At 45.8% G+C, this 144,179-nt stretch overlaps 4 protein-coding genes across 4 annotated transcripts in view; 2 read left to right on the forward strand and 2 right to left on the reverse strand.

Moving 5' to 3' along the window:
- The first annotated feature begins 13,553 nt into the window (after positions 1–13,553).
- Positions 13,554–35,866, forward strand: LOC8042128 (solute carrier family 23 member 1). Its single transcript, XM_002415254.5, has 9 exons — positions 13,554–13,913; positions 15,756–16,064; positions 16,356–16,537; positions 17,303–17,426; positions 17,954–18,095; positions 27,867–28,120; positions 32,552–32,825; positions 33,477–33,572; positions 35,676–35,866. Exons 1-9 carry the CDS (start codon positions 13,554–13,556, stop codon positions 35,864–35,866), a joined length of 1,932 nt encoding a protein of 643 aa, XP_002415299.3.
- Positions 35,867–42,883: 7,017 nt separating this feature from the next.
- Positions 42,884–62,900, reverse strand: LOC8042129 (probable tRNA N6-adenosine threonylcarbamoyltransferase, mitochondrial). The gene is made up of 8 exons (XM_029995471.3): positions 62,574–62,900; positions 62,413–62,512; positions 57,812–57,969; positions 56,868–56,997; positions 53,022–53,232; positions 47,170–47,449; positions 46,530–46,604; positions 42,884–43,169 (listed from the first exon to the last, which is right to left on the reverse strand). Exons 1-8 carry the CDS (start codon positions 62,807–62,809, stop codon positions 43,091–43,093), a joined length of 1,269 nt encoding a protein of 422 aa, XP_029851331.2. The 5' UTR covers positions 62,810–62,900; the 3' UTR covers positions 42,884–43,090.
- A 13,955-nt stretch (positions 62,901–76,855) lies between these two features.
- On the reverse strand, positions 76,856–114,860 carry LOC8042131 (zinc finger CCCH domain-containing protein 10). The gene is made up of 5 exons (XM_040223431.3): positions 114,716–114,860; positions 113,958–114,162; positions 112,568–112,720; positions 107,332–107,580; positions 76,856–78,320 (listed from the first exon to the last, which is right to left on the reverse strand). The coding sequence occupies exons 2-5, from the start codon at positions 114,045–114,047 to the stop codon at positions 77,952–77,954; spliced, it is 861 nt and encodes a 286-aa protein (XP_040079365.1). The 5' UTR covers positions 114,048–114,162; positions 114,716–114,860; the 3' UTR covers positions 76,856–77,951.
- Positions 114,861–138,621: 23,761 nt separating this feature from the next.
- Positions 138,622–144,179, forward strand: part of LOC8038317 (integrin alpha-PS2) — a 127,657-nt gene continuing 122,099 nt past the window's right edge. The window contains exon 1 of the mRNA XM_040223430.3: positions 138,622–138,957. Within this exon, the coding sequence (XP_040079364.1) occupies positions 138,734–138,957 (224 nt within the window). The 5' untranslated portion in view covers positions 138,622–138,733. The remainder of the gene's footprint in view (positions 138,958–144,179) is intronic.

Raw genomic sequence — 144,179 nt, forward strand, 5'->3', positions numbered from 1 at the left:
ACTTTCCCCGACCACAGCCAAACTCGACAAACAAGGATCCACACTAGGGCGGGCGAGCCGAACTCCTCCACAGGCGTAAGGGGTCCCAAGTTCGCGAGTTAGCGGGCGGTAGACTCCACAGCCGAAGGGGGTCGGACGTACAGGTTGACCTCCAGAGGCAGGGAGATGCCCAAGGCTTGGTATCCGGGAGCCAATAGCCGCTTATATTGAGTTCAGCAGCATTCTGGGGTCCTCCAGTCCACCAATCAGAAAGTTTCGGAAAGACCAATCAAGAGGGGTTTTCTTAGCGCCAATCAAAAGGCTCGGAGCCCAGGCCAAATACGAACATTCCAAAAAAAACAAGCGCATACACGAGACAGAACACATTCCAAACGAAGCTCACAAGAGCACTCATACACAATAAAAAGCACATTCATAGACAGAGAAGTTATACATACACAGAGTAAAACCACCTCAGAAGTAGAGATCTCCAAAGCAGACATACACAAGACAAAAACATTTCCTACGCGGAGCTCTCTAAACAGGTGTAAGGTTACAGCGTTGCGTTCACGCTCGCCCCATCTGGGGTCCCCCGACTCCGGCAGGGGCCATGAGCCGTGCCGTAAAAACGAGCGAACCCCCGAAGAAGGTAAAAACAAAGTAAAGCTAGACTAAACACTCGCGCGAGAAAATCTTCGCGACAATATAAAGCGGCTCTCTAAAACAAGTAAAGTCGCTGGTGCATCTCCCAAAAGACGCTCACGTTTTATTTCCATCGCCTGACCTGAGCTCATTTATTTTTTGTCAAGTATTTGCTTATTATTGCGATAAATTTGGAGAGTTCGTCGGATGTTATGAAAGGGCTTCGGAGGAAGCTATCGGGACAGGCTGTTTTATGCAACAACCGAGTAACTCCGAGCAGGAAAAACTCGCTTTAGCCTTGATATTCGATGAACCGCCCGTTGCCAGTGGCTTTCATAACTGCCTCGGGATTGAGTCAATCATCCGTCATTTAGGCTATTTATCCTGGATAGAATCTTCAACCCTAATCTCCGCAAAATGGCCACGGCTTTGAGACATCTAAGAGTTATTGCGGAAAAGAGATAAGTCTAGCCGTGGAGCAAGCGTGACCTATATGGGAATCGCAGCTTAGCCACTATAAGTAGATGTATGTCTGGATATATCCGTACCTGCGGCCGATGGCGAATAAGATTCCGCAACATTCTTGAAATTCTCGTTGCGCAAAGGGAGGTTCCGCGCGCACTAAAGCTGGAATGCAGCTGGTTTCTCTTCGCTAAACTTTATAACCTAAGACATGTAATCGATCTTTTTTTTTTCGCTTACTTTGGAGTTATTTTTTTCTACGTCCGCTAAAGCTGATCTTTCGAGCACGTACTGAAATCGCCTTCACAACTCGTAAAGCACATTCTTCCACGTACTTTTGTTTTATTGACAAGATTCCAAGCAACCCGTAAAGATCCCATTTGTACATAAAGTCCGGATGTTATTGCTGTCACAAATGCAACGGTCTATCGTTCTTTCAATATAGCGGCTCACAAACAAGGATACGATTGCTCTCTCGTTTGAACTGGTGCGTCTATCGAAGGGTAGAGTAAAAATGTTTTAGTTCTAGCATAACCCATGCGTCAGTCCGGTGAAAGAATACAAATCTGGAGCTGTTTTCGCGTTTTGTGACGTAGGGCGTCGAATTAAAAATCGTCGCACTATACCGTCATTCACGTCCCAAGAAACGCCACACGTGGCCTAAATTGCGATCGTGTTTTTTCCCCTTCGAGGTTTGTCCTTCGGTGGTCTTGTCAGCTGATGCCACAATCCACTTGGCCGCCAAGCAATGATAAGATGCTTTGCACTCCTCACGCCCTGCCTTTACTAAGCTGTCCATGATGATGATGCTTATGAGACATGACTATAATGGGACATAACTTTAGTGATAAAGGCAAATTGAGAAGTTACTATAATGAGACACAACAAATTCCAACATGACTATCATGAGGCATGACAAATTGAGGCATGACTATAATCGGACACGACTATAATGAGCCAGGACGAATTGAGGCATTGCTATAATGAGACAGGACAAATTGCAACATGACTTTAATGAGACATGACAAACTGAGGCATGACTATACTCGGACACGACTATAATGAGACAGGACAAATTAAGACATCATCATCATCATTTATTTCCTTGAGGGCCCGTGGGGCATTATACAAGGGGGTGGCAATAGAACAAAAACAAATAGAACAGTAAACACAATTATAACACTGTAAGCTAGCTAGGTAGGTTAGATAAAGAGAGGGTAATGGCTTCAACAAATTTAGTAGTATCATTAATAGAAACGATGTTATGAGGTAGTGAATTCCAATCCTCGACGGCCAATGGTAGTGTGGAAGTCTGGTGAGAAACAGTTGATGATCGAATTGGACGTAATTTACATAGGTGATCTAAACGCGGGAAAATACGACGGGGAGGTGATAGCAGTGATTCTTTGAGGTGGCTATTGTGATAAAAAATTCGATGGAGGAGAGAAAGGCGTGATACTCGGCGGCGAAGGGAAAGTGAATGAAGGTTAGCTGATTGGCGTAATCCTGATATGCTGGTATATGGTGAGTAGTTGTTATAAATAAAACGAAGGGCTCTGTTTTGGACGGATTCTAGATTATTTGCAAGGTAGGACTGCCATGGGGACCATATAGATGAGGCGTATTTTAATTTCGATCTTATAAGAGTAGTATACGCTAGTCGTTTTACGGAGGGTGTAGCAAGTTTAAGGTTACGGCGCAAGTATCCGAGAGAACGGTTAGAATCAGAAATAACAGAAGTTATGTGAGTAGTCCATGATAGGTTAGAGGTGAGATGAACACCCAGGTACTTATAAGATGAGCATGCTATTACTTGAGTGTTAGAGAGGTAATACGAAAATGGTGTGGCACGCGAACTGCAGGAAAATGATAGGGATCTACATTTATTGAAGTTTAACGTCATCTGCCATTTTTCACACCAATGGATTACAGACTCTAGGTCTTCCTGGAGAGCATGATGATCATGGTATGAAAGAATGGGTCGGTAAATGACACAATCGTCGGCGAACAGGCGCACAGAAGAAGCAATATTAAGGTGGAGATCATTAATATAGATTAGGAACAGAAGGGGGCCCAGTACGGTTCCCTGGGGGACACCTGACGTTACGGTAGAGGTGGGAGATTTTACGTTGTTAACGGAGGAATATTGCTTACGGTTAATTAGGAATTCAGAAATCCACTTAACAACAGAGGGATGAATATTAATATCGTTAAGCTTTGTTAAAAGACGTTGGTGGGGTACTTTATCGAATGCTTTGGAGAAGTCAATGAAAATGGCGTCGGTCTGAATATTTAAATCAAAGCTTGAGTAGATATCAGTAAGGAAGGCGGTTAGCTGGGTTTCACAAGAGTAAGATTTACGAAATCCGTGCTGATGTTCAAAAAGAAGGTTATGAGAGTCAAGAAAGTTTATTATATTTGAGTAAAGTATATGCTCCATGAGCTTAGATGGAACACTGGTGAGAGAGATGGGACGGTAATTACTTATTAGTTGGCGATCACCAGTTTTGTGAACAGGTATTACGTTAGCTATTTTCCAGTCACGTGGAACTATGGAAAGCGTGAGCGATTGTGAGAATATGTCACAGAGAAAAACAGAGGAAATGTGTTTAGTATTTATTAATACCTTCGAATTAATTTGGTCGTCTCCAGAGCTTGAAGAAACCTTTAGGTTTTCTATTGCTTTCAATACACCTGCGTGGTCAATTATGATAGGATTCATCTGGGGGTGAGTTAATGGGCATGAGTCGGGAACGTTTAGCAAGTCTTCTTTCGTAAAGATTGATGTGAAGAAATTGTTAAGGTAAAGAGCGCTATCTTCGTCTGAAAGTGAGATGCCGTTGTCGTTTATGAACTGCAATGGAAGAGACAGAGCTGGGTTGACCACTTTCCAGAACTTCTTGGGTTTATTTGTTAAAATGTTGGGGAGGTCGTGAGTATAAAACTTAATTTTAGCATCAGCAATGGCGGTTTTGTATGTTCTAGCACACGCATGATATGCATCCCACGAGGCTGAATTGTTGACAGATTTCGCTCGTTTATAAAGTCGCTTTTTCTTGTTAGCATGGCTATGGACCGTTTTGTTATACCATGGGTGACAGTTATCTGATATGATGCGGGTCAATGGGATGAAGCGCTCAACTAACTGGGATAGCTTATTTTTATAGAGCGTCCAATTTTCATCGACGGTTCTTTCCTCGAGATTAACAGAGAATGATTGGTAAAAGTCTTCGAGGCATGAGTTGATAGACACGTAGTCGGCCCTCGCATAGTCGCGAATGTATTTGCAATAATGTGATTTCCGAGGAACAGTGAGAGAGAGTGTTATGTCGATGACAAGATGGTCGCTGATTCCTGTTAAGTAGGTAACGTTGCTAAAAAGAGAAGGCTCCTGACTTAAGCACAAGTCGAGTATATTGCTGCAGGAGTCGGCAATTCTAGTAGGCTGTGTGATAATATTTGTTAGGTTATAATTTAGGCAAAGATCTATAAATTCTTGAGAGGAAGTGCAAGTGGATGTGAAGGTAGACCAATTAATATTCGGGTAATTAAAATCCCCAAGAAGTACAACAGAAGCGTTAGGATATTGAGTAGCGAGTTCAGAAAGACACTTATTAAGCTCAAAGGTGAATTCCTTATTACTATCAGGTGGCCTATAACATACGCCCAGTACAACAGAGGGCGCCGTAGGGAGGTAAACCCATACGACTTCTAGTGTGGTAGAAAGTGGAATGAGCCGAGACGTGATTTGATTATTAATAGCCAAAAGTACGCCTCCCCCCTTTCTAGTAATTCTGTCGCACCTGTACACACGAAAGTTTGGATAAGAAGGAAACAATTCAGCATCTGATATGTCGGGATTCAACCACGTCTCAGTAAGAACAATAAAGTCGGCGTTGCATGTTTGAATCAAGGAATCCACATCATCTCTCTTTGGGATTAGGCTTCTAATGTTAGTAAACAAAATAGAATGAATAGAAGATATCTTATTGACTATAATGAGACGCGACAAACTGCAACAGGACAATAATGAGAAAGAAAAAATTAAGACATGACTATAATGAGACGCGACAAGTTGCAACATGATTATAATGAGACGTGACAAATTGTGAAGTGACGATAATCGGACTTGACAAATCGGCACGTGACTGCAATGGGACTTGACAAACTGAAACGTGACTATATTCAGACATGACAAATGGAGACTTGACTATACAGGACATGACGAAATTGCGACATGACTATAAAGGGACATGAGAAAATGAGACGTGGCTATAATAACACAAATTGCGAAACAATGAAGATTCTTTTTTTTTCAAGGACTCGGAAGATTTCTGCAATAATCGATACGTTGCTCCTTTACTGTTTTATTGATATACTAAAGGGATCCCTAGAACAAATACTTTTTTGTAATATATGTATTGTTTATGTTTTTTTTTACACTTTTGGTTACTGTCAATTTTTGCAATCAAAAAGCTTCCTGTAGTGCTTCTTTTGCGTGTGTCTCTAGCGCTTCTTGCTGATTTCATCTCCGGAAGTATAAACTGAGCATTTTGGAGATGACCCTATGAACCTGCATGTAATGGGAGCAGTCAGAACATAGTCAAGTCGTACAATCTTCTGCACGACACTTCACGCGAATCCACAGGCGGAAGCGATTTTATGGGAAATTTGAGTCGATCTCCCCCCAAACCCGCTCGCCCGAGGGTCACCTCTGGATATCTTGATACGACGTTCGCTGTGTCGCTGTGTTTACTACGACAAGGCAAAAAACGCAATAAAACTCGAAAGCAATTCCTATACGATTCCCTCCTGAGACGGATGCGTTTCAGTACCAAGCTTCTCAAGAATCGGCTTATTGCACAGCACCGCTCGCAATATAACTTTTCCTCTTGGGATTTCGTACCGTGAAACGTTTCCGGTTTCCGAAAAGTAATACAAAATTTTACCGATCTGACCTTATACCGTTTTCTCGGAAGACAAGAGCAACCACACGCACACACAAAAAAAAAAAGAAGAAGAAAACCCGGAACACATGTGTAGGGTCCCCTAAGACTGGAATATATTGGAAAACGAAGGTAGTACAGAAGAGCAAGTCCGCGATTTAAGCTGAGCGGGAAGGAAGGAGCGACGTATCCTGCCGTCGTCTTATCAATGATTCCGGGTACGACGTCACCCGTTGTTGTTTTTTCCATCCTATTTTCTTTTTGCTTTGCGGAGAAGAACCGGCCTTTGTCTCATTGAGATGCAGACTGTTCGTTGGAGCCTAATTTATCGGTCGGCAAGGGGCATTGACAACAAAAAGAAGAGAGTGAGGCATCACTTATCCCGGCCTATGTCTACGAAAAAGCTTGGGCGCGATGTCCGACACGGAAAAATTCGATCCCCTACAACCCCCTTTGCATCCGGAAATTCGTACCATGACGGAGATGTCATGCTACCTCTCGGGCGTGGGTCAACTGTACTCTTCAAACAATCGGCGCTTATGGTATTTACGCGAGATCTGCTTTTATGCATTTATAGATATACAGGGTGTTTACCAAAAACGTGAGCCTTATTGTTCCTGCGAAAAATACGCATCACGCAGAAAACACGTTGATGCCGTATATGTCTCTGTCGAAGGGCCCATTAAGAAAAATTAGTATCATTCGATATAATTAGGTCAGGCTTTCTTTTCAGTAACTGAATTTCTAACTGTTAACTTTAAAAGGCATGGTTTTCATTAGAAACTTTGTGCGAATCATCAAAAAGTACTAAATCTACCTAGATTACAATGATATTTGTACAACGAGCAACCACGATAATAGTATGCCACAAAAAAATTATTTTAGTACTCCTTTTGTGTTGCCGATTCCATCACCGGAAATATAAACTGAGCATTTCGGACATCACCCCATGAACTTCCATGCATAGCGTAACATCTTACGGCGTTCTGAAAAAAAAAAAAAAAAAAAAAGAAGAAATCTCAATATGAACGCGTGTTTAATGGTTTCGGTTTGTTATCGTAGTGCGTCTCCGCACCAGCAATCCCGCTCTCCGTGTCCAAAACGCGCAACATGCAAGCTCCGCCTCGCATCGCACGTAAAATAGGCTACAGATAAAATGGCCTCCCGACTGCCACATGAGGTTTGCCTTTCTGACGTCGGTGCCAGTCTGAAGACGCACCCGAGAATCTTCTCATTGCTCACGGCTCAGTGCTCATTGCTCATATCCAATAAGATCGTGGCATCGGACGATAAGAACACGGATGAAGGAATCACGACGCAGGAAGAGTGAACTCGATGGGTGAAGCCCTGCGTATGCTAAGCTCAGGGGCGGATGCAGGAATTTCCTGAAGGGGGGGGAGGGGGGGGGGGGGGTCAGGTGTTGATCAGCGTACCATATGTTTAGGAACCCCCTCCCTCTCTCCTTTTTACGCCCTAAATTTTACACATGCAGAAATCAAGAGGGGGGGTCAGGATATCCGGACCCCCCCTCTAAATCCGCCCCTGGTTAAGCTGTCCGTGGCGATAGTTCCCTCATTAATTGGGGTGACCCGTATTGAAATGAAGGATCACCATTGATCAACTATAAGGTGGACGCGTTCTCTAACCATAAGGTGTTGTTAACCTCCTGGGTACGGTAGTGAGAAAAACTGGTAAACACCACTCGGCTTCTCTTATTAACGTGAAACATCTATATGTAGGCTGGTGTTTCAGGCGAAGTGAAGCCTCAAAAAGCGAAATTGTGAATTGCCCCGCTAAATTTAGTGGCGAAAATGACGTCAGTGGTTTCGTGTCACGTGACTTATACACGAAATCGGTTTTCCCCCGTTAAACCTAGCAGAAAATTTGACGTCACGAGACATGGTCACGCGATCGATACGCAAATGCAGTTTTCCCGCTAGATTGAGCGGGGTAAATGATGTCACATAACTTTGTCATGTGACCTATGAGCAGAATCAGTATTCCCCCGTTAAATCTAGCGGAAAAATTTACGTCCTGCGGCATGGTCACGTGACCTATACGCAAATGCAGTTTTCCCGCTAGATTGAGCGGAAAAATTTACGTCACGTAACCTCAACAGATATCCAGTTTCCCCGCTAAATTTAGCAGGAAAATTATGTCACGTGACTTCATGTCACGTGACCTATACGCACATTTTTTAACGTCGCGGCAGTTGATGGTTATTCGCGGCGAGAAGTTTGGGTGTCGCCGCCTGGTGGAATGCTTGCACAACCCAGAGTGAGGATACTTCAACTTCCTCTGCCTGTGCAAGCACGTGCAAGTGGGTGTGTAGCACGTGCACTAACCATAGTGAGGAACACAGAAGCGCCGTTAGCGAGCTCCTCACCTCGAATAACTAATAATTGGAGAACGAAAAGAAGGCTCAGTGATGTGTCCATCGCGGGTGTCCATCGCCGACTCAAATAAGCTGACCGTGACTGCCGAAAAATTGAAGAATCATCATTTCACGTGTAGCCATGTCAGTACCGAGTGCTTGGGAGAAAAGCGAACCAAGTTTTTCGACCCGCGTATTAAACTATACGCGTCGCAGGAAGCGTTGCACTAGCGGTGGTCATAGAACGCGAAAGTTTGAGAAATATGACGTCGCCAGCGTGAATCATGAAATAAAAAAGAAAGACGAAATTTTTGCACAATCCGGCGTTTACCTAAACTTGATATTGTCACGGGTGGTGACCAAAAATAACAAATAAACAGGAAGAAATAAACGTTTAATGTGGCGAACTTGTGCCAAAAATAAAAGAGTACAAAAGATAATAATAGAGCGTCGCGGGCGTCGAAGTCGGCGTGGCAGCAGAGTCGAACGCTGGGGCGAGACTGACTCCACTCGCCTTGCGGAATCCCTTATGTACCCTCATGGGTTTCTGGATCGTTCGGCGCGTGGAACATCCTAACCTCGAATCAGCAAGACGTTTCTCGAATTCACCAGAACCTTACATTAGTGAGTTTTAGTAAACCGTGTTTCCCGCTCCGCTAAGCCCCTCCGCTACCCGGAACTCTACAGCCAAGGCCATCGGCGCGCAGGCGCAGTGGCGATTCCGCGCTCCGCTCTGCAGAGCGGCTGGACGAAAACGATCTACTAAAACTCCCTATTACAGTGTCAACAAAAATGCGCCTCCGCGGCCAGGAATCGAACCCTGGCTTTCAGCGTGGGAAGCAAGCGCGATAACCGTTAGGCCACGCGCGCGCTGCCTGCTTGGCCAGCTGCGCGCGCGGCATTACTCCCGCCTTTAAAAAGTGCATCGTCCCGATGCAATCCGAAAACAAAACAAATAAAAATAACGGTAAACTAAAGAGTCATTTGGAACACATAATGTCCACAGTCCTATCGAGCGTAGTACGGCTTCAGTCGCACGACGTGGACGACTTCCGGACGTGGAGGGCGGCGTGACGAAGTCCGTGTTCCGTCGGGCATCACTTCGTAGTTCAGATCCCCGAGTCGACGAAGCACTTTGTAGAGTCCAAAGTATCGTTTCAGCAATTTCTCACTGAGGCCGCGGCGACGGATGGGTGTCCATACCCACACCCTATCTCCGGGCTGGAAGTGGACGTCCCTGCGACGAAGGTTGTAGCGGCCGGCGTCGACGCGTTGCTGGTCTTGAATCAGGAGTCGGGCGAGCTGGCGAACTTCTTCGGCGCGTTGAGCAACCGCCTGGGCGTCGTCGCTCTCGTTGTCAGATGGCTCATGGGGCAGCATGGCGTCCAGCATGGTCGTTACCTTCCGACCATGTACCAGCTGGAAAGGGGTGAATCCAGTGGTCTCTTGAACCGCCGTATTGTAGGCGAACGTGACGAAGGGCAGCACCTCGTCCCACGTCTTGTGCTCTACGTCGACGTACATAGACATCATATCGGCGATTGTCTTGTTGAGTCGCTCCGTCAGCCCGTTGGTCTGCGGGTGGTACGCAGTTGTACGACGATGGCTGGTGTGACTGAGTCGGAAGATTTCTTGGGTCAGTTGTGCCATGAACGATGATCCGCGATCTGTAATCAGAACTTCTGGAGCGCCGTGCCGGAGGACGATGAACTCAATGCAAAACTTGGCAACTTCCACAGCAGTCCCCGAAGGAAGAGCTTTCGTTTCGGCGTACCGCGTGAGATAATCTGTGGCGACGATGATCCAGCGGTTCCCCGACGTCGAAGGCGGAAAAGGACCAAGTAGATCCATTCCGATCTGCTCAAAGGGTGCAGTTGGAGGAGAAATAGGCTGCAGGAGTCCGGCCGGCCTCGTCGGAGGTTTCTTGCGTCGCTGGCACTCGTGGCATGATCGCGTGTACAGGTGGACGGTCTTGGGGAGCTTGGGCCAGTAATACTTTTCACGAATACGGGCCAGTGTCCGGCTGTATCCAAGGTGTCCAGACGTCGGGTCGTCGTGACATGCTTGAAAGATCTCTCCTCGAAGGTCGATCGGGATTACCAGCAGCCACGGTGAGTTGTTGTCCCCGAAGTTCTCTTTGTGGAGTACACCTTGTCGAATGGCGAAGGTCGGCACGGCTCGTGAGAAAACACGGGGTACGGTACCGCCGCGCCCTTCCAGGTGCTCGATTAAGGCTCGCAGCTCCGGATCGTCTCGTTGACGTCGTGCCATGTCATCGGTGTTCACTGCCCCTAGAAAGCACTCGTCATCATCGTCGTCGTTGTCAACAAAAATGCGCCTCCGCGGCCAGGAATCGAACCCTGGCTTTCAGCGTGGGAAGCAAGCGCGATAACCGTTAGGCCACGCGCGCACTGCCTGCTTGGCCAGCTGCGCGCGCGGCAATATTGTCAAAAGAAATATGCTGCATTTGTATCAGAGAAAAATAAGTCACTTGCCAGCATGAAAGAGAAAATTGCTTTCTTTCCCGCTGATAAGCGGCCTTCGCCGAAGAAATAAATGCCACATGCGCCCACAATTCGATTTCTTGTTTTGACGATTTGAAGCTTAGGTGGACATCATCTCATAGAAACATTTCAACTTTATCTTTTATTTTTTGAAAATGGTAACGTCATTTTTTCGAAGTTTTGCGTTTTATCATAACCGCTAGCGTAACATCCTCACGGAGTTTCAGCTTTCTGCAATGCTCATCTACGCCATATAAAAAAAAAAAAATATTATAGATGGATTTGTGAATCGCTTCCGCAATTTAAATGTTTATCTTCTTTTCATTTTTTACACCTTGTGAAATCTAGGGATGGCCAGCTATCCATCAGAAAAACAAGAATAATTAACCGTAGGCACAAATATAAAATCAACAGTTAAAAATAGAAGTAGAGAAGGTGGCATCAAGTCAATGTGTTACGTTGTGATTAAAGATAAACTAAAGATAAATTAAATATAAAGATAAATTAAAGATAAATTAAATATAAAGATAAATTAAAGATGTAACTCGCGTGCTTCCTGCGTACTAGTACTTGATCCGATCAATTCCCAATCGTGTCGCATCCAATAGAGGAAAAGTTGTTTACGCCAAGAGTTAACAAATTTATTAAAAATTCGACGTTAAATTGTAAAAAAAAAAAAAGAGAATAACGACTGGACAAAAAGAAAATAAATAGTGTAATGTGAACGCTTAGAGTGGAAGAGGTCCTTCTGTCCCCGAGAAATGGCAACACAGGTTCAATGCCTATGGTCTAGGTGGCGCAAGCTACCGCCCGTTATAAGGAATACAGCCATTAGCATCCATCCAGCCAACTTGGTATAATAAAAAATTTTGATTTTTAACAAATATCGTTTATGTGCAAAATATATTAGAGCAAAAAAATCTACCCCAGGGTCACCTCGAAAACCTAGCGAACCTAAAACAAAAAGTATATACATATTCAACACGAACTGAGGGACACTGAGAAGTACCCTTTTCAATAACTAATTACGTAAAGATATATATATCAGCAGTACATCGGTGAGCATTCTACGGGAATTTTTATTTGAAACCTTATTATTAACAATGAGCGCTGATTGTGTTGAGCTTAGTTAGAATGCACTGTATGTCTTAAGGGTGTGTGTGTTGATTCAATGAGTTATTGGTTTGTAAAACGCTTCTTTTTTTGTGTGTGATAATTTTTCCCTCGTGTTATGAATACGTAAACTTTTATTGTATAATTCCTTTGGCGCTTGCTTTGCTATTGCTTGTTTGGGGTGGCTAGGGGCCAACCAAGCTGTTTTTACAGCTTTTATCCCTAGTCACGTTTCAACTTTTTGTCGGAAAAATAAAGGAATTATTATTATTATTGTCCACCCGGAGTAATTTGTCTGACAGTGCAGCGAGACTTCTGTACTGTCACTGACAGCGTAAAAAGCGCAGGGCGTGACTTATTATGTTCATAATCCATCTTGCTCTCTGATTGGTTCTTTGGTGCTCATATCAGCTAATGCAGCAATCTGATTGGCAGTAAAACGTTTTTTTCGTGTCTTTTTTTTTCACATGTTAGTGACTTTTAACTTGGGGTTTTAACATACATTGCACAGTAGTGACAACACGGCTCCACACCACGGTACGACGCGCATACAGACCAGAATGGGAAGCAGGGGTGGAGATCTAACCCAGGGATAGTCGTCAGGCTCTGCTGCGTAAGTTATCAACCGAGTGCTGCGAAGAGCTGCGGTCTAGTATACCGCACTTGGCAAAAACCCTAGAAAAAAAAAAAAAAGACAAGCGCCCGTATGTTTTTTTGTTTTTTTTTCAGGAGCGTATGATCGGTTGGATGAGATGTTTCGAAACCCTTTATGGGGTCCCAAATAGCCCACCTGTTTGATATTATAAATATCATCCTTCACTTCTGCCGTGTTCTGCCTGCCTTATCTTTAAATCTAAGCGGCCTGCAATCACTGGCTGTGCTTCTTTCAATAAATTCTGAAGTCCTGCCCATACAATAGCCCATTCCCAAAATGTATTGCCCTATTTCGAGCATTCTCCTCTCACCTAATGCCACCGTCGAGAATTTCGGCCTTAGACGTCTTTGCAGCCTCGCTTACAGGAGATCGACTGCAAGATGTAGAATTTCCTGCAAAGCTTGTCGACTTTCGAGAAAATATAGGGCACCTGAGCGTAACGTGAAACATACAATTATTTGGTTCGATCGAAGCACGCGTCCGCCACAACTCGAAGTGCGTCGACTTGATCGTATCAGATACTATCAAGCAAACGCTTTTCTTGCAGTAATTTCACCCCAGTTTCGCTTTGTACCGAGATAATTTTGTGTAAATCAGACCGTGTTATGCATTCTACAGGCCTCTCTACAAGCCGTATGCTGGGATGTCTAGAACAATTTTCTGCTAAAACCGGACGCCGTGTCTTAAACCTTCGAGCTCCATAAATTTATTAACTACAACTATTTTGGACCTCGTCATGAAATTATCTATGCCAATTGAAATGCTCGACACAAGAGAAAAGCTAACCTAATACTTTTCTTTTTTAAGTAAAAACGAAAGACTGCGGTTGTAACTGAATACTAGATGTCATGTCTTGTGTCTAAGAAAACATTCTCATCATGCGCCTTCCGCGTCCTCTGCAGGAACCCAGTCCCATCAAGTCGCCAGGGCATTTTATATCGACGACCCACGGAATCTTGTCTAACGGTCACTCCTACAGCAACGACACCGCGGACCACAACGGGACGGGTCATCACAAAGGCTTCGCGGGCCATAACGGCAGCACCAACTACAATGGCGTCAGCTCCCCTGTGGCCATGGACAAACAAAACGGCTCCGCGGGCCAGAACGGCACGGGCCACCACAATGGCGTCAGCACCCTGGTAGCTGTGGACGAACACACCGATCGTTCTTCGGGCGTGCTCTACCAGGTCAACGATACGCCACCCTGGTACCTTTGCCTTCTGCTCGGCTTCCAGGTAAGAGGCTTGGCCACTGATGGTCGCATATAGCTCCAGGACAGTGAACATGCAGGAGACGCCTCGGTCGGCTGCCAGTCAGGACGGCTGAAGGCCAAAAAATGACAACTTTTGGGCAGGACATATGCCATCAAACGAGTGGATACGAGCGCAGGGTCACAGTTAGATGGGGCACTCTGACGTTGGAGCACAAGATTGGGTCTATTGCGGACGCGGGCCGCCTTAGAGTTGCGTAAACTCAGCGTAAGATGGCGCTGCCTGGCAAATTAAACTACATTTTCCGGATGGTTTGGCGACCAACATATGCGGCTCAGCCGTCAAAACACTTCATCTTAAATTTGTCCGCATGATATCTTACTGTCTTGTAAATGTCCTGCGAGCACGTACAAGATTACCTGTTCAGTTTAAATCGCCCATGCTGTGGCGGAAACCTTCATTCAGTTTCCGTGGCATCATAGCTGCAATACAGATGGCCTGCTTGAGAAAGCGCAGTCATAATTTGCCCTCTTCTCTAATGCAAACGACGTCACTTAGGTAGCACCTAATTATTACTATGACCTTTTTTAAGACGCATTCAGTCGGGAAGAGCTAGATCGTTTTTTTCGTGCGTGCGTGTGTGTGTATGTGTTTCTGTTTTGTGTGCATCTGCTGTCTTTGGAACATTACAGGCCAGCCTCCCCCTATTTGCCGAATTAACACCATGATTTACCCATGATACTGAAATATGCCAATGAAGGCCTCCAGAACAACAGTCACTGAGGAAAACGAAAAACAAAAGAACTTATTACGCCAGATAGACATGAAGTCCAGAAAGTCAAACCATCTAACGAGTCAAAATATCCGCTTCTTGGCTCGTTGAGTCTCTTAATTCATTAAAGTTTTTACTCAGCATTGGCCTCATGAAGACACGTCATATACCTGAATCGCCCTTGGTTTTTCCTTATTTTTCCATGCAAATCTGCCCAAACTGGTTTGACAAACAGTATAACCGGATGCATCCATGCAATTCTCAAACATCAATGAGCCGTACCTAATGCGTACAACCGCGATACCCCTCGAAACTCGCCCACCCAACAATCAAGTGCGGTGTCCTTAAACCAAAGTCAACTTTCCAAAAAAATGTATGATTACCTGAACTGGAATGCAAAAACACGCAATTCAGAACTCGAAACCTATTGTCGTGCATCGCCTGTCTTTTACAAAAAATATAAAAAAAATAAAAAAAAAAATTTTTAGGGGGGTATTGATTATCTAATTTATCGTTCTTATCTGAAGGTGAGCTTGCGTCAGACAGACCGAATCTACTGACAAGTTAACTTTTCACTCGCCACGGTAGACCTTTTGACTCGTTCAATCTTTTGACTCCATGGATATCTTTGACTCGCTGGTCCACCAGACCCATACGGATCCATTGTAGCGCTAGATCTCTCGACTCGCTGGATCTTTTGACTTAGAAATTTGAGTCAAGTTCTCGAACGAGTCAAGAAATCTAAAAAGTCAAAAGCTTCACTATTAGACTTCTCAACTCACTATGGATGTCTTGACTGGCTGTACCTCTTGAACCACAATGAATCTCTTCACTAATGCTCCAACGAGGCAAGAGGCCCAAAGAGTCGGAACATGTCTTGTTTCACTGACACTTAAAATAACTTCAGAACGAACTTCTTTAAAGAACCGGCGAATCAGCTCACGATCTCGACAATTTTGTTGCACGGGCAACGTAAAAGTACTCTCGCGTTACTTGGCAGACTCGGATTTCGATAGACCGCCTACATCAATGCATGGTGCACCAGAAATTACGAGTCAACACACCCCAAACCGGCCATTCTCCGCCTCTTGCAGCACTACCTGACCATGATGGGCGGCGTGGTGAGCTACCCGTTCCTGCTGGCGCCCAAGCTGTGCCTGTCCGACGACGACCCGGACAGGGCCCAGATCCTGTCCACAATCCTCTTCGTGTCCGGCATCGGCACGCTGCTCCAGGCCACTTTCGGCGTGCGCCTGCCCGTCATCCAGGGCTCTACCTTCGCCCACCTGGTGCCCATCCTGGCCGTGCTCTCGCAGCCCCAGTGGCAGTGCCCCAGCCAGGAGCAGCTGCGCGACCTGCCCACCGACGCCCCAGAGCGCGACTGGAAGCCTCGCATGTGCGAGGTGAGCCATGGTCTCCGGTATACACTTGTTACAGGGTGCTTGCACGAGACCACGATGCAACACTGCTTCCGGCTCGAAGGTGACCGAGTGTGTTAAGGCTACACCACCTAGAAGAGGTGGTCTGCGCATGACGTCATCGTAGGTGGACCCCAACCCGCTGCCTTAAACATACACACAACGCAGTTACGAAAACCCGTATGTCACTATCCTGCCCAACTTTTCCAATGCCCCCCCCCCCCCCCCCCCCCGTCGACTATTGTCATACTCAAATGGATGCCTCGCTGTACCCAGATCCAGGGCGCCATCATGGTTGCCTCGGCGTTCGAGGTGGTCGCGGGATTGACGGGTCTGGTGGGCCTGCTCACGCGCTGGATCACCCCGCTGGGCATCACGCCCACCATTGCGCTCATCGGACTCTCACTCTTCCCCGAGGCCTCTCAACACGCGCAGGGCAGCTGGCCCGTCGCCCTCGGGTGAGTGAACTCAGCGGCTTAGTGGAAACACTAAGCTCGTGGGGACAACAGCAGCGTAAAATATTTGTTTCTGATTCTGACGCAGCGCTTGGACGTCCTATCAGTGAAGCATCAATTGAACAGAAGTGCCAGCAGAATGCTGACGAAGCACTCGTGTTCTGTCCATGTTCCTCCCTCGGTCGAGGAAAAAAAAAAAAAAAGAATCCGCTTTACAGGCCCTGTGTTCGGTAAACACTGAACGTTGTTGTCGATCTCCTAGCCAATGCAGAAAGTAACCCGAACCATTGACTCAGCTTTCCTCCTTGCCAGCACCCTCAAATATTCATCTTTCCACTTCCGGCAGACGACGCTATTTCTGAGAGGAGAAGAAAAAGTGCGGCGTCATAGTTCGGCTGAGTCTCGTGTCGTTTACGTGACGCTGGTAATTGAGCACTACGGGTTTTATATGTAGGAGACGTTGACAAAGCCAAACCAGGACCCGCATCACCAAAACCCCTTCAACGTGTCGTCGTCTCCCAACCTGAAACGCCTCCAAACTTTCATGTTCCCGGGGGACTGATTGGACAAAAGGACTGGAGCAAACCATGACGTTTTGCTTGTATAGTCGATCCGAGCACCCCGTTCGCTTTTTGTGATTACGACACTCGCACTAACGTAAACACAACCTTACTGTATTGTTTTTTGCTGAGGTTGTTTGTTTTAAAACTTGTAAAATTACGTAGTTCCGGCTCTTTTCACATGCAAATATGGTTACCCTCATTTCAGGACGGTGGTGCTGGTGACGCTGTTCTCGCAGTATCTGCGAAATGTGCGCATTCCAGTGTTGGGCACACGCCACCGCAAGGAGCCCGAGCGGAGACGAAGGATGGCTTTCTTCTCGCTATTTCCAGTAAGTCTCGAACGTGACCTCTTAAAACTAACGGGCAGAACGTGTTGGAGGCGGTTCGTTACGAAGAATAAACATATAGGACACGTCTTAAAAAGGGCGATTTACGCGTCGGGGTATCAGTGGCCACGTTTTAAGGTAAACACAGCTCGGAGGACCCGGAGTCCGATCTTGTTTTACGTGAGCGAGAGAGCATTCTCGGCGTGTGATTGGACGTGGCGCCGTAGCTTGCGCGTAATCCAACAATAAGACATTTTGACGCATTAGCGAGTTCCAAATCAGGCACAACTTTGGCGACACCGTCTCACCAACTCCAAGATAGCGAGAAAGGTATCACAGTCTCCGTCACTTGTACTAAGGACCGTATTAGTTTACCAGACCTTGTAAGAGATACTTCTTTTTCTAACAAATGCTCAGGCACAAAAAGCACGCCCCAGTTACTTTCTCTTTAGAGAAACAATAAAAGAAAGTGTGTCAAAACAGGCGTCGGTGCGTTTTTTTTGCTAACAGCGTACCATTGTCCGACGCAGATCATCCTCACCATCGGCATCATGTGGCTCATCTGCCTCATCCTGACGCTCACCGACGCCGTGAAACGCGACAGCACAGTACGGACAGACACCAAGCTGCGTGCCTTCTACGAGACTCCCACCTTCAGTTTCTCGTACCCATGTGAGTATCTGCATCCGCCTCCCATCTAATGCAAAACAATCGTTTAAATTTAAAAAAAAAGGAAACAGAAAAAATCCTGCAGTCGAAAAACAAAACTAACACTATCTTGGTCTTGCTTACAAATACAGGGGAGCACAGGATACATTTAACGCAAATTACGTCCACCCCGCACAAATTGACGTCACGTGACTTGAGGGCGTTCCCCCCCTCCCCCCCCCCCCCCCGGTCAGGTCAATTTCCTCGCTAAATTTAGCGGAGAAATCGATTTCACGTGGCCTAATGTCAGATGACGTGGTCAAGTCACGTGAATTTCCCCGCTAAATTTAGCGAGGAAATTGACGTCACGTAACATAACATTACCCGCTAAATTTAGCGTGGAAATTGACATTACGTGACGTGGTCACGTAATATTTTTTTTTTTACGTTGTGTAGCACTACCATCGAGTCTCTCGTTCATGACGATTTTCTCATAGGAAAGAACCCATAAAACAGATTCTGTGTTAAAAAAGAAAGGCGACTTCCGGCCACGTGGCAACACATAATTGCAGCCTTTGCACTAGAATTCTGACGTCAGCGTTCTTCTGGGTTTCGTGTCCAATCAACGCTTCGAGGGGCGCTTGGCATCGGGTCCGATAGGCCCTTTTCAAACGTCCATCAAGTAACATTGGCGATCGCCACTGCTTAGGCTAGGTGGCGCAAGCTACCACCCGTTACAAAGGGTAAAGCCATTAACATCCATCCATCCATCCAGTGGACACGAAGCGCGGGATTGGATCCGAGTCCTCACCGAACCCTGACGCAGCAGTCGTGTCAAATAATATGCTCAGAGTCCGTGATCAAGCAATGGCGGACAGGCGATGGTGCGGACTTTTGAAAAGGGTCTATTGCTGAGTCGGCGCCATCCAACTGTGATGAGGTTTCATGAAGGAAGGGGATAATGTTCGCAGGCTTTAATTATTCCAAGTATAACACCTCATTTAGCCCGAGCAACATCTTATACCGCGTGAGCTAAAGGAATCATTGGTACTTTGAAGGGACCACCTAAACCGGTGCCTTAACGCATCTAGTGAAGATTTTGTACAAAGGTCCAACGATATGGTACATTATGTGCATCGAAATTTCAGAAAACTTCTCGTACCCGTGTAAACAGCAAACAATTAAGAGCGTGCATTAGCTAGATACGGCGGCCGTGTGCAAGATGATTAAAGCGCAAAGCGCAAAAAGCAGGGCAAAAAAAAAAAGAAGAGAACACACAATCGCTGAACTTACAACTGGAGTTTAATCGTCGAGGCGCAACCATGTATTCAACAACCAACCAAGAAAAAAAACACGCACACCCAATGTCACACCAGTAGATTTCAGCACCCTTACCGCGGTCGCTGTCGTCGAGCAAGAAACTGTAACTCTTTACCAAATAGCAAAACAGAGGGGGCGTTTTACACGGTCTTCCTTTAGGTGCGCAATCATATCCGACACGATGATTTCTCTAGCCAGGGCATTGGTGCTTCTTCTAACGGCCGAGTATTTTTTTCAAAATCGGCAGCACACGCCCAATCACGACATTGAATACCCAGGTGTCCCTATACCTCACTTTTTGCATTGTAACGATGTTCCCTTAATCTATCGCTCAGGCATCTGTCAATTTCCCCTAGAACGCAGGAAAGCGGAGTGGATATACAACTTTTCATGTGCGTTCAACAAACCGATTTTGATGCTTCTTAGTGCAGCCCCAGCTGTACGATTAACGTTTGTACAAAGCTATGGACAACCTGTTTGGGGCAGAGAAGGTAACAATGACATCTATCCTCTTTGCTATTTTTTTTCGAGCCATGAGAGATTTCATGGAAATACAAAGCCACAGGAAGTTTGTTTCTTTCTTTCTCTTTAGGAACGTCTACCGTAAGTATACGGCCTTCTATTTTATTGTTCTTCGATAAAATGCTTGCCACCGAAGTCAGAACATGCTCCGGATACTCCGCCATCCAAAGAGGGAAAATGTGAGCGTCAAAGCTGGCCTGTACTAAATGGGAACAATATTTCTTTAAAAAAAACACTGCAAGAAAAAAAAAAGATTTTAAAGACATAATTGGGACACGTATTTGCTAAAAAATATTTTATGCACGAAAAAGATTCGTAATATTTAGGCCGTTAGACGCAATTTAGGTGGAGGTCACAGTCCGCTCTAAGTCCCGCCCAAAATGAGTGGCCCTGCCCATTACTACTGGACTGGATTCACTGCTCGACCGAGCAGACTAACAAGCGTAGTGCCTTCCTTTCCCGTCATCCGGTGCGTCTAATCTGGAAGTCTAACACTGTTTGCTAGTCGTGCGAGCAGACGAGCGGAAGCCTCCGGCATCGTCTGCTATTTCACCGTCGTCTATCGTGTCTGCAATGCCTTGAGACGAGGATACGAAAGCTGCACGTCAGCGTCCGTTTTCGCCTTCGTCCGTCTGCTATTCAACCGCCGTCTAAAAACTTCTGCAACGCTCGGAAAACCCGACTATGAAACCGGCGTTCTAGCGTTCCATCATGCACGAGTCACGGTCCAATACAAGCATCTGTCAGCGTCTATCGATGTGCGTAATAAGCGACCAAGAGAACTAAAAAAAATTCAACAAAATAATTATGCAGTCTTTCTGGATTTACTCTTCTTGTTATATTTTTTTTCGCGTGGCATCCGCGAGCAAGGTCAGTGAGCGTCACGACGCACAATTAAAACGTGACGTAAAAATATTCGCTTTGGTAGGCCAGGTGCACAGCAAAACTTGAAAGCTTGCCTTTCGCGTCGCAATGACGGGAGCATATCCAGACAAACTTGATGCGAGCCGAACGCTCGACTGCGTCCAACCAAATGGCTAGCAAATTCTTTCCTGTGTAGGTATCTTCTCGGTATTGAAACCATGGTCGCAATCACGACGGTTGCACAATTCACAGAGCAGCGGGGTCGCTTTTACGGGAACCATCATCGTTATTCAACATCAACACGCGCAAAGAAAGAAATCGAGCCAGATCGATCAAAACAATGAACCTTTTCCACATACCGACGGCACCAGGCGGTGGCTGCACGAACTAAAAATCGAGGAAGTGACCTACCTGCGCTACCAATCGATAATGGGAGTTACGCTACCAGTTTCTTCGCTCTCTGAGCAGCGGCGCCTGCCCAACGCGACTTGAAAGAGGGGCATCCGTGGCGTCCACCCAAACGTCGTGTTTTCCTTTCCGTCGACGTTCTTTTTTTGTGTAACACAATTATATATATGCTGCAGTTACGTGTTCTACTCGCTGATATAGAGCCTCCTTCCGAATTTTCTCGATTTTTCGTTCCGACTTCCACCCCTTGGCATCGGGCGCTCGCGCGTGCGCAGAACGCTTCTCGGAAAAGGTCCATTGATCTGGGACGCTATAGGCTTAGGCCAGTCCCGCTACGAGAACAAGCATCCACACAGCACTTCCAAAAGCGCGTACTTGCAGCAGTTGTTTGTTGCAAACTACGTCTGTTGAGGAGACCTTCCTCCGAACACCTCTATGAACTCGAACACCCTCGCACTCATAAAAATTTACGAGCTCAACAAGCTTTGCTCGTTGACCTCCGCAGACGCCGGCAGCCTTGTTTGTTAATGTTTTAAACCAATGCGGAAGAAGTAATCTCAGAATACATTTGAAAACAATATTGACTATATCTTGATTACATTCTTCACAAACATAAAAAATAGTCGATTAAAATACTATTACGGCACTGAGATACAAATTTACAACTAACCTTTCCCGCGTTAATCATCTCTCCAGCCTATGAGATATGAGCACATTGTAAGCACGTGGCGGGGTTAAGCGGGCTGCGACTTCCACCTTCAGCACCTAAATTGCATCTAACGGCGTAAATATGAAGCAAAATATTTTTTCGTGGGAAAAAATATTTTTTTAAATACATGTCCCATGTTTTTTAACAAACTTTTTTTCTTTGCCGTGACCCTTTAAAGCATTAGTGAAACACAAGTTCAAAGTACTTTTTTTATAATTATTTCGAATCCGCAAATTGGTAAACTAAAAGCGGTTTAGTCCACGGGGTTCATACGACCAACAAACATGGTCTTCTGAAAAGGAAGATGGAGGTCTAGGAAATGTATGAAGGACCCATTTGCAGTCAGTTCGTGTGTCGAGGCTAATGGCGGCAGGCAGTTACCAAATACAAGCAAAGTATTTGACACCAAGTGGTTCCCTTGAGTGCTCCACCGGCTTATACAGTTGACAATTCATAAGCATCTCCTTCGCAGGTGACAGCCTCCACAATCTCACATGTAGGCTGCTTTGGTCTCGTCTATATTTCACATAGAGTATAATATTCTCGTAGTTCAAGACACGTACCTACAAGTATATAAAACGTGTTGGTACTGGGAATAATGTTTCGATTTAGTCGTTAGGACGACCTCGGCTAAGGATGTTTGAAGCGAGTGTGTTGTAGGTTCCTCGCACTGCACAGCAGCGCCCTTTACTACATTCTTCTTGCACCCTTCAGAAAATAAAAGCTGTTCCACTGAACACAACCTTACCTCAGAATTCAATTGGTATGCGGAGTGAAAGTTCGTCTGCTTCTTGCTCAGGGGTTGTGATGATGTCAGAACGCCATCTTTTATTGGCTGATTGAAAATATAGTGCGTAGATCTCGATGCATCTAGCGTCGAGGTCTACCCACTATCCTTTCAATCAAATCCAATCAGAGCTCGTCCTCTTTCTGACGTCACCGTAACTCTTGCGCAAACAGCAGACGACTGGCTCTCCCCATATGACTGGAAACAAGAGTACCGAAAGGGTGTAGCCACGGGTGTAAGTTTTCATAACACACTTTTACAGCCTTAAGATTACAAATATGTTTAGGGTTCAAAGACTGCATGGGGAAGGGACCACCAGAGTTCAAACCCACTGCGCGGCAGAGGCCGAAAGGAAAGTGAAATGACGCGCGGAGGGGCGGTCAGCGCAATGTATTGAAACACCGTAACTTTGCAGTTATGGTTCGGCACAAACGTACACTTGCAGTGGCAATCAAATTGTAATAGCGACCAGAACCAGAATGCGCTGCGTACGCGAAATGATCCTGAGAATAAGTTCACGACGAAAGAAACAACTAATCAAGATCTATAAAATTTCGCTGCATCTGCGATGAAAAAAAAAATCCTTTCTCGATACTAAGACTACAGCAAAAGTTGCTAATGACCCTCGTAGCTCTCTTGCTTATCTTTTTCCCTTTTTTTTATTTTTCGTAGCAGATGTAAATGATCTTAATGGAATGCGTCTAGAGCCACTCGTTTACGGATAGTTTGCTTATAATACCTGAGGTGCGTGCACATGCAAGAACCACGCACGGGAAAGATGGCATCCTTAGAATGCTGGCTAGGTTTCTGTGTCAAGAAACTAATGTTTGTTTGAGAAATAAGTGTCCGTGTTGTAGTAACATCATACCTAGAAATAGGGATCATCACAAAGAATCGAGATATAATAGCGAGCTTATTGAGGTTACCAAGGTTCTTGCACAGGGCGACTGGATTACCTGCCCCTTCGTCGTGCCTGTGTAGATTAAAGCAAGTGTTGTCGACCTGTCAGCGTGTGCCTGTCAATGGCTCACTCTAAAAAGTCTAGCGTGCTATACTCTCACGCACAGTACCTGGGAGAGTCAATCGCTGCAATCTACGAAGGGAAGATACTAAAATTATGTCTAGATAAAAAAATTTCAAAACTCTGTTCATTGTGACACTGGCCCTGACGTTCCACATGCTTAAGTCCTGCTCAGTACCATCGTGCAGATTGTTTTCTTAGGTGTGCACAGCTTTTCGACACCGTCGTTCACCAATCTCCCTCCGTATATTGCCAGCGAATAACCGTCCCAAATGCTTTGAGAAACGTAGACGTACCGGATTTCTTAGGGTGTCCTCACCTGAACAAGGCCAGAAATGGGGCCTAAATTTCACGTGGGCTTCGCGTGTCTCCCGGCAGGGGCACTGTCGGTTTAGGACGGCCGCGCGTGAACACGTGTGCACGCGAATAAGGACGGTTCACCGAAGCCCTGGTCATTATGCGAATCATGTGAGCGAATGTGAGCGAATCATAGAAATATTCTTTCCATGGCGAAACGGCGCCGTTTAGATACTTCTCTCTCTCTCTCCACTGTGTTTCTAACTCCTTATTCGAATCAACATCAGTCGATTGGAGCGCGGCGCGCGGTGTATGGGCCAACTTTTAATGCCACCCCGCCGGCAAAACAACGACACGTGTATACAGTTACAGGCTGTTCACAAACAAGACCGGATTTACTCAACCTAATGTGGGCAATGCACGTGCGCAGAAACCAGATACGCGCCACGTGAAGTATCTGCGCATGCGCAGTGCCAACAGCAGCGCCACCGCAGTATCAGAAATTTCAGTTGGTTTATTGCAAAATTGCGTCTGTTAACTCAATTTTATTTTTAAAGTTCCTCCGCTCTCGAGTAAACGTTCCAGGGGTTTGATTTTAGACACCGCGAGAGCGAGAGCAAGATCTAATTTGCCTCCCACGGAGCGAGCGAAGATACCGGTCGTAGACGGATCGCCTGCTAACGCGAGAGAAGGAGGCGGTTCGTCTGCTTTGAAGCCTCATTCGCGGACCAAATAAAACGAGTAAACACCGTACACTTCTGTTTGAATTTTTTGCTAGCACGCCAGAAAAAAATTCTTGGTTGTCTGTTAAACGAGCCGAGCGCCGCGATGAAGTGATATCCGACGCAGGCTCAAATTGTGGACGTCTGCTATTTCACGTTGGAAGCCATTGGCAAACAGCGCTTGTTTTGCAAGTCTCAAGTTGTTCTGCCGTACACAAGCTGATATCGACCGGTGGATGAAGGAGTACAAATAACAATCACTTCAAATACTGTGAAAGCTCTCTCGCTCTCTGTGCGTTGGTGATACGTTCCCCCCAAATTATTGCCCGATTGTGAACTCGCGAATGGGTCCAAAATGTCTCATTGGCTGATTCCGGACGAGTTGTGGCGCCACGTTCAATCAGAGGCCGAGAACGCTCTTGCTCTCACCTTGACCGAAGTCGGATCCCAGAAGAAAGATTAGGAAAAGTCTGAGTCTACGTCATTTCTGGAGAGCGAAAAACACATTTCCACAGCCGCGTTGAACCGCTCGGGTGTTGTATCTTTTCCGGCCACGCTCGGTAGTCGCCCATAAAGCCAATGGCTCTTGACACACATGGACACACGTGTAAAGAGACAGATTGCAAATATAGGCAAAGCGGCGCTCTGAAAAGAAACTGGGGGTGTATCGGAACGACACAGTTAAACTTGCTGTCCTCCCAACTGCGGCGAAATCAAAAAGCTACTCGTTTGTAACATTAGAAGTCGGTACAACCTGCATGAAATTTCCTACGCGTAGGACCACATTACTAATGCCGGGAAGGCACTCAGTTTGTCGAACGACGTTCCGCCCCCTACTTTCATCGAAGTTCCCCCCCCCCCCCCCCCGCCCCCCTACTTTTCATCGAAAACTACTTTAGCGGATTCGGCCGCCGCTAAAAGGGGTGGGCCAAGTGGGTTGACAATTTTTGTAATGAACCGCCGCAGACTGTCACCGCGAAGCGGAGTAAAAGGGGAAGAGGGGGGAGGGGGAGGTTAACACGCGTTCCAGCGATACACGCCAATCGCTAAAACGTCGATTCGCTCGTTCGCTCAAATGACCGTTGTACGCTCAAACGTCGTTCGCTAAAACAGCCATTTACTCATGTGTAGACGGCTGTCTTCCCTGCAATTTAAACCTCGCCTAATCGAGTCGGTAAGAATAACGCACAGATTTAACTGGGGTCTCGTACTACGCTAAAAACATTTGCAACATTATGGGTGTAAAACAGCTTTTCCAAAAGCTAACACCCCAAGGGTGCTGCAGCAACTCTCATGGGTTGCTGGTAAACACCCAAAAAAATGTATTCTTAGAATTTTAGCACCATCTCAGAGATTTCATTTATTTATTTTTACACGAGCAGCAGGTTGACAAGCAGCACGCACTACACAAAGTTGCAGAGGCACAGGAACCATCGGTATAGATGCAATGACGCGCGGACAAACACGGAACCACGGTCCTCTCCGTGAATCCGGTCACCGCTCCACCACCTTGTGCACTCGACAATTGTAAGATACTCATTCGCAGGCGATGACTTCGCAATAGCGAAGGTTAGAAGTATGTTGCTATGTTCTCGCGAATATTTCACACAGAGCGTAATATCTCGAAGTTCAAGAAATGTATCTCCAGGTCCAAAGCATTGGTACAGACAATAATTATTCGATTTAGTCGCTAAACCAACCTCCCCTAAGGCTGTTTGAAGCGGGAGTATGGTCGCTTACACCCTTTTCCACTGCAGTATCCTTTTTCATACCTTTTTGCACGCTTTATACATGAAGGGTGTTCAATTGCACCCCATTTTGCGATTAAAGTGTGTATTACCCAAAGTAAGGGCGATGAAAGGGTATAGCCATTAGTTCCAGTCTTTAAAACACATTTTTACAACCATCATACTGAAGTGGTGCGCAAAGCGCTGGCTCCGAGGAGATAAAATACGACCTTAAGAAAGGTGTTTCGAAACTGGATGCCGCTTGAAGTTTCGCTATATACAACTATCCCAACTGTCTTATTCGTTTTTTTTCTTTTTTTTGCAGGGTATTTTATGAATGACACTGTCATTGTGACCAAAAGTAACGTCAGTCGCGGCTCACCGAGCTTACTATCTTGCCCCATGAGAGCGAGAAAAAAATTAAAAAAAACACGTTCCTTACATATCACCGCTGCAGCACCCCCGGTTCTCGTTGTCTTCAACGGCAAGAGGTATCCAGTTCCAAACCCACATCCAACACTTCGGACGTCACCTCTTCAAGTACACGCAATTACTCTGCGCGCCTGTTGGAAAGTTTTCAAGCCCTTGACGGCGCTATCACTTGCGATGAAGCCACTACTATACATACAAAAACAAAATCCGTAGCTTTTCGCTATATGTGCAAGGAAGGTAAAGCGATAGCTGTAATTGCGCGTAGTAACACCAACTTTTATGCATATTCAATCTTTATTTACTCATTCACACACAACACACTCTCGCGCTCACTGAAGTGTGTAGAAAAGGGAACACACTGCACGTATGATTCAAAATCCACTAAATCGAGACAGGTACCATTACGAGTGAACGGTTGCTTAACATCTGGTACAAGCAAACCGAGTTCTACGGTGAGGAATGGCGTCCCCCGCCGAACGTGGAAGCAGTATAGAAGACACTGCCCCCTGACAAGAGCCAAGTGATCGCTCTGTCTGGCGTCACGGGTGTGTACACGCCCGAGTGCTCCTGGGAGTTTTCTGCCTGCAGTGGTACAACAATGGCGCCGTGAATGCAGCTGAGAACTGCCAATTTATTCCCAACTTTCAGAGATGGTGCTACCGCGGTGTGAGAATCGCGCTCCCATAACCCTGGATGATGGGCTTCAGAACGAAGGATCTTGCCTACACTTTCCTGGCGTAGAAATATATAGCAACGTTCTTATATCTATCGTATTTCACAAAATTAGAATTACTTACGCGTCGCACACCCAACCTTGCAGTGCTGTTGTACGACGACCATCCAGACGACAGACATTTTGATAGTAACCAGTGCGTTCCTTCTAGGACGCGTGTAGGTTGCGAATAACAGCCATCGCGTACAAATTTCGTTGCTGTCATCCGAGACCAACGTTAACGAGAACGGTGCTCTTGTGTTCTCCCTTACAGTCCAGTGGGGGATGCCGACGGTGAGTGTGGGAGCCGTGGTCGGCCTCCTGGCGGGCGTCCTGGTGTCCGTGGTGGAGTCCGTGGGCGACTACCACGCCTGTGCCAGGCTGTCCGGGGCACCGCCGCCGCCCGTGCACGCCATCAACCGCGGCATCTTCGTCGAGGGCTTGGGCTCGGTCCTGGCCGCCGCCTGGGGTGCCGGCTGCGGACTCACCTCGTACAGCGAGAACATCGGCGCCATCGGCATCACCAAGGCATGTTCGCGTGCCTCATGATCGTAGAATTATACTAAGGCCCTAGATTCTCCGGTGATCGTTTATGAAAAAAATTGGCAGAGGACTTTGGTGTTTAATGATCTTCCAAATATCCATGTATTTCGGTGATCTGTTTCGGACGGGCGCTAAACACAGTGAATATCTGTGGAAAAAATTTCTCCTATAGCTGGAGCAATACTTTCCAGAAGTGGAAGCTTATCGGTTTTAGCCGATTTTGTATTTTTGACACCAACTGTTGTTTACCGGTCTAAATCTATGGCTTAGTTGTAGTATGGTGCCTTGAACGCGTCCGACTGGTGTGCTTATACCGCATTCTAAAGAATGGTCCCTCGCCTGGTGGCATCGTAGAAGTGTCATGTTGTCGCCGGCAGCGCTCCAGGCGCGGGGTCACAGCTAGCAGCAGTGGTGGACGTGGCAGACGCTTCCACACTAAAAAAAAGAAAGGTTTAGCCCTTACACCTCTTGTCACATATACGACACCCCAAAAGTTCAGTTCGCCGTACAACGCACTGACGTCAACTGACGGCCCCAATTTTTGCGAGAGGCTCGATGACGGTGCCATTTAATATATTAAACGCATCAAAAAGTATACAGAAAACAAAATACTGGGGTTTTGCACTAGCACCAACCGCCAGGATTGCAACATCCGACAACATGACATGGCGGGTTCTGTAACGTCATTTGTTGCCACCGCGGGACCACTTTTGATGTGTGGGCGGGTTAGGACGCTAAATTAGCACACCGGTCGAAAACGCGTTCCATGTTCCAGGCACCGTAGTTAGAGTGCAGGGTCCGATGGAGAAATGAAACCATATACCTACTATGCTTTTCGGCACGCGTAACTAAACTACGCATAACAGAAAACTGAAACTTCACGTGTTTATGAGTGCAGCGGTGGTGATAGGATGCGAATGTTTCAGAACATTACGTTACCGGAATTGTGAAAAAAACTAAACAAAAAAACAAATTTTCTCTACAAGCCGACGTCCTAACGTTAGTCCAACAAAAAATTACATTGTGCACACAAAAAAAAAATATTAAAATCTGTTCTTGAAAGGCTTTTTGACGCCCTGGGAACTCTTTCAGCTCATGAAGAACGGGTTCGCCTCAAACACTAACGCCCCCTGTCGCACTTGAAAGACAACTGGGCGATAAAGGACTATTTCGCATCAAAAAAGGAGCTTAAAAGAACCTCTTACAGGTTTTTCACAAAGAACTTTTCGGGTGCAAAATATGGGCAAGCCGAGGAACCCTTAAGAGTTCTACTTTACGTCCAGATATTTTTGAGAGTGTAGGTACCTGGTTCATTTCACTAAAAACATTTTGTTCGCAAGAGCGAGAATCTTGTGTTGTTTTCTTCTCGTCGATCAATTGTTTTACTGAAACAAACGCCACAGACGCCCACATCGCCATTTCTTAAATTGACGAATAGTATACATTGGTGGACGCTGATCGGATAGATAAATCTCGTTTTTTTTCGGTTTTACTTCTCGATCCAGCCACGTTCTCAAACTCTCGCATTACATGGTCAACGTTAGCGTGCCATTGAAACGGAGTTTCAGCTCTCTGCAATGAATAGTTTATTTATAGGGCCGCAAACACGGCTTAGTTTTCTCGATCAAACTACAGCTGCTTCACCGCGGCAGTGTGAAAAGTCAGGTTTGTTGTATGGATCGACGTTCAGACAGCAGCAAGTTAGTCTATCTTGAGACTGAGCTTTTAGCCAGTATATATGTATAAACACCCTGTATATATATATATATATATATATATATATATATATATATATATATATATATATATATATATATATATATATACGGAACAGCACCTGGGAACAAAAGACGGCACTCGAGAGAAATATGCTCAACACAATATTAGCCCTTAAAGGAGTTAGCCGAGGAGGTTGCCAAAAAAGAGATCAGTGAAACGTTTCGGGCCTGGTAGGCTCTTCGTCAGTCAAGTGAGAAGACTTCGTTCTCCTTTTCTTTCAATCAAAGAAAAAACGGCCGGAAAAAAGAAGAAGTTAATTGGAAAAATGCTTACCGTTTAGCGGGTGCCTACTCAACTAAATTCTCGCTTAAAAGTTTAATATATCTCGATACCAATGCAATAAATACTATGGAAATAATTAAATATAATATTATTACTGCCATTCTTATCATAAAACCAGTTTTTGGGACATGTGGTTGGGTATAACCCAACTATACCTGGTGTCATGTGAAGCCAATGAGAGGCCCAATGTTACGCGTTTGCTCGTGTCACATTAAACGATGAAGCGAGAAAAAAAAAAAAAAAAGCAACAGTGCGGTACCGATTAGAAGATCTCAATTAAATGTCCATAAAAAAAGACGGCAATGATCCTTTCGAACTGTTAAGGCCCTTCGGTTCTAAAGTATTAAATCTATAGATAAATTCAGATTCTTTATTTTTTCGATCTCTGGTGGTTCGAAAGCCCCCCTGGAGTATAATAAAATTAAAATCAGAAAGTCCGTTATGTCCTGCGGAGTTTAAGTGACGGAAAACCGGTCCGGCAACGTGTTTACGTATATGACTTTTATGTAGATTCATGCGTTTTCTTATGCTTGTTTTAGTTTCTCCTATGTATTGAATTTGGCATTTTCTACATTGAATTAAATAAATAACATTTTCCGAATTACAGTCAAAGGTACCATTTATTTTCCATTTTTTTCCGGCCGTTTTTTCTTTGATTGAAAGAAAAGGAGAACGAAGTCTTCTCACTTGACTGACGAAGAGCCTACCAGGCCCGAAACGTTTCACTGGTCTCTTTTTTGGCAACCTCCTCGGCTAACTCCTTTAAGGGCTAATATTGTGTTGAGTATATATATATATATATATATATATATATATATATATATATATATATATATATATATATATATATATATATACAGGGTGTTTTTTTAAGCTCAACAGCTTTGTTTAAAAAAAAAAACCGTGAAAGTTACACTTATGCCGCTTGTGGAGGTGAGTTATACGGTCAGGGGGACATATTATAGGGGCTAATCGTAACAATCGGTCGGATAATTAAATAAAATTTGTTAATTAACTTTTTAAATAATAAAAATAGACATATGGCTCCAATTAGAAACTTGCTCAGCGTCATCGAAAACCACTAAATCAGTCCTTTTCAGAAAGACTTTGAGCGCGAGAGAAGCGTAGTATTGTACTAAAGTTACCACTCGTGGATCATTTCGTTATTTCGAGTGTCCTTTGTTTTAAATTAGTATCCTCAGTCGCTGGCGAAACATCCTGTAGACATACGTATGTATTGCCACTAAAAGGGCAATTTGTTGAGGTACGAACATCCCCTGTTTTGCCGGCATAGCTGGGACCTCTTGGCCGCGATGTCGAGAGTGAGGAAAGCGCGAAATGGGTCTCGGCGTTCGGGACATTGACCAAGGCAGTGCAACGTCCACGCGCGTAAAGAGCAAATGGTGAGAGGTACACAGGAAGCGACGGGTGAGCAAAAGGAATATCTCCGAGGGGGAAACTATTAACGTGCACAAGCAGAATGGCTATCTACTTATGCAACAGAGCTCTTGGAGTCGTCGTTGCGCCAATGTTCAGGCACAAGCAAGCGGTTATACTCAGCAGCGACGAAAGTGTGAGGGGTGTGAGGGCAACAGCTCCAAAAATAACGGTTCACGTCGCCGAGCGCTCGTGTCCGTCCAAATGTACCGGTAGCAGTCCGGAGCAGATGCCAGTTTTAAAAATTAACCCTTAACTCAAGTTATAAGGGATTTTCTAAAAAATCCATTGGAAAATTTTGCAAGTTCGTTTCCTCCTCGCAAAGGGGTTGCGATGATGTCAGAACGTCAAGCACTTATTGTCTCATTGCCAATAATAGTAGGTGGACCTAAAGGCGTCTAGCATTGAGGTCCACCCTCTATCCTCTCCATCAAGGCCAATCAGAACTCGGCGTCGTTTTGACGTCACCGCAACCCCTGCGCAAGAAAGCAGACGACTTGCTCTCCGCATTAACAATTTCCAACCGAGAACGGCAGAATAACATTGTCGGAAGATTGTCCCATTCACCGGTATTCGTAGATTTCGTCTGCCACCATTTCCCCATTGAAAAATTCCGGAAATCGCTTATTATAAACTTTGAATAAGACACTGGTTCGTTCTGAAAATTTTGACATCTTGTTCGTACCGCTAGCGCTGCATTTTGGCGGAAACTGTGAGCGTTCGACAATGCGTAGTTTATTTTCGATATTAAAACAAATTTTGGGGGACACCCTGTTCTTACAAGATTTGGTTTTTAGACGGGGGAAAAAAACACTCGCGATTTCTGCACCTGCACCTACAAATGCATTGACGCGGAGATCATCTGTCTTTCGCCGTGCGAATCTTGCGCGACGATCTGACAAAGAGATGTGCGCGCAGGTGGCCAGCCGGCGCGTGATCCAGTTCGGCGCCGGCATCATGCTGGTGCTGGGCATGGTGGGCAAAGTGGGCGCCCTGTTCGTGGCCATCCCGGAGCCCATCATGGGCGGCATCTTCATCGTCATGTTCAGCGTCGTGTCCGCCGTGGGACTCTCGAGCCTGCAGTTCGTCAACCTCAACTCGTCGCGCAACCTGTTCGTCCTGGGGGCGTCCCTTTTCCTGGGACTCTGCCTGCCGGACTGGATCCGCCGGCATCCGCAAGAAATTGCCACTGGTGAGACCCTCCCCTATTTGCACCTCACCAAATGCATACCATTCCTACAGTCAGTTGCTACATGAAATCAGCAGTAGATGATCCGCCCCCCAGCGCGATCTTTTTCCACTTCGGCGCAAGCAAAGCCAAACACGCCCGAGGGCAACGAAGGGGTGCTGGTGGTGGGGCCCATCTATACTCACCTACTGCTCTTAGCGCTCTAGTGGGATGCGGCCGCGATGAAGTCATAATGTCGCGTGACGACCATAATAAGCTTGACAATAGTCATGTCACACCATATCACGTGACACCAAGACATTATGTGAAACTAACCTTAGGAGTCCCCAATGGGCATTAAACAACACAATAAGCAGTTTTTCTTTTTAATCCCGTCACATTATTTTTGGGAGTCCCCCAATATCACCAACATATCAGAGACCTGCCAAATCGAACGCAGTGCAGAGACTGACGAACTAGCGAAGTCAACGCTGAGGTTCTTCATCCGCTCCATCTCGAATGTCTTCGATGTGCCCGTTGGGTACAGTGCTTGTATAGTGTGTGTGCAGCTCACAGGCATATGGCAAACACTTCGTTAGTAACCTATGTTCCGTCCGAACGGCGAGTTAAAATCGTTTCTCGGTACAAACCCACGCGACACTTCTGTGCACGCAGGTAGCGAAGGCGTGGACCAAGTTCTACGGGTCCTGCTTAGCACCAGCATGTTTGTCGGCGGCTTCGTCGGCATCTTCCTCGACAACACGATCCCGGGTAAGTCACCGTCATCGGTTACTGTCTTTCAGAAGAAGCTGCATCTGTTTTCACGACGATAGTCTCTATCGCCGAGGTTTCACCGCGGATCCTGTGCGGGTTTCCTGTACAACCGCCGCGACCCGCTAAATTTAGCGGGGAATCCCAGCGTTAGAACATTGTAGCGTCCCTCTGTCACGTGACGTCATGTCACAAAATGTAACAATTATCTCGCTGAATTTAGCGGAAAAATTCCCCCGACAAATTTATCTAACATTTTTTTTTTTTAATCTAGTAGGAGTTTAGTGATTAAATCCCTGCATACAGCACTTCGTACGCGGCGTTTTGGGGTTTTTGAAAATGGTTTAATGAAGCCTCATTTTTAGCCAGGTTTCCTCTTGCAGCTTTCCAGCATTGGTTCACACATTTTTATGCAGAGCTCTACACTCATCTTGAAAGAAGGGACCACAAACCTATCATACAACTGCACCCTCTGTACCGGTGTTAAGGATTAGTGATTATTGAACGGAGGCTTCTAAGGAAAGGGGAAGTAAATATGGTATCTAAAGAAAATATATATTTATTCATTAATCAATCTTTTAAAATAAACACACTATTAATACCACCCTTATGGCTATTCGTTTAGAAAATGAAACTCTGTATCTGTTAGGTGCACTGACGGGGCACTAACGCACTTGCTTTCTACACAACGCATCGTGAAATTCAAAGGCACTTTTATCTGCGTATCTTCTAAGAATTGTTGTTTGTGCTAATTTTGGGTCACATGTCCCTGCTTATTCAGCGCTTTTAGTGCACTGCCAGATTGCCCGGCGGGGACTGTTTTACTGACCATGCATGTTATCTTGCTTGCTTGCTATCTTGTTATTAGCGGCCCGTGTAATGTTTTGGAGTAGTGCCGAAAATGGGTCGGTGTCGATATGGAGCGCGGTCGACGGCGCGAAACCCCGAAGTGTCCCACTAACAGCTATCGCTGTAATATAGCTGTAAAAAAGGAGATCACAAACTTTTTTAGATTATCGTCCTGAATGGAATATAAAGGGAACGAAAGATTGTTTTCACCTTTAGCGGAGAAATATTCCGTGCACGAAATAAACATACCCATAGCCTCCTATATTCTGACAAAAGCCTGGCAAATCGCCACGAGAAGCGGCCGCCGAAATGCAAAAGGTGCAGCGGCAGACAACGGTGAGAGGAGAGCCATGTGACTAGCGCCCCGCTGCGGCGAGACGCCGAAACAAACCTCTCCCAAGCAAACAAGTGTGTTTCGGGTCCTCGGCGCTGCAAAAGCTGTGCGCTGACGTCCAGGTTCACCGAGAAATGGCTTTTTGATTCTCTGTGCTACCCCTCGCGCTCCAAATTTGCGACCGGGCACTCTATGGCTCCGTCGTCAAACTGTCAGGCTTTGTGAGTATAGAGGAGGCTTTGACGTACCATACCACGCCTTCTCTTGTAGTCTTCTTAAAGAGTGTGTAATGAGATGACTACATACTATGTACTATATACATTTCTACATCTTAAAAGATCAAGTCTGTGAGGTGAACCAGCCGAGACAGCGTGGTTCCGAAATTGTCCCTCGAGCCCGAGGTTGTGTCTCGAGCCCGTCGTTCACTTCTTGTGCCGGCTGTTCACTGCAATATCCCCCCCTCCCCCAGCTCGAAGCACCCCGACCAAGCGTTGTTGTTGTTGTTGTTTTGTACTGAAACAACAGTGTCAGCGTTGGAGGGGGAATTGGCAAGTGTTACGTATACTCCTCTCAAGTGCCGTTCCTTGGGGTGCGACAGGAAGGTGGGAGAAGTGGTGCGGGGGCTGAGTGTGAAAAGGCTTCACTCGATCGATAGATGCCACTCCTTCTATAGGTTGCTAACAAGTATCGTGAACGCCTTGGTGTCTATATGTATAGCGGGAAACTGCCCATCGTATGTGGTTTGTAGAGGCGTCTTGACGCCCTCGTTCGAAGAAAAATGTGCTTTCACTTTGCGAGATCTGTGTAGATGAACAGCCGGCACTTACTCGTCGTGGGCCGGCTGTTTACGGCAATAAATGCAAGCCCAGTAACATTCTTCACCGAGTTACAAGACACGACATTTCTTTGAATACGTGCAGGCACGGCCGAAGAGCGGGGTCTTCACCGCTGGACGCAGCACTCATCTGGCGACGACTCTGACGTGGCCACCGGCGATGGACCCTCTGAAAAGGAGTGCTACGACCCCCCAGGAGGGGCCGCCATCTGCAACAAGCTGCCTTGGTTGCGGTTCCTACCGATCAGCCCTAGCTTCCGACCCAAGACCCAGTAGTGCTCACCAAAGACCATAAAACTCAGAAGAACTCGAGACGTCTTCCACAGTCTCGCGAGTGCCAAGACCGACTCAACAGTACGCGAGTGCGTCGCCCACCGCGCATCTACTTCCATCTGTGGTGTAGGCCAAGTTGGTCCATGGACAGACTCCCAGACTATCACTTCAAATGACACAAATCACGCGTGCCTACGCGCGATCCGTGTTAAAGCTCTCGGGAGCTCACCACTCTTGCGACAACGTCCAATGATTGTGCCTCACCTAAAATTGCATAAGGGCGGGCGCACGCCCCACTCCCGGTGAACTGTGATTGCTGATGCAGCATCACTCCCGGTGAACTGTGATCGCTGATGCAGCGCCATCTCTTTTCTAACGTCGACTGTCCGCGCGAAGTAGCACTGTATCCGACAATCATGGGGTCGGTGATCTCACAACGCGAACTTTTTCCCGACATTGATCAGTCACTGTGACACCAGAAAGGAACGCATCACCCATTGGATGTGCTGTCACAGCAGCGGATCACCGCGCGGTTATGCGTATGTTTCTAACCCCAAGCTCGACGCATCAAGTGCCTCAAGCACCCTAACTAATGCCATGATGAGTTTATTTATTATCTCTCAAAGAAACTCCGGTGTGCTTCACAATTATCACGAAATGCACTTCAAAAACGCATTTTAAGCAGCTTCTTTTTTCTTTTCTTTTTCGCGTGCATTCCTTTTTAGGGCAGTTATGCAGGGGGAGTGATGTCTTGGACTGCACAAAGAACATTCCCTAAACGTTAAGTTGTTTCGTATCCTGCGTGTCTACACTCATGTTATAGTGCTCGTGCTTTTTTTTTTTTACATCAAAACTTTTACTTCCAAAAGTCATACCAGGTTTAGCCTGTCTCACGAGTTTTTACTTCTCACAATTGCTCCCAACTTACAGTAACTAGAAGACCAACAAGAAAGCTGAATAGACCTTTCGCAAAGCGCGCAGCGCTGTCCGCGACGCCGAAAGGGATACCGGGTACTCAGGGTACACCCGGTTCTAGCAGATGACAGAGGCGCCTTTGGGGGCGACGACGAATGGCGAAGGCAGGCGATCCGTTGCACTACTTCCATCGCTCTCTTCAGTGACACATGGAAGCAAGGAGCTAGAAGATTTCGCACGCGGCGTTTTGGGACTTTTGCAAAGGTATAATGAAGCCTCTTCATTTTTAGCCAGGTCCCCTTTTGCAGCTGCCCAGCATATGTTCATACATTAATTCATGCAGAGCTCAACATTCTATTTGAGAAAAGAAACCACGTATCCATAATACACTAGCATTCAGTGTATTGATGTTGAGGATTAGTGGTTAATGAACGTCACTTCCAAAGAAAGGGCAAGTAATTATGGTATCAAAAGAAAATAGATATTTAATCATTAATCAATCTTGAGCCAGTCTGGTTTAATTTGTATTTTGAATTGAGCACACAAACTCTCAAGAAATAAATACCATCATTTTCACCACGCTGATGAAGTGTTCACCCGTTCTTCTGTACTGCACTCCACGAGTTACGTCAATGACTTGGTGCAAACCCCCAAGTCGGTGTTTTTAGGTTTCCGTGTTTTCGTAAATAAAATACAAAAACCTTGCCGGTAAAATTTTCTTCAATTCTGATTTATCCGAAAAGCTCTAAATTTCAATGTCACAGTACAAAAAAAAAAAAAAAGAACAGCCCGAAATCGCTGTTGCGTTGCGGATTGTCGAAGAAATGCGTGCATTTCGCGCAGCGATTATATTGTCACGAATGACAGACGATGAGTCAGGAGAATACGGACTGAACTAATGATTTAATGGAGCGAACTTATGCCAGAAACAAGAAAGAAGAATCCAAGTAAAGATTCTCGACGTGTAGTCTTCTTTTTCTCAGCTGCTTTCTCGACTCGAGAAAGCGGCAATGAGCGTCGACGGCGGCAGCAACCAGCGACGGTGCGTCGGCCTAACAGCTGGCTTTTGCGAGAGAAATCAGTGAAATGAATTGGCAATACGGCGCTCGGCTATTAAGCTATGCTCGTCATCTCGAATATTCGACCTAGCGACCTAGAATGTTCGGAAAAATAGCTAGGGCGAGACTGACTAGGCAAGGTCATTCTCGCCTCCTTATCGTTTACCCTCGGGGTAAGAGTGTAAGCGAATCTTCTATATGAACGGGGGAGCGTATCTTCTCGATCATGCACGCGGCAATATATAACAAAGCATGGTGAGTGCAGCCTCTCAGCACTCTTCGGGGGATCGGTGGCCGGGTGGGCTCGCTCACACCAGGGGCACTAATCTAGACACTTGGCGAAAAAAGTCGGCGAGAAATCTCTCGGCTATGATTGGCCGGCGCCAAGGTCAAGTACGGCGTTGGCCAATCACGGCCGCCGGATTTCTCGGCTACCTCTTCACCGAGAGTCCAGATTAGGACCCCAGCTCGGAGCACGTGGAGCGAAAGCTCGCGCTGCAGAATCCATGGATCCTGGGTTCAATCCCCACCCCTGCCCGTTTCGATCTGGATGAGCATCGTACCGGCGTGCGGTCGTGTATCACTACTGCGTGGTGCACGTTAAAGACCTCAGGCTAGCAGTCGTACTGCACTGGCTAAATTGCTTATCTACAGCGAGTGACTCGTCGCAACTTTGAAATGGTTGACCAACTGCACGCTCTGCCTAAATATCCACACAACCCCAATTATTTTTCAGCACTTTTCCGCGGAATGAACTTTCCCGATACCCCTTTTGTCCCTGGTACAAGCAAATACTAATCCTGATAAAAAAAAAAAAAAAAAAAAAAAAAGCTGCTTTCTGGAAAAAGGGTTTATAGCTAGGACCAGGGTGGCGAACCGAAACTCTTTTCGGTTACGGTTCGGGTTACGGCTTAAACATTTTAGTTCGGTTCAGATTTCAGCTCCGGGACAAAATAAATAACGGTTCAAACCGGTTTGAACCGTTCGTAACGGTTCAGCTAAAAGCCAAATGTTTAATATTTATTAAATTGCTAATATTTGAAGGATTACAGAAAGGATAGAAAATATAACCGTTACGAGATCCCCCCCGTTTATTTACTGATATCGGACAGCTAAATAACAATTCTTTACGGAGCAGTTGCAATTAAGGGAAAACTCAGTGTGCATGAAGAACGTACGCGCGATGAAAAACGACATAGCCATTTCGTTGTTGTGCATACATGTCATGCCATACAGGGGCGACCACACCGTACGCATACGGGCCGGTGACATGGTAAGACGACTGCGCGTCGAGAACGGCGTGGCAGGCGGAAGAACGGAACCGCAGTCCGTGTGCCTCCACAGATCTCCAAATCCGTTAGCTGGTTGCTCCCAGGGAGTCCGAAGCGCGCACCTGCACGCCGGCCGCGTGACGTAACACCTAGCAACCGAGGTGCAGTGGGTGACAGCGGGGCTAGGGCGTACTTGGGCACTTGGGCCGCCGGCGGGGCGCGTCGAGGCGACGTGTACGGGCGACTCAAAGTTGGCTAATATTTTCTAATGAGCCATCCACAAACCGTCGCCGCAAAGCGGCGTGAACGGGAGGTCCGGGGTAGACTGACACGCGTCCGTGATGCACTGGCCGTCCCCCACTTTGCGGGCGATCTTCGGTTGCCGCTCGAGGGTTGTGGCGTCATCCCGTGGAAATGTTGCAAACTCTATAAACGTGTGCTCCAACCACGTCCAAGGTCAGCGCATGTACCAAGGCACTAATGCTAACGCATTAAAACAACAGGCTGTTCTGCAAAGAAGCTTTGTCATGAGTAGTCCTCAGTCTTCACTTTCCTTACAGATTTCGGACTATGGACATAAGGAGGTTCACCATTCATCTCGCCAAGTTTTGTTCAGGAGAACGGGTCGTTGTAATTATGGGTCTCAACAAAGGCCACTGGTCTAGTTTTCAGTTTAGACTTCGTAGAGGAAGGCGGGGTTGTGTTTTTATAACACTGGCAGCTATAATACTATTAGGAGGGAGGGGGCAGCTAAAGGTTCACTCACCAGTCCACTCCGTGCAGCGGCAGTGTGGAGCGGTGAGATAGCGTGGGAGGAAGGAGCTTTCCAGAGACTATGTCAAGGATCTTAGTGATTAGAAAGTATTGATGCTTATTAAAGCAAGACTCACTCTGCATTAAAGCAACACTCACTCTGCATTGTGAGACAGATAGTATTATTAGTGGCAAGTGCATGAACGCCTTATACAGCTGAAGAGATCATGTAATAGAGGTAAGTGCTTATGAATTTAGGGCAGGTTTGTGTGTGTACAAAAAATTTGTCTTTATATTGAAATTTAAAAAAAAAATTAAGCGGGGCTTTCCGAATTTCGGAAAATAGGGAATCTATCATAAACTCTTATAAACTCCGGCTAAGAAATGAACTCCGAAAAACACCCTCCGAATTTCACGATAAAATAAACTCAGAAAGCACGGAACCCAGACATAGCCTATCCCTATGAATATTCACTGTACTTGTGTCGCTGCAAGTTCAAAGAAGAAGTGTCGTCGTTCCTTTGTCCTAAGCGTGTTATTCCTTCTGTCATCTTCGCCTTTAACCTATCCCTAACTTGAAGCTTGGCACCAAATCATTATTTCGGTCTGCAATAAAATGAGAAGACAAAGTGAAGAATCTGTGTGGTTTACACATCCTTCGCGCTAGAAGGATGTGTAAAGCACACGAGTAACAATAAAACATTTATTTCGCCATCTGGAGCACTGTGATTAAGGACTAGGGTTAAAAATGATGCACCCTGCAGTCTCAGAGACCCTGACTAAAGTCACCCTTGTTTAGGCGCGCGCTAACAAGTTGTTTCACACTTCTCAATTGCTATGGACTAACGCTGCAATAGAGTATGTCTCGTTCATAGAATTGCGCGAATATTCAAATATTAGTTTTGAATAATACACTATTTGATATTCGCTTAAAGGTGAACTGCGATATTCGTATTTTTCGAAGCGTTGATTGCGGCGTGGGCGCGCTTCTTGCCGAGCACCGGTACAGTGCAGAGAAGCAACACCCGCAGAGCTCGCTTCCATGGGTGTTGCTTCTCCGCGGTAAACTGGTGTTCGGTAAGAAGAGCACTCAACGGGGCAAACCTGCCGTGATCAACGCTTCGAGAAGTACCAACATTGCAGTCGCGCGCTTAGTAGGAAAGCACACTATCGAAGCAGGGTAATGCACGCACACGCACGCCTCGTGTACTTAAAAAGAAACCAACTTTGTGTATCTTTATATCTACACTACAATAAAATTTCCAAAAATAAACTGCAGCTATTTTGCGAGAGAACATGTTAAATGGATACTGAACCGAAATTTGGATTTCGCAAAGTAAGGCTGCAGAACTGTTGAACGGGACGCTACGAACCCCAAAACGTCACTCGTACACCGATATCTCAAAACGGATGGCCGTACTTTTGGAAAAGAAGGGCGCGATCAAGCGAGTTATTTGACGTAACTGTTCTCCGGGAGAATTTGAGAATGAGGAGAAGCGGCCTCGCTTCTCTCCTCCTCGCTTCGGTTCATCAGCTTGACGGGACGTAGCGAGGAGGAGAGAGAATGGGAATCGTGACGTGCCTTGTCTCGTCGGCCTCGTCGGCCGGGTTCAATCGCGCACTTCTTTTCCAAAAAAAATATGGCGATCCATTTGATATATCGCCGTATGAGTGATATTACTTGGTTTTGCAGCATCCGCCCGGCCTTGTTTAGTGAGCTCGAAATTTCGGTTCAGTATCCCTTTAAACAGAGATGTCCTGAAAACCTACGTTCGTTATTCATGACTTTTTTTTTTCTCATAAGTTTGAAATATAAGAAAGGATATTTGCATACAGCAAGAGGATTTATAAATCCTCCCGATTAGGTATAGCCTTTCTATAGGATTCATTGCATATCAAATGTTTTGTTCATTTGTCATTACATTGTAGGCATTGGACTTTTTGAGTTCACAGCCCATAAATCTGGATTATATTACAATTCACTTGGCTTAGAAATAAAAAAAAAAAAAAAAAAAAAACCTCACAAGTTTAGGTGGGTTTTCGTATAGGCATGGTGTGGTTGCGGAAGGCTTGGAAAATCTATTCGATATTTGATCCGAAAATATTCCATCCAGAACTACTATTCACTTCTAACTCAAAATCTTCTATTTGCACGTGCCTACGTAAATATGGAGCCTGTTAACCTGGATACCTCGCTATATAGACAACATTTGCGGGGACGAACTGGGTAAATATGTGCATATCTGTGTTGTTAATAGGGAAAACTCGCCTTATGAGGGCTTTATGTAAGTAACAAAGCTGTCCATATTAATGAGAAATCCCTTTACAAGACACTGTTGGCACAAACATGACATTGCCACTTTTTCGCATTTTACTAAGACAGAATATTCACGGAAGACAAAATTTACCGCTCAGGTTACTGCACTTAGTGGTGACTTTCCACCACACTAGCAGAATTTATGGCAATCATTTCATTAAAAGAAAAAGAAAGGAAAACAGGCATTTGAATGTCTGCACTAACAGTGTCGCACATTAGCTTCGTTCGATTTACCTGAACCTTCTGCACTGGTGCAGAAAAGTGCAGGACAGTCTACTCCTGGTATATGTATTGAGATACGACCGGAAGTACATCGCCGTACACTTTTCTGCAACAGCGCAGGTCACTCGACCGAAGCCAGTGTACTTTATTGTAGGCAGAAGCAGTGAACTGCAAAAGACAATAAACTGAAAGTATCTTTTAAGACCTACAATGCACTAATTAAGAGGGAGAAATGGCCCTTGCAAAAAAAGGAAGACATATGTTGCCTTTTTTTTAAACTTTTTCCCACGGATATTCTTGTAACGTCCAATTAATTTTTATTCATGCCTAAAATTAGCTTTCTGGTGCCTATGACCACATATAGTCTCAAGCTTTGAGAATGGACAAGTGGACAGGTCATACCTCCTGGCCCAGGAATCCTGCAGGATGAAAGATTATTGGGCAGCACTGCTCACGAGATAAGGTGAATCACAGACCACTAAAACACTTTTTTACACTCTCTCCAGTTTTTTTATTGAGAACTGGCACAAAACAGTCCTCTCCATTCCTTTGGTCAATGCTCGGATGTTTTCTTTTCGCAGCTGGTGACAGTGCATGCCCACTTCCACCATGGTATTGATGGCATTCTGGTGCTGAAGTGAATGTTGACGTCTTGAGCCGTAGCAAGCTCGGTGCAAGATGAGGACTCTTATCAGACGCTCAGCTTGATCTTATCCAGCTTGATGGATGCCTCAGCGACGGATAATGAAATATCCACTCCCAGGGGGCACCTGTTGCAAGAGTGTGAATCTCGGAATGTGCTTCAAGGTTAAGGCAGAGAAGCAGCTTTTTGTTGCAGTTAGACTCAACCCTTCTTCAACCAGAAGTTGAAAGCCTCTTTTTGTAGAAGTTGGCATTTGATGGCATATTGTTTGTTGGGTTTTAGTCAATAAAAACGACCAGTTCTAGATGGCAAGATATCCTAGTAAACTCGCAGCAATAGAAATACATGGGCACTATTTTCTCTTGGGGGAATAGGGGGGGTGCATTCTTGGGTCCCCATGACCGCTATAAAATTTGACCATTAAAAATAGTTAATTGCATAGAAATTTTGAAAGTTACAATTGTAGCCCTTTTTTTGTGCAATGTGAGTTATATTTTGATAAAAACGTCATATTTTTGGATGTAGGAGACATAGCATAGCAAACATGGTTTGAAAACACCACCCAAAGGTGTCCCCCGATGTCTGCTCCAAGGTGCAGAAAGAGGGGCGTGTCACAATCTTTTATTCTATTTTTAATAGGGAAATCAGCTGCCCATGAGTGTGTTTTCGTGTTTTATTAAGATGCTTAGAGCCTGCAGATTGAGTTATCAGCCTAAATAGAGAATTTCAGAATCCACATCAGTGCCCCTGTAAGAGAAAATCGGAGCCTATATAGCAGAAAAATAAAGGCATGACTTTTCGTGCCCCCATATGTGTATTCCTACCATTAAAAATTGTATCGCCATCATCGTCTCTCTGTTTCTGTGCCTATAAACAAGAATTGCTTATTTCTTCCAGTTTCATAGCTTGGAAAAAAAGGGAAACTGGGAAGATTAGAGTAAGTACCTTATTTTCCAACTAATATGAATATTGCTCAATTATTCAATATCCACTACCCCCGTGCTCGGTTCCAAAAAGATTAACATCTTCATAACCATAAAACTGTATACCGATAAAATAGTATTCCATATTCTAAGTGCAAATACTTTACCATTCTTAATCATTTTTAAATGTCACTAAGAACCGAGTTTTTGGAAGTACTTCAAGTATTCTTGTACATAGACTATATTTCATTCACCCCTAAACTAAGAGTGCAGTGGAAGCTATGTGCTTGTTGGGCCAATCACGCGTCTTTCTTTGGCTAAGCGATCACGCTCCCGCTTGTACCCACGCAGAGAGTGGAGTCGCGCGATGAAATGGAGGCGTTTGATTGGTCCCATGAGCACATAGTTTTGATTATTACTTGTATTCTATTCCCACTAGATTTAAAGAACATACACCGTATAGTGACACAACCATATGTCAGTCAAAATTTTGTTTAGATCAGAAATCCCGAAGTGGGGATTTGGCCTCTACTAATTGAATTCAAACCGTGCTGCCGTGGAGAAAGAGAAAATGATCAAACTACCGGAACACTTCAGTTTGCTTACAGTTTTTATTCGGTCTCCGGCTTCATTAGTTTGTTTTGCCGTTCGCTTAGGTGCAACAACTTTCTGCCGCTCACCATTTTGCTTGAATTCGTGCCTTCAGAGCATCTCAAAAGAGCTTTTTTCATCGCCCTCTTTGCGAGGAGCAGGACATCCTAGTTTTAATACCTGCTATAAGATGAACCTAGTATATCAGAAATCTTTTGTTTGCTCCACAAACAAATAGACTTGCTATCGTATAAATATGGCACTGGTACCTGGGAATATATGCTTCTCCTAATTTCCACGGGAAATACAACAGCTCAATTCCAAGCACACTTCTCAGGCTCATTCTGCAACAAGAAACTGACAAAAATGCTCAGCTCAACATGCTAAGATTCCGCTTCTTATAAAAAGAAAGGCAAGTTACTCTACCACGTTTTTCTTTTTAAGTAATGAGGTTACTTTTTATTTCATTTAGTATTTTTGCTTCATCATACATGTTAGACATAAACAAATGGAAACTAAAGCTGCCGTTAAAAAAATATTCATCCTGATCCTCCGAATCAGCACAGAATCTGTATACTGCAGCATTCTTTGGTGCCCGTAACGGGCGTTGCAGATTTCTTTTTTTTTTTTTTCTTTTTTTGGATACACAGATAAAAACTGTGAGAGAAAGGAGGAGACAAGCCAGCGTGCAGAGACATCAAAGCACTAAGCTCTAGTTGGAATGATTAGTAGGTGGAGGCAATGCCAGCTGTCTTTGTCTATCGCTGTTCAAATGCATTCAAAAGCCGAACGCCGCTCCTCCTTTGGTGCCAACATGCCAACACTGCTCCTTTGGCACAGTGGTACCGGTAGAGTGTAGGGCTTGTAATCATGGGGTTGTGGGTTCAATTCCCATCAGGGTGCATTCGCGATTTTCTTCCTTCTCAATTATGTGTTCTTTTCTATAGATTGCTTCCTGAAGTATCTGTTACGTGTTTCGTAACAGTTTCCACGGCATTACGTCACACTTTCCCCGAGGATCGCAGCCCTTGAAAACCCTTTCGTGTTAGAGGTACCAATCCTCCGCTTTTAAACCAAGCACCAAGGTCGACCGCTGGCAATTTGAAGTAGATAAAATAGAAGGGAATGCCAAATTCGAAGCGAACAATCAAAAGTCTGGGGTATTGTATGGCCATAACCACTGGCTACAAAAAAAATGGGGGAAGTGCAAACATTCTGCTTTCAAAGCTTCAGTTGACTAACCAAAATAGAACCTTAAAGAGAAGTCAAATTTTCTATCTCGCAACTCAACAATTTCTTTTCATGTTTTTCTTTCTTTCTTTTATTACATTGTCTGAAAAATCTAAGGACAAAAATACTAATTTAAGCATTAAAAGAAGAAAAACGGTTTCTTCCATAAAGTGTCACCTGTTGAGGAAACGAGAATCAATTGAAATCTCTTTTGTTTTAGGATGCACATATAAGTATACCAGACATCCTAATGAAAAGATTCCTCGTCAAATTGTATAGATTTGACGAGGGATTCAACAAAAGATAAATCTGCTAGAGAAACGGTGTCTTCTTCATGGTGCAAAACAAAAACAGCTGTCATTATGACAAGTGCGTGGACAAGATTCTGTATGTACTGGTGCTTTAATGAAAAAAACATCACTGTTCAATGGTACTTGCGTTCAGAGCGACAGCATTCATATGAATGCATATATAATGGCTCATTCCTTTTAATCGCACAGCTGCTTGTGCCACTTTGAACAGCAGTGTTAACACTGCTGCTAGCAAATGCAAGATGACAATGTGCCAACACATAAAGTTGTTTTGTTGTTCAGCACTAAAACAATGTGCAGACCCAATGCTTTTTGCAACACTGAGCTGGGCATCCTTGCAAGATTTTACAACAGGCAAAGTAAGCTGCCTTCCCCATGGTTTTCAAAGAAACCACTTGTTACTACAGGACAATGCAGTAAGCATGCACTAACCTGGGAGTGATGTCTAAGGAATCAAAGTTTTCAGTTACGATGCCAGATGCTGCCCTCCAACGCTCCACTCCATTCCTGGAATGTCAAAGAAGAGACAACTTATTTACCCTGAAGAAATTTTTCTCACCAAGAACAGCTACAATCCCATCCCTTAGCTGTAAATGCATAAAACACCAATGACCAATGTCTCATCCAAAGGTTCGACTCAAGCTGCCTTAGACCAGATTTTGGCGTTGTCAAAATTGAGCGGAATGTAACCTCTACTTCGTTTCACTCCTCAGTGGACGCTACGAGCCATCCCAGCCGATTCAGCACTGTGGACAAAACACATGATTACACGCCCGGCGAGTCGTGATGCCCTTCCAGGAGGTCACGTGACACTCACGCAGCATTATGTCGACTTCAATGGCTCGTAGCATCTGCTGCTGTCCATTGTAAGGTGAAACAGAGTAGAGGCAATAGGAGGCAACAATATGTGAAAGTATAATTTGCCCGTAAGCTAAGCTTCCATACTTTAAAAATAACACTACCTCCTTCCCACTGTTACACCCCATCTTCGCATTAGAGAGGATGCAAAAAACTAAAAGAAGATTCTTCGTAACACAGCCGACGAGCCACAATGCCAATCCACTAAACTCACCAGGCAATCATGAGTCCATTGTCCGAACACAGCTTGGGCAGCGTGGGGACGTACGCCACGTCTAGCTTCTCGCACAGCTGGGAGAGCAGGCGCCCCAGGTAGGCGTTGGCCGCCACACCCCCCGCCACCACGAGGGTGGGCTTCCCCTCTGGAAGCAGGCCCTGCTGATCGCAGAAGGCAAGGGCGCGCTGCGTACGCCGTGTAAGGTGGTAAGCCACTGCGTGCTGCGTCGAGGCACACAAGTCGGCGATCTCGGGTAGCAGCGCGTCTGCTTCCAACCCTGGAAGGCAGGAAAAATTGCCCGGCATTAAAACATTCCATCAAATGCAACAAAGGTGTGACAATAATGCGGTTTTTAACGGGGCGGCACCACTAGTTGTCGGAATGGTGTGTGACGTGACACAAGGCGAAGCAATTACAAGTGCATAAAAGACTTCTCTTTTTCTTCATCCATGTACTTCTTTTTTGGGGGGACATTCCATCACTTTCCCCAGATGCCGTCGTGCGTACAATCTGACCGCAAAATGCCTCCTCGCCTACTGTACTCCGTCCCAGCGTAACTTGGCAACCGACGAAGGCTACTGTCCCAGTGTGCTGATCAGCGAATCAAGTGAGGCAGACAACAGCGTCTCAATGAAGTACTCTCCTCCTACAGAGATCTGATACCTGCTTTGATCTGTCACCATGATTGGCTCAAGGGTGCTGTAGTGTTTGCTTTTTGCCAAGTTGCAGTGAAACGAAGTGTAGATTACTCTATTAATACACAGTTCCTATCCTACTACATAGCCCCTGTCCCTATGCAGTGGAGGTGGAAAAGAGGAGGAAGTCTTAGTGCATTCTTAGTGCACCCCCCTTTTCCATGTGGCACTATGCCATTGACTGTGCATGCTACGACTTCAAACCAGCAGCTGGGCATCATTGCTGACACACTCCCCCTTGGACTTCCTACGGCGCGACTGACACATGAGCAGCGAGGCAGCAAGCTTTATCTCCAAAGTTTTATAATACAGTTCATACATAAGTTCAGAAGCAATCATTTACATTTGTTTTAACAACATTAAATAGTCATATCAAGGCAGTGAAGAACATACTGTTTCTTCATCGCCATCATCATCATAAGAACATCACCACGCACTTCGGATGTAAGGAGCAGATCTCTCAGCTAAAGCATATAGAAAGCAGTCCAGCTGGTACGGTGGCAGGGCATCAAGTTGCGAACCACGAGGTTTTGGATTTATTTCCCTTTGGGGGCGAGTACAAATTGGTCTACTTTCGAGCAAGGCCCTGTGTACATTGTTTTGCTTATGTTGCCAAGATAACAACACACGCTGATGGCATGCCTTGCCATGAGATACGTGCAGACACACTCCCAGATGGACAGACAGACAAATTTCTGGGATTGAGGCCCTCAGTGATAACTAGGGTTGTGTGTTTTCGGTAAATACCGTTAAACCCCCAAAACTAACCCCTCGAGTAGGTTTGCTCTTGAAATCAAAGAAAACAAAAAAAAAAGGACGCCGTTTCTGGATGAGAAAAACTCGAGCTTCACGGGAAGAAAATTTTTGTCTACAGCTAACTTTCTGATAACTTGGAACACAGCGCCCAATGAAGTGTCCGCAAGGCTTCTTCTTGCTTCAGAATGTTGCATTATATCTCTTTTCTATTTTTTTATCGGTATGGGAATGTTTTCTAAGTATTTGGGCCATGCATATGTGCCCTGGAAGTTGGGAAATCCCATGTCCATGTCCTATTTTCTTCAACATTAGTCTCGAAAAACCCCGAATTTTTGTAAGACACAGAAAATTTATAATAAAATAACCCTAAACCTGTGCAGAAAAATAAACCCCAGAAAAACAGCCCCAAATAAACCAAAGCTCTCAGAACGAAACCCAGTGGTATATCTGAATATTATAAGAGCTATGCAGAGTGCAAGCGCCCGCCTTACACACCATGCAAGCAGCACCACCACAGAACTAGCAGCGATCCCCGCTTGCCCTCGAGGCCGTTCAGAAAGGCAGCACCAGGGGCAGCAAGTGGGTAATCTTGCGCGACTCACAAGCCGCGCTCTCCATGCTAGATAACTTGGAGGGGGCACCACCACTGGCACGAAGAATCGCAGCAAAAGTGACGGCATTGGAGCAACTCGGACACCAGTTCAGGTTTCAGTGGCTGCCAAGCCACTGCGGCATCAAGGGAAACGAGATCGCTGACCAGATAGCCAACTTCGCCCATGATGAGCCTTCTACGCCCACATCTAAGGTGCCCCCGTCGCGGACGCCAAGCTCCTTGTGGCGAGGGAGATCACAAGTCAGCACCCAGACGCAAGGATGGCACAAGGCGGCCACCCGGCCCGGCTCCCAGCATGCATGAACAGGGCAACGACGGCTGTCTTCCACTGACTTCGGACGGGCAGCGCCCTCACCCCCGCATGGATAAACAGGATGAGAGCCTCTAGGAGTCCAGACTGCAACACCCGTGGGACTCGCGCAGATGACGTCCATTTCCTCCTACAATGCACCCTCTACGACACAGAGAGAAGGGCACTCCAGGAAGAGTACAAAAAACTCAACCTACCCTACAGCTCTATGGAGGAGATCATCAGACCACGAGGCATAAACTGCAACAAAAAGAAGGCACTGAAGGCACTGGAGAACTACTTGGACGAGACAGGATTAATCTCCCTCCTCTGAAGAAAACAGCCACAAAGAGAGAAATGGTGACAACAGCCTTTCCGACAGACTGACTCATCAATGCTACTCCCTGTAGTCGAACTAAATCAGGCAACTACCCTCTTTCGCTTACATCGGACTTCCCCAATCCCCATCTAGGCGATTGGAACCTATTCAAACCAGCCCCGCCAATGGCTACGACCATCACAGACCCCCTGCCTGTAAATAAGATTTCGACGGTTAGAGAAAGACGAGAAAACCCCTGCCCTTCCCCTCTCTTCTACTCCCCGTTTTCCCCTCTTTATTTCCTGAGAACCCTTCCCTCCGACTAAGACATGGGCGTCTAAGTACGCCCCAACAACAGTCGGTTTCCGAATCGCCCTCCCCAAAATGCATACTACAGTGTAGACCGCATATAACGTATGTCGCGGGAGTCGCGAAAATCCGCAGTATAAGCGGTACGGCGCTATAACCAAAACATCAATTTTTCAGGCCAAAATACATGCCATCAGACAACTTACCTTCGTAAAACAATTTATTTTGTGGTAGATGAAAAATAAAGCTTAGTTTGAGGAAAGTCTTTTTTTCACCAGACTAATACACTTCTCTCTCAAGTGTGTCACACATTTTGAAAGAAATGAGCGACTTTTGCCTGGCGCAGCCTTTTAACGGCGTCGCGGGTTGCCGACGGACGTTGTGAGCGTTCAGGATTGCTAACCCTAATCACTTTTCTCCGGTGATGAAAACGCGTAAAAATTCGCATCCTTTAAACGCTACGCGGCAGTAATACCTTCAACTTGAGCACAGGCATGAAATGCTCCAAATAAGAAACCCAGGCGACGTTCGAAAACACAAACGCTTAGAAATCACCACTGTAGTCGAAGTAAACAAACACGACGACACGGGCGTTTCTGCCGTCTTGAGAGTGCCGCCACAACATTGCCGCACGAGTAGGTGGATCTTCCCTTCTAGTACGTGCTGGGTTATCATAGCGACACACAACGAAAATTCACAGTCAAGGATAGCGCTTTTACGCGGAACGATGAGCTTCCACCACGCCGTCTACGTCGACGATCACAACCGACGCCATGTTTGCGGAAAGAAGCAGCCGGCTCGCGACCGGCATGCGATGCGCGCGAACACTTCTCCTCGACCTGCGATTGGTCTGTCGTTGCGGTTGTTTCCAATGCAGCGGAGGGACGCACGAACGTGGACGACACGTGCGTGCGTACCCCCGTCGCTATGGCAACTGAAGCCTCTCTCTTCGCTTCTCCCCGCTCCTTCTAGCAATCTCCTTGCCCCGCGAGTGCCGCTTGCGGCTCGCGCTGTTATCTAGCGTCGCACAGGGAAGCGTGCTCGCTGCGCCGGTCAGTCTGCGCGGTCGCCGGGCTGTTGCAGAAACCGCACTATAACCGGTATTTCCCTTTGTGCGCCTGCATTTTAAGCGGTATGTAATTACATGGAGTTCTATGGGAGGCGAACCGGTGGTTTAACAAAGCCGCGTTATACCCGGTCCTGCACTATAAGCAGTTACGTTGTAAGTGGTCTATACTGTACTACTGTCTGCTTTTTGACCAGGAGTTGCAGTGACATCAGAATGCCAAGCTCTGATTGGCTCCGATAGGAAGGTTAGTGGGCAGATAGAATTGAGAAAACTAGAATTGAGGTCTACCCACAGTCCCTCCGTCAGAGCCAATCAGAGCCTGGTGTTCTGGCGTCAGTGCAACCCCTTTACAAGAAGCAGATGAACTTGGAGTCCAATTAGTGTGCACCCAAGCACTTAATTTCATTGTTCTCCAGAATACACACACCCACATGCAGTACGAGCCACAATAACCTATCTGGTCTTTCGCTACGACTGCAGTCCTCACAATTCCCATTTGCATCGAGTAGTTCGGAGACGAATCTCTAAAGTTTAAAGTTCGGGGCACAGTTTAGAACAGGGCATCTTTAAAGGCTGGCAGGTCAGCCAAATAAGTGTGGTGGGCTGCTCATGCTTATGTGCATTCGGTCAATCACCAGACCAGCTACCGAGGGTTGGGTAGCGATAAAAATGTTTGAAAGTATAATTGGGCAGTCCGAGGGGTAGCCACCCTAATAATGCCAATGTCACCTGAAACAGGCAATGGAATGGCAGCACTAAGTTTACAGGGGGAACTGCACAATTATTTTGACAAGACGAGTAGCCTAGAGTACAAGCCCTCACGCAATTTAAGAACTGTTCGAAACCTAGCCTTCCCCCATGAGGTCATTACCAGTGGAATATTTATTGTAACCATCGTTATTTCATACGCTGAATTTCAGCAAGGTGCCCGCCCCTACTTCTTTCGATCTAGATAAGCATGGTAAATGGCAAGCGTTTGCGCATCAATACTGTGTGATGCCCGTTAACCTTACAACAGTCGGCGCAATACATGTATGGTGGTGATTACACAAGTGGCCATGTGAAACTGCAAGCACCGCGGGAGGTGTAGTTATTTTTTATGTCCTTGGCAAACTATAAATGTTATACTCACAAGGTGTTTCACTTCGCTGTGGTTGTTAATGCTGAAATTAAAAGCGCCACGCACGTGATACGTGTGAGATGGTCGCTTCGCATGTCAGCTGCTCTGGCGGTAACGGCAATTGGAGAGCCGGCTCTTCCAATTCAGACTTTTAACGCTTCTAAGAATTTAATTCGGAGGATGAGAGCTCAGTTTACCGCACGATAAAAAAGCTCTGTAAAGTAGCTCTGGTTCAAAATCTGAAACTAACAGAATGTCGGGGAAACGCAAGCATCAAAACGAAACCAAACAAAAGAAAGGTGACAGCTTTTCGCCTTCAATATTTCTATTTGATACTTCTAAACCTAAACAGCTTGCAAGTATTGTATGTACTCCTGCTAGATTATTTTTTTTTATACTATTTCTTTGGAAACAAAATCCAACTACTGGGGAAACATCTTTCAGGAAAAAAAAAAACTCGACCATCGAAGGGAAGTGTTAAAGAACCCAGGCTGGCTGTCATACTGCACTGGCCAAATATTGCCTCTACAGCGGAAGCCAGTGTAGCCACAACTCGAAGGCAGACCGACCTTACACCGTCTGCACATTAATGTCCAATTTGCTTCAGCTTGACTTTCAGCAAATCTAATTTGCCCCACTTTACCCTCACCGCAGGTGGTGACGACATAGTAAAACCCACCGTGTTCCTTCTCCAGCGCCTCTATCTTCCTGTAGACGGAGTTCTTGAGGCCCGAGAAAGAAAAGTTGCACGTCCGGTAGCTCGTCAGGGGCTCTGGGAAACGGTAGGCCAGAGGGTTTCCACTGTCCCTCTCAGCCAGGAATTCCAGGGCACGTCCCCCGCTCAGTCCCCGGCATTCCGGAAGGTTGGAGAGCTTCAGCCTGCGAGCAACCTGACGCAATGCAACAATGCTCTTTACATGAGCTGCCAGTGGAATGATGACTGAGGCAGTTTCTGCCATAGCAAATTTTGTCACCACAAGCGGCATTGATCCATGTGGGAGTAAAAAAAATCTTTTTAATAAAGTATTATGTAAAAAAAACAAATTTTTCAAACATAGTTTCAATTTTTTATAGCAGATATATAGCACCTTTCATGTGCCATTTCAATCATTCCGAAATATTAGATCTCTAAATCCCTAGATCTCAAAATCTTTATCCCATTAGATCTAGGGATCCTTATCTCTTGAGATCTAGGGATCGCTAGACCCCTAGATCTCAAAATTGTCTATATTTTCGACAGGTCTACCAGGTTTGGTAGAAGAGTAGTTGCGTGCAGCGGCTTTCTTCCTGGCGGCATCTCCAAACCCCCCTTTGTCCGTTGGGTTCCCCGAGCGATCCGATGGGTCGACTCACAACGCCGGCAGTACAACTATGGTGCTTCAGTCTGTCCCTAGGAGAAAACATTGCCATAGCGTGGCACAAAGATTCCAGACCAATCAAAGAATTGTGGCATAAGTCGGTCGCTATAGTCCACACCTCCAAGAAAGTCAAGCCTGCAGCACTAGATTTTCTAAGTCACCTATCGGACACCGGTGCAAGGCTCAGGTTGAACACGAGTGCTGTGTTGCCATTCAAATGCGACTTATATCCTCACTTACCCTACAGCTTGTCCCGCCCGAAAAAAATTCAGAGGGTTCTTTCTTATTGCAAAAATGAACTCTGCATCGCCGAATGCTCATTCTCCACCCACATGTAGCGCTAGTTGTTGGATTCAGATGCCAAAGTTTGAGAACTAACCGGTACCTCATTCAAAAGTGACGAGTGATTTTCAAAAATTTCAAATGGAAAAATGGCGGCCAACGGAGCTCTCGAACTGCAGAGAGCTGAATGGCGCCAGCTACAAAAAACGGGCAAAAACAGGCCTCATTTTCCCATTGATATTTTCTGAAAACTCACTTATTCTTTTGATTAGGACAAAGGATACTTCTGAAACTTCAGCATCTGGTTCAGACCGCCAGGGCTACATTTGGGTGGAGAATGAGCGTTTGGCGATGCATAGTTTATTTTTGTGGTGAAAACAACCGTGTAAACTTCTTTTTGGGACACCCTGTACAGGATTTTTTTCAGCCAAACGCTGAAACAGTGCTTGTGTCCAGGCTGTGCCCCGCTCTGGTCTCCAGCAGGCGACTTAGAAAATCGGGCACTTCAGCCTTGCTATGTCGGTGTTGCTACACTCCATTCAAAACAAAAGTGACAGGGCGATGCAAGCTATGGGCCCATTGGACCAGACGACTGGCTGTCTTGCACCACACTGTCATGTGCATACTCAAGTGCAGAGAGCTGGCACAGGCAATTGATTGGACTGCCGAGCATCTAGTGGTGGACATTGGCTCCCTGTCGCCATCCAACATGTTCCTATCGCAATATCTGAGCTGCAACAGTTAGGTTGCAGCACAGATAGGCTTAGTTTGACAAAAGATGTTTGTTTGGACACCAAATTGGTGTATGAAAACGTGTTGCAACTTCGAAATCAGCCATACTCTGGCCTTGTATGCTAATCGTTTGATAAACTTTCTTTTTAATACTTTAGCACACTCGTAGACCGGGTGACCAATTCTGCAAAGTGTCACGTAGCAACCGAACGGAAGTATGAAAACAAAGAAGTTAACAAAAAAAGAAAAAGAACAAACCAAAAAAAAAATAAAAAAAACACAAGCAAAAAAAGACAAATGTATAATATGTGGCCATGCAAAATTCTTATAACAGAAATAAAGGCATGTCATTCCAGACTCCGAAACGAGATGTCTAACCTTCACTAATAAAAATTATCTATATTTTTTCCCAAAAAAAGAAAAGGGCATTGTGCTAGCATGAGAGCATTTACATGTTGCACACAAAATTTGGGAAGCACACCTAAAAGAACCATCAAGTTTCTCTTCGTGATTTACGCCCACTTTGTATTGGGTGCATCCAAAGTAAGTCCAGGCTTCGACGAGAACCTCAGTAAGTATAATTATAACGGCGCAACCGTTAGGCAAAGGCAAAGGTGTGAACTGCTAGACCATTTTGTGCATTGCAGTTAATTTTCTTTTTTTATGTGATAGCAGCTCTAAAGGGTACCTACTGTACTCATTGGTTTAGACCCAAGACAGGAGGAGATCATATGTGGCCGGGAAGGGCTGCTGTGGTTAGTGAAAGATGTTTTAACAGGACGGGTGACATCGGTAAAAGACAGCTGCAAACATAAACAGCAGGCACTGTGGCATGAACTGGAGGAGGCGACATAAGCAAATAAAAGCTGTGTAAATCAGGAGCCATCGTGTGGCGGCGTGATGCAAGCGTTTCGCAGGAGGAGCGCGCAGTGGCTCGGTCTTCAGCATGGCACGAGAAAACTGTGCCATGCTGAGGCAGGTCAAGAGCGCCGAGCTCAACGGACTTCTAAAACACGCCGAAATTGCCGAAGCAATGTGCAACACAGCGGTGCGTAGCTTGCGCGACGTTGGGAAAGGCAATGGCAGTCATTGAATTAAGGCACCACTGTACAATCGGCCTTGAAAACTCGGTAGGCGAAGGATCCCAAATGCTATCGCATTACGTCTTATTTGGCAGTTACTTAAAGGGCAACTCCGCTATATTCCGAAGATTTCGGGATAATGATTGATTTTGAATTAAAAAGCCCTAGTAAAACACACTACGTCGTTCGCTTCGCGAAAAATGAGATATATATTTTTAAATCTGATTTCAAACATGAGCAGAAATCGAAACCGAAACTTCGGCTCCGCCCGGCAACATTGGCCTCGGGTCGCCAAGTACATGGCCATCACGTGGTACGAGATGTCACGTGATCCTCGGCCCAACGACGGGCGGGATTGGGGCGGGCGTGTGGCAGGCGCGAGTGTCGTTTGCACCGCACTTTTCGCCACATTTTGGTGTCTACGGCATTCGACAACGTCTGCACAACTGCGGCATAAGTGTGCGCGCACGTGGTGTCCGTAGTGTGGACAAAACTTCGAGAGACAATAATCACAATCGGTGAGACGACGACAGCGGTTGTGACGCGGAAGACAGTGGTAACGGCGGGACCACGGCGGGCGGCCGGACGGCTCCCAAGAAACGCGCTGCGCAGGCGCGTTACGCCAATCACGTGGACACTGCTGAGCGCCGAGAGGCAACGTTGCTGACGTCATGCGCTACGCTCGCCCGGAGAAGTGAAAACAAGCAAAAGGGGGCCATATAGATGGCGTTTAGCTCAATGTTGGCTCCGCCCATGCCGTAGCCTTGACTGCGCTGTTAGCTGCGCCTGAATTCACCCGCTCAAGTCAGCCAATTTCGGCAACTTGGCGAGTTGCAAAGTTTGCCGGGCCGTTTAAGAAACATTTAGACAGAACTGCATCGTAAGATTTTACGTGTGGTCTTCCTAGGCGATACTGAAGAGGATTGCATTGTTTTTTCAAATCCAAAAATGAAGCGGAGTTGCCCTTTAAGAGGAGGCATACATATTTTTTTTGTCTGTTTGTTTTTCCTGCAGATATTCTGCATACATTGTACACAAAAAGATAGCTTGGAGCATCTGTTTGAGCAGCACCTTGTCAAAAGCTTCACCAGGAGCATCGTCCATAGTTTGGCCCAGGAGGAGGAAGTCGTCAATGTCCCGGACAACTGCCAGTTGACAATGGCCTCCAGACACCAGAAGAACGAGGTAAGGGAAGTCCACTCTGCACAAGATATTTTCGTCACTTTTTACACCAGAAGAGTGTCTGCCATTAAAACTCATGCCGACTGCTGAAGTTGATAATCGCATTACAAGAAAGTAATACGGATCGTTTGCCGCCTTGGCCCTGCTTCTTTTCTTTTTTTAATTTTATTAATCTCCGAATCCCAACAATAATCTCGCAAAAGATGACAGTCATAGAGTGTGTTACAAACTAAAGGCGAAACCTTTCGTACACGCAGATTGTACCAAAGAGAATGCAGGCGAGTTTTTCTGAGAATTCCTCGATTATCCAAAATTTCCAGGCTGATTAAGAATTTCTGAGAAATCCACAATGTCTCTGTTTTCTCCATTGCAAGACACCTTCCTTATGCCGCCGATTTCACCGCAGCAGACTTCACAAATGGAAACCAGGAAGCTTTCAAGTGACCCAGGACAGCTCGTAATTTAACCAGTCAAGATTCAGATGGTTCCATTAACTCTCCTTGTAGGCGAAATCGGAAAACTGTAGTCCTTCCAAGCTAACATACTATTACAGTCTGAATTGAAACTGTCATACGAGGGAAGGAAAGTATGGCAATCGGGAAAATCTCGTCTAAGCCAAGTCTCACCGATTACAGCTGCACAACAAAAGAACATGTCCGAGGCTCTTCCTCTTATTCGTAACGCTTTGCACGTCGATACAAATAAAGCTAGCTTCTTTATCCACTCTAGCTCGTCAACAATAACCATCATATCATTTGCAACCTTTGAATGGGTTTGAAGCATGAGCTTTCGTGCAGCACGAAGAGAGGGCGAACAAAGCCGCGACGTCTTACCGCTGCACCAGTCGAACGGCCAGTGCGTGTGCTTCCATGTGGTGGATGGGAATGAGCGGCTTGCCGTGCTTGGCGGCCAACTGGCGGGCAAAGTTGAGGCCCACCAGAAGCGACAGGGACATGCCGGGCCGCACCGTAACCGCAATGGCGGACATCTCCTGCAAGGAGTAAATCCACCGTTTTCGAAATAACGGATGCCACCCGACAGAAAAACTGAGTTCGAGGATTCCCGGAACGAAACGGTGTGTGCCATCAGAAAAGAAGAGGTAAGGAGCTTCATTACTTTATGAACTTGGAGCATGTTCTAACCCAGAATAGGTCTGTAGCTCTCAAGTCTCTAACGGCGCCCCTGGCGAGCAAAGTCGGATATTTCCGGTTCGCATTTTCGGCTGTGTGTCGTCGCGCTCGCCCGGGTCAATATAAATTTGGGAAATTCAACAATAAAAAAGTGAAAGCCGTTTACAACTCCCTGTAACGCCGAATTGGTGCGCAGCTCTTGAGGAGGAGGAGGGAAGGGTACTGAGGGCCACGTGTTCTCGGGGGGGGGGGGGGGGGGTCACGTTACATAAGGGAAAGGGTCACGTGACCCCCCCCTAGGTCACGTGACCTTGGGGGAGGGTCACGTGACCAAAATTTCCTCGCTAGATTTAGCGGGGAAATTTTTTTGCTAGATTTAGCGGGGAACTTTTTTCACTAGATTTAGCGGGGAAATTTTTCCGATAGATCTAGCGGGGAAATTTTTCCGCCAAATTTAGCGGGGAAATTTTTCCGCTAGATCTAGCGGGGAAATTTTTCCACTAGATTTAGCGGGGAAGTTTTTCCACTAGATTTAGCGGGGAAATTTATCCGCTAAATGTAGCGGGGAAATCTTTTCGCTAGATCTAGCGGGGGAATTTACCCATAATGCACCGCAAGGTTACGCCGACATTGACGCCGACGGCGACGCCGCTCAAGCCGGAAACGGGTGCCTAAGAGCTGCGCTCTAAAACTAAATGGGCCAAAATCACTGCTGCCGCCACACTGACTCTCGAAGAAATGCATTAGCTTTTCGTGCAGCGGTTATATACAACAAAGCATGGTGAATGCAGCCTCTCGGCACTTTTCTGCAAGCTGAAGATTCCCGAAATCTCTGTTCTCCATGGTGCAAGCAGATCAGTTCACTAAGCAGGTGCATGAAGGACGGCAGCAACACAGGATTGAATGGTTATAGAGAGTGATGGTGTGACATAACACGAAGCAACCGAGGTGCAGTGGGGAACAGCGGAGCTAGGGAGTAGCTGGGCTGCCGGTAGGGCACTGCGAGGCGGCGTGTACGGCTGGCCCAAGGTGGGTAGTACTTTGTAATGAGCCATCTGCAAACTGTCGCCACGAAGTGGCGTGAATGGGGGTGCCGGGGTGGGCTGACACGCACCACAGTGCTACATCCGCCGTACCCCACTGCGCGGTTCCGAAATTGGTGACGGGGGACGTCGCCGGCGATCTTCGGTTACTGGGTGTTACATCACGGTGTTGCTCCCCGCAACCAGCCAATCCAGCGTGGCCTTCGTTGCTACGCATCATATCGCCATGCCTCTCAAAATATGCACCCCACCGCCACTTGTCCGCGCTCATAAAAGGTGCTTCCTAGCCAGTCTCCACAGTCAGAGGGGCTGTGGCGCCATCCCGTGGCAATGTTGTAAACTTTATATACATCTGCTCAAAACTGGCCCAAGGTTAGCGCATGTATCAGGGTACTAATACTAACACATTATAAAAAGTGAAAAGGAAACCATTTTAGTGTTTTGATTGGATGCTGAAGGTGTGAGGTTTACCATTTTTTCATTGATTTGAAAGACCATTTAGTTCCTCCAAATCTTCCATTAGTGCACGTGGAGAGGTGCCGGAGACGCTGGCAGATGCTTGTATATGTTTGTGAATCGTGCATGATAAGACACAAGGATGCAGCTTGATATCAGCAATAAATGGTCACAGCATCTCTTTGGGGGATTGTCATTGCAGCTCAATGAAGCCAGCAGGATCTAGTTCCCTTGGCAGAGGAAATGCTCGCACTCGCTCAAGTTCACCCCCGAGCATTTTTATGCACCACACAGGCTCCAGCCGGTGTGGCACGAGGCGGCAGCAGGGAGAAGGGGGAGGAAACAGGGAAGATTAGAGGAGTGAGGGCTCTTGCGCAGCAAACGGGCCACGATGGACGCTTGCGGTGGTGACGACCACAACTGGGGAGACAGGCCGGTGATGTGGTCTGGACTAATACCCCGGGTCCTATGCTCGACAGCGATGTCACCAGGATGCGGTGTGGGCTAGCCAGAACAATCGGCATGCAGCATACAGTGGCGGCACACCCCTCCCAGGCTTCCTCGATGACCTTACCGATCCCAAAACCCCCCCGCAGAATGAGCTACTATGCATTGCGGTGTCACATTCATCTGGAAACAAATGACTAGAGAATCAGAATAGAACCTTACAAAATTGGCGGCCCAATGTGGGGCCTGATCTATATTTAGGCTAGCCTTCCGATTCCTAGCCTGTTTCCGGTTGGATTAGGGCATTGCTACCACACTCCTTCTGGGGGCGATCCTCATTGTAGTAAGGCCACACGGGATCCGACATGATTGTTTGTTCAATGAGGAAGCACAAACCTAGACGTTGTCTTTGCTGAAAATCCTTTGTCCCAGTGAGCCGGGAGTTTATTTACCCCTGTAGTGAGGAGCACCTTGATTATCCACTGTTTAGCTGCACCATTGGATGCTGGCAGGTTTATCCTTCAGCCTCTTGATGCCACACAAGTGTTCAATGCGCATGGAAATTACCCCTCCCCTCAAGGCCTGCAGTGTTGGGTGTTCTGTCGACCAAACCACGCCTCTCGTCATCCACGTCCGATGGGTGAGGTGCCAGTTCATTTATTAGGTAATATGATGCACGCAACCACCTTTGTTCACATATCGTTGCAATGTCTTGGATCGACTGCTTTCGATTGCTCGCGTTACAGAGGGTTCACTCTGAGAGTTCGTCAAAACTTCCATTCCTGACGGTGGTTGCACGGACTGCATTGGGAAATTATTCTCGAACTGCATTTTGTCCGGGGAGCTTAACGTCCAAGTTTCGTTGCACACTCACTCCCAGCTGGCCTTGCATGAGCTGTCGGTATGGTTTTGAGTTCTGTGCATCCACAACGTTTCTGGATAAATTTTACGCTCTTGTGGTTCCGACCGCTGTGATGCAGTACCTCGTGGCCAGAGGCAACAGCTTGGGACTAAATACACCCAAGTGTTGCCGGATACACGATGCCTGAATGCATCGGAATTCCAAGAGTCACTGAGTTTCCATGCCCACTTATTAGTGGCTGTGTGTAATGCTCCGCAGTGTCCAGGTTCATACGATTATCCTGTTCCGTTCGTCCCTGCCTGCACAGCCGTAAGGTTGATCCCGCTTAACTGCGTGCAGTTTTTGCCGGATCCTCACCACCATATTGGAGTTTGTGCTTCGGGCGGAAGTCACTCTCAAATTGCTGTCCCCATGCCCAGAGAAGGGGCAGTAAAGTGCTTGCCCTGCATCGCCGATAGGTATGGTATTGGTTCTCCGCAGTATTTGTGTCCACGTTGAGATGGGCGAGCACGCAAAGGGATAACGGATTAGATTTAGGGGGAAAGACGGCTACGTGGGGAAGGAGCTGTTCTCGTGTAGCAAAAAGCTTCACAGGGAATGGACCTTTTTCCAGCAAGCTTCTGAGCACGTGCACACCCTCTCCCCTAACCTTGCTTTCGTTGTCTCCATTTTCGCAGGGCACCATGACTCATGACCAACATTGTCAGTGCCTACCTTTCCACTTATTTAGTCATTTTTTAAGATTCTTTTTCTGGGTACAGGTAGCATGGGGCATAAAAAGCAATGAAAACTGATATCACGGCACAATGTCAATGTGTTTTGACAAGCGGAGTCCTATTGGGCTGCTCTTCTGTTTTAGTTCTGTTTCAACAGTGAAAATAATGATAGGACGGAAAGATTAGAAAGACGACATGGTTGTGCGGCCATCGCCCATTACAACGAATCCCACTGTGCAATCACTACAATGGCTCACTTTTAGTCAAACTCATTCTTGTTAAGCAATGAGGTCTCAATCATAATATATTCTTCTTTTTTTTATTTTTATGCATTACGTTTGTGGCATGCACGTGGAAGTACCCTTGCAGGCTTGCAGTCTCTTGGTGCTCGAGAAGTAAGTAACGGTTAGATTGCGAGCTTGCTAAAGATACCTTCGCGCCGCTTTCTGCTTGCAGCCTTACGGTGCCAGTTGTTTCTGTTTGTCGCTCTAGTGGGACTGGGCCATTACTACACTGAACCACCACCTTGAATAATCAAGGCCTGTCAACAGCCTCTTCCATCTACGCAATGACATCACACTCGGATTTCACCAACTTGGCAATTGGACGCGAGCCCGATGCCGAGCGTCCTTCGAAGCGCTGATTGGACGCGAGGCCCGGCCGAACGCGCTGACACAGCAATCGTGTCCAATATCCGAGTCTGCGCTCGATTTCACTGTGATGACGTTGAAATGCTAGCGCACGGGCTTTGATTATTCGAGGTGATGTCGACTGGCTCACCTCGGCAGGCACCGGACACTGTTTGAGGGCTCGTTCGGCAACGCGGTCAATGTGCTGTTGGTGCAGATCCCTCGCGATCGGGGGGATGATACCGCCATACCTGCGAGAAATGTCCGCATTACTCGAGCCTTCGACATCAGCAACCCCTTCCGTCAACGTACTCGTTGTGCGTCTCGAGTTGAGAATGGCTGGACTCCCCGAGAACGTTGCCCTGGTCGTCGACAACGCCGATCGCTGTATCGTCGCAGCTGGTTTCGATGCCTAGGATGACGGCATTAGATCTGGTGGCCTGGCTTCGAAAAGCTTGCCTGTCGCTTCTCAGAAGCTTTCTTACGTACGAAATGACACTGTGTTTGTTCGGCAGGGCACCGCGCAGCTTCGCACAGGAACAAAACATCACTACTTCTTTCGGCGTGCTGCGTGGTATCAAGAGCTAGAAGCGTTCATAGCAACGACTGAGCCAACTGAGCCACTTAGCAACGATGTATGAAGATAAGTGGATGATATAGATAAAAAAAAATGGAAAGCAGAACTGAATAAAAATATCAGGCGGTAGCTTGCGCCTTCTAGCGAAAAAACTTTTTTTTGTACTTTGGCGGTTTTTTGGGAGTGACCGCCCTGATTAAAAAGGGTTCTGTTGCAACTAGGGGTGTCGCGAACCGGCCGAGGTCGAGTTCGACCAGGTTCGACTTTTTCGAACTTTTCGTGGAAATTTCGACGAACCTTGTATAGAGGTTCGACTCGTGTGCGCATCCGCGACAGGCTGGCCAGTTGGCTTCGGATTGGATCGTAATGGCTAAGGGATGAATTAAGGGCACCGCTGATTGGTTATTTCAGTTAATACAGTACAAAAAAATTAAGCTATTATCGTCTTCAGTGATTAGAATTGGTTTCTTTTAATTCCAATTGTTCATAAAATAAAATAACCCTTTGCATAAAAATAAATTCTCCAAACCTAGACATGCGTGTATTAAGGTCTGGCCACACTGTCCAAAAAGTCGAACCCACTGATCTCAATGACAATAGACTACTTCCATAAAGCCCTGCATGCAACACGGCGCGCGTTGCACTCTGGGAACTAGTTGGCCAGGGAGGAGGGAGGCATGGTTTCGGTTTCGATCGACACGTCGACAAGAGATCGTTTTCTGGTCCCGAAAGCGTCATTTTTGGTCTCTAAACTAACCTAAATTGCCAGACCTCGAAGCTTTAGCACAAGCCCGAGACGTATAGCTTGTCTTAACACATGCTTGTTGTATTTTTGTACTTCAGCCCTCCTCTTAGCGTTCCAATCGAGGTATATGTGGACGAGCTAGTGCTGGGAATCTCGACGCTGCGAAGCTCGGGGATCTTGCTTGTGTACGAATCAACAAGCTATAGCAACCAATTAGTACGCATACATCGAGCTCGCGCCTTTACATTAGTGTTGTTGGTCAGGAAGTTTGTTTGTTTTGCGCATCCATAGACGAAATATTACCTTTTGCAATTACTGTTTTTCTTAATATGCCTGAGTATGCGAGGTAAACCTCGGAGGCGCCATTGAAAAGCTCAATTTTAACACACTTCTTATCTCTTATCTGTACTGACCCGCAGCACTGCACGAAGTGAAGTCCCCACCCCCTTGCTTTCCACTAATATTCAACATCGCGTATGCGCATAGAGTTATCCTGCAATTATATAGGCAAATTCGCGCATACAGACCGTTTTAAGAAAGCAAAAGTCGAGCACTTGTGCGAAGAATGCCGCACCGTTCGCCGGAAGTGCGCCGGACGGGCTTGAACCCGTATTCGCACCGCACAGGGGTTCACGCTCGTCCGGCGCACGGTGCGACATTCTTCACAGAAGTGCTCGAACGAATACAAAGCGCGTTTGAGGGTTCCTAATGGCCATAATATTTGTTATGTGTTTGTTTTCTTTCTGCCTGAGTATGCCGAGATAATTTCAGACACACCGTTCAGGCACAGATCTTGAGCGTCAGTAAAAACTCGTGCAAAAAGGCTTAGCGAGGAGTAGGGGACGCTTGTTAGGGCCTCCGTCGTAGCTAGCCGATCTCAGCGTTTGCAAAAAGTTAATCTTCTATCAGCATAAAATTTTAGTGGGAGATATATGATGACACGAGGAAGACATCATAGTAATTTTGTGCAGTAGTGAGGTCGAATTTATTGCGTTTCTTTAAAAGGTTATGCGTAAACGCTGGGCTCAACTTTGATACCCTGTGAGGATACGGCTTGCTTTTCGCCCAAAGAAGTAACAAAAAACGGACGTTTGGCAAAAAAAAAAAAAAAAAATACGTGTAAGGCTTTATATGAACAAATTTCAGTTCTAGTTCACTGGTACTGGACGGGATTATTGAAATTGAGCTCAAACATGCACTCGTGGGGTGAGGTGACTAAGCCACGACTTACTACGTTCGCATACGTACGCAAAATATCCGGTGTTTCGGGAACCAAGGAAAGTGCCCCGGTCTTCGTTTTGTATCGCTCGAGAATGAGTGTATTATAGGTTGGTGAAAAGTCAGATAACCGAAAACGCAAGCAGCGCGTTCGGTCGCGGCGTGATAGCATGAGATGAGGCTGCTCAGTCGAAACCGAAACTGAGTGGCCAACTAGTTCCCAGAGTGCATTGCGCGGTATTTCGCCGTGGTGGGGCGCGTCGGTTTTGGAAGTAGTCCATTGCTGGATCGCGCTTGCCGCTCCCGCAAGTGAAGCCACCGGACTTCACTCGCTTGGGATACGATTTGCCGTTTTTGCTAGCCTTTGCTGCGGTTTTCCAGCGTGCTGTAGACACGTTTTCTACTCGTTCGTCGTCATTCGCCGAAGAAGTTTTTTGAGACTCTGTGTATTGTTGAGACTTGCCGTTGTGAACACGTGGAAAATTTTACGAAAGTGCAGTGTCGCAGGAAAAAGGCACAACGCGTCGAAACGAAGGGCTGGCGGCGTGTTCAAAGCGTCCTTGGCACGCCGAAGTGCCGTGTCTCTGTGCCTTCGCGCGCTTGGATACCGACCAAGAACCGACGCCGTGTGAATGTGTTCAGCGAGTGCAATGTGCGTGAAGCCGTATCAAAAGGTACAACTCGTCGAAAACGTGTCGCCGGTGTCGCGGCGTGATCAAAGCTTCCTTCGCACGCCGAGTGATGCATCTTTGTGCCTTCGCACGCTTGGATACCGGTCAAGAATTGACGCCGCGCCAAAGTTCTGAACGTGTGTCGCGCGTAGATGCCTTTAGATCATTTTGTATATATCGGCCACGGAGTTCTGGATCGTCCAGCTGTTCCGGTGAGTTGCTATCAATAAAAGGGGGAGATCTGTACGTGTTCTTATGTATTATATTAACCATGGCTATGTCCCAAAATCTACTCTAATAGATTCCGTGGGAGCACGAATAGGGCAACGTTGTGGAGCCAGGGGGTTTTCGAAAGCAAAAGTACAAGACGGCGAGAATGAAAATCTTTGAAGCGCGGCCGATATGGTCGTGTGCAATCTGCTGACCAATTACAATTAGGCGAGCCGCGCTCAAACGTCAAGTGCAATTAAGTAGGTTGATAATAAGCCAGCACTGATCAGTGATGAGCTGTTGTGCACGGTATTGTGTAAATCGTCTAAGGACGAAAAAAAGACGTACCTTCCCCCCAGCTTCCGTCGCTAGTGGACGCTGGATTAAGCTCGTTCCTAAACCGCGAGGGGAAAAGACGCTGATCCAGAGGCACGAACAGCTTCACGCACATTGCACTCGCTAAACACATACACACGGCGTCGGTTCTTGGTCGGTATCCAAGCGTGCGAAGGCACAGAGACACGGCACTTCGGCGTGCCAAGGAAGCTTTGAACACGCCGCCAGCCCTTCCTTTCGACGCGTTGTGCCTTTTTCCTGCGACACTGCACTTTTGTAAAATTTTCCACGTGTTCACAACGGCAAGTCTCAACAATACACAGAGTCTTCAAAAAACTTCTTCGGCGAATGACGACGAACGAGTAGAAAACGTGTCTACAGCACGCTGGAAAACCGCAGCAAAGGCTAGCAAAAACGGCAAATCGTATCCCAAGCGAGTGAAGTCCGGTGGCTTCACTTGCGCTGCAGCGAACAAGCGGGGAAGCGCGATCCAGCAATTGTCATAGAGATCAGTTGTTGACGCCACTGATCTCAATGACAATTGCTGGATCGCGCTTGCCGCTCCCGCAAGTGAAGCCACCGGGCGTCACTCGCTTGGGATACGATTTGCCGTTTTTGCTAGCCTTTGCTGCGGTTTTCCAGCGTGCTGACGACACGTTTTCTACTCGTTCGTCGTCATTCGCCGAAGAAGTTTTTTGAAGACTCTGTGTATTGTTGAGACTTTCCGTTGTGAACACGTGGAAAATTTTACGAAAGTGCAGTGTCGCAGGAAAAAGGCACAACGCGTCGAAAGGAAGGGCTGGCGGCGTGTTCAAAGCATCCTTGGCACGCCGAAGTGCCGTGTCTCTGTGCCTTCGCGCGCTTGGATACCGACCAAGAACCGACGCCGTGTGAATGTGTTTAGCGAGTGCAATGTGCGTGAAGCCGCATCAAAAGGTACAACTCGTCGAAAACGTGTCGCCGGTGTCCCGGCGTGATCAAAGCTTCCTTGGCACGCCGAGTGATGCATCTTTGTGCCTTCGCACGCTTGGATACCGGTCAAGAATTGACGCCGCGCCAAAGTTCTGAACGTGTGTCGCGCGTAGATGCCTTTAGATCATTTATATATATCGGCCACGGAGTTCTGGATCGTCCAGCTGTTCCGGTGAGTTGCTATCAATAAAAGGGGGAGATCTGTACGTATTCTTATGTACTATATTAACCATGGCTATCTCCCAAATCTACTCTAATAGATTCCGTGGGAGCACGAATAGGGCAACGTTGTACGTGGAGCCAGGGGGGTTTTCGAAAGCAAAAGTACAAGACGGCGAGAATGAAAATCTTTGAAGCGCGGCCGATATGGTCGTGTGCAATCTGTTGACCAATTACAATTAGGCGAGTCGCGTAGGTTGATAATAAGCCAGCACTGATCAGTGATGAGGAGCTGTTGTGCACGGTATTGTGTAAATCGTCTAAGGACGAAAAAAAGACGTACCTTCTCCCCATCTTCCGTCGCTAGTGGACGCTGGATTAAGCTCGTTCCTAAACCGCGAGGGGAAAAGACGCTGATCCAGAGGCACGAACAGCTTCACGCACATTGCACTCGCTGAACACATACACACGGCGTCGGTTCTTGGTCGGTATCCAAGCGTGCGAAGGCACAGAGACACGGCACTTCGGCGTGCCAAGGATGCTTTGAACACGCCGCCACCCCTTCCTTTCGACGCGTTGTGCCTTTTTCCTGCGACACTGCACTTTCGTAAAATTTTCCACGTGTTCACAACGGAAAGTCTCAACAATACACAGAGTCTTCAAAAAAACTTCTTCGGCGAATGACGACGAACGAGTAGAAAACGTGTCGTCAGCACGCTGGAAAACCGCAGCAAAGGCTAGCAAAAACGGCAAATCGTATCCCAAGCGAGTGAAGCCCGGTGGCTTCACTTGCGCTGCAGCGAACAAGCGGGGAAGCGCGATCCAGCAATTGTCATAGAGATCAGTGGTCGAACCGGTCGAATCTGGTGAAAAGTTCGAGGGTTCGTCGAACTGGTTCGACCCAGTCGAACCCCGAAAGTTCGACCTAAAAATCTGGTTCGACAAAAGTTCGCGACACCCCTAGTTGCAACTGAATACTGAATACTGTCAAAATATTTTAGAAACTATTTTAAAGTCTGTGACCTCACCTTCAAAATCTTAAAATAGTGATTTTATATTTAAACGTCCCCCGTCAATGCAGCTACATGCAGCTGCGCCCTTTGGTAACGCTCTGGTAACGGTTAACCTCTCCCTAGGTTGACCCTTACCAACGTTACTAAAACACTCAGTTGGGAAACTCGCCGTCGAAACCTGGGCCGCTGGCGTCCACCGAGACCGAGCTAAATGCGACAACAGCGCCACTCTTTATCGTTTGTCTGTACTGTGATCCCCTTGAGATTTTTGAAAGCCTGTTTTTGAGTAAAAACAAACGGAAAAGACTCTTTTTGTATGGAATTTATTGGAGTTTAGTACCAAATGATGGGCGCGTGATGTTTTTATCATCTTTAGTTCGCAAGGTTTTGCGGAACAATTATTATTGTTTTCATACAACCATGCCTCAGCGGGCCTTTCAGGTAGCACGTCCTGACCTAGGTGCATTTTAACGTCAGTAGTTTACCGCGGCGCCAACCCCCGGTCACAGTCCCAGTTTCGCGGCGCTGATATTAGCGAGTTTTAGTAGACCGTGTTTCCCGCTCCGCTCAGCCCCTCCGCTACCCGGAACTCTACAGCCAAGGTCATCGGCGCGCAGGCGCAGTGGCGGTTTCTTCGAAGCGGAGGCAACCTCCGGACACAGAGCGAGTTGCGCGGCTCGAACACGGATGGCGCCACCATAGAGGTGTACGACAGCGCTCGCGTGGTCGGAGGCGCTCATTACTAAAAACTAAACAAAACAATAATGAATCAAACCTCATTCAACTTTAGTTATGACTGCATATTATTTTACTAAACACAAATTACGTATTCCTAAAAATACAATATATATTTTTTTAAAGTTAATGTCAACAACTCACTCTCAAAATTTAGCTTTTTTCTGTTTTTTGCGTTTCTAAAACGAAACCGCTGCCTATGCGCATGCGCGCTTGCGCTCTGCGCGTTCTGAAACCAGTGGACCGTTGTGGAGGCGTCCGTGGGTTTGCTCGGTGCTTTCGCGCTTTCGCTCGCCTTCGGAGCGTCAAGCTTCGGCGCCTCGATCATCGCATTGCGCGAGCCTCGCACTATCGGGCAAGTGGAAAGCTTTTCGTGTCTTTGAACCACCTCATTTGTGCGGTTACGCAAAGTTGTGCCCAAGCAGCGTCGGGGACAAGAAGCACCCGTTCGTTTGGATCCCAACTGACGACGGTGAGTTTGAAAGTTTTCACCCCAATTGAAACTTTTCCTAAGCTGATCTTCCAGGCACAAATTGCACCATTGGAGGGTTTTGTACTCTTTTAGGTAATTGAATATATCGTTTCATTTTTGAAATTTACAAAATGTCACCGTGATTGCATTGCGATCTACCCATTTCGGCGAGCGTTCTTAGCACGGTTTTGTGGATGAAGACCGTCCTGCAAATATTTGACGATCTGTAGACTGTTAGCGAAATATCACCTCCTCTACCTCTCGTCGATCTCGTTCACAGCAGTGTCGATACCCCGTCGAGTAAATTGAAGTCTCTATATAAATATTCTTCGCCCAGTTTTAAAATATTTCGGAGTTCACATCCTCTAATATCTGCCCGTTTTTATTAATGTATCTCGTGTAGATTCTTTTACAGCCCTGCGACTCGTTTTTTCACGTTTTATTTCTTTCAAAAATAAATAGAAAGCTGGATAGTAAAATAATTTTAGAGACACTTTTAAAATTTTGAAAGATTTACGCATAGAAAGGCGGAATGCAGACAGCAGAGCTTGATCGCGAGATGTGCTATCCGTCCTTCCATTTGCAATTCTTTTAAGAGCTTTTACACCTCCCAACGCACTCCCCTCAAAATTAAAACTCGCGTTAGACTTTTTTTTTTTCGTTTGTTGCAGATAAAATAGCATCATTTGCATTTTTTTTTTCTTTTTGTGTATTCATACAGATTCTCAAGGCATGAAAATCACTCCAACAAGCCTCAGGGACAGGGAACCCAATAGACAAAAGGTATGTCCGTGGTAACTTTTTTGTGAGTTGCACTTCATTGTTTGCCAACCTATCAAGCTTCCTGAATATGTAACCATCAGCATGCTAGGTTCCGCCGTAGTGATCTATGCAGTCTAATCTACGATCGACTGTACTGTAAAACGAGAGTGGCTGGGGCAAAGAGAATTACAACAAAAACAAAAGGATAGTAGGAGCAGCCCTCTGCAATATTTCATAGCCCTGTTTCTCTTCTGCAAGTGTATCTGTTGTGACGAGACAAACTAATGTGTTCTTACATTGTCCTGTGCAGATCCTGGGAGGATAGAGAACACACATACAGCAAAAATTAGAAAGAGTAATGAAGTGGCTGGCCCATCCCATGGGCATCATAGGATCTCGGTGGCCCACACCAAGAAAACCTGGTTCAACTCGTGGTTCAACTTGACGGTGCAAGCGACAGGTATCGGAAGCTCATCAAGAGGCCAAGAGAAATGAGAAATACCAAAGTGGTCTACAGAGAGCTAGGTCTACACATTATTCTCTAAAGATTTTGGTTCAAGTCTGTAAGTAAGCAACGAATAAGTTTGCCTGAATTACAATTCATTGTGTTAACTGTTCATTTGCATGGACCAGTCAGAATGACACGAGCTTTCAACTAGGCATGAAATCTTTTGGCTGTGCTTCTTAAGACCCTCGAGAGGCAATGTTGTCCACTGCGTCAGCAGGTTGCTCTTTGCACGATTTTTATGGAGCAAGATCATAGACTAACAGAAGCCTCTGAGCATCCACTTTGTTTAGACACGTTGTTAGCCTGCTGGTGGCCAACAACCTCTAGGCAGTTTTCTTTTTAAAGTGGGAGGGCGAGGGGGGAAATATCTGTTGCTTCGAACCAGTGATTCCAGGACCTTTGGCAGCTAGAATTCAAACTACGTATTTGGAGAGTTTCACTCTTTGAGATCTCAAGTTTTGGTGGACAATATCTGACCCACTAAAATTTTGCATTATTGTCTTATTACACAGGTTGAAGAATTGATGTTTTATCGTAATATACGTTCAAGTTGGTATTTGAGATTCCACAACCTATAACCATTTAAATATCTTCTTAAACATACCTCACCGCAGGCACGTAGTTAGGATGTTGTTTCGGGGATGGGGGGGGGGGGAGAGAGGTCCTAGTAAAGTGGAAGATTTCGGGGGGGGGGGGGGGGGGGGGGGCATGGGCCTCCCCTTTGGCTACGTGCCTGCCTCACCAATAGGGCTGTTTGCATACAATTCTCCGGCAAGGCTGCATATTTACTTCGCACTGGGTTTGCTTCTATGTAACACATATCAGAAATTATGATTGTTTTCATGTCACGGAAACAGACATTTCTATTTGCTGTTACAATATTCTCTTTTTAATATGGACATCCCCAGTTTCCAAAACAATTCTCTATAATGTTGGTCATCCATAATCTTGAAGAATAAACAATGAAGGTGGTATGTTGTTTATTTTTGTCATCTGCGACTGGGAAAGGGAAAGAGCTGCAAGTGATTCAGGCTGGAAACCCCTGAAAATTGTAACCATTGAGTCACCATTGTCATATCTAACAATTGTGCAGCTCTGGGTAAATTCCGTAACCGAAGAGCTTTACTAAAAAGCGCGACAGGACAACGAACACAGAAGGAGACACAGTGCTGTGTCTCCTTCTGTGTCCGTTGACCTGTCGCGCTTTTTAATCATTATGAATCACCAACTCGTCCGACTTTCTACACTCCTCATTCTTTTTTGCCACACTAATATATTTCCCACCATTTTTTTTTTTTTTTGCGTTTGTCGTTACAGAGGCCAAAATAAAAAGATAAAAAAAAAAACATGTATTTATCCGTTTCGCTCCCAAGCTAGCTGTCCATAGTACGTACTTCGTGTTTCTTTATTTAACGTGACGAGTTTGAATTGTATGGGGACACATATCAGTCCCCGAAAATATGACATTTATAGCGGCGTGACCGCAACGATCGACCACTTTAGCGAGAACTAAGGCAGTAATAGTTGGTGGGCGCCGATAGCCTTTCAAAGTGAAAAAGCTATGTCATGTTCGCGCTAACAGTGTCGCACATTGTATCTTCACTTACCACCTCTTGCTAACGTAGATACTGCGCTCATTATTAATTTTTTTCCGCATAGCAACGTATGGGACCGTTCGGCTGGGCCAGGGGGCGCGCCGGAGCGATACCAGTGGCGCCGCGCCGTGGCCCGACTTCGCCCTACTTAGCCGTTCGCTCGTCCCATCGCGCTGCCAGTTGCAATGGCAGGCACCGCGTTGAAGCTTTCTGTCCGTTAAAAAACTGTGATCATTTTTAGGGAGGCGAACCTCCGCAAAGAAAGGTTGCCTGTGTGTCAGGTCTCCGGGGTGGAGCAAATAATCCAGGCATAGGAATATTTGTCGTTTGCGCAGTGTGTCTCGCAAGTGCAAGACAGCGTCGACTGTAACATCCGCCTCGAGATAAATACTCTTTTTCTTTATGATTTCGCTACTTCTTCAAAGTTAGGGTTATTCGGACAAAAATGAGGATGCAATATTGTTTAAAGTGTCTTTTCGTGCACAGCTGCGCTGTCGCATACACTCCTTGAACTCAGGTTACCGGCTGCTGGAAGCATGCCGCGCCTGTTGACAAGGCACGTACAGCCTGATCGCAACACTGGGTCAGGTTCTAATAAAAAAAAAAAAAAAAAGAACGGTATGTCAATAAGGCCGCCGTTTTTATTTAAACGGATAAAAAAAAAAAAAAAAAAACCTTGCTGTTTTTGCGCGCACCTGTCGCTGCCGTCAAAGCGGTAGAATCGTAATTCATGTACGTGCGTCAATAACCCACTTTTAATTTTATTAGTTAAGGAAGGAGTCTCCAATCGACTTGCATTTGCGTTGTAAAGCGTCCTTTTTTTAAACTTATTTTTATGTGACCACAGAATGATAATTTTGAACACTGTTCCGGTTCACAACTAATAAAAAAAAATTGCGTCACTATTTGTTTTGTTTGCTGTTTAGGTACAATTAAACTTGATATATCTTGAGCCTGTGTGCCACGACAGAATCTTCAATATTCCTTCACTTTCTCTCTGTAAGAAAAGATTATTTAATTTTATATTTCAGTCATGAATGTTTAGTTACTGGCCTTTGCGACGTGCCCTGTCCTCGTCCTCTTAATGGTGCATGCTTTCAATTTATACATCTAACATTGCCAACACACTCTTATTGGTTGACCGAGAAATGTCCGGGTTTGATGTTTTAGGGTTCCCTGGAAAGTAATTATGCCTGTTGTAGGTTAACTACATCATTCTAATAACATAAAGAAAGAACGAGAGTACAGCCGTCAGTGTACATCTCTTTTCAACTTACGCTCAAATCAGTGTGCAATACGTTCTATGATTATCTTTCCCATTTGCCCTCATGTCTTTCGCTGCTTACTCGCCTTCTCTTGTAAGCATCAGGGAACAAAATTTATAGGAATTACTGTGACAGCGCAGGCCAGCTGGTGTGTATATTAACAGTTTAGATGAATTGCCCGAGACTGTGGCGAAAAATCTAAAAATATCAAGCGTGTAGGAAAGATTCCTCTTTCTGTCCACGGTTGATGTTTCTAGTTTTCTCGACCCAGTCTCCACTAATTCATCAAAAGGAAAAATTGGTAAGTAAGCACAGTGAGCTGGGTTCTCAAATTTAAAGTTGTTTAAAAAATAGTAACTGCATAATCGGGGTTATTTTGTCGACACCCACGGGGAATTATCCTAGCTATTGCATTAGGAACATATCTAACACTGCCAACACGCGCAAATTGGTCGACCCACGGATGTTCTAGTGTTAATTTTGTGAGGCGCTTAGGAAGTAATTATACCTGTTGTGGGCTAACTACATAATTTTAATAATACATAGAAAAACTATAATACAGCCGTCAACTTTTTTCAATTATGCGTTCAAGTCTGTACGCAATAGGGGCAACGATTATCTGCCTAATTTTCCCCCAACTCTATTGCCACTTACCCGCTTTCTTATTAACACCGGGGAACAAAATGGGCGGGTAAGCAAAGTGAGCCATGGTTATCAAATTCAAATTCTTTTATAAAAAAATGGTAACTGCATAGTCGAGTTTCGTTTGCAGACAGCCATGGGGAACCATCGTAGTCATTATATTAGGGACTTATCGTAGAACGTCAGTGTCGGATTCCGGGCCCCACAAGCGCCAGCTATACCGCCCCCCCCCCCCCCCCCCCCCCCCCTCCTCCAATCAACGCAAAACTCCTGCATCCTCTCGAGTTTGACCTACGAAAAGTCCCTAAATGTGACAAGCAAGCGTAGCTGCATTACTGCATCACGCGGCAAGATAGAGAAACAATAATTAAACCTGTTCTCCACACAGCTGGCGATTCATGCTTCTGGCGATCTTTCTTGAATCACCTCCCAGGAACCAAACAAAACTTTTTGGGACGCGGATACCTTTCTGTTTCATACGATGCTGTGACATGTGTGTAACCTTTGCATCCGGTACATTACTTTACAAAGCGCGAATCCAGCCCGACAAGCGCACCAGCCTCCCGCGTCGTCTGCTCCTCGTACTTCTAACAAGTATCAGCGCGCCCCGCCAGGGGGAGGAGTGGCGCTGCGTATGCGCGGCGAAACTTCAGCCGCACAGCCCTTACAGTGTAAATTGTTTTTCCTTGTCATGAAAATGACTGAATAAATGCGTCAACGAGTGCGAAAAATGCTGCATTTGTTTCGATTCCCTGGAAGACGCGGACGACAAGTAACGGACTGTCAACTGCTGGACACAAGGTAGGCAAGCGTAACTTACAATTCTTTGCCATAACACGTGGTATGGCACGCGCGGACCGTAAATTTCCAAACAAAACGTACCGCGGTACCGGCGGTACCACGGTAGGGAGCAGCGGCAGGGCACGGCAGAAGGGCTGCGCCATGTTGGATTTTGAGCGGCTTCGTCTTTGCAAACGGCTAGGAAGCCGCTCCAGCTAGCTCGACGGCGTCAAAAGTAATTAATAAAACATTAGCGCTTCAATTTATGAACATAATTATCGTCGCTTATTTTAGTTTTGCAATCTATTAATAGAGCAATGAGGCTTCGATTCGTTGCAGTAATGAGCGCCTCCGACCACGGAAGCGCTGCTGAGCGCCCAGTTTTCCCAGAAATCGACTCCATTGGGTCTATGGGAGTGTCCTGGCACTGGCGGAGGGCTAGCGGAGCGGGAAACACGGTCTACTAAAACTCCCTATTAGCGTCGCCACCATCAGCGGCGCTGTGCATAGCGTCGCCACCGGCAGCAGCGCTTAGGTGGTGGGGGGCTCTCATTAATACAAAAATACAAATATAAAACTTTGTCCGCTAACAGTAATTTCAACAAAACGTCTTCACCGCACCATGAAAATAAAATGCAATTTATTTTATATATTTCTTTCTGTTCGTTCTGTTTTCGCTCTAAAACCAAAACTCTAAACCGACCCGCTGGCCTCGCCGGTGCGCTGGAAGGCGCCGCTGCCTCACTGGGTTTGTTACCACTAAAATAACCAGGGCAAAGACAGACCCTATGCTCTGTTTCATACTTAGTGTACAGTGCGGTCAAAGCCACTGGCACAAGCTTGGGGTTTGAACTTGCGGATCATTTGCACATGTTCTCGAGCTAACGAAACCATAGGTGAAGCTATGCGCTCACGCCAGTAGCTTTGATGGTGCCGTATACAAGGTATGAAACGAAGTACAGTTAGCAAAGAGGCCTGGGAGGTCTGGTGAAGTCGGTCCATTATTTCTCGTTCACAGAGATTTAGATATAAAGTTCTACAAACAGCTGTTGTCCTTTTTTAAGCAATTTTACTGCTTAAAGGGGCGTAAGCGTCAACCTTTTTTTGCGGTTTCCGTGTCTCTTGTGGTTCGGGCAACCCAGCGAGCACGGAGAGAGTAACTAAATATCAGTGCATCATATTTTAACCGGACGACTCGGAAACCTCCTCCTCCCACAGGGGCGCCCTGTGGTGTCGAACGAGCGCGGCATGTGACGAAATCGTGATGTTGTTAGTCCTGCTCGGCCAAGGAGAGAGTGCTGCCCCGTTCCCGGGCAGCTTACTCTCCCTCAGCCTTACGTCCTGTCCCAGTTTTCCCCTGCCTCCCCACATTCTTCAGTCACCGCGGTACGCGGGTGCGGGAAAAAGGGGGACAGAAAACCAAGGACATCATAAAGGAGGTTATTTTTTGTTTGTTTTTATAATTTTAATATGCCTATAACTTAAAGCGAATTTTGAGAGAAGAAACAGTTCACTAAGCTACTACGCTCAGTGCACTCAGGTTCGGTGCAAATTAAACAACAAAAAGTCGTTGCAGGGCCCCTTTAAGAGCAGAATAGCAAACAGTTCGAGGGAATAAGAATAAATTGTACACGACATATCCAAACTTTCCAAAATTTATCGAATAATAAAAAAAAAAAAAAGGTTTGCACCGTTTACATGCAACATATTGACATTGCACTTTCTTGATTCACACCAGCACTAAGAGCACAATGCACGGCTTCAAGCAATATGCACTGTCTCATGTCCAAAGGACACTAGTCCGACGGGGGTCATGACAGGACAAAGATGTATGCAAATACACTTTAGGCACCTAGAACAGGGCACAAAGGCATCAGAGCTCTTTGCTAGAAAACACAAAGCCCCAACTTATCTTAAACCCCTAGATAACTTGAAAAAAAAAAAAGAAAGAAAACTGCACACAGTTGCTACAACCGTGATGATGATCAGCCCAAAAGAATAATGAACTTGCTAGCACACACACAAAAAAGAAAGAGCACTTATTTTATTTTTCGTACATTCAATGAAATTAAATGTTGCCACCACATGAACACGCATTGGTGAAGGTTGCAATTCAAGAAGGTGGTCAAAAGTTCAAAAGCCTGGAGCATGTAAATCCGCCACCACAGCAAACTGTCAGCCAGACAAACTGCACACTACCATTGACACATTGCTGACATTCCGCACATGTTGTACAAACTTCGTACAAGCACCCCAGCCACCCACAAACGTTGCACATATCACTGATGCCAGTGAGATGGTGACAAACGATTGGCAACACTGGTTCTGACTGCCCACTCCCCCACCAGGAAAAATGTTTTTGACCATATGTGAGCTGAAGTCATTTGAAGCCACACCGATGACACTGAGGGCAGTTCCTTTCCAAGCAGAGATGAGGGTGGACATCCCAGCTGTCCCACGATTGTCGCGGAGGTCCTCTATGTTGGCAAGATGTCGGCAGACAAATGGCAACAGTGCTTCGATGGCTCACCACCCCACTGAGAAACACAATGTTTGTGGCCAGATGAACTGAAGTCACTCAAAGCCACACTGGATGACATCAAGGACAGTTCCTTTCCGACGAAGGTGGAGGGTGAACATCTCAGCCATACCACAAATGTTGCAGACGACCTGGACATCAGTGAGACGTCGGCAGACGAATGGCAACGACGGCTTGCCACCCCATTAGGAAACACAATGTTCGTGGCCAGATGAACTGAAGTCACTCAAAGTCACGCCGGATGACATCCAGGACAGTTCTTACTGAAGCAGGGAAAAAGATGGGCATCTCAGCCGTCCCACAAAAGTCGCAGACGCCCCACCATCGCTGAGATGTCTGCGAAATGTCGGGAGACAAATAGAATCAACGGCTTCAATGCCCCGCCACCCCACCGGGAAACACGGTGTCCAAGGCCCAACGACCCAAAGTCACAGTGGATGACATCCAGGACAGTTCCATTCCAAGAAGGGTGGGCATGGCCAAGGAGAGCCCTAGTGCCCCATGCGGTGGGCAATCACAGGACGTAGCGACTGGGTCATGACAGGGTAGGAGACGAGCGGTGCCGAAGGGCTGCTCATGGTGATGATGGTTTGGGCAAGACTCTGCGACAGGGATGCCGGCAGACTGGAGGAGATTGAGACGGGCACCACGGGAACCATTGGAGTCAGGCTCTGCGGGGAAGAGGCCAGCTCAGCGGTGCTGGCCAGTGGCGCCACCGGCTGGAGGGTGGCCGCCGTCGGAATCACTCCCAAGGACTGGCTGGCCGCCGTCTGCTTGCTCAGCCGCAGTGCCGCGTTCTGGTCCAGCAGAAACTCATTGGTGGCCATCAGGTCTGCGACTTGCTTCTTCAAGTCATCCACCTGGATTCAGAGAACAAGCAAAATGCTACAATGGTAAACGCATGTGGAACGAGCGAGCGAAAAGTACATGTACGAAATGTCCTGTGCTTTTACTCATCCCACTTTTCACATCTGTACATGTTCTAAGCACCAGTAATGGAAGCGGCACCTGGACGTTTTGTAGCAGGTTCTGCAGCAGGCAAAATATTGGTTTGGAGGAGCCATTGACGCTTTTGGGGGCAGACGCCAACATCTGTTAGCACATCACTTGGGAATGAAAAAGTGATTGCATCTCTAAATGAATTCATTTATGATAGTGATCAAGGGTTTCTCCTTGATACTCGAGCATATTACTTTACTGTTTGTGATAATACGTAAGGTGTAAAAGGAACACAATTCTTTAATAAGGCTTTAGTCAGAGCAGATTTCATCTACAATGGATATTAAAAAAATGGTTGAAAATTAAATCATAGTGAAACACTTCATGAAATAAATCCTCTTCTCCCTCCCCATCTTTGACTCAGTAGTTTGTTTAGCCTGTAAATATAATTTCTTTAAAATGCCAGCAAGAACCAGCATATCCGCTAACACGTCAACCAATAATAATGCATCCTGTAAGTTTAATGAACATGCCGAACTTGACACTCTCTGCAAAAACAACCACCCAAAAATATTATGCAAAAATACTCCAAAAGCCGGGAGACGTCATAATTAAAATAAGAACGCCGACTTGACATAACAGAAAAAACAACTTCATTAGACGTTTTGCCTCCCATGCGGGAGGCATCATCAGTAGTTACACAGCAAATGCAGGGTTCAACCTAAACTCGACGCTATTTATCACGAATGTCCGTGTAAGCTTCGTGGAGAGGGCCGCGGTTTTTGTTGCACACGGATGTGTCCCTGCGAAGAAACCAAATATATTATAAAAGCCTAGACTTGTGCTTTAAAGGGACGGTGCAACAATTTGCGGACTTTGGCTAATTAATTGCGGGAATTGATCCCGGCCACATATAAAACGAAGGACCGAAAACTATTCTTTCCTGCTTGCCCCAGTTTTCATTAAAAAAAAAAAATAAAAGAAATTGGTATCTCTGGCACCCCTCAACTCAACATTGAAGCGGCACCAGCTTCGCCTGTGAAGTCATTCGGAGTGGCGTTGGTTTCCGGTTGGGTGCTTCTGGCTTCCGTTTCCCCAGCGCTCGCCGGCTCGCCAGGCTCGCCGCTCTCCAGTTGATTCCCGACCAACATGGCGGCATGGGCGGACGGCCTGAGCGACGTCGAGCACAAGATGCTTGCGTATAGTAAGTCAGTTGGACTTATGGGCGGGCAGTCGAAGTCGAGACACCAGGAACAATAACAATACCACGATGCTACGGACCGCGACCAACGCACTCCGTCGAGCGAGGGAAAGACAAAACGTCCGGGTTGCTCGTGTAGCCGCCGTAGCCGCCGTAGGCGCCTCGGACGTCAACGAATGTCGGCGACGGCAGGTTTGGTTGACTTGCGGTAGATGGCGCCACGAATCTTTTAGCGGCAATATTAGGCTTTTGAAGGGTTTCTGCATGCCTAAACAACAAGATTTTTTAAACTTAACCTTAAACCAAGCTTACAATTGCCTAACACTATCACTTACAAAAACCACTCCGAATGACGTCACACCACAGGTTCCATTTGCGGCCACCATGTGGCCGCAGGTTGGGAAAAAAAGTGTTTTTTATTTTGCGATTACGCAGCGAAATAGAGGTATTTTGGGGTATGGTGGCACTTTTTCTCTTACTTATGCCGAAGTAAACAATACAAAAAATACAAGCTGCACATTCTTTCAGTGTTAAAATCATTGCACCACCCCTTTAAAGGCAACACTGCTCTTTGGCGGCGTAGGAACCAAAGTTACGTCAAAGTTTGCTGCTGTTTCTATCGAGAACTGCACAGGAATTACTGCAAATACCGCATTCAGTGAAATATACAAGGTGTCCCAGATAGCTCGCACCAAACATTACATAAAAAACGGAGCGCTCTGCGAGAGTGAAACAAACTGTACGTTGTTGAAAGCATTTTGGGGAAGTGCACAATTTCTTTTAGTACACCTAGGTAATTAGTTAATTCATACTAATTAGCTAATTTTTGAATTACTTGTTTAAGAGCTGAAATAAGTGTGAATTTTAAAGCTGTAGAGTGCATTGAGAAACACCCAACTGAGGCGTTTCTTACACTATACACTTTGTGCGCTTCTTTTTATTAGCCTAAAAAGAAAACCCACGAAATATAAAAAAAGACCATGTGGCAAAGCGCCCCGCAGCGCTCTCAGAGGTGCTCTGAGGGAACAAAGTCCACCTTATCACTGGTGCGCTGTCTGAGACAGGGCTGACAGGGCTCTGCGGCAGCAGATGCTTGCTCTTATATTCGGAGACTACCTCCAATACAAAGCCCAGTCTCGAACAGCGCGACAGTGATTAGGTGGGCTTCGTTCCTTCAGAGCACATTTGAGAGCACTGCAAGCGCAACGCGCAGGCACGTTGTCATGTGGTCTTTTTTCACACTTGCAGGCTTTCTTTTTAGGCTAAAAAAAGAAGCGCACAAAGTGCATTGTGTAGAAAACACCTTAATTGGGTGTTTCTCAATGCATCTACGACTTTCCAATTCGCACCTCGGCTCTTAAGCGAAAAATTAAAAAATGAGCTAATTAGTCTTCATTAAATAATTAACAAGGCAGACTAAAAACAGTTGTGCACTTTCCCACAATGGTTTTTAACAATACAGTTGGTTTCACTCTCGCAGAGCGCTTCTTTTTTTTGTAAAGTGTGGTGCAAGTTATCTGGGACACTTTTTACACATATTTCTTGTCTCTTTCTTTCTCTGCTTTTAATTTCTTTTTTTTTTTTTTAGATTAGAGATTATCTTACAATTAGGACAAAGAAGGTTGACCTGTAATAATCCTGAACATAATTTAAGTGCCTCTTGCACTAAGCCAGGCGCTCCCCCGTCAGCCGCTACTCCTAGCACTCCAGTGCAAAGGGGTGAAGCTTGATGCACGCACGCTGGTGAGAGAAGGTGAAGGGTGACACGAGCGGCGCAAGTGCCACGCTACTCCGCAGCCACAGAACTCGAGGCGTGTGGCGGACGTGATAATCGAGTGAGCTTATCAGGAGTACAAGACCCTCGTTCTGTTTTTATCACAGTAGCCGCAATCGCCAATCCTACTATTTTGCTGAGCTTTCTCAGGACTCTTACTTCCTGACATCGACAACATCGTCTCGACATTTAGATGATGTCGGCAATTAACCAGCCAGCGCATCAACCAGCCAGAGCCATTGATGCCCAGCATCAACGGCTCTGGCCGGTTGATTTGCAGCATCAAAGTGCAATATCGTGGCAATCGTCATCTGTACGTGTTCTTTCATTGGCTAAACCAATCAAGTGCAGCGAATGTCCCGTAACTTCCGATTTTGGTGTAGGTGTCTGAGCCTCTGACTGCGCCTCGAGATGAAACAAATTATACGGCGAGTAGAAATGCTGTGGAATACATATTTGCACAATCTTTTTTTTTTCCTTCAACTTCTGCTAAATTTAGGGTTAACCAATAATAAAACATTAATTATTTTGCTTTAAGCCCATCTCGGCGCAGGTGTGGCGCAATGCTTAGTGAAAATAACATTTTGGCGCAAGACGTGGCAGACTTTCGTGCATGACACAATTTGCCGCAACTGGCGTACCACTTCTGTCACTGAAGCCTAGATAAGGACGGCTGCCTTCTTTAGCCATTCGTAGACGCTTGTAGTCCTTCAGTTTTAAGCGTTCTGCTGCCCAGTTGCAGGTGCAACACCGGTCAGGTTAATTTTTCCAGTGGTGCTTAGTAAAAAAATATTTGTCAACATAACAAAAAAAAGTGTACAACCTGTGCCAGAAAAGCAGTTGCAGTAAGCTGAGATAATGCTGTTGCCGAATTGCCCGAGTTGCAGTCGAAAGGCGTAAGCGATAGTCTGTTGTAGGTTTAGACTAGCGGGACAAGGCCCTCCCACAAAGCTCTCTGCTCGCCAGGATTGGTGGTTTCCTCCTCTCCACTTGCCTCCTCTCCAGCATTCCCTCTGCTAAAGTGGAAAGGGTGGAGGGCTTTGTGGGAGGAACTTGTCCAACTAATCTAAACCTGCAACAGATCATAAAATACGAGGTGTATTATTTAAACTTCCCATATTGTTTGCAAAACAAATAAATAACTGAAAACTGCATTAATGCAGTCTGTGCAAAGGTGTTATATGGCCAGGGGAACATAACATAGGGGGCTAATAGGCCATATGCAAAATCCTTACCAGCTATCATCATCATGTCATTAGGAGCCACCATATTGGGGGTTTATCACATCTTCCAGTTGCGGACGAGGCGTATCTACATTTATCTTGGTTTCCATAATATTAGGGCAGTTTATCTGTACACTCGACTGGTTGCTGGTTAGTTTCGGTTCAAAGAAGAAAAGAAAGACGGCCGCAAAATTCTGGAAAAGGAATTGTCAGCAACGAAGTCGTAACAGTCTTCACTCAAGCAGTGAACTGGGCCATCCAGGTCAATGAACGGTATTTCTCTAAGACGTCTGTGAAGGGTTCGTACTGAACCAGCATCAGGTGATCATATTTTAGTTCTACGACTTCCATTTTGCCGGCACTATTGTGAAACGGGCGAAACCATTGGTACGGGAACCCCCCCAATATGAAGGAAATCTGATAATTGATCATGAATACACTAGATGGCGCTTCTTTTTGCATATGGTCTATTGCCACGGCGAGTCGAATAATTACATAAAAAATGTTAATGATCTTCTTGAGGTTACAGCGCACTAGACGAGGACAAAACGAGACAAACACAAAGAGGAAAAACACAAGCGCTGACTTACAACACCTTTATAATCTTCTTCTATTTCTAGTTTTTCTTCAGAAAACTGGTTTAAATAACAGATTGGTTATAAACGAAAACGAGGGAAAAATCCCAGTCTTCTCAGAGGCCATTGCAATTGTCGCGCTAAATATCTTAATTTTTTTACAGATAGCGTCAGGGATGGGCTACCAACACAATTATCTTCTAGGCACGCAATCATCTCTGCCTCCATTATTTCTCTGGTGAGCTGGTTCCTACTCCTAGCTATGACAGTAGATGTCTCAAAATCTGCTGAGCACCCACAATTCCTGCAGTGGATGCCGAGATGTCCAGAAATGACTTTGTGGGTGTTATAATGGTGTCCTCTTAAGGGAGGACACCCCCTAGGAGGGTCAACTTTTGAACCCCTGGCTTCAAATTAATGAAATTTACAAAGTAGGCTGGTGGTCATGCTAGAGGGTGCATAACAAAAATTTCAGGTCTGTCGGTTAAGTGGGAAGGAAATTAGGGCAGTCTATCAGCCACACCCCTACATTGTTTAGTTAATCTATCGTCGGAAAACAATCACAATATTCAAGGTTTGTATTCACTAGATATGTAGCAGAATGCATAGGAGGTGCGCCTATAAAAAGTTATTTTGTAAAAAGTCATTGATTTCTATCGATTTTCTCTTCTGCAAAATTGGTCAACTTTTTGGTCTTCTGTGTCTCCGACAAAATGTCAACATTTTTTATAAGAGACATCCATGAAGTGAGAAACAAACTCCACAGGCACATTCCTTATTAAATTTCAGTCAGGAAAAGTGAAAAACTAGCCTTCAATGTATAGCCATTATCAAACAATAGATTGACTGAAATGGAATTTATACCAAAAAGTGGAATGGAGAAAAATGTGTTCAAAGTGCTCCAAACCCTACCTTTACTTTAGCTTCGGTGGACAGAAAATAATTTATAAAAAATTAACTATGCAGTGTAAACTAGTGAAAATTTCTGGGAATGCTCTCTGGATGTAAATATGTAATTTTTCAAAATCAATGATTTTGCAGAATTATTTTTCCTCTGGGTAGAGTCCTCCCTTAACCGGCCGTTCAAACACTGTCCTGTTTGTCCAACATATTTCTTACCACCTGAGAGTGGAACAGAATAAAGCACTCCTTCAGAGCAAGGCACAAAGCATGCTGGGTTTTTTTTTTTTTTGTACAGCCAAATCAACAGTGTGCTGAATGAATTATTTCCCCAGACAGGCTAGAAAGCTTGTTTGGCGCTGAGAAGGCAACGTTAATGCTAATACGATTTCCTATCTTTTTATTTTTTAAGATTGTGTGAAACTCCCTTAAAGGGATGGTGAACCGAAATTTGTATTTCAGAAAACAATGCAGAAGCTGTAGGTGGGACGCTACAATCCCTAAAACACCACTCGTAAGGCAATATCTCAAATGGCCGGCCGTATTTTTGGAAAAAAAGGTTGAGACTGAACGAAGCCGAGGAGGCCGTGACGTCAACCACATGTCGTTTCCTCCTCTCTTCGCTTCGCCCCCTCAAGGCGGCGAGGCAGAGAAGACGCAAGGCCCGTTCTCTCCTTCTCGACTCATCTCGGCGAAACAAGATGTCAATATATCTGTCAAATGCGCCTCCTCTTTTTAAAAAAAGGGTCATCTGATCAAGATATTGCTGTACGAGTGATGTTTTGGTGTTTTGTAGCATCCCGTTGCACACTTTTTCCGCCATGTTTTGTAGAATCCAGATTTCAGTTCAGCATCCCTTTAACTAGGGTTCCGTGTTTTAAACGTTTATTTTTTTTCTCGAATTTAAGGGTATTTTTTTTGTCGGGGTTTAAGTTTTTCTACAGGTTCTGTTTTTGTGTAAATTGGTTTAAGTCATGCCCAAATTTACACAAAAAAACACAGAACCTGTAGTAAAAATTAACCCGTAAAACAAAATACACCAAAATCGAAAAGAAAAAAAAAAAGCTTAGAAAACACAGAATTCTACCTCTTTCACTTTTTAGGTTCACCCTTTCTTATTTTCTGAAGATCTTCTGTTACAGCTGTTAAGTATATAGGGTAACCTGCCTATTGTAACCTAGAAATTTGTGCATCAAAGCTTACATTGAAAGCATGATGGCATAACTTGCTAAGGGCATTGGTGAGGCATAGCTTCAATATACCTCTTTTTACAACCTTTGAATGGGCCGACAGCAATTGAAGGAGAGGTTTCTTTCCTTGTGGTTCGTACATCCAGCACATGTGATTATCTAACACAGTTAACCATAGGTCCAATAAGAGTAAGGACCTTTCTTTCAAAAGCTCATGCATTACAATTCTTGTGGTTTTAGCCTAGATAACTGTATTGTGGTGAAGGTGTTTTGCTTTGTTGACGACAATCTACTTTTCTTAGATTGTTGAGGGATGGAACTGGGCAAAGCAGCTTTGGAGCAATCTTGGGAGCAGAAAAAACTACTGTTTGGAGCAGGCTGGGAGCAGCAAAAATGAGGTCCTGGATCAAGTTGGGAGCAGCATACCAGTTTTAAGAATGTTAAAATAGAGGCTAAATGAAAACTCGAAGAAATATGGCATGCAGATAACTTCATGTAAACTTTAACGGTAGTTTCAATTAAAATTTTATTTGAAACACTTTTCACAATATTACATGAAAATTACACAAAACATATAAAGCAAAACTACAGTACAGTGTCACACGTGATGGAATCGACTTGCAAGGAGGTAAATATAAACAAACAGGTAGAAATAGTTTTCAGCTTGTACTTTGCTCCATCATAGGCCTCACTGCTTGCTTGCCTTTGTTATGTTCCCAAGTTTTCTGTGTGGGGCCCCAAGGCGGGCCAACGCGGGTTGCTGGCTTGCAATACACCTTTCCATAAAAGCGCAGTACGGCGCGTGCATTGCATTGTTTGTGTGTTATGTATGCGCAGCTTGTGGCTGGCTGCAATTGCGAGCGACTGCTGGTTGGACTGTGATTTTGCGCGTGTGGGCTGTGCCAAGAGGGAGGCACACTTAAAAACATTTGAGTTTATCTTAATACGGCGGTACTGTTTGCTCCACTATTCAGATGAAGCGACTCCAGGATCTTAGAAAAGCGCACAGCATCGGCAGCTATACTTCGTTACAGCTTATGTCCAGACGCAGCCGATGCTACAGGCGCCAGCATGTGGCCTTCAATAGTGCTTGCACTGCACGAGCCAGAAGTTTCGATGTCAATGTTGCCAACAGAAACTGCGAGACGGCTAATTTCAACGAGGCTGGTTTATAATTTCAGTTGGGCGCACCTTGGCGCAATTTCGTTCTTATTTATACTTTTGTATCAGTGTGGCGCATGAAAATTCATTAGGCGCACATGGGTGCAATTGGCGCAGCAGTTCCATCCCTGATTGGTCAGACTTCCACCTTAAGGTAACTAATGTCCTATCATGCTTTAAGGAGAGTCTAGAACCACTAGAATTAGCGCATGAGCTTCCCGACTGAAGCTCCTTCCTACTGTTCTTACCTTGTCAGTGAATACTGAAAGCATGCGACAAGACATAAGTGGTCCCAGGCAGCACCGAGTTCTGGGCCAAAACTTGGCTTGCGTCTGGCAGTTTAGGGCATTAAGAAGCCCGAAGAAGCCAAAGTAGTGCCAAACCTGACCTCCCTTGGCAACAGTCTGGGTATCTTGGCCCTAATTCGCCAAACAAGTGCCAAACTTAGGCTTCGCCGCCGGGTAGTTCGGCTGTCGTCTGGCATCTTCGGGCCCAAATCGCCTAAAAAATGCCAGATTTAGGCTTACTGCCCGGTAGTTCGGCAGAACTTTGGCATTTTTGGGCCAAAATCGCCAAACTAATGCCAAAGTTAGGCTTCACTTTTCGATAGTTCGGCTATCACCTGGCACATTCGGGCCAAAATCGCCACAGATGTGCCAGAGTTAGGCTTACTACCTGTTAGTTCGGCAGAGCTTTGGCATTTTTGGGCCAAAATCGCCGAACTAATGCCAAAGTTAGGCTTCACTTTTTGACAGTTCGGCTGTCACCTGGCACATTCGGGCCAAAATCGCCAGAGATGTGCCAGAGTTAGGCTTACTACCTTGTAGTTCGGCAGAGCTTTGGCATTTTCGGGCCAAAATCACCAAACTTATGCCAAAGTTAGGCTTCACTTTTTGACAGTTCGGCTGTCACCTGGCACATTCGGGCCAAAATCGCCACAAATGTGCCAGAGTTAGGCTTACTACCTTGTAGTTCGGTTGAGATCTGGCATCTTTGGGCCCAAGTCGCCAAACGAGAGCCCAAGTTAGGCTTCGCTTCCCGATAGTTTGGCTGTGATCTGGCAGCTGCGGGCCAAAGTTGCCAAACAAGTGCCAGAACTAGGCTTACTGCCTTGGAGTTCGGCTGATGAAATATTTGATGTACGCGGGTGGTCTTCATCTTAATTAAATAGAAATCAAGTTTTATTCGGCTGGCAACTTTATCCTATTTTTGGTGTCTCTTGATTTCTGCAGTCCAAAGGTTGGCTGAATGTTTTGACGCGGCTGGAGCAGGCTTTGCAAACGCAAATAAATTGTGCCAGAGGTTGCACTCGCGCGTAATTACACAAGCCAATATCGGGGCGCGCCGTGAGACTAGTTCGACATTATGGCGCGTTCACACCGGCGATGCGATCTAGTCGCGCCATAACTTTCATCGCAAAAGCGACCATCGCAGGCAAAACGTGACGGGTTTTGAGCAGTCGCTTGCTGACCCGACTTTTTACGATGCACTCTAGTCGCGGAGAGGCCGAGCCAACCAACGGCGTTCGGAGCGAGAGTTTTTGAGAAGCGAATCGCCAACGAAGGCGTTGGACTCGCTCATCGCGCACGCCAAATTGACCAACTAATTACTTTTATTTATTTTTTTTTTTTTGCGCTGCGATTTAGTTGGATCGCTCGACTGCTTACATCCCCGGTGTGAATCCGCCTTTACAGAAAGTGCTGTCATTGAGCTAACACTGCGCAAGACGGATGTACGCACGTTTCCACAAGAGATATCATTATTAGGCGGCGCATTGCAAAAGCGAGCGTGGCTCTGTGCGTGTCTTGCATTGTGATTGAGCACTGTCAAATCCTAGCGATAACAAAGAGCGGAAACGACCGGGGCTCCGTGGCGCGGCTCCCGCATCACACTTGGGGAATGAAAATAAAATCCCGGAAATTGTACTATTTTACCGTGTTGATACTTTTTCAACATTAAAAAGTGGAGACACAAAAGGGACGATACAGACAGGACAATCTGAACTTTAAAGGCCGCTGTACAAACGGGACGTTCTACAGAGAAGAACCTTCTCTCCCGAAGCTAGGGGACGGGGAGGGAAAGGGCCATCGTTGGGTGGAAAGAGCGTCTAGAGAATGGGATTAACCTCGGGGCGAGCCATCTTCTCGAGAGGGAGTGGGGACGGAACAAAGCTGCGGTGGGGGTTCCGGCTAAAAGGTGGAAGAAAGTTAAGCTTGTCAAACGGCAACCTCAGATCCGAGGACGGGCACTTTAGAGAATTTGAAAAAAGCTGCTTGATTAGCCGGACGACCCAGTGCGGCCTACTGGTTCTAGAAGGTGACTCGCATGAAGAAAACTCGTTTTGCTCGAAAACTCTAAAAGCATTCTGGACGTGAACTCTTGCCACAAATAAAAATAACACATGCATGAAAAACTACGAAGGAAACTAAGCTTTCTCCTATGATGGGAAAATGCGTGAGCATTACAGGCGGAGTTATGTTGGCGCAACGGACAGCGCGCTAGTTTCACGATCAAGCGGGCCTAGCTTCGAAACCGGGCTAGTTTTTTTTCTCGTGTTCTTTTTTTTTATTTCGTTTATTTTTTTATTTTTTTTTGTTTGGTCACGTAACAAGAAAAATCACATGAACAGAATTTTTTTTTTGGCCACGTCACCAGATTTTTTTTTATTTCTCCTTTCCTTCAGTTTTTCTTTCTTTTTTTTTTTTTTTCCTTTTTTTCGGTTTACGCTTTCTATCGCAAAACTCTTTGCACTTATTTCGCGTTAAATTGGCGTTAGCCAAATCATTTTATTTATGGCAGGGAGTTCTGCCGTACGTATTTTATGTTACTATTACCAACCCTGGCTTGCAATTTCTGCTATCCAAAGGACTGGACTATGCCCTTGCTCCACGGTACGTTCCAAAACCTGACTTCATAATTGAAATTGAAGAGAAACTCAGACATGTGCACGATGTCACAGGGTTAAATTTCGCGAGAAGCCGCGTTGTCAGTGTTTCGAACAATGTGAAACCGGCCGGGTCACATTTAGATCAACAAGAACGCATTGCTCTTAATGAGTTGAAGTCAGACAGCTCCATCGTGACTTTAAAGGCCGACAAAGGAAAAGGAACCGTTGTGCTTGATAGGGATGACTACATGAAGAAGATGTATGAAGTTATAAATGACAGTCGCTATTTCGTGAGGCTATCAAGAGATCCCGCTGCTAAGTCCGAAAGAGAGTTAGCTGACCACCTTCGAGAGCTGAAAAAAAAAAAAGGACGCATCAGTGACGACCTATACCGTCGTCTCTTCTCCTTTGACGCCGCGACACCCAAGATGTATGGACTCCCCAAAATTCACAAACCGGGTTGCCCCCTACGCCCGATTGTATATGTTATTGGTTCATCCACTTACAGCCTTTCCAAATATCTGGTTATGATTCTGAGCCCTCTTACGGGAAACAATGAGTTTAGCGTCCGGAATTCCCGTGATTTTGTTGAACTTATACGCGCTCAGACCCTGCTACCGCACGAGGCTATGGTATCCTTTGATGTGATTTCATTATTTACGAATGTCCCCAACACCCTGGCGGTTGATGTCGCCCGTGACCGGTTGTTCGCAGACCAGTCGTTGTCCACTCGCACAACCCTCCTAGTTGATGACGTTATACTCCTTCTGCGTTTTTGTCTCAACCAGTGTAATTTTAGTTTTAATGGGGACATATTTCATCAGGTCAGCGGATGGCCTATGGGGAGTCCAGTTTCCGTAACCGTCTCGAATCTCGTCATGGAATATATATGTTGAGGAAAAGGTAATGTCTGGCATTGATTTCCCCGTGAAGTTCTACCGTCGCTATGTCGATGACACTTTTGTAATAGTTAACAGAGAGAACGTAACCGATTTTCACCGCAATTTGAATAGTGTCCACCCCTCAATTAAGTTCACCTGCGAACATGAAACCGATAGTACCTTGCCGTTTTTTTATGTACGTGTCCATAGAACTAGTGAATCTTTCTCTAAGATTGAGACATCCGTATATGGTAAACCATGTGACAGACAAAACTTTCTTGACTACCACTCTCATCACCCTACTCACCACAAAAGCTCAGTTGTAAGATCGTTGCCTTCATCGTTCAGAAACAGTCCCATCTAACTCCACACTTAGCGATCAAGAACTTAGCCATGTGCGGGAGGCTTTGAAGAAACGTAACTACCCCGACCGGTTTATCAATCGCGTTAAGAAAGAAATGTCCCGTCGGCGCCCGGATCGAGCCGAACGAACACGTGACGTCGTGTGCATCCCGTACGTTAAGGGGGTTTCGGAGGCATTGGGACGCGCCCTTAGGCCGTTGGGGGTACGAACTGTATACAAACCCTACAGAACAATGGCCAATATTATCTCCAAGCCAAAAGACCCGACCCCGCCAGAGGCAGAAAGGGTCGTGATCTACCAGGTGCAGTGCAAGGAATGTGACGCTTCCTACATTGGAGAGACGGAACGAAAAAGAAAAACAAGACTAAAAGAACACGCACAGGATATGTCGCCAATTCCACGAACGGCGCCCGCTTCAAGTCCGAACTCGTCGACCATGCCTGGACGTCAGGACACCAATTTGACTTTGACAAGGCGAGGGATAAAAGGTGGGGACTGAGGAAGCTGCTAGAATCTTGGTTCATCCAGAACGACAAACGCGGAAGTGATTCATCGCTGGTAAACAAGAACCGTGGCCCCCTGCCGGACGTGTACGCAAACTTTATGCCTAAATAGCCGAACTTTTTTCTGCGACTCTCACTCGCTCTGCGCTCTACTGAAGATGCCTCCCGCATGGGAGGCGAAACGTTTAATTAAATTGTTATTTTTGTGATGTCAAGCCGTTTTTGTTATTACATTTATCATGTCTTCGCCCGGCTTCTGGAGTATTTTTGCGCTCCTAAATTCACCGGTACGACAGCCATGGGAGGCCACTGCGAGCGAGTGGGGATAGAAAATTCAGACTTGGACGTAGTTCAACTACTCTACTCAAACTACATTAGTTTAACTACTTTTTCGAGTAGCTTGGTAACTTTCAATTACAACTTGATTTGGGTAATTAGTAGTTTAATTTAACTACTTTTTTCAGGTAACTTCTACTCAAATTACTAACTACTTTCGAAATTATATAATGCTAATTTTGCCCATCACGAAAGTTTGAGCGCAGAAATGAATAAGACGCCGGCAGATGAAGTGGCATTCTCGAACAAGGGGCCCCCTTGTTAGGGAAGGCGTCCTTGGGCCAAGGTGGCGACGAGCAGCCAAAACATAACACCGGCACGCACGAACGCAGGAAGAGATGCTTGCTGAACAAGCCTTGGTCGGGTATTGACCTAATCCGGTAATGCACGCAAGCGCTGCGTTTCCAGCTGCACCCGTGAAAGACGGGGACACTCTGAGAATTGTTGTTTTCGTGCTGTCTGTCTTTAATGAGTTCTGACTCAAGCGGTAGGTTCCACGGGAGGCGCCACTGGAATGACCTCGCAGCTGGGCGCCTTGTCGTCAGCGCATACGCCTTTGCAAAGCCGGACTCTCCCGCGCACAAACCCTGGTACGGATAATCCGTTCATGGGAGCACGTTCCCGCTTACAGCTGCAACTGTATACGAGCGACGATGCTTGTTCACGTAATCCTTCGCGTCCTTCCGACCATCCATACCTGGGAGACCTCCTCTTTGTTAAAAATGATTCAGGCGAGTCAGAATGTTGTAGTCGCCGGCGAGGATTGCGAGTTACCCTTGGGAGATCCTTTTGTTGGACCCAAATTTTTTTTCAGTAGCGTAGCACTAGCACTACGACGTGACGCGCAGTCGTCCGGATGATCTCATCATCGTGGCGCGAGACTTGAACCCTTGACGGTCTGGTGCACTCGCCCAGCTTACTCTCAGAACGACGTCGGAATGAAGAGGGGCCAGTCATAACAATCTCAACTTGACGAAGAAAAGAAAAAGGAGGAAAGTTTGTTATTAAAGACCCTGTACCCGAGGCAAACCTCACAAGTTTCGTCATGGACTCCTAAGATGCCGACACTTGCTTACCCGACCCCGCACGGCCTGTTTCACAAATTCAACGCTGCCGTTCCATCCAGCCCGTCGGCAGAACGTCTATTTAGCTGGGCTGGGGACGTCTTTAGAAGGAAAAGGGGAAAACTCTCCTATCAAGAACTTTGAAAGTCAATTGCTTCTGCGAGCGAGTAAACTATTTTGGCGAAAACGCAAGCCATAAATAGACTGCATTTATTTTAGGCTCGCAGGGTTTTTCATTGATCAAAACTGCTGTTCATTTTGCTACCACAAATATATAAAAAAGTAACTTCGAAAGTAACTTCAAAGTAACTCGCTACTTTTTACAGTAGTTAGTAGTTTACTCAATTACTATTACGAATGCGTAATTTCTACTCTACTCCAATTACTTTTGGCGCCGATACTCACTAACTTAACTTACATACCTTTTTTGAGTAATTTGTACATATCTGACAGAAATAATGAGGCTTATCGGATGGCGACAAGCCCGAAAAACATAACCACCCCGTCCATTTCGCTTTCAAGAAAGGAGATTATCTTTCTGAGGCCCTCAATGGAAGCTGAACGCTGACAGACTAGGCAAGGCGACAAGGTCACCGGCAGAGAGAGAGAGAGAGAAGTCTTGCAAAAGAGGAAAAACCATCGTTGGAGTTACAGCCATGGGCCGAACGGTCATCGTTGGATTGGGGGAGGGGAAGGGGATAAAAGGTGATAGAAGAAAAAAATTGTGAAAAGAGAGAGGGAGGTTGTTTCGCCAAAGCCGACAAGCGGGGCGCGAGGAGCCACAGAAAGTGGCTGGCTTTCCTTTTATTCCCCTTCGACCTCGCCTTTTGCAAAGCCTCCCCACCTGCTTTTGTGTCTCCGTGCGGCTGTCAGCGAGCGCGACAGCCGCTTTAAGCAAATCAAAAGGGTGAAGCGAAACGCGTGACCCAGCGTGACCTCTCTACGTAGGACGCGTAGGACAAAAACGTTTGGACGAAAATTTTTCACGTGACTTTCTCTCTCACGCTGATGGGATCTCTGGGGCTGTCGTTTTCGCCGTTTGCCTAGTTATAGAAACAAGCGGGCCACGTAGGTCCGGTTTTCGAACTGCTCTTCAGTGTTCTGTTGCTTTCGTGCGCTGCAGACGCGACTGTGTTTTTTCGTCGTAAACGGTCGGAATACGTCCATGCCAATTTTTCGGTAACAGCCATTTTTTGCACCGGAGTTCGTGGAATACTTGTGATGTGTTTGTTGGACACGCTTCGACAAAAACTGCTTTTCGCCGACGACGAGACGTCAGTCCTCGAATCCTCGAATGCGTTTGTGGGGTGCCTAAGTTGGATTATGCATCTATCAAGGATTACAGGATATCGCTCTTTTGTTAGTAAGTGCACTGCAAGCATGATTCTGATAGTCGTCCTGCTTTCCTCTCAAACTCCGCGGTTTTTATGTGACGAGTTTTGCTTGGCATGAGGACAGTGTTAATTGTATTTTATAATTTGCTTTTCGTTTTACAGAGAAATGTGTCCTTTGTAAATATGTTGAGAATACACTGTGTGCAATGATTGTTGTTTAATAAACTTCTGGGAGCGATCGAAAAAATTTGTTTCTCCGTATAAGTGATTGGATATGCAACAAATGACATGCAACGTACATATACTTGCACGACGTTCGGCCAATACGAAGCAGACGCATCGTACAGTTTTCGCACAATATTGCGCGAACGCTAGGTCGGGGCGAAACAGCTGTACGGCAATACCCGCCGGGTATCAAACGGTAGTACAAAACTGGACAGTTGAGCGATATTGGAACCGACTTTCTGCCGGCACTGGCACGATACTGCACAGTATTGCCGTGCTGCTTGGGAACGGAGGTGATGACATCTTACCATCATGTTTCCAACGCTTGTTTAATTTATTTCTCTTCTGGGACGCGTGAAAGAGCACTTCTGTGACACACCAGAGATATTCGAAACTTGGGCTGGCCTCTCGGCTTTGTTTGCCACTTTTGGCACTTATTTGGCACTTCAGTGGGTAGCCAGAGAAAAGTCAAACTTCGGCATGCCCCGAATCGACAAATTAAGATTTACTGCGGCAGTTATGGCTCAAGTCTGGCACTTACTTTGGCGCTCCTCTGGCGGACCAGAGAAACGCCAAACCTTGGCACGTCCCAAATACCGAAATTAGGCGTTGCTCTGGCAGCTATGGCTGAAGTATGGCACCAACTTTGGCGCTCCTCTGGCGGACCCGAGAAAACTCAAACTTTGGCACGTCCCAAATACCGAAATTAGGCGTTACTCTGGCAGCTATGGCTGAAGTTTGGCACCAACTTTGGTGCTCCTCTGGCGGACCCGAGAAAAGCCAAACTTTGGCACGTCCCAAATACCGAAATTAGGCGTTACTCTGGCAGCTATGGCTAAAGTTTGGCACCAACTTTGGCGCTCCTCTGGCGGACCAGAGAAACGCCAAACCTTGGCACGTCCCAAATACCGAAATTAGGCGTTACTCCGACAGCTATGGCTGAAGTTTGGCACCAACTTTGGCGCTCCTCTGGCGGACCCGAGAAAAGCCAAACTTTGGCACGTCCCAAATACCGAAATTAGGCGTTACTCTGGCAGCTATGGCTGAAGTTTGGCACCAACTTTGGTGCTCCTCTGGCGGACCCGAGAAAAGCCAAACTTTGGCACGTCCCAAATACTGAAATTAGGCGTTACTCTGGCAGCTATGGCTGAAGTATGGCACCAACTTTGGCGCTCCTCTGGCGGACCAGAGAAACGCCAAACCTTGGCACGTCCCAAATACCGAAGTTAGGCGCTGCTCTGGCAGTTATGGCTCAAGTCTGGCACCAACTTTGGCGCTCCTCTGGCGGACCCGAGAAAAGCCAAACGTTGGCACGTCCCAAATACCGAAATTAGGCGTTACTCTGGCAGCTATGGCTGAAGTATAGCACCAACTTTGGCGCTCCTCTGGCGGACCAGAGAAACGCCAAACCTTGGCACGTCCCAAATACCGAAATTAGGCGTTGCTCTGGCAGTTATGGCTGAAGTATGGCACCAACTTTGGCGCTCCTCTGGCGGGCCAGAGAAACGCCAAACCTTGGCATGCCTCGCATTCCCAGATTAGGATTTACTATGGCAGTTATGGCTCAAGTATGGCGCCAACTTTGGCACTCCTCTGGCGTACCAGAGAAGAGCCAAACTTTGGCATGCCCTAGGATCGCCCAACTAAGGCTATAGTTAGGCACCGTACTTTGGCACTGATGAGTGCCATGGTGCAAAAACCTAACTGCGCCAAAGTTGGGCCCTTATGTTTGCCAGACCTCTGCCCAAGTTGGGCATTCCTCCGGCGTGCTACCTGGGGTGTCACGGTGTAGCTCCCAGATGAAGCATTTCGCACAGACGCTGCTCGTGGTAGTAAACCTTCGTTTCTAATCAACGTCAGCCTGCTCGAGCACGGCACAATACAAGACGTTCAAGGCCGCAGTCGGTTCTAACTTTTTCCAAAAGATCTGGAAGTTCAGAACACGTCCCCTCCATGCACCAATGAAAACAGCTGCAATCATCCCGGCCCCAGGAACGTCCACTCGATATGCACCAGTGAGCGAAGAGCTACCCAATAATAAGGGAAGCGAAAAGTATAGGTTATCATTTGGCATCACTGGTGAACATCGTCCAGCAGTAATTTCCGGATCGTCAAACATACAAACGCCCTGTAAAGGTGTGTTATATATAATTAGGGTTTGGTGTGTTCTGTTTGAATAGAAAGAAACCGATAAAGGTTTGCCCAATTTCTTTCGCCGAATTCGGTTTTAACCGAAAAAAGGTCAGTATCTCAATTGCCAGGTGCTTGGGGGGAGGGGGGGAAAGGAGGGGAGTTGGTCCCGATTGAGTCACTTCTGACTTAGTGTCCACTTCCTTTAAGAGGTGGTTTCCCGATGCCCCTTTGTATGCTTAAAGGTCGACGGACCAGTTCGCACTTTCCACTTTTTCCTCGCTTCCTCCTCTCCCCCCTTCTACCCTGTCCACCGTTGCCTGTTTCCTCCTTCCCCATGGTGAGGGGGACTTTCTGCCTTGCAGAATCTAGAGCCTGGTCGTCGGCCTTTAAGAGAATTCAACATTCTACAAGGACTTGAGGGAGTTGTTGTTCTTATTGTGTTGAAATCAATATCTCTTCTTTCATGGTGGGGCTATGTGTGGCCTCCAAGTGCTGGAGTTCAGGTATGGGTTTTTTTCACGTACTTCGTATGAACTGTGTACTGCAGAGGGCACTTGAAAAACCTTTAACTTTTTTTAACACCCACTCCCAAACTTTCCTCTGGTTGAGAAGGGCATAAATATGATTTAGTTATTGCTGGTTCTTGTAGTCTCTGCTCTGATGATCGTCAAGATTGGTCGAAAGAAAGAAGCGCACAGAAGATTAAGGACATTTCCAAGATTTTGAGGTGTACCCTTTTAATGAAAACGACAAAGACGACCACGCTACCCGCATTTGCAAGTACTGCCGGATGACCATCAAATCAAACCACGACAGGGCCGCAGTACGCCTTGCAGAGCACATGAAGTCAGCTCGCCACAATAGGCTAAAAGTCGCACACTCCAAACCTGTAAGTAGGGGTGTGTGAATCCCGAATAGTAGTTTTCGAATCAAATTAAGAAAGAAAGCCGAATATCAAATAGCATATCAGATAGTGATTTTATTTCTAGGAATCTTTCAAAGTGTGCTGTGAATGAGGTTATTATATGTGCAGAGTATGCGCCTGGAGGAGAATATGCATCTCGTTCGAAACATAAGGTTAAATGTATAAAAATACTGGAAAAAAAAAAGAAAAAAAAAAGCAGCTGCTGATGGACGTTGGGTACTAAAGATCCAATTTAATGGTGCACACATAATCTATTTACCCTAAGCGTCACAAAAACCCCAAAGTTACAGCTGTGCCTGCCTTTTTTTTCTCGTTAAAAGCACGATCAGAAAAGGGACATTTTGCAATATATTTGGTCTCAATTTTCAGGAAGAAAATGAGCACCCGGGATTTTATTTTATATAAATAAACAGATAGCAGTAATGTGATTGGCCTAAGCCATTTTGGAGCACCTCTTCAGCGTTTTGGAGCAGCAAAAGTGGCCTTTGGAGCAGCCAGAACAGTGCTCTGGAGCAGCCAGAACAGTGATTTGGAGCAGCAAACATGGCTTTTGGAGCAGCCAAAACAGTTTTTCGGAGTAGCAAAAGTGGCTTTTAAAACAAATATTCTTAGAAAACATCTTTTGTTTTGTTTTAAGTGCTGGTCAAATGAAGGACACTTTGTGCTGCGTTGTGAGGGAACATCGCTTTTTGTGTTTTTACTGCTGAGACATCCCACAAGTGTACAGTGTTGTAGGCATTGCCGAGCGATTTCGAAAAGAACGCTTGCCACCGTTTTACTGGTTCCCGACGTGCCAGATGTTCGTCAAAAGTAAGCAAACGTAAAACAATAAATTCCAAGAGTACCGGCTGGTGCCTCTGTCGTGAAGTCATGTTCCCATGCACGTGAGGGCAACATCAGCAGGCTTGCAGTGGTACGAGCTTTGTCGCGCAAGCGGAGACAACGGCTGTTCAATCGAAATCGGAACAATGCCACTCCGCTCCGTTGCCAACTGGTTCCGAAAATAGTATGCAAAATGTAACTTTCGATCCAGCATACGACAAAACAACACTTCAGCGGCGCCTGCTTGCCAGACCGGCAGGTAAGGTACAATCTAAAGACGCAGGAGAAAAGAACCTGAGCGCATTGATGCAAGACATCGCGAGCCAGGGTCAAAATTTTCTTGGAGCGCTTTGTGCAACGACTGAACTCGAGACAAACAAGCGCGCTGCGTGGGTTCAGCGTGCAGACACTGCCTTCTTTGCTTTAGCTCACTTCTCTTTACCAGCTTTCTTTTGTAGCAAATTTTTCACGTACCGGGGTCCCTCTCGAAAGAAAGCATACCAAGAGAAACCTGAATAATCATTATTTCGACAAGTAGTCTTTGAATTAAAGGGACACTTACACGAAATTTGAAAAACACCCGTCGTGTTCAGAAATAGGTTGAATATGATCCACGATTTCCTTAATTGATAATAGCACATTTGTATTTTGAGCCTGATCGCTGTATTTTCGTTTATAAACGGCACACTCTGGCAAGCGCTCGGAGAGCACCCAGCAGAGAGCACGTGACATTCGCCGCAATCGTGACGTAATTTGTCTCGGAACAAGCAAAGCTTAGGCGAGGCTGATGTCGAGAGGATGGCCTGGTCATTCCAGCAACCGAAGTGGCTGCTTTTGTACGAATTTTGAGTGACAGGTTAATCTTCTATAATCTTGTAGATGGACAGTAGCGACTTCTGGGCGACAGAAAGGACATTCTCGGAAGGAGGGGACCTCCTCCTTCCCCTTTTCTCTCGTGGTGGCCGGAGGGGAGACAGTTATCGTCACTACCTGTCAAAGTTCCTAGACGGGCATTACAAACGAGGCGTTAGAGACAACCACCAGGTGCTCTTTTCTAATTGTTTAATTCGTTTTAAAATTCCTTTTCGTGCCTTTTTCAACAAGAGATTAATGTGTCTGATGTGATAGTACTCCCTTGAACACAAACAGACCAAGAAATAAGCGCCGAAATTTCGTTGTAATATCCCTTTAAAGAGGGATTTTTGTATAGTAGAGTATGATTTAAACAAGGAGAGGAATGTCGATGAACAAGTTTAGAAAGCACCACATCTGCAGCGACGTGGGGACAACAACACCCGACGTCGCGCGACCAGCGTTTCAGCTCACAAAGCCACTCTCGTCGCGCAAAAACATGGTTTTGTTTCACAGCATGACGGCATGTTTGGCACCCAGCACACTAGCGTCGGAGCGTCCGCACACGCCCGCGTCTATCGTTGAAAAAGTTTAAAAAAGATGCGAGACGAGATTCGCGCAACGACGAGGGGCGAGACGCGAGACGGCGGCAAAAACCATATGTAAGACCAGATGGATACAGGGTACTTTGTGTCGGGCGGCCCCTTGCGCCACCTAGCTCACGCATGCTCAATTACGTTCTTAGTTTAGTTTTAGTTTTGAAAGGTGACCTAAATTGGTTCTTTGGCGCAGGCTTGGCGCAGATTACCCATATTTTGGCAAAATGTAGCAGGATGTAGCAGGGATAGCCCCTTGGCACAGTTTGGCGCAATTGGCGCAGCAATCACATCACTGAGCCAGCTGTTAAATCTGAGTAAAGAAGCTTAAACAATATAATCTGAAGTAAGAAAAAAAAAAAAAGTGGTTGGGTGGCGCAAGTCACCGTCCAACTGCCGCTATGCATCCATTCCTCGGTTTATCTATCCTGTTTTAGAGGGCCTAGATTTAAGAGGGAGCAAGCGAAACTGAAACCACAGAGACGGCTCCTGCGCAGATTGGTCGTAAGTGCGCATCTGTTGTGTTGTCACGTGGGAAGAAGGCGAGCAAACGGAAGAGCGACGACACGACGCCTGTCCGATCGACGCTTTCATCTTTTCGTCACCTTCTCACAGTTCGTAATTCAAACGCGGCTATCGAACGGTTGGAAACCCTCTTAAACCTAGGCACACTATTTTTCCATTCCATTTCGTTTCGAATCAGAACTTGTGGCGTGCGGTTGTTGTGGTTCCAGCGGAAAGACGACGATATGCTTTCCTTTTTATGATCTTACAGTCGCCGTTTTCTGCAAGTGTGTTCTACATCGGCGCTTTTTACTGCTTTTTACTCATGAAAAGAATTAGGCATGGTGCGGCATTCCGGCCTCCCAACAATTCCTATCTGGAAGCGGTGCAAACGGAATGTTTCGGTTGTGATTCAAGGTTAGATTGTGTCACGATCGTGAGTAAATCTGAATGCTATAAAGTTTCTGGCGTTCCTTACTTTTCTTCTTCTAACCTGAAAATCTAACCTGTGCATTAGATTTTTGTGGAATGGTAAGACCAAAAGGTGTTTCTCGCATGGTCTGTCCAACATCAAGGCGCTAACAACGGGAGAAAAAACGGCACTTTTGTCAGCTCTGCACCAAACGCGCGTTTTTGGCCAAATATATTGAATATTCGAGTGACCGAATACTATGAATTCGATTCGCGAATCGAATTATTCGGGAACTTACTATTCGATTTGAATTTGTATACAGTAAAGCCTCGTTAATTCAACTCCCGCTAATTCGGAAATTCGGATAATTTGAACTACCGATCCGTTCCCGTCAAACGTATGTATTAGTCAATGGCAGCAAACGCTCATTAATTCGGAGGGAACGCGGCGCACTATGGTAAATTCGGACGAATTCGGCAGGTGGCACTAGCTACCGTCTGTTCCAAAAGGTATGACCGCTATCCATCCGAAGTGCGCACGTGACTTTTCCGGTTTTCCCATGGTTCTTCGCTCTTTCGGTTCTCCATGTTTCGCACCAGTTTTGCTCTGGATCGCCGTGCTTCAGCGCGTTACTCTCCTGGCACGGAAGCGGCAGAAGCATTGCTGCAACGGAAAAAGGGTAGCACAAGTGACCGACGACCGCAATGGCAAAATCGCAACACGCGGGGCTATTGTTCCCGAGCGTGCCAATAGCAAGAGTGACAGTCACGTTTTATGCCTCAACGCGGGGATCCTAAAGCCGGCCATTTTAACAACTATCCTATCCCTCAATTTTTCGTCGGCCACCCCCGCATTGAAAAATGCAACGTGACTGGCACTCTCGCTATCGGCGCTCGGGGAAAAATAGCGCCGAGTGTCGCGATTTCGCCGCTCCGATTACTGGTCAGTTGTGCTACTCGTTTTCCGTTGCAGCTGTACTAGGCTAAGAATTTAGTGACGAAAGTGGAAATACTGAGGGCCTTGGAGGGCGGCGTCTCTTGACAAGTGAATGAAAGTTGCAACGTCAAGACAAGCACTTTGGCCACATACGTAAAAATTGTGGCCGATATCCTACGGGCTTTCGAGAGCGAGAAGTTCAACGCGAAAAGAAAGCGGCCTTGGAAGGTGGTGCACCCAAAACTAGAAGAGGCCTTGCTGTGCTACATTGTCAGCGCACGGGATGCGTAGCTCCGACAGTGCGAGTGCGGTAGAGCACACAACCACGCTAAGGATAGTTGCCGTCTCCGCCCAAGTGTCGTCCAGAAAGCAGGCGGTAATAACAGATTTCTTCTCAAAACAAAGGTATCTCACAGGGAAATGTTTTTGCGCAGCTCTCTTTGGCCTTTCAATATTTCGACTTTCGGATAATTCTGACATTTTTGCCGGTCCCATGAGATCCGAATTAACGAGGTTTTACTGTATTGGAGTATTTGCACACCCCTACTGGTAAGTGCAACTGTTATTTCAATCATGTATTTGTATTATAAACATTGAAACAACGAAAAGGTAAACGCTGCTCCTCATGTGCTCGTTAGACATTTTGTACAAACACTTTTAGAAGTGCTGTTCGGTCAATAGAAAGACGGGAACACAATTTTTAGCATAAAATAACATTATTCCAGGATGCTCCTTGACGAAGCTTTCCCTTCAGTCGTCGATGGCACGGACGACATTGCCCACGACTTCTGCAGGGCCCTGTGCCAGGGACGACATTGCCCACGACTTCTGCAGGGCCCTGTGCCAGGCGGCAATCCCACTGCACCAGACGGACGGCCCTCTTGGGGATCTTTTCGTCGGCGCTGTCCAGCGGCCAGAACCATGCCAACCTCCTCTCGGATGTGCTGTCGAGACCGGTTATAACGAAGTCAACGGGAATCGAAAATCACTTCGCTATATCCGCTATTTCATTATAACCGAATTTGGTCAACGAAGTGCAAAAGGGAATGGGAAATCGTGATCGCTTTGCTGTAGCCACTATTTCGTTATAACCGACTTCGTAATAACCGGTCTCGACAGTACAAGAAATATGTCCTCGATGTGTAGGAGAGCGGCGTAGCAGCAATCTGAGAAGCCATCTGGGACTCCCCAATTGCGGTGATCCCTGACGAGTCCCCTGATCTCCAAGGACATTCTGCTGTAGCTGTGATGGTGACATTTTATGACCCTGCTTTACCAGGCAGGAGGAGCAGGAGCACACACATACTAGCTCTAAAAGTTCTGCTTCAATGTAACGCTTTAACGATTGCCATGGTTCTGCAAAAAGTTATACTCAAATTTGGCAAGCGGCTCAATGATGTTTCCATGCATGTCTTGGACCTTGAGTCAGACCTCGGGTTTGCGGGCATTCACCTTAGCGATCCCTGTCACCTTCTGAACAACACCCTTGCTCAGGGTCTGCGCTTGGAAGGTTTCGCATGCGTGCACGACTTTGTTATGCACGTCACAGCTATGCTCAAGAATTCCAGAGGGCTCTCGCGTAAATTCCCCGCACAGTGCAAGTCCATGAACATGGAGCCGAAGTTTCTTGCAACCGTTTGCCCTACCAGATGGTTCTCTTTCTACAAGTCTCTATGTGATGTTCTTACCTACTCGCATCTTATTCTCGCTTTCATGAGAAGTTGTGACACATAAGGCAAAAAATGCAAGAAGCTTCAAGCTATGATTTGGGACAGTGGAGCAACGCATGACCCTCTCACTAAGGTGAAATCTGTGAGAGAAAGAGCAAACTCGATTTTGCCAATCTTGAAAAAGTTAGAGTCGGAGGACACAGTTGTGTGCGATGTCTACTCCTGGCTGGTGATACAGCTAAGCGGGATCTTGCAGGGGTGGGCTGAGGAAGATCGAAGGTACCACAATGATGTTGCTAATATGCTAGACCTTGTGGACGAAGAAAAAGGGTCCAAAACTCACCGAGAAATTTCAGTCATACAGTACTGCAAAGTTGTGGCAAAAAAGTGGAATGACAGTGTCGTGCGAAACATTTCAGATGGCATTGGGCACGCCACTGCACTGACAACATTCTGGTTTAATGTGCGTATCAATGACCCGAACGTCAAGTCGGAAATGCCTTGTGACTTCTCAAGGTACGAGAGCACCTTCAAACTTGTTAGCGGCACTGGTACAATTCAAGCCTGGCAGCCAGAGTTTCGTGAATGTCTGCAGTACGCTGTGCTCGAAAACGTGGTAGCAGTTATCTTTTGGCGATCACGCTTGACTGATTGGCCAATATTAGCTACCACGGCACTTCGCCTTCTCAGTTTGGCTGTTCCAGGTGTAAATGTACAGACGGAATTTGCTAAGCTGCGAGTGATAAACAGAAAACAGCGGGCATGTGTTAACGAAGAAAACTTGGGCAAATACATGTGAGTGTATTATAATTAGGGTTCCGCATTTTCAGTTTTTATTCTTTCAAAATTTAGCGTACCTTTTTTGGTGTTTATTTTAAACTTCAATTTTCGGTGTATATTTATGCCCACGAAAGTTAACCGTTTTGTTTCGGTGAATATCAAAGCAACACTATCGGACAATGGATCAGAGGATCCTTGTAGCTTTGATATATCTGATCACTCGAAGAATGACGGCACAGATACATGCATGATTTTCTACAACTTCCGTCAGGACACACTTCAAAATCGCGGGCATAATCTTCAGCACGCTCCTTTTTCCTTCCCATCCTGGCGACGTGACCGTCTGAGGTGATGACCGTACAGGAGCCAGCGGAATGGCAAAAAAATTCATTGTATTTATGTGCTCAACCAGAGGGAAGTTTGAAAAAAGGTGTTGAGAAAGGTATTAACGGCTTTCCTCTATGTACTCTGAAGTGCATGAAGCGAAAAACCTTATACTAGCCCACATCCAAACTTTTTTTTTTGTTTTAGGACCGAGAACTTGACGCATTAAGCTTGATCACAGAAAGGACACAAATGTCCCGCGAATGCCAATCCAAGACCTCTTTTGTTGCATGTTGAACCTCGGAGGAGGGCAATCACGAAAAGGTCCCACAATGTCGAACCATGCAAGGCCCTCTCTCTCCCTCTCTCACCCTCACCCCGGCCACTTTGACGAGGCCCTAAAAAGGTACCCTTTTCTGGTTAAAACCAAATTTTAGAAAATGGATTAGACATACATTTATCGGCACTAACCAAAAACGTTGAACCTACAAACTAAACTCTTCCGGTTAAAACCAAATTTCTGAAAATAGATTCAGCATACTTTTATTGGTTTTTATCGGTTTAAATCGAAAAAATTTGAACCCTAATTACAATCAGATGAAGTAATCGTGAATTGATTGGAAGTGGAATGCACGGTTGCCGAGTGGATTCAATATCTCACTCGCTTGTGCTTGTATGTGCATGTATCTTCATTCCTGTTCCAGGTTGAAGAATAAACATGCCATTTTTATACCTGACATTTTATGTCAACAGCAAAGCTATAACCAGAATACATACTCCCCCCAAAAGAATGAAAACAAGTTTAGTTATATATATATATTCACCAATAAACAACCAAAATATGTGTAAGAAAATAAAAAAAATATGCCAAACTAAAAAAAAACAAATTACCGAAGATGTTGAACCCTAGCTATAATCACGGTGGAAGAAATACATTTAGGTGATGACTCTCTGCCTCACGCGGCGACCACATTATGTTCGGCGCACCGAGCGCGCTTCATGCGCACGGGGATAGATGGCGCCAAAGTATAGAGGGGCTTGTAAAGAAAATTATGCATTCTTTGCTCAGTCCCTGTGTATTGTGTGGTGAAATGATGGATTTATGTTGGCGCATTGGCACTGCTTGCCTTTTCCCCCGTGCGGTTCCTGTTTTTCTAAACGAGAATATTCCGACGATGACTTAACATGACAAAAATACTCGTATAAATATAAAACTTCCTGGCATAATCTACTGGGCCTTCAATAATTTAGAGTAAACAGCTGCGTCGTGCTCGCATGTTTGGTAACAGTTCCATAAATTGTTTACACACATTGCGCTTTATAGGAGGTCGGGTGATTTTTCCCACCCCGCTCCTGCCTTATTTATAAAAGAAATAAATTCTAATAATGTTACATAGTGGGACCAAGATAATTCTTCAATGCGCATAAACATTATGGCAGTAGAAATGGTTTATACATACACTTGAACTTGAACTGTGGAACTATGTTCCACAGTTCAACTTCAACTGTGGAACATAGAAACCTTGTGAGCAGAAAAATATTCTATTTATGATGACATAGTGACTGAAATGATGACACATTATGATGACATACTGACTGACATGATGACACAGTGACTGAAAGTCAAACAATAGTAGCGGTTATAGGACATCTATACTCTCACAATATGGTGTCACCCCGTCTTAGGTAAAAAATACCTGGCAAATATTTTTGCTTTAAAATGTACACAAAAGCTGAATTCACTGCATACTACCAAAGAACATCATCTCCAACATTCTGTGTTCCTCACCGATGCTCTTAAACTAAGATGAGTGCTGCTTTGCTGATTACTTCTTTTCTTGGGCTTGTTTGTTCATACTCATGGTAATATGCTTACAGTGTTGTCGCATTCGCCTGCTGATGTAGTAGTGGAGCAACTGGGCAATTGTTTCTTCTTTGTGTTCTGTGCATGGAAATGTTATTGTGCATGTGTCAAAACCACTGTCGATTGCGTCCCAGTAGACAGTCTGGTGGCTTTTGTTTTGCCACGTAGAACTGTCCTGCTTTCTTCAGTAGCTGGAAAAGGTTCTTGTTGGGGTGTATAAGGCCTCCTCTGTTCTTCACGTTTTCAGTGCTGCTTCAGCAAGTGTTAGTGTCGATGCTGAAAGTGGATCGGCATGCAGGGCAGCGTGTAGCTTTTTTTCATTTTCACACTCAAAGACCTAGTTACATAATATAGTAGCCCTGGTTTCTTCAGCCTTCAATGTCCAGACATCTTCGCATTCCCAGTCTTCGACAGAAATTAGACTGTCCAGCTTGGTCTTCAGTTGGTGATTGAGATAAGGAGAATAGGCAGTAACTTGCGATCGGCCCTCGGGATTGCACGGCGCCACTGCTCCAGACGAGCGTCATTCGATGGAGCTTTAAACAAGGACACTTGCTCTGCGCAGTTCCGGTACCCCGAATTGCAGTTGGGAACGAAGCACATCTTTCCCATCCTTATAGCATAACTTCTTCGGGTCAAGGCTCACGTTCGTGCACGATGGTCGCGCCTTTGGTCGACACAGCACCAAAGCAAAACATGACGCCAGCCACTGGCCGCACACCACCACCACACCGCGAAGAAGGCGAGCAAGCTACGCCCCCGAAACCGTGGCCGCCGAGGAGAGACCTCATACCCATGGTGCTCACACTTCAGCGCCCTCCGCGGCAGCACAAAGCTAACCATACTTTGTTTCACCTCAAGTTGTACCGCAGCGAAAGCTAGAAGTGCGAGCTCAAAGCGTTGGCAGCCGTTCTTAAGTCACGAGAGCTTGTGCCGCCGAGATGTGCCCCAAAGCAAGGAGCTCGCGCTTGTAGCCTTTCCTGCGGTACATCCTAAGGTAAAACAGAGTATACTCCTGGTTCTGGCGCGATCTGGCCGCTCGCTCCCCGCTGGAAGAGCGGCCAGAGTCACCACCTAGATGTATTTCTTCCACCGTGGTTATAATGAAGATAAACAAAAAACACAACGGCGCGGCGCAGCCATTGCTGCTTACGATTGCGAGCTCCGAGCTACTCCTGCAAGTCAAACGACGCGAGAAGTGCACGGGGCAAAGTTGGATGTGGATACGTTTTCTAATGAGAAGGTGCCAAACCTTTACCCTGATCGAGATCGAGGAACGCAGCCGGGGGAAGGCACAAACGCGGCCAAGACGCCGTGGGTCGAGGCACTGGTAGAGCCACTCTAGGCCCGAGCGGGCAGACGTAGCACGGACGGCGTCTTTTGTGTAGCACGGTCACAATAGCAACGTCGTTTCCCCTCCCACTGAGTTTCCACGAAACGCGCGGTGAGCCAAAAGTGCAATGTGAAGAGGGACGGGGGCAGAAGTGCCGCCTCACCTTGCGCCTGAGGATGGCGTTCTCCTGCTGCAGCACACGGTAGCCCATGTCTTCATCAAGGGCCCTCCTCTTGGCCTCGGGCTCTTCTTCTCCCAGGTGGCGGAACTTGCAGCGCCCAGCCCGGCGACAGTCCCCCTTGAGGAAGTCCTTGCACACGGGGGGGATCATGCCCACGACGGTCGGGGGCTCCGGAGGGGGAATCCCCTGGGCCGAAGGGAGGCGTCCTGTGGTTCGGTACAGCTCTTCCTCCTGCACGACAGAACGACCCGTCGGCCTTTCTTCTACATCCTCGCGTCCCGCTCGATCACAATGCCCGCAATGCGTCCTCGACCGGTGCATTCAGAGTCCTATCCTAACCGTATGTTAAAAGTGGTCCCAAAGTGGCAACAAATGATGTCTCTGCCGCCGGCTGGTCCTGTTGTCGGATGTCACGATCCTGGTGGTTGTGCTGCAGTCGGCAACAAGTCAAGAAAAGTTTTTGAGGAAAAGAATGGCTTGGGAGGGGGAAGCAGACGGAACGCTGGAGAGAGGAGGAGACAGTGTTCTGTCTAGTTCCTCCTCCCGAGCCTTCCTTTCCCTCGAAAACTCTTCTTAACCTGTAACTGACTATAGACGCCCCGGCAAAAATGCAGGAGCGAACGCGAGTGCCGCCGTTGTCACGAGTTTTCGGCTGCCGATGCTTCCGTGGACTGTCAAGCTGGAGGGCGACCCGTGGCAGGTCGGGCGTCTGCCATGATCACCACCTTTGCTGGGACGTTGCCGGGGTTGCGGCGGGCAATAATGTGACGATTCTACGACGTTGTCGAGCGGAAATGAAGGGACAACTTTCTACAACGCGATAAACATGCCAGTCGGGAAACGCGTTCCAGGCACCATGGTTCGGCTGACGTCTTTGCCTTGCCGTTTGCTTTGTCACTTTCTCGATTTACTCCGCACGCGGCCCCCAAAAGTAGGCCCTTTCAAAATTTCGTCGAGCAACATTGACGGTCACCATTTCTCGGGCACGAAGCCTGCCATCGGATCCGGAATTGTCGTTGAATGTTGACGCAGCCCTTGTGTCCAATACATGCACGGAGCATGTGCCCAATGATGGACAGGCAATGGCACGCAATTATGAGAAGGGTCTACAAAGGTGCTCCCTCGATCTACCACCCAAACGTCCTATATGCAGAATCCATTAGTGGACAGCGTGACTCCACACAACATGCTCATGCAACGACGTGTTGTGATGACAGCTAGGTGGCGCCCTGACTGTGCTCATCATCATCATCATGTCGGTCGTGCTGATGCATCACGGCCATTATATATGGAGCATGCTTTCCCGGAATAAAAACAACTTCACTGAGAACAATGTGAAGTGTGTTTCTCTGCATCCCAGTTTAGCGAACGTTAAAGCCCGTTCACACTCTTGCAACAGAGTACGATTGAGAGAGACCAGACCAGTTTCTAAGCCTCTTGCGACCTCTTAGGACCAGGTGCGCTACAGCGGAGCTGGTCTTAAGAAGTCGCAAGAGGCCAAAAACCAGTCTGGTCTCTCTCGGTCGGACTCGGTTGCAAGAGTGTGAACAGACCTTGAGAGTGTTACACCATATTTTGTTCTAATAACGTATTTTACACGACAACACGTGACAGCGTGGCTTTGTACCGTTAGTCCCACGACATCGCACGACCTGATGTCACGCGACACCCCAACATAATACGACGTGACTCGTGGTGGCACCAAACACGTTGCCAGGTGACTGATAGGCATCGCACTAAATTTAACTAATGATATTCCACGCTACGGTTATGGCTGCAGAGAAGCCCGAAAATTGCAGCCATGGCTACGGGAGTTGAAACAGAGCCCATGGCCACGCACGTGGCAAACGGGAATGCGCATCCACCGGAACTACATTAATGATGTTCCGCCGTAGCAGTGCAAACCAGCGTAAACTGGATCTAATAGATATGGCTCGCCCGAGGAACCGCGAAGCCAATGGGCAACAAAGCAGACTAGTACAACTACAACTGAGTTAAATCAAATTTGTCGGCATCTCTACTACCACAAACGAAGGCTTTTCCCTAGCTCGGTGCTGAATCATTAAAATACTCGAAAAAGCTCAGCACTGGTAAATTCGGAGCAGCCATTGAACGTTGTTTAACATGCTTCCCTTGACAGTCGTCCCCGCTACTCCATTTAGTGACACTTAGAGCTCGTCTCTGGCAGGTGTTTACAGCGTCCTCGTTTGTGGTCCCTTGAATTTCACCCACGACGACACAAATATGTTATTTTGTCGCCTGCCATGATCCCTGTAGTGGCAAACACAGTGAGGGTGTATGCCACAGGCACTCATTCTGCAGCCCAAAAGCCGACAGAAACTAAAGCACACGAGACGAGAAACAGCAACGACGGTGACCCTCGTCTTCTTTGCCGGAACTTGTACAACCAACTGCCGAGATCACAACGTTCGACAGCATGACATGTCGGCTCCCGCAATGTGATTTGCTGCCACTTCGTGACCACTTTTGTTCAATGCATGGACGGTATGGCACGGTAAATGCACTGATCGAGAAAGCATTCTGGGCACCGTAGAGCTACTTTCATTCGGGGCTGGAAAGTGTCGCGCTGGTATCTCAGAGATGCTTTTTGAGTATCTGTACCTCTGTGTCGAGACACTGTTAAAAAAATGCATTTGTATTTCGGTAGTGAAATACATTTGCAACATATCGCCTGTCTCGCAATACTCTGCCAAGGTGTCTCGTTACATTTGGTTGTCGAAAAATTTAGGACACTTAGGCTTCGCTTTTAAGAGTAGAACGCAATAGCGTTATCGGGCCCAGTTTCCGTCGCCTTCTCATTCGCTTCTGATGCTCTTGAGTCGCACAACGACCTAGTTCTCATGACACAAGACTGTTTTATTTGTCCACAGTATGACTTTCTTCTCATTGTTTGTAATCACATGTGATCTTCTTCGCATTCTACAACACTACTGTAAAATCCCGTAAGGACGCCCTCCCCCAAGAGGTCGCCCATTGCTTTTTTCTGGCTAACTATCTGTAATATAAAAATTCCGAAACATCGCCAACCCCCCGATTGCCGTCGGACGTCAAGCTATGTCTGGCGGGAATCGGGCATCAATGGAGCGATCTCTGACACCGGTATACGCGATATCAACTCTCGTAACACACCAGTTGTTCTCGCGTGTATATTGCATTGTGAAATGCGAATCTACTGCATTCGCAATCTGCGGTATCGTTTCCGAGTTTGTAGAGGATTCCCGTGTGTTGTCCATGATCTGTGCACGCAATATTGATTTCTAGCTGTAAAAGCGTATATTGCATCGTGAAATGCTATTCCGCTGCCAAACTTAAATTTGGAGTTTTTACGTGCCAAACCAACGGCGGGCATCTGGCACGCCCCAGCGGAGGACTGAGGATCAATTTCGACCACCTGGGGATCTTTTGACGTGCAACCGAAAGCTCGGTTACACGGCGTCTTCTCCGCAATAAGCCTCCGTCATATTGCGGGCACCTCGGCCGGGATTCGAACCCGCCACATGGGGATCCGTAGGCCGACGCTCTCGCCTCGGAGCCACCGAGGTGGCTATTCCGCTGCCTCCGCGATCTGCAGTATTTGTTTCGGCGACATGCGAGTTTGTATCAGATCCCCGCGTTTTTGTCTGCGATCGGTGCGCGCAATATCGATTTCCGTGATGGGCAAGATTGTAACGGGTCCCCGCGTGTGTATTTCGCCATAAAGCTTTAATCTGCTGCGTCCACAATCTGCAGTATCTGTTCCCGGGAGATGCGAGTTCTTGGCTCGTTTCCGCGGGCCCTTCGCACTGCGAGACGTGAATCTGCCGCGTCCGCAACCTGCGGTATCCTTTCCCGTGACACAGGAGCACGTAGTGAGTTCCCGCGTGTTTGTCACATCGTGAAACGCGAATTTGCCCTGTCCGCGATCTGCGGTATCAGTTCCCGCATCATCTGGTTTATAGCGGGTGTAACGGTGCTTATCATTAATTTTCGATAGAGTTTTGCTGTGGCATCCCCAAAAATAGCCCACCCCATGTTTTTCGCCGTTTATCTCTTCATTTTGGGCATCCTTACGAGACTTTTTGGTACTTCACTGTTCAGTACACTCCACGAAGTTTCTTGTTCCCTTGTTCCTTCTACGTTTATGTGCATTAAGTATCTTACTCCCTCACCACACACACTCTCAGACACACCACACTTTGGTACTTTCACTCATCGTAGTTGAGATCGCTGCAATTTCCATCATATCCCGCTTAGTCTGTGGCATACTTGAACAGTTGTCCCCCCTCTTCTGAGCACTTTCATCAAACTGGATCACTGCGATGGTGACGTGATGTCACATGGGACGTCACGCAACATGACCTCGCGTGTAACGTCACACGCGGCTGTGACGTTATGACCCTATCGACCAATCAGGATTTTCCGGTCCCACCAACGAGATTTTTTGCGACACATGCTCCTCAAAGAGTTAAAAATTAACTGAAAACCACCTTTTCGGTGCAAGGGGTCACAGAATTCGTAATATGCACCTTCCACATAACCCCCTCTACGTGGGGGGAACCCTAGTTGCATAGTATATCAGTCCCCAAAATTAAAAAAAAAAATAAAAATAGAAGATATATAATTGGGTAAAGAATGGTCACTTGCAAGAATAGCAGGATAAGCTCCACTCAGAATCCCCTCTTAACGTAAAAGTGCATCTCAAATTGGGACACATCGTCCCGGCAAAAACAGAATTCATGTCGGGCAGATGCCTTTTGTCAAGCATGGCAAGCAGTCGTCGGTCTGCAGTATGTATGAGCCACCGGAGGCTACAATGGTTTTTGTTGCAGAATTCAGGATGGTAACTGTGTATAGATGAAGCAGCTGATGTAAGGAGATGTGAATAAACTGACATAAACAGAGGAATACAAGCACTAGCATTCACATACTGCACCCTCCATACCTACAACAGTTCGGGGAAACATCTATTTCTCAATGCATCTGTACCTGTATTCCGGAATGCTTTTTTTGATGTTTTTGGCAAAGTATTTTGGGAATGTCCCACTACATAAAAGCCAAATGCACCTCAACACCTGTATTTTTACCTTAAAACGCACATATCTCAGTTTTTGTATTCCGGAACACTTTGTGAAGCATCTCTACCCAGCCCTGCTTTCATTGACACAAGGAGTTTAGATGCAGCCAGCCTAGTCAGAAGGTCAGCACTGCTGCCACGCACCTGACGGGTGCAGTGGAGGAACTTGCAGTTTGGCCGGAAGCACTCAGAGTTCTGAAAATCGTGGCAGAAGACGGGGTCGGCTGACGGTCGCGCCTCTTCAGTTTCTTGCCCGTCAGGATGGACAAACTTGCAGCGGCTGCCCCTGTGGCAAACCTACACAGACAAAGAGTTGTGACTACAAGTGCTAAAGAGGCTGCAGAAACGCAAAAGCCCGAGTCAGTTGGCAGGACCTAGTCACAAAAATAAAGGGTCAATGACAAAAGAGGATCTACACAGGTGCAATGCTGCGCTAATGTGGCGAAAGACTGTTGGCCATGTTTTGTCAATGCGCCGCAGTTGGGGAATCGGTTGTCGAGCATGTCACTATTCTGCAGCTAGGAGCACATGCAGCGAAAACTCACACTCCTGAACCTTGGGATCCTGGGTTCGATCCTCCCCTCTGCTCATTTAGATCTGGATGAGCACTGTGCCGGCATGCATTGGTGTAAACATGTGGAGTCAAAGCCAGCACAGGAGCACCCAGGGATCCTCAATTCAATGCCCACTCCCGACCGATATGGATGAGCGTTGAACCAGGTCGGTTTTGTGCAATCACTACTGCGTGATCGATGTTGAAGACCCCAGATGCTGCACTTGATAAATTTCTCATCTACAGCGTGAACCAGTGTCCCCATAGGACAAAGGCAGACCAACCTCAATGCCTAGTTTGCATTGTCTTATGCTAAACTATCTCTTTTGTCAAGAACAGTTTCATGTTATTTTTCGGAAGGCACTCACTTGATCGAACAATGTTTTAGCGAACACCCAAGTTTCACCGAATGACACTTTAGCGAATAGTTGGACGCCGCGAAGCGACGTTTTCAGATGGGCCAAACGGGTTCACATTTTTGTAATGAGCCGCCTCAGACTGTCGCCGTGAAGCGACGTAAGTGCAGCGCAGCGGAAGGGTTAACGCGCGCCCCCGTTATTCGCTAAAACGTCGATTCGCTCAAATGTCGCTGTTCACTAAAACATCATTCGCTCATGTGATATGGACCCCTATTTTTCATTTCTGTTGATAAATTCTGGTAAGATGAGAATGTTTCAGGTTTGTGTCTGGAATTTGTCTGCAAGGGAGTGGTGTGCTCCTCATGCAGAATTTGTTTTCCGCAATGCTAGGTATTCAATGTGATGCGAAAGACACTGCAAATGCCTTCAGCAAAACTTGATACTAGCAGTTCTACAATGCCAATCAGTTAGCATGCAGGGTGCACTATTTGATTCCGCATTAGGCATCACCTATGTTCACACCCGATTTCTACCCAAATCCTTCGTTTCATGACCACTACAAGACAGAAAAGCGATCTACCTCCGAAAGCTACCATTCACTTGCTCAAGCTGACTACCGTACCTTGCGCAGGAAATCCCTGCAGATATTGCCACCGTCCAGTCCGCCGTTGGTCGCAGCCATGGCGAAAGACAGTTCCTGTGCTTCGGTCATTCGGTCCGGTGGCCCGCAGCCTCCCGCAGCCTCGAAGATCTGCTTTGAGGCGCTCGACGTCTGTCAGAGCCGGACCATTCACATCACGCGAAACAGCAGCGAAAACCTTCACCCTCTACGTAAAAAAGAAAGAAAAGCGGCAATTTAAAGAAGCGTTCGGTCTCCAAAAGCCCGCTACATCATCGCATTCGCACACGGTTTGACTTCGTTTCTTCGCCAAGGCTATCGTTTAACACGCCGGGTTTATGACGCACGTGAACCACGGCCGGCGCCGCTAAATCGAACGTTGCTGATCGCACAATAATTTTACCGTGCAACGCCATACGGGCTAAATCCGGTGCTTCGAGTAATATTGGCGAGCACTCTAGGAAAACTATTGACCCAAAGAGTCTCGGAGCTGCAGAAAGGCACAAGCTAGCGACTTTTGTCCCGAGCGCGAATGCAGCTGCACAAAATGCTGAAACCAGCTGGAATCGCAAGTGACGGGTTCGCTTTATTCGCGACGGTAATTCAAGGTTTTGATGTCGGCACGAGTGACGGTTACTGTAACGCGGCTTTAGACAGCTTTCTGTCGATTTATTGGCGCGCCCCGTTAAAAGAAGAATGCCATCACCAAATTGAAGTCAAGACAGGCAAAAGAAGCCGACAGGGAATCGCTGCTTCCTTACGAAATGGTAGCTCGTGTATCTTTTTTTCTTTTTCTTTAGCCGCGTGGGTTGTTGCTGCAAAGCTGAGAGATGTTTTCACCGGCAGTTTTCACGGCGGGACGGCGATCGCAAGATGAAAGTCTCCAACTGTTTTCCAGGAAATAGTATCAACACGCGCTGAACTTGCAATAACACCGATAACACGGATAACACCAAGAAAAACAACACGACGAGAGCGGCGAATGGGTACAATTACCTGTTGTGTTACTGCGCAGCTCAACAACTCACCGAACACGACAGCCCGTTGTATATTTTACTTCTAAATAAAATTATTTTTTTCAGACCTCAGAGTACTTTTATATAGTATAAATGAATACAGAGCTCCTAACATACCCCTGTTTATATCTTAGGTGTTAAAAACTTGAGAATTTGTTTTTCCAGCGCATAAAGAAAGTGCGTGAAAAGATCAAAAGAATAATGAACTAATAAACAAAACAATGTATTCTTTGTATTGTTCTTTCCGGCTCTCTAGTGTGAGATTCCTGTACTACAGAAGATTTTCAAATAAACAAATTAACCATATACGTTATCTCAACACAACCAGTGTAAAAACACTTTCCAATTTTATCTTTTGAAGTTTCTGCCAATAGAGTTTCAAAACTAGTTGTTTTTAAATAAAGAATTTGGAAGCCTCGGATATAAGCCCCGGCTGCGTGCTTGGACGGACATTGAGGTATTACCCATATCTTGAATACTTGCATAATATGCAGACATACCGACAAAGCTGGGAGGACACCACCCATTAGGCACAGATAAGATTAATTCAGTATGACAACTCCTGAACAAGTAGTCCATAGTCTCATACTTGCTCCGCAGAACCAGATACTCGAATGGCGGGAATTTCGAACGATGAGAAAATGGACCCTGTGCACCCTGCGGTTTCCCACAGCAGACGCAACATGGAGGGCAGCCAGTCGTTTCAAAAATGTAAAATAAACAAGTTTCTTCGACTTGTTCCTTGTCTCCTTTTAAGGCCACGGTCCCACTGAATGGGGCAGTTTAGGTACTTTTTTTGGCAGGTCATTACTCATCTCATTTTAAATACTGTTTCGTGGAATTGATGTCATTCGAAAGGCAATGCAATCCTCTTTAATTTGATATCATGTATGTATGTGTTGGTTTTTACTATTCATGCGCATTTGTAGCGTTGCGAATATGATGGCGCGGATCCTCACTTGCTCCGCTAGTTCATGTTCTATGAACGATCCATTAAAGATAACACGGTTCCAATATAGCAGTTTTGTTAAGATGATGTTGGAGCAGAATGTAACGATACACTTTTTTTGGTATTTGCACTACTTTGTTTTTTTCATCCCTCCAAATGTTGCCCTAAAATTGACATTTTTCAGCTCGAATATGTTTTTAATGACAAGCGCTAGGGCAATGGAATTAGCTACAAATGTAGTGTTTATAATTGGTAGCATGCAGAAAAAAATCTAATGTTGTGTAAAATTTTTTTATTTAGATATTTTAAATTAAACGTAGCACTTTTTTGTGCTTCGAGTCATGGTACTTCAAATGCCGCTGAGGAAATAATTAAACTATGATAAAAACTTGTATAACATTTAGAGCTACAATGGTTGCCCAAGAGGTGGACAATGGCTTTTTTTAATTTTCAAAGTCATAACGCTCCAGGAGCCCTTCAAACTTGCCTGTTTTTGACGCATATCTTTTTTGGACATCAAACAGATTTATTGGCATCTAATAACACTTATTGTTTGGAATAGATATACATTGCGACGTATTAAACTTTCACTATGATCTTGCTTTGGTTTCTTAATTGGTGTAGGGCTTAGCTGATTTCAAAAACAATTAAAAACTGTTTGCGTGTTTTGTTGCGCTACCTGGCGGATGGCAGACAAACTGCCGATTTCTAATCTTCAAAAAATTTCTGAGAGCGGCGTTGGCGTCTGTATCATCATCAATCTCCTTGTATTTTTACCTTCACGTTTAAAAAATATATTGGAAGATTTACTATCGATAAATGAATGGCTTAAGTACTGGGTCAGATTAATAAATCTAAGACAAATAATTACACGAGCGTAGCGTGATATAATGTGTTCATTATTTGATATAACTGAAATCAATAAACAATAAAGACGAAGAGGAAAAGAATACACCCGAGGTCACTTCATGCCTAGAGTCACTAAATAAGCTTTAAAGTATCGGCACTCCGTTCCCCAAAATTGTTTTGGGCGCCGCCATTTTGGTTCTTGTTCAGAGCAAACGCAACTGCCGATCGTCATAATCCAAAAGTACGACTTCCTCAGCATTAGATGCGGTGCTAGGAAGGTGATGCAATATTGCAATGCTCTGTCGCGGGTTGTTTAAACATTTGTGGGAGACGGAAAAGCGTTTCCTGTGATTTTAGATAAAGCTTGAGATAACTGGCAACCATGATTTTAAGCCACAATATGGCCAAGTATCGTTACTCTGAACCGTCGCTAATTTACTGACACAAGCGGGAACAATGAGGAAGAGGCAGGTGTCAAAAGGTAGTGGCTTGTGGAATCCACGGGGCTTACGTCATGGCCCCTCCAGGTATTACAAGCCTCTTGAACAAGAGCATGAATAATGTCATTAAATAAGCTACGCTTCCTAGTAGCGACACTTGGCCATATTGTGGCTTGTGGCTTAAAATCATGATTGCCAGTTATTTGAAGCTTTATCTGAAATCACACGAAACGCTTTTCCGTCCTCCACTTTAAACAGTTTGCGACAAAGCAAAGCAACATTGCATGAGCTTCCTAACATCGAATATAATGCTGAGGATGTCGCACTTCTGAATCATGACGATCGGCAGTTGCGCCTGCTCTGCACAAAGCACCAAAATGGAGGCGTTCACAACAATGTCGGGGAAGAGAGTGCGCGCAGCTCATTTATTGGCTCTAGTTCCCCCGAAACTCCTTTTCTCTGACTGAAACTGAAAGTAAATATGAATAATACACCATTATTATAGCTTATTTAGTTATAACCAACTACACATAATGAGAGGAGGAAGCGGCCGGGTAGGAGAAACGCGGGTTTTATGAGTGACCGTTCTAACCGTCTCAAAAGAGAGAACGCGCGAGCTTGCGCTGGTTTAAAAAAAAAGGCATCCAAAGAAAAGAGGCGGCACGCTGTGTCCTTTGTGATTGTGCGTCTAATTGCAAATTGTTGTGTAGATGTTTATACAGCCGGAAGTGAGTCTGCCTCAGTGGGCGTCTGGTGTCTCAGCTGTAGATGAGCAATTTAGCCAGTGCGGTACAACCGCAAACCTGGGGTCATTAACGTGCACCACGCAGTAGTGATACACGACCGCACGCCGGTACGATGCTTTTCCAGATTGAAATGGGCAGGGGCGGGGTGGGTTCTGCAGCGCGAGCTTTCGATCCAAGTGCTCCGAGCTCTCCGCGCTGGTGTGCGCTAGACCATGCACTCGGGCACCGACCCCCCCCCCCCCCCCCCCCCCCCCCCCCCCCCCCCCTTGTGCGTCTAATTTATATACAGGTATAAGTATTTTAAGATCGACGATGGACGTCGATCGTCTCGAGGTAATTTAACGTAATAACTTTATATACATAATAAACTTGTTGAAGGACTGAACGACTCAATTTTTCAATTCTTGGATTGTAATATGGCGGTAGCCTATTGTACTTACTGTTGATGAAGAGCAATATGAGGTGACGAGGTAATGATTAAATGGTGAGGCTCTATAAGGACGACGACATTGGTGGGTGTCGAACCACAACGTACAGTGCCAGACTTGTTTCAAGTATCGTGTACCCAAAGACTTTCTTTACCCGTAACAGAATATGGTAGAATCAATGAGGATGCTGCTTTACAACTTTACGTGGAACAGGAAAACTGCACTGTGCAGAAGTGTGGCTTATTCGTTAATATGAGGGACGGATTTCTATCAGCATTCCCTGATTGACTACATGGAACAAATGGCCTCGTTGACGTAAAGTGTCCCCCTTCCAAAAGATTCTTGAAGTATACTTAAACCGCAAAGAAGTATGAGGCGAAAAATAAAAAAAAAGGAGCCTGGTGTGACAGGTCCAAATCACCACCATAGCTTCTATTACCAAATACAAAGGCAGTTACGCAATACACAAAGAGAGTTTTGTGATTTAGTTATATTTACACTCAAGGGCATTGATATCCGACGTATTCAGGGGGATGACACCTTCTGGTAAATCAACATGGAGCCTTTTCTACTCAAGTTTTACATGGAAGGCCCGACTTCCGCTGAAGTTCCTCACGTATAGACGAGTTGTCCGACCGAATAAACTGCCATTACTCCCGATCTGGGAATCTCTAGATCTTCGTTCGTAGGCCATAGTACCATCAGATCGAGGGGTGTGGCTCTTCGTCCGCCGAATATTGCTTCGGCGGGTGTTTTTACCGTGTAATATGAGACCGTCGGCGTGCTGCTGGAACAAGAACCTGGCGATTCTTCACTGAACTGCTCCTTCCGTAAGCTTCAAAAGGCCTTTTTTTTTTCGTTTCGCACACCATCTGTTCTGCTTGCCCGTTAGTTGCAGGATGGTATGGTGCACTAATGTGATGCCTGATGCCGTTTTTTTTTCTTCAAAAACTTGTTTATTTTATTTGAAGCAAGATTTGGCGCGTTATCCAAGAAAAGTATTTTCGGTAGGGCAAAAGTAGGTAAAAGAGACCGTAGTTGTTGTTGTTTACGGGTTTTATGGCGCAAGAGCTCCGATGGCCATACTGCGCCAAACTAGGTAAGCTGAAAAACACAGGTAAAAGTACATTCACTAGACTAGAATTTGGCTATAATTTATGTAAGATACCTGTAGTTTTGAGGAAAGCTAAAAGACGTTCAAGTGATATGAGAGGCTGCTCCCCTAGAAATAAGACAGGGTGAAATGGGATGTTGTACTTGAAAAACTCAGAGAAATAGATCTTGTATTGTTGTAAAAGGCCACGGCAAAGAAAGAGAACATGCAGAACAGATAAAGCTTCCCCACAGTGCTCGCATATCGGCGGTTCCTCACCTATAAGCAGGTATTGATGGGTTAGGAATGAATGGCCGATTCTCAGCCGGCACAGGAGGACTTCGTGGAAACGATTTTTATTATAGGAGGTTTCCCATGCACCAAGTTCTGGCTTGATGACATGAAGCTTATTGTTATCGGCTAACTTCCATTCAGATTGCCAAAGTTGCGAGAGTGAAAATTTTACGGACGCTTTAAGGTCATGGTAAGGTATGCAGACATTCGATGGTAAAAGGTTCTGTGAAGAAGCAGCTAGTCTATCTGCAGCCTCGTTGCCTGCGATGCCCACATGGCTCGGGATCCAGCAAAACTCAATGTCCTTCCCACCAGCGAGTCCCTGTTGAGCTCTGGCCCGTACAAGTCGAGTCAACTTATTCGTAGTTGGTGTGATAGAACATACTGCAGTAAGAACACTTTGAGAGTCTACAAATATAATGGCTTTCATCACTTTGTTCCTGATTATATGGTCAAGTGCTGCCAGAACACCATATAGTTCGGCAGTAAAAATGCTGGCGACATTGTGAAGTCAAGTAACATGGGTAAACGAATTTGAATAAACAGCTGAGCCGACATACATTAAGGACTTGGCACCGTCAGTATAAAACTGGCGGTAATGTCTGTATTTTTCTTGCAGAGCTAAGAATTCCTGTCGTAGAATGAGTGGAGAAACATTATGTTTATTAAATTTTGTAAAATACCAATTGCAAGCTATTTGTTTCATATCCCATGGGGCAGTATGATATGCACTTTCTAGGAAATGGACACCCTCACGTGGCAGGTTAAGGGAGAGACGGAGACTCTCAAAACGAAGGCTCAAGGGTCGAATAACAGTTGGTTTATGCTCGAAAGTACGATAAAACTTAGACTCTCGAATACTATTGTGGGCTGGATGGCTGGGTTCTGATAACACCTTGTAGGCATAAACCAGACTTAGATACTGCCGTCTTTTTTCCAATGACATTTCATTGGAGTCAGCATACAAGCTTAAAATAGGAGATGTTCTGAAAGCACCCGTCGCAAGACGCAACCCAAGGTGATGCACAGGGTCAAGCATTTTTAAGGCAGACGGCCGAGCAGACGCGAACACAACAGACCCATAATCAAGGCGCGATCGTACAAGAGAGAAGTACAAACGAAGTAGACACCTCCTATCAGAACCCCAAGACTTGTGTGAGAGGACTTTAAGAATGTTCAATGTCTGCATACATTTCTGCTTTAGCCATTTGAGATGGGAGACAAAACTAAGCTTACTGTCAAATATCAATCCCAGAAACTTATGCTCAGTTCTAACTTCGATGATATTTCCATTTAACATGAGAGAGGGCTCTAACCAGAGACCCCGCCGTAAAGAAAATGGAACACAAATAGTTTTTTCTGGAGAAAACTTAAAACCATTCTCGTTAGCCCATTTAGTCATTTTATTTATGGCTAGTTGTAGCTGCCTTTTACAACCAGACATATTACATGATGATTACATTACAATCATCATTCCACCATGGTTTACACTTTTTGGGGATGCTAGAGGAGGTTTGAGGGATGGAGCGAAAAGCGGCATTAGTGATCTGTTGTGTAATGTATGTGGTGGCTTCATCGTGTGTTAAGGACAAGAACATGGAAGGCTTAAGCTCTGCATTTAGGTTGAATAGACTCCAGTCTGCCTTGTCAAGTTTCCAACGAGGGGTACGTTTCATAAGGCTTGGAACTGAAACAAGACTCTCCAGAATGATTGGAAAGTGGTCACTTCCAAAAGGATTATCCAAGACTTTCCATGTAAATGAAGAAAACACTGAAGGGGATGAGATGGAGAGATCGATAGATGTAAATGAATTGTGAGCTGCACTGAAAAAGGTTGGTTTTCTCTTATTCATGAGGCACAGCCCAGATGTTAATAAAAACCGCTCAAGGACTCCACCACGTGAGTCTTGGCGGGCGCTACCCCATAAGGGTGGTGAGCATTAAAATCTCCTAAAAGTAAAAAAGGGTGAGGAAGCTGTGCAACAAGTCTTTGGAGATCATGAAGATGCAGTGGAATGTTTGGTGGAATATAAATAGATACAACAGTGAGGAGGCGATCCAAAAGAAGGCGCACAGTCACTGCCTCAAGAGGTGTGCAAAGAGGAACCTGCGAGCATGCGACGCCACTTTGAACAGCCACAGCTACTCCACCTGATGCATTTGATGAAGGGCGATCTTTTCTAAAAAACTGATGGCGACGTAACACTGAATTATGATGATCATTAAGATGTGTCTCTTGTAAGGAGAGAGCTATAGGACGCAATTCGTCCATAAAAAAATTGACATCATCAATATTTCGTAAAAGACCGCGGCAGTTCCACTGCATAAAAGTAAATTTAGACATTATTCTAAAACACAGTTAAAAGATTAGTAAATAAGTAAAAGTAGTAAAGGACAAGTAAAAGTAAAACCTTGACTTTGCCGCGCAGGGCAAAAAAGAATGTCCTACGTCACTTTGGAGGGGTTACTGGTTTTTTGCTCTTATGCTTAGATTTAGCTGTCTGCCAGTCCATGTCGTCTTGATCAGACGCTGGCGCAGACACCTCACTGCTGTCATCCATTGCCTCCGCCTCTTGGGACGGGGGTTTGGGTAAAGCTTTGGGTTGGCTCGGAGCACGGGGCTGCAGGCCCCGGCCACGACCTGATCCAGCAGAAGAGGCAGCAGGTGTGTCGGGCAGGGCACTGCCCGACTCCACCCGTTCCTGTCCCTTTTTCGATGTAGGAGCGACAGAAGAGACATGCCGCTCCTTGGAAGAGGATGCTCTCTCCGACGAGTGCGGGCGAGAGCGTCGACTTCCTTCCCTGGAAGGGGACCGCGGAGTGCGGACGGGCACGACAGCTGCAGCTGCCGGCCCATCCTGAGAAGGGGGGGGGGGTAGCCTGTGCACACTCTCCGCCAGAACGGAGAGGCTCCTGCCCTGAAGGTGCAGGGCAGTTAGCACTCTTGCTGGAATGGTCGGGAGACCGACCTGCTGAAAGTGCATGCCCAGGGAGCTGAATCTTCAGCTTGGGCGTGGGGGACTGCAGTGGCTTCCCATTGTCTGGAAAAGACGTCTGGGTTGCCACTGCCACTTTCAGTGGTGCAGGCCCCCGCTGCACCACCTCTGCAAAGCCGCCTTTTTGCAAGAACGCAAAGCGACGGCGTGCCTCTGGATAAGAGAGATTTTCCTTCACTTTCAAGGTAAGAATAGCTTTTTCATCTTTCCAAGTTTTACAAGAGCGGGAATACGCAGGATGGGGACTGTTGCAATTGACACAGTTGGCGTCGTTAGAGCATGTATCTGCTTGATGGTTAGCCTGACCGCACTTCGCACAAGTGGCTTTGCCTCGGCAGTTCTGGGATCCATGACCAAATCTCTGACAGTTAAAACACCTGCGAGGATTTGGCACGTAGGGCCGGACTCTACAGTGAAGGTACCCAGCCTTCACAGCCTCTGGCAATGTAGTGGATTCAAAGGTAAGAACTATGTGCCTTGTTTTCCGTTCTTGGCCGTCGCGGCGCAAGGAGATACGCCTTGCCGCTACAACGCCTTGGTCGGAAAGTCCCTCAACTATTTCACTGTCTGAGGAGTCAAGGAGGTCATCCTCAGAAATGACCCCCTGGATGGTGTTTAGGGTGCGGTGAGGTGTAACTGTGATTTTCTGGTCAGATATGGAACTTAAAGCAACAAGGGCAGCACTCTGCTGGCTTGATTCGATTTCAACAAGCAGGTCGCCAGAGGGCAATTTCTTGGCCTTGAATTTCTTTCCGACAGTAGATTCAAGTATCTTGGCTACAAGGAAGGGAGAAAACTGATAGTGGTTTTTCAGTTTCAGAGTGCAGAACCAAGAACTTTGGGAACCTAGCAGGAGTAGATGGTGTGTTGACTGTGGTTGGAACTTCGGTGCGGCCCCTTTTCGGGGGCCGATCGAGGAAGGTTTTTGCACGAGAACCCATAACATGGGGAGGAACATTCAGTGCCCGGGTGCACCGCCCACCATGGAGCCCAACAAGGGGTAGGTAATGTGCCATAGCAAGAAAGGCTTGGCTGACACAATTACACTACCAGTGCTGCCCGGGCACTATACCCTAGTGTGGTTGCAGGGACAGGACCTGTTTCCACTTAAGGTTGGCCCTTGCCGCCTAAGAAGGTGAAAAAGGAAGGAAGAGAGTGTAGAAGAAAAGAGAAAGAGGTGGGAGGAAAAGTGAAAGAAGGAAGAAGAGGGTAGAAGAGGCGACTGACTGAATCATCCTGGTCGGGCCAAGCCAGGACACCCGTCTACGAGAAGCAGAGGTCGAAGCGGTGTATTGCCTCGCCCGGGGGGCCCCGAAGGGTCCAAACATACCCCGGGCTCAGCTCAACCACCAGGGTCCCCTTTTCCCCGGACACGGGTTAAGCCACGCACAGCCAGGCGTGGGTGGGTAAACCAACATAGCTCGGGGTTCGCGGTGGCGCCACTCACCAAGCACCTACCAAGGCAGGTGCCCCCTGCGTGCGGGTATGGTGGCCCACGTGGCTGGGGTCCGTGGTGACGCTACTCACCAAGCACCTAGCACCAAAGGTGCAGGCGCCCCCTGCGGGGAAAAGAGACCGTAGGACGTCAATGGCGTGTTTGGACGTCGTGGCAGGCATCGTGTAAACTTCCAGCCACTTTGAGTACGCATGAACCATGACTCCGCAGATGCGGATACGTTTCGCTACCCACCGACTGAATAGTGGATCGTTTTCAGTTACTGTCAATGATGGCGTTGGACTCAAGGAAGACTTCGAGTCTTTCCATAAAGTTGCTGGGAACCTATAATGTAACAACCTTTACAACATCTTCCGGACCCCGTGAAACACAATAGTTCGTGACGTTATTTTATTCGTCATTAAATTAGTGAGGTAAGTACAATAAATCCCTAAGCAGTTTAGTTGACGTCCGCTTCCACTGGTGTCTTGGACGATTGGGTCTACTGAGCGTGCATTCCTGCAGAAGAAATTTTCATTGATAGAATATTGACACGTCAATCAACATTAGATTCCTTCTTGGTAAGATTTATTGCGAAAGCCCGTTACAACCGCCGAACCGCATCTCCCTATAGGGAGTATTCACTGGCGGCCATATCCGTGTGCGCAACTGCTGAGCGCGTGCTGATGGCTAGCTTTCACAGTTCTTTTGCAACGTGCATTCAACACCATCAAGATTGCCGGTCTTAGCAAAATATTAATGTGAGTTCGTTCTGAGCATGCGCTCTAAACAGCACCCACAAATATGGCATCCAGTGAATACTCCTTATATCAGAGAACAATTTTATTTATTTACATATACTGCAGGCCCCACATGGGCCCAAGCAGGAGGGATAGCATACATAATAAATATAATAGTAATACATACGGCAAAACACATGAACACAGACGCGTACATATAAGGCTGCGTTATACAATTTACCATACAGCATAAACAACACTTTATAACAGAGTTTTTCAAATGTGCGCATAAGCAAAACAAAAAAAAAAAAAAAAATTGCAGTTTTGGACCAGACTGCCCCCTAGAGAAAAAAAACATAAATTCCAAAAAGCAAAAAACAACAGCAGCAAACGAAAATAGGTTGTAATGTGATGACGGTGCTAGTATTAAAGATGCGACAAAAAAGATATCTCAGTTTCGAAGGCTTCGTTTGGCAACTTATTCCAATCTTCAATGGTTCTGGGAAAAAAAGAATTCTTGTAAAGATTAGCTCTTGCAAATATGGGGGTTAAGGTGAGTGAATGACGATGCCTTGTCGAGCGCGTGTCAAGTTGTGAAATATAACTTTGTGGCTGAATACCCAATCTATGAAAATAAAGAGAATAGAGAAATTTTAACCGAGCTATTTTTCGTCGTTGAGTAAGGGTGGGAAGGTTGGACAGACGTAACATGTCTGTTGGGGAATCGAATCTATTAAACCGTCGGTAGATATATCTCAGTGCTACGTTTTGTATCTTGTCGAGTTGTCCTATATCTTTCTTTGTATAAGGGTCCCATACTATGCTAGCATACTCTATAGTGGGTCGGACGATTGTCGAATAAGCAAGTTTTCTGAGTTCATTTGGTGCCTCGCAGAGTTTTCTTCTTAGTAGTCCAAGCTTTCGACGAGCGTTTGAACATATGTTATCAATATGTTTTGACCACTTAAGTTACTAGTTAGTGTTACACCTAAGTATTTGTATTCTGACACTTCATTGATGGGTGTTTCTTCGATTGTGTATTGAAATTTTAAAGGATGTTTCTTATTTGTCATGCAGAGGTGAACAGTTTTGTCATAATTGATTGCCATTTTCCATTGTTCACACCAACTGGCCAAACGATTAAGTTTATTGTTCAGAACTTCTTGATCTATACCCAGCCTGACATTCTCGCATACATGAGTTTGCTGGGCCACGCTACTTGAGCTATACTTCGTTTCACCTTATGTTGTACCGCAGAAAAGGCTAGAAGCGCGAGCTCATAGCGTTGGCAGCCGCTCTTAAGTCACGAGAGCTTGTTGAAAGCGTTCCTCGCCAATATAAGCGTCGCTGGCACTGCGTATGCAATCAACTTCTCAATCATGTCCATCTCCATGGATTTCTTACAATTATATTGTGCTTCCTGCGTATTTTAAAACAGTTAACCTATTTTTTAGTGCATTCAAGTACCGACACAGCATGTGGTCGTAGTACGAAGATGTACGCTTGTTTAGCCGGTGTGTAGATAGCAAAACCTCGGTATACAAGGGGGGGGGGGGGGGGGGGGGATCGCTCTGGAGCGCTACCAGTGGCGCCACGCCGTGGCGCAAATTCGCCCTAATTAGCAGTTCGCTCGCTCGCCACATTGCGCTGCCAGTTGCAATGGCGAGCACCGCGTTGAGGCTTTCTGTCTGTTGAAAAACTTATCTTTTTTTAGGGAGGCGAACCTCGGCAAGGGAAGGTTGCCTGTGCTTCAGGTATCCGGGGTGTCAACTGCGAAGCTCTTCTCGCAAGTGCAAGAGAGCGTCGACTGTAATATCCGCCTCAAGATAAATGCTCTTTTTTTCTTTATGGTTTAGCTCGCTCTTTAAAGTTAGCTATTCAGACTAAGATGAGGATGCAATATTGTTTAAATTGTCTTTTCGCGCACAGCTACGCTGTAGCATACACTCCTAGAACTCAGGTCAGTGCTCTTAGAAACTCGGAGTTACCGGCTGCCGCGCCTGTTCTTATGCATCCGAATGAAGTTAATGACGAGGCATGCACAGCCTGATAAAAACGCTAAGCTTAGCCAAGTACTAAAAAAAAAAAAGCGAAACAAAACGCGGTGTTAATAACACCACCTTTATCTGTTCCCACTTATTTTTAGCGGATAAAACATAACAAAAAGCTTTTATTAGACACCGTTACACCTTGCTGTGTTTGCGCACATCTGCCGCCAGTGGTGGAATCGCAATTCATGTACGTGCATCAGTAACCCACTTATAATTTTATTAGTGAAGAGGGTGATCTCGAATAGACTTGCATTTGCGTCATAGCGTCGCCTTTTTTCAACTTAATTTTTCATGTGACAGCAGAATAATAATTTTGAACACTGTTGCGGTTGACTAATAATAAGAGTTTTTGCATCACTAGTTGTTATTTTTGTTGTGCTGTTTAGGTGATATTAAATTTGATATATCTTGAGTCTTTCTGCCAGGAAAGGATCGTCGATATTACTTCACTCTCTCTGCAAAAAAAAAAAAAAATGTAATTTTAAATTTTAGCCGTGAATGTTTAGTTATTGGCCTTTGTGACGTGCCCTATCCTCGTCCTTTTTTTTTTTCTTACTTTCAATTTATACATCTAACATTGCCATCACACTCTTATTGGTCGACCGAGGAATGTCCTAGGGTCTCACATTTTAGAGTTCCTTCGAAAGTAATTATGCCTGCTGTAGGTTAACTACATCTTTCTAATAATATATAAAAAATCTAGAGTACAACCGTCAGTGTAAATCTCATTTCAAGTATGCGCTCAAGACAGTGCGCAATACGGGCTACGAATATGTGCCTCATTTGCCCTCATGTCTTTCGCTGCTTACTTGCCTTCTCTTGGGGGAAATGGGTAGAAATTACTGTGAGAGAACAGGCGAGCTGGGGTGATATTAAAGATTTGGATGAATTGCCCGAGACTGGTGCGAAAAAACTAAAAATATCAACCGTGGAAAAGAGAAACCGCTTTCTGTCTCTTCCATGGTTGATGTCTCTAGTAGTCTCGACCCAGTCTCTAGTAATTCATCAAAATGGAAAATTGGTAAGTAAGCAAAGTGAGCTGAGCTCTCAAATGTAAAGTTTTTTTTAAAAAACAGCAACTGCATAATCGGGTTTATTTCGTCGACAGCCACTGGGAACCATCGCAGCTATTACATTAAGAACACCTAACATTGCCAAGACGCCCCCATTGATCGACCGAGGGACGTTCTAGTGTCTACTTTCGAGAGTCCCTTGGAAAGTAATTATACCTGTTGTGGGCTGACTACATCATTTTAATAATATATAGAAAAACTAGAATAAAACCGTAAATTTCTTTTCAATTATCTGTTCAAGTCGGTACGCAATAGAGGCTACGATTATCTGCCTAATTTTTAACTTTAAAGTTGTTTAAACAAATTGGTAACTGCATATTCCCGTTGATTTTGTCGACAGCAATAACGACAGCGTGCACGCGCAGCACGTGCACGCCTTCACCGTATAAAAGATTCAAAGTAAATAACCAAAATTTTGCTTTAGGACTGTTACTGCTGCAGACGCCGGCACGTGCGGCGCGTGGAACACCATTCCCTGCATACTCCTTGATGCTTGGGTAATTTGTCAATGTATAGATTCAGTATAAATAAGTTGTCAATGGGCACCATTTTCAATATCAGTAGATTCTCAGGTAAATAATAAAGGTTTCTCAAAGATTGGCCGCTGTACGACCTGTGTCGTCCATGTCATACGCCCATACCGCCCTCTCTTTGTCGTCGTTCGAAGCGATTGCGTGCCCTAGTTTTCTTTCCTTCCGCTCTCCCGAGGTGGCGGTCCCGTCGCGCGTGTATAGTTTCCTCCGGCTCCTCGGGGCGGGTCTGTGTCGTCTGCTAAACAGCTTCTCCGGTCACCCACCTTCGCAGAGTGGAATGGCTCATAATTTTTTTCGGAAGCCGAACCTGTACAGTATCAACCAATCTATCTTCAAGCGCAGAGCATCGAGCGGAAGGGATAGAAGCCCGAAACAATCGCACGACAAACGTTGCACACAAGTTCGTCGTCGTCGTGGTCTGCTTCACATGCCGGAGAAGCGGAGAAAAAACAAGCAAAAAAACGTGGTCCGATGTAGAGACTTGATTTCCGGGCATAAGCTTTAGTGCTTAAGTTTGGGTGTCGGGCTTTTTCTTTTTTGCTTTATTAAAGATATACGTGACACTGCAGAAAAAAAATAACTGGGTAGTCTACCGGCGCACTTTAAATTGACAGGCAAAAAGAAAAAAAAAAACAATAGGAGAGTCAGTGTTTTTGTGATTGAGAGTTCTAGTATTGCGTGTAGGAGCACGCGCAAGCGCTGTCTGTTTACGTTACCGTTGCGTGCTCCACACTAGGCATGCCCGTCGTCTGCGTGCAGCATTTCAAGACCTAGTATGCGGAGAGCAAGTCGTCCGCTTCTTGCTCAGGAGTCGCCGTGACGTTAGAACGACGATGAACTCTTATTGGCTGATTAAAAAAAAATAGTGGGTGGACCTTAATGCTAGATGCGTTGAGGTCTACCCAGTATTTTTTTTTTTCAGTCAGCCCAAGTTCGCCTCACTAAGCATTTATTTTATGTCCTACATTCGCCTACCATTTTTCACTCGTGACAATATGCTCACTGTCATTTGAGACAGTGGCAGCGCTGCCACGTTGGAGGATTTGTTACTAGATTTGGCTGATATATGTCCTATGACGCATAAAAATTAGCTTAGCGACTTGCTGATTTTTTATACATATATTTTTATTTAAGAAATTTTAATGTCCATGGGCCTCTGGCGAATGTATACCAGGCTGTGCCAGTCGTAATTTATCACTAATATAGACAGAAACATATGTTCTTGAAAACCAAAACGTTTTAATGGCTCGGTCCACATGAAATGAAAGCTTTACTTCAACGTTTCCTTTATTTAGTTTAACTTTGGTGCAACCATATTTTAAGCACGGATTCAAAGCCTACTCCACATTGCGGGTGGTGGAGATACGCTCACTGGAAAAAAAAATCTAAAAAAGCTGACCTGGGAAAAGCGCGGCTGAGAAAAGATCAGCATCTTTTTACACTCCCATAAATGTTTTAATACGAGTTTGTATGCGCGGGCGTTCACTCAACTGATTTTGTTTCACTGCCATATGAGCATACTGTTATTCCTTCTCTATAGGTGATATATATATATATATATATATATATATATATATATATATATACATGTATATATATATGTATAAATATATATTGTTGAGTAAAGTAAATAAAATGTACTTCAAGTAAAGTACACAGTGAATGAGACGTTATATACTCAAAGTAAAGCAGTAAGTACACCAGGTGGAATATCCTTGCAGTAAAATATTATGAATGCAATGTACTTTCAAAGTCAAGTACAAGTACTTTTACAGCGGGGCTGGTGAGGGCTAGTTTCCCAAGGTCAAAGGTCAAATTTGTCGTTAGTTGTTTATACAGCAGGAGATTAGTTTGCCAGAACATGGCGACATTGTTACTCTTTGTAGACCAGTGCAGTACGACTGCTAGCCTGGGGTCTTTAACGTGCTAGTTTTCTCAGGAACGTGTCCCCTGCAAAGTAATGAAGACACCGAACTCTGGACACCTACCGCCATCTATGAGCGACGGCGGCAAGCCACATATCTGGTTGACGCCGTCGTTTATAGATGGCAGCAGCCTTACCACTCTGGCTTGCCGACTTGCTGCCGGCCATTATACTTTCCATTGTACAGCTTCGCTGGTCTTCCCTCTTCACCAGAGTGGAAAGGCTGAAAGTTTTTTTGACAATCTTTCATGATACCCTTTTATTCCCTTAGTGGTGGTGTGCGCGAACCTTACGGGGCGCTTCTCTAGCTATCAACCTCATTGCTTGTGACGTCGTGGATAGGACAGACCACGCAGATCTTGGATCCCTCGAGGGGGGATCGGTGGCCGGGTGGGCTACCGCACACCACCTCGGAGCACGTGGGGCGAAACCTCGCGCAGCAGAACCCAGGGATCCTGGGCTCAATCCCCACCCCTGCCTGTTTCGATCTGGATGAGCATCGTATCGGCGTGCGGTCGTGGATCACTACTGCGTGGGGCACGTTAAAGACCCCAGGCTATTGGTTGTACTGCACTGGCTAAATTGCTCACCTACAGCGAGTGACTCGTCGCAACTTTAAATGGCTGGCCAACTACACGCTGTAGTTGGTCAGCCTCCCACAGCCCCAATTATTATTGGATCCTTCGACTCGTCAGCTCGCTTCATGGACGATTTAGGTAACGCGCTGGAAAGACTGTTTCAGGCGTTGTGTTTATTTGGTGAAGTGATATTTGTAATGGGTCATTTTACTGAGGTTTGAAAACGTGGTACGAGCCGTGCTAACAAACACTTTTGGCGTTGGGGTATCGAAGCACTGGGGTAGTGGTGTGCTGCTCTACCCCAGCAGAAAGAGCTGGATCATGAAAATAGAATATCCAACTCTTTGCCCCACTGCAACATCTACCACGGCGAATAGAGTGCATTCTTTTATTATTAAGACTCGGACAAAATAAAACTGAGAAAGGAATGACTCATCAAAAGTGAAAATAGGCAAACGAAATTTGAGAACTTCTCGCGTGTGTACTAAACACTTTAGTGAAACAGACTCTGTGTATTCTGTTGGTTCCAATATGTTCTGTAAGTGCTTGTCTCTTATCAGTTCCAAGTTGATTCCTTTTTGAATTTTGTAAACCACTAAACAAACACAGTAGGCTCCCAATAATTCAATCTCAGATATTTCATACTTCTCGCTAATTCAAACAAATTTTTAATTTTTAGTTGTCCCTCTATGTTTTTAACGTATTCATAAGCCTCTTCATTCGAACGGCGTTTTCGTGCAATTCATACTTTTCGTTCTCATGGCCCTATTAAGTGCGCTTCTTTCCGAGCACCAATGCACTGCAGAGAGGCAGCACCCACGGAGCTTGCTTCCGCGGGTGTTGCTTCTCCGCAGTACACCGGTGCTTGGTGACAGGCGCACTCAACGGGGCTCAAGCAAGGCACTGTGAGCTATGAAAACGGGCATTACGCAAAAATTTCCACAGCAACTTGCACGTACGCTGTGACGTGGCGGCACAGTATAAGTCCACGTCACAAAAACTGCGGCGCGGTGCCCGTTTTCATCACTCATATGTCAATGCTTAGTTAGTAGTTCCCATTAGACAACTTATTGGCCTGATGAACAAACTTAATTTTGTTTTGAGTTGTCACATACAGTGTAAACAGTACACGATAAACAACATTTTTGAGGGATAAATGAACTATGTCATACATTTTACAAATGTTTCTCGTGTGGCATACCTGCTTATGATCAGAAGGCCTAAGTAGAGGAATTCGTCAAATATTTGCTGTTGTATGTGTAGTCATTCATATGCCAAATCATAATTATATCTTGCATCATATCTAGATTAATTCCTGATAAAAAAAAACTTCTGAAGTTTCAAACAAAATTTGTGACTTCCTGGAGTTTGAAAATATGAGTATAATGCATTTCCTCAAAATAACTAATAGGAAGAAGCGGTGACTAAATTCCGGAGTCATTTCAACGAAATCCCTGCCTAAAACACCTTCACACGCAAAAAAAAAAAAAAAAAAAGAACGAAAAAAAGCACGTGCGTTTTGGTTGACGTTGATTCCACCGTCGGAAAAACAAACAAACAAAACAAACAAGGCACTCACGCAGAACCTCCCGACGTCGGTGTCCTCTAGGGGAACTTCGCGTTTGTCGAGACAACACGGTAATTTTTTATTCGTCTTCTTCGTACGATTGGTGTTACCTTGCCTTCATGATTGCATATGTGCTCGGAGACAATCAGCTTCAGTGAATTGACAACGGCGATGATTATATATAGGTTTAATTACACTCCAGTTGTCTGCAGCGCATGTGAAAAGCGTGGACTCGAGCGCGCGGCTTCAGAGGGTTTAAACTTGCTCTTTTGGCGCGTTTTTGTGCAAACAAAGCTTAGCACGATGCAACGCCCGCGCGTCCGTACCTTGGATAGTACTGCCCGGAGCTTGTGCGACAATGTTTTCGAAAAGGAAACCGTTGTATGCCATAATGGTGGTGTGCACACAAAGAAGGCACAAAACACTTCGCGGACGATCGCTCTCGTGCAGTCAGGCCAGGCTGCGAAGTTCGTCGTTCGACAAAGACGGCAGAATGAGTAACACACTTAAAACAAAGGGAAAGATAGACACTTCTTCTTTCAACTCGCAATCACACAAAGAAAGTTAATTTTCTAGCGGAGTATTTTTGAACCCACCCCTGCCCAGAAGAAAGAAAAAAAAAGAAGAGAAAAGTAAAAATAAAGTGATATAGTAAATATAGGATAAAGGGGACAGAAAAAGTGTGGAAAAAAAAATTGCATTGTCCGATGGAAGTTGAAATGCAATTATGCCGATTCCGGAGTACAGAATTCTATTTCATCCTTAGTTAAAATGATTCAAGGCGCCGAGATATTGTTATTAACTGAATTCATGCTGAAAAATTCTATAATTTCTCTACCAAACCTGTTACTGTGCCCTCCCAAAATCATCGTTCGCTTGAAACTCGGAACAGAACCACTGTACATGCGGGAGTGAACGACAATGGGGTGAAAAGAGTCTGCCGAAGCTTTTGAAAGTTCCAGGTGGTGCTCGCGGAGTTGGTTGTTGATGCTCCTGCCCGTTTGTCCTATGTATTGTTTTCCACACCCCGAAGGAACAGAATAAACCTTCAGTTCTTCGCATGGGAGGAATTAGTTGGCATGCTTGACTGTGCATCCTTGAGGCTTCTCGCTCATGTTCACTTTCTGGCAAAGCTGCTTGAGGCGCAACCGGCAGGAAAACACCGCAGTGATGTTGTTTCTGAAAGCCATTGCTTTTAGTCAATGCGCTGAATTATGAGCGTATAGAATAACGGCAAACCGATCCCGTTTATTGCTTCTAGTTGTAGTGTTCTGCCGGTGACGACCAAGATGGAATCTCTGCAGGGTGGCTTTCAGAATATCCGATGAATAACAGGTCTTGACAAGACTCTGATTTTGTAAATGGAAGTTTCTTTCAGAAAGGTGAGGGCATGATTTTGTAAAAGAGGAGGAGAAAAGAGACTTGACAATGCCAAGTTTAACCGTTTTAGAATGGGCACTTGTGAAGGGTAACACCGGCTTATTTGTTATCTGTTGTAATTCCCTGCAACGCCCTGACGGAAGAAGGTGGAGACGAATTTCTAAGTATTGTAAACGCTCGGGCGAAGGACCTTCCTTTCTGAAAATAAGCCCTGACGAAAAGGAAGGGAAGTTTCTACAATTCTCTTGAGGAAATCCGAGCATTTCTGGATCGTCCACAAATCTAAAGACTTTGCACCTATCAGGTGTGGCTTCCAGTCGCTGTTTAATCGCCTTGTCCACAAACGACAGGCAAACTTCACTGAGAATCGGGGCTAAACAGGACCCTATGCAGACGCCTTTCTTTTGTCTGAAGATCTTCCCTTCATATTCTACCACAATGGATTGAAGGTAAATGGCTTTTAAGAGTACGAAACCTGTCGCTGACACACCGGATGAGTTCTGGAATTGAGAAATCCCCTGCTCGTAAATAACATCAGAAACGTAGTCTAGGAGTAATTATGGGTCTAAGCTATAGTCCATGTCTTCCATGTCAAGCGAAAACACGACAATTGGCGTGGAAGAGGAGTGTAGAGGTATGATGCGTAAAATCAATTCCATGTAGTTAGAAACCTTGAAGGGTTGCTAAAGGCAAACATCGGAAAGGTGCTTTTGCAGATAGAGGCCAACTGTTTTTTGCCAACAGCCCCTTCCGGAGATAATACTTCTAAACGGAATTCCTTCTTCGTGAGTCTTTGCAGAAAAGAAAACTGGTATGTACTGATTTGCAGGACGACCTATTGCTTCCTTCAGCTTTGGGAGGTTTACCCTGCAGCACAGATCTTTGGCCCTTGAACAAAACGAACCGGAAGGCCGCTTTTTTTGAGCATTAAAATTCTTCGCGAGGGCTGCTTCCACCTTACTTACAAATTTACCCTCTTCCGATCAACAAAAAGCCCCGTTTTGTCTGCTTAGAGTAACTCCAGTGTTTCTGACGAAGTTCTTCAACAGCAGCACGGATAGGAAGCTTACCCGGTCGAGGAGGTGGGTGGAAACAAACTGTCCAAATGGCTGAACCGAGAAAGTCTTTCCGCTGGTTGTCTGAGATGGAGGAAGCCACTTGATGGACAGAAGTTAATTGGTCCACCTTTGTGGTCGGAATGTCCGGAGCAAACCTGGGGCCTTTCGAGAATAGTTCCACAGTATCTGAGGAAAGGGGCTCTTCGCAAAGTAAAACTGGATGGTTGAACGTTGTCGCTTTGTTGTTGCGACTAGAAGCGTTCACACCTGCAACGACAATCTTACACGATGATTCAAGCTGTTTGGAAGCAGCTTCCCGGATAAACCGGAATGACGGATGTGAACGAAATACTGGTCCAAATATCTTCCCCATGTAGCTAGGAAGGACGGCTTCAGCGACCCTTAGCTCCTGTGATACTCCTTTTCTTTATAATTTCATTATGCGGTAGCTGAACGTCCAGTTGGAGCACCGAAATCCAAGCGCTGCTTCGACCCTGGGATGGGAAACATTTTTTCGGAGGCAAATGTCAAATGAATGGAGCCTTAGGCGAAGTAGAGACATTCTGGAGACAAAGCAGAAGGCTTCGAAGCCGTTCCGCTAAATTTAGCGGGGCGGTTACGCCGACGGCGACGCCTTTATACGCGGAAATGGGCGCCTAAAAGCTGCGCTTTAAAAGTATTTCAAGCCCACGCAGAAATGATGATGCGAAAAATATTGAACTGAAAGTGTTCCAAGGCTATCCAATAAATGGCGCCAGTGTGGTCTCTCGTCGTAAGCGTTCACAAGAGATCCTAACGCACTCGGTCACAGTCATTCGCAAACGTGCGAACCAGTCTTAATTCACGTACTTACACAACGCACACAAACCCATAAACACGCACACACTCCCACACGCACGCGCGCGCCAAAAATATATATAAAAAATTATTTTTCGTCACCCATCCGCACAAAACATTGCTTTGTTGGCATGACGGCTTCAAGAGCAACGAGACGAACTGCAGACGATATGTTTGTTCTGCTTATTCTGCGTGTCTATCTAATACAAATGATCGCTCCAAAGCTACATAACGTGTCAAGTAAATGAATACCCTCAGCAATTGCAAATATTTTGACTGACTGGTAGTGGAAGCCACTCGGGGACGACACATACTGAGGTCATCGACACACTTTCGAATTTTTTCCTACGTGCCTGTGCTGGCTGGGAAATGACCCAATGCCAATTACATGTAATAAGTGCCCTGGACCACTTTAATATCGCGGCTTGCAATACGGCACACATTGACGCAGTCGAAGTTTTTGTTAGATCGTAGCTTGTTAGATCGTAGCTTGGGGCTTCCTTTATTTGCGAAAATTTAGGAGGAATGAGAAGCAATTATGATTGTAAAGCGGATATTTATCTTTAATCTGGAGGATGCTCGGCCTTGGGGGGTGGCAACACTGGGCACGGACACTCGGTAATATTGGGGTACCTATAATCGGTGGCAGGTTAAGAGCCAGGGGAAGCTTTTCCCATCTCTTCCCACTTTAGTAGAGCGAGCGCTGGGGAGGAGGTCGCCTCCTCTCCAACTCCAAGCGGAAAGAGGTGGGAGGAGCTTCCCCTGGCTCACCACATTTTGTTCCTTCAGACAACACCTGTCTTCATACCACTGAAAGAAAGAAAAGAAAAAAGAAAGATAGTGAAAATTATATATTTCTTTGGTCAATATTCCAATCCGCGCGGAAGATGAGCATGTATACGTATACTCAAGAGCCATCGTTTACAGCAGGTTATGGTACTGATAGCTCAACTCGGAAACTTTGATGAAGAAGATGATATTTTTGTCTCAGAAAGGCTCTTTATGTAGCTCCGAAGGTTGATTAAGTTGGTGAAATGACGAACGGGGGAGAGAGATCGATATATGTGCGTCGATAGACAAACACAGACGACACAGCTTGCTCAAGTTTTTGCTAGCGCTTAAGTTTGAAGCAAAATATTTTGTACCGAACCTTTTTTTTTTTTCTTTTTTTTTTCAGGGTTTGCTTTAGAAAGGCTTCAAAGTTGTCCCAACAGCAGCAAGATAGAAACTCGCTTATATGTCTTCAACACTTCGCGAGTGAAGAGGCAAGGGAGCGATTAATTCGCGCTATTTTGTGGAATATTCTTTGCGCACTACATTACCCGAACATATTACTCTGCGGTCTATTCGCGTTCAGAACAAAGCTCATTTTTCCCGCTTTTGCGAAAGATTGAACAAAACGCCGCAGCAGCCAATTTTCTGGCCGCTTCGGGAAGTACGGGCAAACACTATTATGCTCTTGTCTTCATAACTGGGTTCTTTTTTTTTTTTTAGTCTGCTTGAGCCGTACTTACAAATAAAGTAATTCGAAAAAGCAGCAGGGGGTGTACATGTAAAAGAAAAGGGGAGAGGAAAGGGAGAGGAGAGTGAAACGCTCGCCTACCCTTGCAAGCTCCTGGTTGCTGCCAGGGCTCCTGGTATACAGCGCAGAAATGTTTGCTGACACTGGGGGAGCGCAGAAAAAAACATGAAAACATATTTGGTACACGCGAACTATCAAGGGCACAAACACTTCAAAGATGCAGGTACGAACCAAATGTCACTATGATATCGCAAATGAACAGCAGAGTTTATGGACTATATCTATGCTAGTAGTCATTCCCGCCTGTCCTTGCAGAGAAAAAAAAATCAAATCAGGTTGTCTGTAATGCATACGGCCAAACTTACGCGCTCAACGGTAAGACCACCACAATGGCACTGTCGATACGTCGGTGCAAACCGTGTATACATGGTTTGTATGTCACGTCATTAAACATTGCCGGTGGTCGATCCTACTTGAACTTGTGGAGGAAAATGAATTCGGTGAAGCGAAATGTATGCTGCATCAGCTACGCGCTCAGCAACAAGACCACCAGAATGGCAACTGGTGTGACGCCAGTGTAAACCATATATAGTTAGCTTGTAGGTTACGTCATCACTTATTCCTGTCGGCTGCTAATCCCAATTGTTCATACTGAGAGAAACAAATTAGGGAGCGCGAAATGTGTGCTGCGAAATGTGCGCCATGTATGCACGCCATGCATATATGGTTGCTCTGACGTAACATCAGCTGTTATCTTGGTGGCTTTTCTGCTGAGCGCGTACCTTCTGCAGCACACATTGCGCACCAATGCGTTCGCTTCGCTCGGCAAGAACAAGCAGGAATACTCACCCGGATGGTGAGATGACGTCACGTGCAAGCAATCTGAACGATTCACCGCATTCCAGGCCGTATAAAAACACAATAGAGGTATCTTTTTTTCGAGTGGAGAACTTGAAATGCAGCAGGCCAAAGCTCCTCTCAGCATCCAGCCGGCTGCCGGAATGACGAATGTTTCCCGCACACACACACGTGCACACGCCCCCCTCGGGCGGGTGAAGAAGCGTGCCGACACAGATGCTGCTCTGCTGGGGCCAAAAAAGATCTCCCCTCCTCCCGGAGTCGCTCCCTCTCCTCTTCCCCCTGGCGGGTCCCATCCTCTGTGTGCCGGGCCCAAGATCTCGGTCAGAGTCGGGCTCCTCGGCACGGAGCAGTCCTCGCTGCCTCCCCCTTCGAAGATCGCGTGAGTCCGCCGTCGCCGCTTCCTCCGGAGATGGGACGTTCTTCAGACTTGTCGCCGCTGACGCGTCCCACGACGGCGCGCTCGTGCTCCTCCGCAGCGACGATGGTCCTCGTGCTTGTGCTCGTGGTGCTCGTGCAAACGCCGCCGGCGTTGGCATTCAACGTGGACCTTCCGACTGCTCTAGTGCACACGGGGCCGGAGGGATCTATGTTTGGCTTCGCCGTTTCCCAGCACAGGGATCGCGGGTTCAGCTGGTGAGTATTGTCTCTAGCTTTGTTGAGCAGCCGAGTAAGCTGTATTCTGTGGGGTTCTTTTGTCAATATAGATTTTCGTGGTCTAAGAATATTCAATCATTTTTGTTTTGTCCTATTAAGGCTTATGTCAGAGGGGCACGCTGGTGGTAAAGTGACGTGGACCGAGAGTAGGTATATACATAGACGTACGACGGGGATAAAACTCAGAGCAGCAAAAATATGTGCTTTCTTGTCGGGACTAACCAGCTCCAGCTTCCTTAGAAGTGATGAAAACTGAGCCTGTCGGTAGTAATTCATTTTAAAATAAAGCGCGCGCGCACACAGACACGCAAAAAATAGAAAAAAAAAATAAGACACGTATGACACACGAGCGATTGCCTTTTCGAGGCCAGAAATCTTGTCAAATAATATACAGCCATTTACCATTTGTTATCGACAGGCGCGAGAGCTGCGAACGTGAGGAGTCGATGGTTTTCGGAGCTATCGGGCTATCATCGGAGCGTAAACAAATCTCAAACTAATAAGATTTGCGCTTAAATATCTTCCCAAAACTTTAATTGTACGTGCCATCCGCAGGTCAAACGTATTGTGGCGAAACCTCGTCATTGTCGCCACTTTCGTTCCAGGACGCAATATGTGATTACAACCGGGTCGTAACCACATATTGATTGTCTGTGGACGAGTCAGTTCATATTACTAGGCCGATTTGAGGGAAGGCAATCAAGTGCATCCGAAATCTCGGTTTTACGTTGCCCCCTCCGTAATAAGCCTCCGAGATTGCGGGCGCCTCGGCCAGCATTCGAGCCCGCCCACCGGGGATCCGTATGGGCCGGGCCTTCGTCTCGCAGCCACCGCGAGGCTGCCCTTTTATATTATTTTTAAATGCGGTGGTTTTACTATTAGCCGAATGAGTAAAGGTTGTTTCAGCCGTATTCCGTTAGAAGATTTTGTCTTTTTTGTTTTATTTTACGCTCAAGAACATTTACGTAACTAGCGCTGAAGATAAGAGGGTGTTATTTGATAACGGCGATAATATCTCTCGTAGGGTTACACATATCGTTAGTCTGAGATATATTGCACACTAAAGCCTGATATCATATAATAATGTGACGCGTGGCTTGAACATGTCCCAGGCAACAAGGAATGTGCGACACGTTTCATCTAACACAAATCTGATTTCTCACATGCGGGCTTTTTTCTAGACAGCGCGATATCGGGCATACCCGTGGCGGATTCTCATGGGCGAACTTTGGTAGAAGTGCACTATTTACAAACAAATTGTAGCTCGTTTTGGAGTGATGCTGATCCAAACAATGTAATTTGTCTGCCCCCCCCCCCCCCTCCCTCCCCTTTCCCCCCGCGTCCCAATATAGGATGCCGTGGGGGTGTTATATATGCATATATATAATGAGCAGACGTCCAACGCCTCCGCAGACTCATGACTTCTTGTAGCAGCGGGGACGTCGGGGCAAAGGCACGTTAGAGTAGATGCTGTTGCTTCCACGACGACAAATAAAACATTGTCGCTAGCAGCTCAGACAGCGAAAGCAGCTTCACAGGGAAGGCGTCGGCGACGTTGACAACCCGAGCCTATACTTTTACCGATGGCGGTCTCACCGTTACAGTTACATAATTCGGAGAGCGCCAACTCCTATTTTTTATGCTTTGCTTTTGTTTCCGCAATAATTGCTTCCCCGTCTACCGGGGCTCGAAATACCTTGCAGACGAATATTATACATTGCGCGATACTGTTAACGCGAAGAGAGCTTCGGTGCTTTTCCGCGTCTTATATGGAGGGGGTACTGGCGGGAATCCAATTTTACATCTTATGTCAGCACTCTCAATGAGCCCTTTACACCACACTAAAAGTTGTCAATACAGTGCAACCCACTTTCAACGATAATGAGAAACCCCGAAACTGCAATCGTTATAACCGATTATTGTTGTATCAGGACTAGAGACTGATCGTTTCTGGTCTAGAAAGTCTAGAAATTCATCGCTATAAGCAGTACATCGTTATATGTGCTGTTGTTATAAGTGGATTTTACGGTACAGACTTTTGATTAAAAAAAGAACGGATAGACCCCGTTTAAAATTGATAAAACTCGCGCTAATACTGTTACGCTGTGTATATTCTCGAAAACTCAACGGCTGAGGCAAATCCATACTTATCGAGTTGGGTCATCCGCCGGCTCCAGTTTTCATTAAATTGTGCGATTGAATGTGAACCGTTTTTATTTTGATGCACTCTCTCGCTTTCACTCGTTTGCCTAAAAGCTGTGAGCCTAAAACTCACCAATTCAAAATCGGTCCCCGTGGACCTTTTTGTTTATTTGTTAAAACCTTCAGTTACAGTAACCGTGATTGCGAATACAAAAAAAAAAGTTGGGCTAAACACTGATAAAAATCTATTACCTTAGTAATTTCTTTACTCCAGTTGATTATTGAATTAATTCATCGGCCGTATTGCTATCCAGGCATATCATATGAAAAGTTAGACAAAAGTGAGCAGTTCGCATTAAAACAACACGAAAACACGTATGGTTATTTTTTTCCAAATTCGACTCGGAGATGTCTCGCTGCTTTATAATTGTTATTGCCGCACTGTCAAAGCAGAAATTTGAATATTGATGTCGATGCCTCTGCGTCTTATGGTGGAACGGATCTTCGTGCGAATCGTTACCACGAAAGCAATCATTAGATAACATCCGGTGTCTATATGCCACAAATACATAAGCTATGTGAACGGTTGTTATTGTTTACTTTTGTGATTCACTCACGGGTAAATAGACAGGATGTTTGCGTTTCGGTGAGCGCGGCGGTCTCGGGAAGGAAACTTGCATCCTCTTGATTCACTTTATCATACCGAACTCAAAATGCAACATGGTAACTGGCAAAGAGACATAGAAACCCGAGAATGGATGACATGTGCAATCATTGCAACATGAATTGTTTGCCGTGGTGAATACGTCTTTATTGTATTCATTTAATATAAATGAAAAAATCCTGTCACCGACGCTTTCTCTGGTTGTGTCAAAACGTCCACCGCGCGCTCGCCTTACGTACCTAGCTACGAGATAAATTACGATTTACTTTCACGACTTGGATTCCAATATGCAATTACTTTTTGAAGTATAAAAACAATCTTCACTGCAATTTCATTCAGACTCAATCGTTTAAATCCGGTTTTCACTAAAATGCAACAAGTGTGGGATCCAAGACCTTCCTGAACTGAGGAGATTCAAAATCCTCCACAAAAATATTACGGGATATAGCTTTTAATTTTTCTCTAGCAACTTTTTGCTCAGATTTACTATAGTTCGGAACTATTCACTCAATCAAATTTATATAACGTTTTTATTTAGAAGGTGTAAGAGTGAATTTCTATTAATGACAGCAACTAGGATATAGTTTTTTGGTGATATCAAGGTCAATAAGATATATTAAATAGGTCACACAAAAGAATTTGTCAAAAATAAAAAAAAAATTTTAAATTTATTAAGCATATTAAATTATATTTCGATAGTCTAACGGACGAGTTTTGGTGCAGTTTTTTGAGGAGTAACAAACTAGCGAGTGGACAAACATGGGATTCACGACAAGTGGGTGACATGTCAGTTTTCCTCTCGGCCGCTTCAATATTCAGTACCCCCCCCAAAAAAAAAACAAAGCTTGTTATTTGAGCTTTCATTCATCTCAAAACTACCCCTACCACTTTTGTTCTTTTGCCAAAATAATAGACCGTGCCTTAATTGAGATTAAAACGTGTTTTCTGCCACCTGTAGGGAATCATATGTTTGACCGCTCGGCGCTCGCTATTTTTGACTTCTCAAACTACAGCACTAGGGTTCTTCTAACACTTCCGAAATAGATTTCCTTATACTTACTGAATTAAGAAAACTATTATATTTGAAAATAATGGTATTTAGTGTCAAACTCTGTTCCTTTGGTGATTGCCTGGGGCTGAGCGGGTTGGTTTGACATACTTCTGAAGGTTTCCATCTGAATGTAGAGAGAAAAGCAAAGGAGGGGAGAAAAAGAGACTCAAAAAGATATATTAATTAATGCGTGCCGACAAAAAATAAGATTTTCAGTTAATGGGTGAATGGTCCAGCAGTGTGTGTCATTTTTTTCACCCAACTTCATTCTTTCCTCTAAGTGCAGCTGGAATCCTTTGGCGATTTTCGGCAAAGTCTGGCAAGTATCTTACGTGTGACCGACCTACATAAGATATTTGAATAAAATTTATATCAGCAGCAAGTTCAAACTTAGTTCTCTTTATTTCACCCAAATTCAACACTATATGTGCGAATTAATATCGCATATATACATTTGAATGAGCAAATGTTTCAAAAATATCTAGCAAATAGGGATGATGTATCTGTAAACGTTGAATTAGCTATCCCTATCCAAAAAACAGTCCACTGATCAAATGGATCTACAATTATCTAAGGCGAATGTACAGGACATGTGTGAAAGCCTGGAAAGGTTTTCAAGGATATACAGGGTAGACTTTGACTCTAGAACAGTGTAAGAAAATTGAAAACTATTGAAATATAAGATGCTATAGTTATGCGATCACTTCATCAAAAAATAAATATTCGTCCTCAGCTAAAAAATTATAGACTTCAAACAATATTAAAAACTCCTTAATAAGAAGCGGAGACAATTTCGACAGACGAAGATATCGCGTTCTATGACTGCATTTGTAAATCACGATGAAATCCACCAAATCTGTGCAAAATAAAGAAAGTGAGAGACAAGTTCTTTAACGAAAACCTACGCGGCCTTATAAAAGCTAACCCGAAAATATTTAGAGTACAGTTAACCCCAAGCACACTTCCAATACGTTTCACTTTACTGATTCTTCGGGAGAGGAGCTGGATGCTGTTGACGTGTGTGAACGATTTTGCAATTACTTTAGTGAAATGTTTTCTAATAAGAACTTTCCCTTCCCGGTTCTTTTACCTGAAGATAGTATACTAACTCAAATGGTTCCAATTACTATGCACTCCACTGGTATTCAGAAACTAATAGAAAATCTTTCAATAAATTCAGCTCCAGGCCCTGATAGTATTTCAATGAAACTGTTTAAGCTCTGCAAAAATGAAGCTTCCACTCTTCTATGTTTACTTTTCCAACGATCCTTACGTACTGGTAGAATACCTGCCAATGAGAAAGGAGCCAAAGTCACCCCAGTTTTTGAAAACGGTCAAAGGAAT

The sequence above is a fragment of the Ixodes scapularis genome, unplaced genomic scaffold (genome assembly GCF_016920785.2).
Source record: "Ixodes scapularis isolate PalLabHiFi unplaced genomic scaffold, ASM1692078v2 PGA_scaffold5__190_contigs__length_132052651, whole genome shotgun sequence".
Classification (NCBI taxonomy): Eukaryota; Metazoa; Arthropoda; class Arachnida; order Ixodida; family Ixodidae; genus Ixodes; species Ixodes scapularis.

What these genes read in the sequence shown, in the direction of transcription:
- LOC8042128 (XM_002415254.5), top strand. Translation starts at nt 13,554, where the DNA reads ATGCGCCTTCCGCGTCCTCTGCAGGAACCCAGTCCCATCAAGTCGCCA. An exon ending in GCCTTCTGCTCGGCTTCCAG is followed by an intron (nt 13,914 to 15,755) that starts GTAAGAGGCTTG and finishes CGCCTCTTGCAG; the next exon opens with CACTACCTGACCATGATGGG. An exon ending in CCTCGACAACACGATCCCGG is followed by an intron (nt 33,573 to 35,675) that starts GTAAGTCACCGT and finishes GAATACGTGCAG; the next exon opens with GCACGGCCGAAGAGCGGGGT.
- LOC8042129 (XM_029995471.3), bottom strand. Translation starts at nt 62,809, where the DNA reads ATGTTTTGTTCCTGTGCGAAGCTGCGCGGTGCCCTGCCGAACAAACAC. An exon ending in CAACTCGAGACGCACAACGA is followed by an intron (nt 62,513 to 62,573) that starts GTACGTTGACGG and finishes CATTTCTCGCAG; the next exon opens with GTATGGCGGTATCATCCCCC. An exon ending in GCCGTTCGACTGGTGCAGCG is followed by an intron (nt 56,998 to 57,811) that starts GTAAGACGTCGC and finishes TATCTTGTGCAG; the next exon opens with AGTGGACTTCCCTTACCTCG.
- LOC8042131 (XM_040223431.3), bottom strand. Translation starts at nt 114,047, where the DNA reads ATGACCGAAGCACAGGAACTGTCTTTCGCCATGGCTGCGACCAACGGC. An exon ending in GCAGGGATTTCCTGCGCAAG is followed by an intron (nt 112,721 to 113,957) that starts GTACGGTAGTCA and finishes TTGTCTGTGTAG; the next exon opens with GTTTGCCACAGGGGCAGCCG. An exon ending in TCCTCCACTGCACCCGTCAG is followed by an intron (nt 107,581 to 112,567) that starts GTGCGTGGCAGC and finishes TCTGTCGTGCAG; the next exon opens with GAGGAAGAGCTGTACCGAAC.